We start from the raw sequence: 144,179 nt of genomic DNA on the forward strand, positions 1-144,179 counted from the left end.
GTTTTGTCCAATTTCCCAATCTTATTTTGTTCTACTTTTTATGACATATCACACATATATTACAATCATGTTTAATGGGTAGATTTTGAGATTTGAGTCAGTACTTTTAAAAATATCCCGGTGAACTTTACATTAAGGATACTGCCAATTCAAGAAGGACTGCTTCATACCATGATCACAAAAAAGGTGATTTCAACCTTCAATTGATCGATTTCTCATTTCACATCAGTAAAATACCCTTTGATCCATCATATAGTATTCACATATCTCAATGATACGTTACGCATGCATTCTCACACTATACGCACTTCGTATAAAGGTAGTATGCTCCTTACGACGAAACAGCACCAACAGAGGTATAAGGAGGACATATTAAAAATGACTCTCTGTAAATTTTATGAACACCGTCATGAATTAGCTGATCTAGACGACCTGTCTGTGTCTAGACTAACTTATGCGATTTTTCGCTGGTAGATAATCTAGATGCTTGATTTCTTGATTGACACCATATTTGTTAAGTTTATACGACTTATTTTTCAGGAATGTGACCTTCCGAATTATTCTAGAATTGTGAAAGTAATTGTTATTCTTTTATCCCGTTCTATTAAATTTTTTGAAATTTAAGATTATATATACGACACCAACATATAAGACGGAAGAAATCTTAAATCTTATATTTTAAACAACTACATGTAGCAATACAACGGAAGATATAAATGACTTACTTTATAAATATTTGCATTCTTGTCTTTCGTTTTTGCTTATGTTCTTTGTCTTTTTGACTTTTGTTTTTCTTAGCTGACATATTTGTTAGTTTTTCGTAGCTGACATATTTGTTTGTTTAACAGTGTTTAAGAATTTTAAACCTGATGCTTTTTGTTATCTATTAATCATGCTTTTCTTTGTCTAATATGTTCTCCTTTTTATTTGTATTGTAGTCCTGTATTATTTTGTTTTCATTTCAATGTTATATTTAGCTGTGCCATTAAAGTGCGAGGTTTGGCATGCCATAAAACCAGGTTCAACCCACCACTTTTATTCCCCTTTAAAAGTGTCCTGTACCAAGTCAGGAAGATGGCCATTGTTATAAGATTGTTCGTTTCTGTGTGTGTGTTGCATTTTAACGTTGAGTCGTTTGTGTTTTCTCTTATTTTTGAGATAAGACTTGGCACGGTACTTGTCTATCCCAAATTCATATATTTGGTTTTGATGTTATATTTGTTATTCTCGTGGTGTTTTGTCTGTTGCTTGGTCCGTTTCTGTGTGCTGTTGCGTTTCGGTGTTGCGTCGTTGTTCTCCTCTTATATTTAATGCGTTTCCCTCGGTTTTAGTTTGTTACCCCGATTTTGTTTTTTGTCCATGGATTTATGAGTTTTGAACAGCGGTATACTACTGTTGCCTTTATTTAAGATTACTGGTATAACATAATGTTGACTGATATATCCCTTTTTTGACATTTTTACCTATTATACCTGTTTGTTTTGTTTACATCTTATGGTCGATATAATGGAAATTTATGCGGCTGTCATACAAGTGATGGTTCAGTATGCTATAAAACCAGATTTAATACCATTGTCTACATAAGAAAATGTCTGTACCAAGCAGAGATATGACAAATTTTTAACAATACATTTGAAGTGTTTGAGCTTTTGATTTTGCATTTTTCTTATGGACATTTTGTCTAGAATTTTTCTCAGAGTTCTGTATTTTTGTTATTTCATTTTTTGACTATTAAAATATATCAAGTCTGTGTTTAATGGTGCCACTTTAAGTACGCTCCACTATTTTGAGGTGAAGGAAGTCAGGATACCCGGAGGGAACCACCAACATTCGGCTGTAGAAGTGTAATACTTACTTGTATTTTATAATAGGAATGTAATGTTCCTCCCATCAGCCGACCTTGAACTCCTTACCTCTGTGGTTAGTGATTGCTTCATATGAACTATGTAGATATGTTGTAGGCTGTGTGTACTTGACTCCAAGTTCTAAGCATAACAAATGTATTGTCAAATGTGTTTGTATTATCTTTCTTTTTAGCTGGTGTGTTTTGTACGTGTGACTTTTTTGTGTTTCTTTGGTACATAAGACGTGGCTCTGTTCTTTTAAAGATCCCGCCATTATGTTATTGTTAAAATGAAATGCAATGATGTAATTGTTCTGTTATAATTATGAAAATACTTTGAACGACAAAATTATTTTACTCGCGTTGTGGAATTCATCATATGTGGGTTCTTAAAAATGCTAAAGAACTTCTGGATAAATTTAGATTTCGGTCTTTTTCTGAAGTTAGTTCTATAAACGAAAACTTTGGATTTTTTTAACCCTGTTTACCACTTTTCCCCCTAAAAATATATAGTTTTGAAAAAACTTTGGTTGTTAAATTTGATAGATGGTTTGTGCTTGTTTGTTCGTTTGGTGTGTTTTGTCTTTTGATTTTGCCATTTGATTAGGGTCTTTCTGTTTTGAATTTTTCTCGGAGTTTAGTATTTTTGGGTTTTTTTCTTTTTTGGGGAACAAACTTATTTTATAGTATTCAAACCATTGCTCATGTTTTGTTTGTTAAATTCGAACAAGTTTGATCAGTTTAAATAGAGTATCAACAGACGGTAGTGTCATTTAATCAGATTCGTTTTACTTAACAAAGAATACAAAAGTGTTTACGATGGGTTAAACTGTAGATAATAGGAGGCAACTTTAAAACAATATAAGCAATTTTGTACATTTTGATCAGGAAAAAGTTCCAATACCTTCAATTTTTATCTAAGTTCTTTATTGTAAGTTTAATCGTGTATCCAGGGCTATACAAGGTTGTGAGGATAAATAAAGTATTCGAGTTGTTAAATATCAAATATACTTTTATTACACTATATTTTACAAATTTAATTACCAACATAAATTTTAGTTCTCAACGAGTTCTTAGCCTATCGTAAAGTTATAATCAGCTATAAGGGTATTTCTAAATCTCAATATTTACAATGTAATTGACATTGTTTGTTCGTGTGTGCTTGCGATACTGTATCGTTGCCATATAATGCAGACCTCATTAAACGAAACAATTAAAATCAAAAACCAATTCTTCAGAGAACAATTGAAGGTCTTTCCACCTCGATAATTAGAATGAAATTTAAAAACAAAGATGTTAGAAAGGGTCACTCCTTGTTGATGTAATTTGATACCTCAACTGATATAGAAAAATAAGATTAATAGGTATATGCAGAAGACTTAATTGTTTTATAATGAACAAAAACAAATTTTAAACAAAGGTCAAAATCTAGAACGTCAAGTTGACCTTTGACCTTGACCTCAATTTCAAGGTCATAGGTCAGTGATCTCAAATCAAAAGACTCCAGGTCAATCACTTGTATGATTGTAGAGAAATATCGATTTCAAATACAAAAGGGAAGAAAACTCCTAAAAGGGTTGACCAAAACACTTCGACTTAAATGAGTTGAAGTTGCCCCTTGTTGTAAACAGTAATTTGGCAAACACATCGTATCATTAACTGCTACAGTTTCTTTTGAATATAGATTACAAGCAAATTCTAAAATTTAGAATATGACCTTGACCTTCAACCATGACCTCAAATTCAAGGTCATAGGTCAGTGAACTCAAATAGGAAGGCTCAGGTCAATCACTTGTATGGTTGTGGAGATATAATGATTTCAAATACAAAAGGGGAAAAAAGGGTTATCCAAAACACTTTGACTTAAATAGGTTGAAGTTGCGCCTTATTGTAAAAGGTAATTTGGCAAACACATCATATCATTAACTGTAACAGTTTCTTTTGAATAGCAAAAACAAGCAAAATTCAAAATTTATAACATGACCTTGATCTCAATTTCAAGGTCATGGGTCAATGAACTCAAATTAGAAGGTCCGAGGTCAATCACTTGTATGGTTGTGGAGAAATAATGATTTCAAATACATAAGGGGAGAAAACTCCTATAAGGGTTAACAAAAACACTTCGACTGAATATGTTGAAGTTGCGCATTATTGTAAATAGTGATTTTGCAAACAAATCATATCATTAACTGTTACAGTTTCTTTTGAATAACGATAACGAGCAAAATTCAAAATTTATAACATGACCTTGACCTTTGACCTTGACCTCAATTTACTTTATATGGACCAAGGACTTCATATCAAAAGACTGCAGGCCTCTACAACTTATACCGTATGAATTAACCCAACATATCGTTCATTTTAAATAATCAAAGGGAAATAACTCCCATAAGATGTCTTCTGATCATCTTAGTCAAAATAAAACAAATCATTCCTAAGAGTAGACGAACAATTTGTAAAAATCTTTTACGGTTTTAGAGACATAGTGATAACAAGAAAAGGGGGACACGGAGAGAATAACTCCTATAAGAATTAAAAACCAATTGTTCAAAGAACAATTGAGGGTCTTTCCACCAATAAGTATCTATTTTGATATGAAAATATTAAAATTCAGTTGAAAATGTCAGTTCCTATGGCTTGATGATGTATAAATATGAATTTCAAGCAAAGGTCAAAATCTAGAACGTCCAATTAACCTATGACCTTGACCTCAATTTTAAGTTCATAAACCAAGGATTCCATATCAAAAGACCCTAGGTCTGTATTATGTATGGTTCATGAGTAATATCCCTTTACGCATAATTCTAAATATAATAGGGGCAAACACTCCCATTTATTGTCTACGCACCCTTCCAATCAAAATTTTAAGTTACGACATGTCGTAACTAACAATTTAATAAAAATAATTTGTCGAAATCTTATAAAGTTAATGAAAAAGAGTGAAAATAAGCCAAAATCTAAATTTAGAATTTGACCTTGACCTTTGACCTTGACCTAATTTTCATTTTTTTTTACCAAGGACCTCAAATCAAAAGTTCCTAGGTCTCTAGCACTTATGGTTTACAAGATAGAAATGCATATCACTTATAACAAATGCATAAGGGGAAATAACTCTCATATGGAGCTTTCATATCGCTTCGGTCAAAATAGGACAAATCATGCGAAGGATATAACGAGCAATTTTGTAAAATAAATTTGTCATAATATTTTACGGTTGCGAAGGAGTTGCGCTCACAAGGAAAACAGTGTTTGGGGAGATAACTCCTACAAAGAAAAGTATTCGTTTACGCAGGGTAAATTTCAAAAGCGCATAAACTGTTCGATATCATATACCAAATATCTAAGCGACATATTGCGAAACAAACGTTTATCGCAAGAACAAAATTAGGCGGAAGAAAAGAAAAAATAATCAGAAGAAAAGCAATAGGTCTTTCCACAGAAAAGTGGAAAGACCTAATAAGTGTTCGGTCACACAGGGTGAGTTTTGAAACCTCCATTACTGAACATCATCATTGGCGAAACATCCATTCGATAAGTTTTAAAACAAAAAAGCATCTCAGACGGCAGAAGAAAAAAATTTAAAAAAAAAAAAAATAATAATCAGAAGAAAAACAAAAAGTATTCCACGAAAAGTGGAAAGACCTAATGAGTGAAAATGTTCTGACTGACCAGGTCAACATGCAGTACAGGTGGACTTTTCTTTAGGTTCTGTAAACCAAATTATTTTGCGGATACTTAATTTCGCCTCTATCCCGTATCGCTGTGATTTGATCTCTCGATTTGCAAAATAACTTAAAGAAGTTGAATTAGTTTGTTTGCAGTATCTTGACTTCTTTTGTCTATAAGATTGACAATTCAAGATTAGGGGGATTCTTTTCTAATATTTTATTTGTATTTTTCACTGGTTACATATAGCCTCAACCTGCGTGTGGTGCATTAAATTAACTTATGTATACAGCTAAAGCTAGGCCTTGATTAAAGAAAATAAAACTGAGAGGAAGTACTCGAAATCATTATTTTACCTACACGAAATAAATATACATTTAAATTCAATTGTGATATTAGCAGAATGCAGATCCATAGGGACCTTTTGTTAAACAGTTTTGTATCTTTGAAGATGGAGTCTCATTTAATATCTTGTTCTATACCATGCACTATGCATTTAACATAACATATTTGCAACCGTGCTTGTGCTATGTGTTCAACCACTTTCTAAAGAATCCGAAATCAGGAAAATGGAGTCGAACAAATCAGAAAATCGCCAATGAGTTTGAACTCATTACTGTCGAGTTGCTGGCCAAGTATGAGGTAACTCTGTTTTGTAGCCTCTACGAAAAGAGTGAGGGAATTTTTTGTTGAACGAAGGGACAGAAAAAGTGAAAGCATTATAGCATCCACTCTACCTTATCCTAAAGTTGGGTCAAAAAGGTATTCAAATAACCGGATTTGGTCCATGTGATCCAGTCATGACGGGAGCAATGTCTTATTCGCCAACTACCAGTAGGTAATTTTATTTAAAATTAAATGCCGTTATTCATATAGTTAGTAGTATTATTACCATTTAAATCTTTTGATATCGATCACCTGCTGTTGTAATATATTTTTATTATTTCACAAACCGTAATATTTAAAAGAAAACATCGTCGACAAATCAACAATGTGTGTACTTTAAGTTGCAGGATTAATCAAAATGAACGAAGCCAATGATAACTCGAACAACAACTACAAGAAGAAACCTCTAACGACGAAGGAGGAAAACGCACTTCAACAGGTATGTCTTATGCAAGGACACAACATGATGTACTTTAACATTTCAGTCGTTCAACAGATATTAAATATACAAGGTTGACAGAATATCATGATATATCACACTTCGTACTAAAACAGATGCTGCCTGAACTAGAATTTAATTTTGCAAGTAAATATATTGTGTTTCAATCATTACCAACGAAAACACATTTTTGGCATTGCTGTGCAATGACATACTAATGTTGTATTAACTATTCCTTTGAAAGCCTTCCTGTATTATTAGTCGATGTGATCCAGGTTATTTAGTTTCTTATGTTAACTTTGAAAAGCCTCATTTTTAAACAGGACACAGTAATAACTGACTCTATATTAGACGAGTAAAACTTTGAGCAAACGTCAATGTTTTTTATTGTATATTACTTGTACTATAGTTCTATGTATATGCGTTTCGATAGACGTCTGACAGTTTTAATTTTGTTTTCTTAGTTCAAGGAGCTTACGAAAGACGTAGCAGATCAAATAAATTATGATTTGGAAAAGTTTCTTCGAGGTAAGACTCGCAGCTTTTAACATAATAGATGACTTGTGTGTATAGAGAGAATCATCTGTAGTGCAAAACTAAGACCCATTTTTGTTTCTTTTTAAAGAAAAGAATAGTTGCAAGTAGTAATTACAAATCTATTCTCCAATCTATCTGTATATATCTTGTGGGAGTTAAAATTCAATCCGTTAAAAACCTATCTATGTCTACATTTAAGTTGATTTTCATTTTTTGTGACAAATTACGTGTCTTTAATCAACTCAATTGCGGTCTACGACAATGAGCGAAACCCCTGATTTATAAGTAGCTTTAAATGGACTTAAACTTTCAAAAGTGAAACAATCAAGACGAGAAATCTGTGAAACAAAAAACAAATGGAAAATAGTATGAATGAAAGGAAAACTACAGACACTTGACTTTTGAGGGCAAATTACCATTATGCAATTAGCATGGCTTGGTGCTGCTAAATGGAAATGAAATGGAAAAACAAACAATCGAGCAATCAAACAGATACTTTATATTACAATAATCATCTTAACAAACAGATATGCAATATGGAATTGGTTGGGTTTTGTTTTTTTTATTTCTGCCGAAAATCAATAAAATCCGAATTTGTAAACTAAGTTTCTTAGTAATGGAATGCATTTGTTTTCAAATCGCAGAGCTTAAGAGCCAACGAACATCACTTTTTCATTGAGTAAAAAATGATTTCTAAATTGTGAAGATTATACATTGATATTGTATATGCATGCTATACATATATTTTTTCGTTGCGCTTTTTATGTGTTTTGTTTTTATAATTTACAGCTCGTTGTTTTGATGTTAAGAAGGCGGAGCAAATGTTACGAAATGTAAGTTTAACTCAATTCATTTCATTGATATTGTTCATTCTATTTTTTGTTTAATTTCAAGTTTAAATAAAGCATATATGTATTGTGGGGATCTTAGACATCTATAACGAATAGTTTTTTTACGAATGTTATATTTCCATTTTTTATTCGCTAAAACTCGACCGGTGATCTTGAAGATTTTTATTTTTTAACTTTGTTTAACATTCCAGAAAAGTGTTATACAGAAACCGGTCATATAACTCATGGCCATCAATTGCTCAATTCCATAAAACCGACAATGAATATGTTTTGTCATTCATTCTAGTGTTGAGGCAAGCTTAACAAAAACACGAAATAAAGGCAATGGTAGTATACCGCTGTTCTATAACCATACATCGATTTAACTGAAACAAATCTGGGTCACAAACTGAGAGAAACACAGGCTAATAAACGAAATTGAATAAAAGTGTTATTTTTAAAAATTCAAGATCATAATTTGGTATGTCAGACACGTTTTATAAATGTAAACATCTACTTCAGATGTTTAATTGATATACAAAACAAACTCTGTGCATATAACATATTTATAATAAAATAATTATTTATAGAAAATCCAAGTCATTTAATTTTGAGGTAAACAGATTTAATTCCGAAAAGGTCATATAATTATGTTATAAAGGTCATTTAAACCAATAAATTATTTATAAATTTAAATGAACTAAAATAAATGTATGTATATACCTATTCAGTATTTATTAATGTACATAAGTATATATTTAGTTCTCAACCACCATTAAAATAGTTCAAGGTTGAATACTATTTTTCTTCTACAGAGTGTTGAATTTAGAAAGACAATGAAAGTCAATACATTATTGAAAGAATACAAATCACCAGAGGTATTTTAATATAGTATAATCACATTATTATATACAATCTCAAGCAAACTGGTTACAATTTTAAATACAAAAATGCTTCCTATGCAATTAGTTCCTCACAACCAGAGCACAATGTAAAACTTACATAAAATTATGTAAAAACTTTTGACCTGACCAAATGTAAAGAGAAAATATACAAAAAATGATTAGAATAAAAAAAAAACATTTTGAATAATAAGCTTCGATGTAATTGCAAAATTTTGGTTGTCCAAGAAAGTTACAAAATCAACCGTAAGTTTAAATCAACCAACGGAAGGAATGAACTAAATAAAAACTGTCGCATTCTTGACCTAGTAAGGGCATTTCCTGGAGAACAATTTGGGTTAAACCATACATTTTGTATCTACGTAAACCTCCTACTTATGACAGTCACGAACATGAGAAGCTTGCAAATGCTAAAACAACAATCAGAATAATTGCATCAGGTACAGAGAAGACTGAACATTTTGGTTCTGATTTGGACTGAAACAAATATATCATACAATGCCAACAACAGCATAAAGACGTATATGGAATACATAAATAACAAAATGTACAAAAACAGCTGCACTGGCTATAATATACACTGTTGCTAAAAGAAACAATGTTTGTATCTACAACAAGGTGGAACCACAAGGTTATAATGGGGAAAAAAAGAAAGACGAAAGACGAAACATAAAAGACAAAACAAGAGCCGAACAAGAATAAGCACACCTCGTACCCAGTAAAACCAGACAAAAACGAATACATTTACCAAGATTTTTTAAAATATATTAATGAATTGCAGTTGATCGCATTTTAGCATAGAAATGAGAAAATATGATATTTTTGCTAATGAAGCAACTCTTCTCCAAAGACCAAATGACATAGAAATTCAAAACTATAAATCAGCGTACAGCCTTCAACAATTTGTTAAACTCATACCGCATATCAAGGGTGCAAAAGGGTCTGAAATAACAAATGTTAAACAATTCAACGAGAAAACTAACTGCCTGAGTTATTATGTACCAAACATTAAACTAATGAATAAATATAACATATACATGTAGCAACAAACGATAACCACTGTATTATTGCACCATACAGGATGTGGAGGTTTAGTTTGCTAATTGTTTTCAACTAGGGTTGGCATTTGTACTTATTGACTTTGAACTCTTGGCCTGACAATCTGTTAGAACTATAACATGTATAAATATGATCCTGTTTGGCTTGCTCCTATATATTGTTTGTAAATAATAAACATATTGTCAGGTATATATCGATGAGACTGTAACATACCCCATTCTAGTAAGAGCTCGTTAAGTCAACTTTGTATAAATGTAAACGACATAAACGAGACAGATACCAACGTCACAATAAACATTTTACTAAGAGGTCTTTGTATAAACAGTAACCCGGTTTTGTTGAAATACAAATCAATAGAAGATTTTGTTTCCTTAGTCTTTTACCATAAAAATTTGTTTAGTTGTAACTTAAATAAACTCCTCATAGATACCAGGAAAATAACATTATTTATAATTGCTTTATGATATTTGGCATTTTTACAAAACAAGGGTTTCCCTTATTGTCTTCTCATCTGTTCGTCATTTTATATTTTGTCTCATCTGTCTCATTGATGCAAAAATTACAATTTAATTTTTAAATAAGGTAATGAGAAAATATTTAACTGGGGGATTTTGTGGTCATGCTAAAGATGGTTCACCTATACGTGTAGAATTGTTTGGCAATCTTGATCTTAAAGGGCTGATGCGATCTACAAAGAAATCTGACTTTGTAAAGAATAAGCTACACGAATGTGAGTGGACTGTGAGTGACTGGGTAGAACAAAGCAAAAAGGTAAGTTAGTATATGATAATCAAAGGTACCAGGATTATAATTTAGTACGTCAGACGCGCGTTTCGTCTACATAAGACTCATCAGTGACGCTCATTTCAAAAATTTTATGTTTTCAAACAAGAACAAAGTTAGAGAGCAATGAGGACCCAAAATTCAAAAAAGTTGTGCCAAATACGGCTAAGGTAATTTATGCCTGGGATAAGAAAATCCTTAAAAGTTTTGTAAGCAGGAAATACATTTCTTTATATATAATGAGTGTCATATTATTAGAGTTGCCTATTTTATATCTTTTTTCATTTAGCCTTTTTTATAACATTTTTTTTTGTCTAGGTACAAACTTCAATTCTATATATTATCAATAGTTAAACTGGTCAAATGACAAAGCAGGATACCATGATGCCTTCCCTGTAAATGATGTTGCACATTAATATAAGAGAATTTCAAAATCTCAATTTCTGCGATGGCTTCAATATTGACCGTTTTCCCATGATAAATGCATTGTATTTATTATTATATAGAATTATTGTCATTATCTTACATAACACATAATTATCAACAATGATCAAGCATTCAAGTTAAAACACACATATTTCTATGTATAGTTGGGTAGACCAGTAGATGGGATGACAGTTATTTGTGATATGGCAGACATAGGAACATCAGCATTGTGGATTCCAGGTAAAATTAAAATGTCTTCCACTGGAAAATTTAATAGAAATTATCCTTACTTTAAAGACATTTAAAAGAAACTTTACTTAAGTCTTTTCGTCCTGTTCAGAAAATGGAGAAATGCTGATTCCTTAATACTTCCTGTAATAAAATTATTAGTGTTTTCGTGTTTGCGTTTGATTATTTTAACCTTTTCTTCAAAGGATATCGGTGATTTACTTATTTCGTCTTTGAAAAGCTAAAACATAAAATCTCTGACAGCAAAAAAATGACACCTGGTGCTAACTGAAGTAGCGGAAACAATACGCAGTTGTTTTAGTCCAGGGCTGTCGGTGGACTTAACATCTGGTATCAAACGTTATATTCCAGCCATATCGTGAAATAATAACACATTGCACATAAATTACATGTAACAGTGTCATTTGAACAATATAGAAGTATACAACATGACATCATGTAATATTTGAGTAATATCTTTCATACATTATATATTAAAGAATTTTAATACTACATGTTCACCATTTTATCATACCGACATTGATACAATACATACTTTGTTTCCAAAAAATGCCTATTGAATATACGTAAAATATTTAGTTTTGCAAATTTTCTTATTTGGTAGGGTTTGTGAATTGTACCACAATTACAGGAAAAATACACAATATTCTCTATGATTAACTTTTTTCCTTTTTGAAAAGGATCAAAACAGTTAAACTGTGCTCAGTCCGGTGGTTATCATTGTTTTATGTTTTTTGAAGAAAAAGAAATTGAAACGGTAATAAAATTAACGGTACCAATTTTCTTGCACCAGATGCGCATTTCGACAATACATGTCTCTTCAGTGATGCTCGTGGCCAAACTATTTGAAATCCAAAGCTTATATAAAAGATGAAGAGCTATAATCCAAAAGGTCCAAAAAGTATAGCCAAATCAGTGAAAGGAATCAGAGCTTTGCATGAGGGAGATACATTCCTTATTTTAAAATAATTTCTAATATTTTGTAACAGCAAATTTTAATAACACAAACAATCCGTATTTTCATGCTAGTACCGAAGTACTGATTACTGGGCTGGTGATACCCTCGGGGACTAATAGTCCACCAGCAGAGGCATCGACCCAGTGGTAGTAATAAAATTAACGGTACCAATTTTCTTGCACCAGATGCGCATTTCGACAAAACATGTCTCTTCAGGGATGCTCGTGGCCAATATATTTGAAATCCAAAGCTTGTATGTGTGTTTATGTAATAAATTTTATTTTGGGATATCTTTTTCTTAAGGAATATTCTCAAATCTAAAAACAAAGAATGAATATTATTTTTGAAAATGTCACCTCTTACCAGTTAAAGTGTTGATGACAAGAATTGTAACAATAATGAGAAGTTATTTTATCATTTTTTTATTTATTTTTTCATTGTTTAGGTATAAAGCTACACCTACATTTAGTAAAGGTGCTGGAAGACAATTATCCTGAAATGTTAAAGAGACTGTTGGTTATAAATGGTAGGTAAAGCAAGAGCAGTAAAATTTACAATTGGAAACAATTTTACTCGAAATCTTTGTGGTGAATTTACTTTAAACATATTTTATTTTTAAAAAATCATGTACATGACATACACATATAAATACAGTGATAAAATATTACATAGGGATTCGGAAAAAAGGTTTCCTTTATATAAATCCGTCTCTCTGTAGAAAAAAGATAAAGGGCAATAACTGCAAATAAAAAAAAATCATTTTGTGGAGAATTTGATGGTTTCCGTCCTAGCGTTCTGGGATAATTTGAGGTATTATATCGCGTTTGATATGACGTCATTTGAGTTTGAGTTATTTCCCTTTGTCGACATTTATAGAGAGGCAAATTAGTTTAAAACCGTATTTTTAAATGACAAATTACAATAGTACTGTATTACAATGTTAAATGAAATTCAAATATCAGATTTGGGAACAAGTGAAGAAAACTTTTAGAAATCCTTCACCCAACACGAAACATCTATTTGACAATCTAGATGACGTGCCAACAGTATATTGAGTTAAAGGTAACATACAATAAATTGAAATAAATACATTACACACATTATATCTTTTAAAAGCCAACACTTTAATATATGAAAGATAAAACAAAATGCCATTAGAAAATTCCTGACTGATATCATAAAAAGTAAATGTTGTTTGTCATGAATCTGAAACACACATTCAAGTAATTATGCAGGACTGATTATTAATTTCTAAACTAATGACTGATTCTTCTTGAAAAGACTCGCGAAGGTTTCATTGATCATTTACATTTCAGCTCCCTTAATATTTCCGTTACTACATAAAATTGCAAGGCCATTGCTTAGTGAAGATACTCGACAAAAATTATATGTTAAAGGAGGTATGTTGGCATGTAATACTGTTTCAGTTTGCATCATGTATAGGTTTCGATCTAATGAGTGTACTATAAAAAGGGAAGCAATTGAGTGATTGGAAAACAAGTACAACAATAATACCGAACACCGCGGTAAAGTCATTACAGTAAAGTCTGCAAAAACTGCCAATAAGTAAACATGTGGTGACATGTGTTTTACTTTCAGTAACAAGTAAACTTAACAGTGTACTATGTCCTCAAATTTTTTTCTGCATATGATTTCCTACGCAACTATATCATTTCCCTATAACTAGAACTTTCAATACAAATGATTCAAAACAAATTTCGTAATAGTTGTCCTTAGTACTATATGTACTTACTATGCCATTTGAAATAGTATATGTTTATTACGATGATCAAGATAATGGCAAAATACTTCAGTGAAAGATGGCGATTGATAAGAATTAATTACTAATCTGTTGCTGGATTTGTTTTGATGGGAAATGTTTTCCATTGACTATATTTTTGATTTACAAACAACATTAAGATTATTTGACTTTTCAATTGAGGAAACTATTTTCCCGAAATGTTAAATCAAAATATTTATTTACATACTCATAAAACACCTTGTCCCCTAGAAATTATGAATGGTCGGCCCCTTGTGACGCATCTGTAGAATATGAAACATTAAAAATATTATTTTTTTCTGCATTGTAGATAATTACAAAGATTTGCTGTTAAGTTTTATTGATGTCGAAAACTTACCAGCTTGTTATGGTGGTACTTTAACTGATCCGGATGGAAATCCTAATTGTACAACAATGGTGAGTAAAACATTAATTTGGTTTTTATCATGAAAGTGTTACACATATTCCAATTATTTTAAAGTGTTTTGGTTCAAACATACTGGTATATATTGGCGTTGACCAGTAAGCTTTAAAATTCTATATTGAATCTGTTGTTACGTAAAAGAAACAAAAAACATGTCGGAAGATTTTATTTTTGAATTTTGTATTATAAATGTGATTCATACACATATTTATTACTCGAAAAATATTCATTTAAATGGTAAAATGTTCCAAATAAATGTTTTCTTTTGTCTGTGTTTAAAGTAATATAATTCGATGGGAGACTTGACTATCTTTACTTTCGATTTTCGTGTATTGCATTCATTGTAATTTCCAGTGCTTTTTACTGGACATATATACATTTTAAAAGCACGAAACTTATCTACTCTAATGTGACCACACATGTTTCAGATTTGCCAAGGTGGACCAGTTCCAGAAGAGTATTACTTAGATAATACAGATTTAAAGGATCAGATGGAATCTGTTACAGTACCGAGAGCTGGGAAAATATACATAGGAGCTAAAGTAGATAGATCATTTAGTGTACTTAGGTAATATACAAGATAATAGAATCATATGCAAAACAGTGTGGCTGTGGCCATTGGTTGACGTCCTAATTATCCCATTGACTGAGACACATTATGTGAACATTTGTCTGTAACAACCACTGCTCACTGTGTACTTGTTAAAGAACTTGAACTGTGGGGTTACCAAAGGTTTACAATACCTAAATAAAGTAATTCGAAAAATTAATCTTGAATAACACGATGTTATGATTTATATCAATAATATAAATCAAAACATAAAGGTTATTCCTGATTAATTTTTCGGATCATTTCATTATTAAAGGCGTTAAGAACCTTTGGTGACCCTACAGTTTAAATTCTATAATAAGTGAGTAGTGGGCAGTGTCGTTACAGAAAAACGTTCACATAATCGGTCCCGGTCATTGGATGAATTAAGGACGTCAATCAATGGCCGCAGTCACACTGTTTTGAATATGATTCTATAACTTAATAAAGTTGGTAAATGTAAAGATATTTTCCTAGGTTAATCTACATCAGCATGATTAGGAACGCTCAAAACGAAAAGAATGTATAAATAATTTTACAAATAAATGTGTGGGTAATGGATAAACTGTTCATATGTTGCGTTCTACAATGTTCTTTGATATTCATGTATGTATACCTCTTTGTAGTCTATAAACGAAATAACTACTTTGCAAAGATGAAATCAGTCTCATGGAGCTGTTTTAGGGTTGTCAAATGATATGGTTTGTAATCGCTGAAACGGTTTAAATGTACATCTATCTTTACTTCGTGCGACCGTACGGTCGATGTCAATTATTTCGGAATTTCAGGCTTCTGTACGGAAATCAGTATCGTACGATTTTGAAAAGCTATATGTTGGTTTATTGCAGTTGGGAATTTCAAACTGAAAATCACGACATAGAATTCGGACTGTTTTATGAGGAAAATGAAAAGTACATTCCCATTATTCCTGTGGCAAGAGCTGATAGTCATATTGTAACTCATGATGGCACGTACACCTGTGAAAAAGTTGGAAAATGTGAGTAGTTTATATTGTTACTAAGTTTTGTTCAGCTTACAGATAGTTGAAATAGAGCTTGTTCTCATTTGCGGCTGTGCATCGTCTTCGATTTTCACATTTCATAACTAATTATTTTAACAATTCGTGAGAAGATTTATGAACCGTCCAAATTACCGGTGACAACTGACCGGAACAATGTAATAATATTTATAAAACAATTCCTTACTGATTCAGTAAGACAAAAACATGACTACATGACAACGTTTTTATAATCAAAATGTAATCATTACGGTGAACAGTCGGTTTATAAAAGTGATTTATTACTTTTCTCGGACGAAATGCATGACAGATATGTATGAAATATATGTACTCGTATTTTTTTCTTCATTTTAGATTTCTTGTGTTTCGATAATGAATATAGTTGGACTAGATCAAAGCAACTTCGATATACATGTGAAGTTTATGAGCCTGATCAGACTATGTTTTCAGAAGACGTCACCAAGCTGATGAAGGATGGTGACGTCAAAACATTAACAGAGAAATTCAAATCACTTAATTGAATATGTTTCTGATTGTACACTTATTTAATTTTTAGGGGCCAAGTGACGCTCGCTTACGGTAGCGGGATTTTACCTCTGTGTTGAAAACCCACTGGTAGATTTCAGCTGTTTTCGTCTTTTTAGTCGCGTTTCTGTCTCATGTTAAATATGTCTCAGATTTACTTCTGAACATGCAAATGTTCAATTTTTCATTTTCATCATGAATGATTTGAAAGGCATACAATATAAAAAAAAAAGAAGATGTAATATGATTGCCAATGAGACAACTATCCACAAACTCTAGATTTTAAAAAGGCATTGTTCCGGCTATATGTGTTATCCTATTGTTTGACCTTTGTCGTCCTTCTTACGTATCAGTTCAGCAGGAAACCAAAACAAAAGAAATAAAACTGTCATATCCATTTATGCTCGGACTTTACACACACTAACAACGTTAGAAACACACGAAATTACTGCCATTCTTATTATTTATGTTTTGTAAACCGTTGTTTGCTTCTTTGGTCGTTTTCATTTTCTGCCATAAGATTGTATCAAGCTTTTACTAATGAGCTTACTAATTCTTTGGTATCTTCATATCTTTTACCTAAAGTTGACAATTTTTACAGAAAGGTATTATTCAAGTCTCATAAGTTCGTTATATGAGACAACATAGTATAACCACTTTGGAAGCGTACACCACGTTGTTAGATAGACATGTGGCTATAATAATTTAGGTGGTGTGTCAATTGATCGATATCAAACTATGTCAAACCCATTTTTGTTTTCTTTTTCAAATCCTAACTTACTCCAGACATGTTTACTATTGTTTGAATGGATTGTAATATTACTATTTTATCTCAGGACATCCAGTCAGTAATCATCCTTCCCATACACCAAATCAAAGTACGTCACATTTGGTTGCATACAAAAAAGGGTAACCAAAACTATTCCCTTGAACTTTACAGTTGTAGGAAATTAATCCCGTTTTTCATTGCGATAGAACAATCGAAATAGTCAAAATTTATCTTTGGTATTCCAAAGCAACATTTTTTTAAATTGTTTTTTCTTTAGAATATTGTAGAAACTTTGGTTAACAAAAGCTTGTTCACATGGAAAAAAATTGAACATTCAATTTGTTTATTTCCATTGAGTTTTTGTTCTCATATGGAACGAAATGTTACGTGAAATTTGTTTATAGTACTAGATATAATAAAACTTTACTTATGTCAGTTAGTCCTTTATTTGAAACAAAGATAAATTCTGCTCAATATTTTAAAAGTGCATATTTCACAAAGACTTATATATTTGGTAATTTTAAGTAATTATTTCAAATCCATATGTATTTCAAGTCATGTAAAAAAAAGTATGTAAACGGCAGTGGGAATATCCACTTGAAACATGAATACATTCTAGATGTCATCAAGGTAACCGTTATACTATTATTTGTTTTTCATTTCCTTTATATTGCTCATATCCTCAGTTGCCTTTCACATTTATTTGAGGAAATATTTGTTCTATTTTTAAGATATGTTATGAAAATGAAGATGTGGTATGATTGCCAATGAGACAACTATCCACAAAAGACCAAAATCACAAAAACATTAACAACTATAGGTAACCGTACGGCCTTCAACAATGAGCAAAGCCCATACCGCATAGTCAACTATAAAAGGCCCCGATAAGACAATGTAAAACAATTCTAACTAACGGCCTCATTTATGTAAAAGAAAAATGAACGAAAAACAAATATGTAACACATAAACAAACGACAACCACTTAAATACAGGCTCCTGACTTGGGACAGGCACATACATAAATAATGTCGCGGGGTTAGTTTGTTTTACTCTAGATCATTACATGAATTTCTTGGTAATTGTTTATATCTAGTAATGATATTTTAGATATTTTTTTCTCTCCCCTATGTTGGAAATCAATAACATAGGGCATCGTCAATACTAAAGCCTGAATATTCTCTTGTTTTGGGGCTTTCTTATGTTTGATATTATAATTTCAAATATACTGCATGTACCATACAAAAATGGTCAAATTTGAGAAAATGATTAATTCAGTAGCATTTTCAAAACTAAACCGTACAAAAGTTATCTGCTTATCATTCAGTGTGAGATACCCCTGTTTTGTAAACATCCGTTTTCAATCGGTTTCAAGAAACAAAATTAATTATTACTTTGACAACATTGAATAGCTCAAATTCCAAAATATTGTATTAAATTTGTCTAATGTTTACATTAACACTTTATTTTTGCAAAATACTTTAATTAGAGAAATGTTTGGTATTACAAGAAAACGGTAACATATGTTTTTTATATGTGAGAATAGCATAATTTATGGGATAATATGTATATGCCCAGACACACTTTGGTGGTAAGAAAAAAAATTAGTTTCTGCTTATTAGCAATTGCATAACTGACAAATTTGTTTTATACTTATTTCAAAAGTTATTTAAAGATCACTGCATTTCATTTGGTAGATATATTTGCGTTTTCCACAAAAGTGTTCCTTATCATACTAATAATTTTAACTTACCAATAATGGTTGATAAATATCCAGAAAAGTGGTTTCGACACAACAAATTTATAGAGTTTTTATTTTTTATTTGATAACATTTTACAATAACATATAACAATCTACATGTCTTTACATGGCTTCGTTTCATAAATTTGTTCAAATCAACAAGGCCCTTCTTTCACTGTGATATTGTCAATTTCTGCTGAACTATAAACTGTTTCTCCAACGATGTATTCAAATACAATCTGGAAAAGAATAGTATGCAAATTACAAGAATGTCTTCCTCCTTTCTTTGCTAGTACGACTTATAGCTGTAATTCTATTTAAACTGATGAGCACGTAATATGCTTCTAGGGGAGCAGCTGTTTATCCTGCAGGAACACTTTAGTTCATCTATAATTTGGTTACATTTGGTTAGTTGTTACTTTTTGTTTAGTTTTCCGAGATGTATTTAGCGAACGATTTTTTTCAATCCATGTCAATACCAGTAAAAGTGTAATTTCAATTTCTAACTTTCATATTGGGTCAGATATTAGGTGCCTATGGTTGTTTATTTGATGATATCTTAGAGTTAACAAGACACATTTGTCAAACCGTTATTGCATGATGCCTTTTCTATGAAATATACTTTACAAGGTTGTCACTGCACTAGTGATGAAGTGTTGCATATCGTACTTATGGTATTGTTATTGCTTTATTCAATATAACTTTTATATTTGTATTTTTGATATTAGCACTATTATATAACAATCATGAATAAAGAGTCATATCAAACATGTTATTTATTTACCCTGGCAGATTATACCAACGCCAACAGAAAACAACGAAAAGTTTAAGTATTGAAGACATAATGACTAAAAAATATTTACTTTAAAACTCTTTTCATATCATCCAGAGGTTTGAGTTATTCCCTAATATCTTTTACTTTGTCTAATTTAATATAACAGCCGATTACAGTATGCGTGTAATCGGCTGTAAAGTAAGTGTATGTATACCTACCCTAAACTCGTTATTTATAAACACAAACGTTTTATGTTCTGTCCATAATTCATATTCATTTGCAGTTCCTGTCCAAAGCAATAACTGTTGCTCATTATGGATATCTTCTATATAAAGTTTGATGATAGTGTTATCATTGCCTAGTAATCTGTATGAAAAATGAACGCATGTTTCGCCTGAACTTTCATAAATTTTTGATCGAATTTTTCCTTTGTCTCCTGGCGCCTGTGTTTTAGCTGAGGTCGTCTTTAAGTAAAACTCTGAAATTATAAGCATAACAATTATATTCCTGAAAACGTATGCTAATTGTTGTATTATAAATTAGTGTTAATTATTAACCAAAACAATAAATTTGTTATTAAATGTAAAAGATGAGAAATTTTATAGCTAGCTGAATCTTTAGCCATACAAATTTGGTACTGTCTGGTGAAGATGTTTGTATGAAAAACATATGAGTATGTTAAAACCAAGCATTTCACGTTGGGTTGTGTTCATAACCAAGACAGTACGTTTGGAATGATATCTAATTTTTATGTGCAAACACCAATAAGGTGATTATAACCCAGTAACAATTAGTCCGTCAATTTAAGCAATAGAAAAAAGTTATTTTAAAATAGGTACAGCTCTTCTAATTTCTATGTCCTTTACAAATACATATAACAATCGTTTATTTCTTCTATTGGTTTAGCGTTGTTCAATCATTATTTTGCTACTTAATTTTGTATTTTGGCTGACGTTTGTCTTTTTTGTTGAGGTTTGTGTTTGTTCCCTTCGTATTCTTTCTCTGTCTTTTCTAAAAACAAAATACCTTGTTTATTTTCTAAGTTTAAAGTTCGTTCAACATCCCAATCCAAGTCATCATCTTCCCCATTCTGGAATCCACACAAGTTTCCCTCGAAGTTACAGTAGTCTATTACTGGCATAGCTGTAAACAAAATCTAATGCATTTGAAATATTTGAATTCATGAATATAAACACCAATTGTTAAAATAACATATATTATGCACTCTGAGGAAAACTGCTAATTGTTTTATAAATTTTTAACATATAAAGGAACGACCATTTAATTTCAAGAGAATGGAATATTTCTGAAATACAATAAAATATTATTAGACTATTTAACAACTGACGGTTTTATTCGGTAAAGCATCTGCTCAGTAGCGGTTACTGTTTTTCAATTTCACTGTTTGTGTTTATAGAAGTGTTAATCTTAAAATGTAGATACGCTTTGTATAGGGTTCAGTTTTAAAATGTTTCATATTATATCAACAAGTTCATAGTATTCTTAAACGCTTCCACTTACATGCGCTTCGTTTAAATCTTCTAATGCAAAACGGTGTTCTGTCAGACCACACCGCAAATCCTTTTTGGTCGACACATGTTAACGCTGATGTCCCGAGCATTCTATATCCGGGGTCACACACAAACACTACATTGTCACCAACAAAATTAGATGTTCCTATCGCAACAGAGTGTGCTGGCTGTTGTATCTGAGTACAGGCTTTTCCTAGACAAAATAAGAAAAGTATAAACCACAAATAAATGTCAAAGAAGGAAGTAAGAGTAGTCATATATATCAAAATTCGATTAACACTCTTATAAATAACCAATAATTTATGTACTAGTATATGCATACACGAAATTGTCATATCCTTGGGTAAGAGCAAAGCAACGTTAAATGCACTAAAAAAAATCATTGATGCGTTGAAATGTATTGAATGGAAATTTTCAATATGTTTCTAATTTAAATCATCCTACGAAGCTCATTAAAAAATTCAAAATATCTGCATGATGGTTATAACTAACTTTTTTTTTAGTTAAGTCTTTATAATTATAAACCTAATAATTCATCAAAACAGTAATGACAAATTCAAAACCACCATTTTACTCTTAAAATTGTTATTTTTTTATTTAAAAATCTATATTGGCGGATACGAATATAGTGTTCGTCCAACTTTAACTGTTTTATATCTTAAGTAGTAACTTTTATTAGTATCTAAACATATGTATACCACATTTACATGTAGTTTCGTCTTTAAAACTGTTGTTATCTTTTGGTCATGGATCAATTTATCCATTTATTTCCTGGCACCTTAAAACTTACTTGTTCGGCTGTTGATTGTGTACTCAATTGTATATCCGCCAGCTGTTCCAGTCGCATCAGATTGAAATAATAAATATAACGAGTTGGAGGATGATTCAAATGGAATGGGTCGATTGCTTCCACAAAATTCTCCTATTGGTGTTGACAACTGATCTGGTCCATCGTATATCTATAGAATATCAAGTTAGATAAATAAAGGCAACAGTAGTATACCGCTGTTCAAAACTCATAAATCCATGGACAAAAAACAAAATCGGGGCAACAAACCAAAACCGAGGGAAACGCATTACATATAAGAGGAGAACCACGACACAACACCGAAACGCAACAGCACACAGAAACGGACCAAGCAACAGACAATACACCACGAGAATAACAAATATAACATCAAAACCAAATACATGAATATGGGATAGACAAGTACGGTGCCACGTCTTATCTAAAAAATAAGAGAAAATAATAGATAACATTTACAAATACTTTCAAATTGACAACATTTATAAAAGTGTATGCTGTATATTTTATTTTATTTAAAATATCCTGTATTAAACAACAAATGTGTATGGATAAATATCCTTCGTTGGAAATAACACTGATTGGTTGTTATATTGATCTAACTATTTGCAGCTTTGTTATTCCCGAAATGTAACGTAGACATTGAAATAGTAATTAATGACAATGTATTCCATTTATTAAACAAATCCTTTAAAGAACTACCCGAGATGAGAAAAGACAGAATGAATATTATAGCATGGGCCGCTCCTAATCGCTATAGAATTCCTTTTAGAAGTTACCGTATGTTTTGGTTTGCAGTATGCATATATGCTTTGTCACATTGGGACGTCATTGTGCTTTTGATTTGATTTCTCGTTTACGGAAATAATCACGCTTTTAATTAATAGTAATATGTTATCTTACTAGATGTATGGCAATCTCAGATTTCAATACGTTTTGAGTGAGCATGTTTACATTATACAAACTTCATTTACAGCTATATGCTCTTTAAACAAACAAAACTATCTAGCAGGGTTATGAAGAGGAACACTAAACTAGGTGATGGTATGACTTGTCTGTATTTGACTCACGAAAGTCATGTTTTAGTATTTATTTGACTTATTTTGGATATTTATGGAATTTCTTTTATTTCCTGTCGTGCTCTTTTAACTAAATCAGAATTTGCATGATGTAAACATAGCTGAAGACGCTTACTTCTTTTGATTCTTACAAAAGGTATATTTTCAAAAGATCGTTAGAAACAGTTCACATAAGTCTACTGATCACGGTCGGTTTATTAATCTTCAATTTACTAGATCATGAATAAAAAGTAAAAATCCAAAAAGGAAAGTCCAAAATCAAAAGGCAAAATCAAAAGTCCAAACACACCAAACGAATGGATAACACCTGTCATATTCCTGACTTGGTACAGGCATTTTCTAATGTAGAAAATGGTGGATTGAACCTGGTTTTATAGCTAGCTAAACCTCTCACTTGTATGACCTCTGACAAATTATGACTTGAAAAAGAAGTAAAACATGATTAATTCATTTTATTCTCTACAGTCTGTATACTTACAGTCATTATATCATACAAGCATCCTCGACTATATTCAATATCAATTCTTGAAAAGGCCAATGAAATAGTGGTATTAGCATCAACTGTCTCTATTTTGTAATCACACGTCATGTAGTTATCATAATTTGATAGGTGGATTTTGCCGCTTGTTCCAGGCATGCCCATGTAATACTTAACACCGCATTTAGCATCAGCTGTGAATTAAAAACAAATGTAATGTATATTGTATCTAATCCGTCAATCGGATATTATATTGATGGTTAATGTTAGTCAAGCTAATATCATTTAACTCCCAATTGTAGTAGAGAGCAAAATCTTTCAAAGTTTTGTCATTAGAAATGATTATGCAATGCTATTATTCAACTTTTTCGAAAAATAGTTATTCCAACCATACAATATCTTTTTTTTTAAACAAAATAATATAATCATATATATTTTTCAGTTGCATTGGGTTTTTTTTCCAGGTTTTTGAAGCACCGTTGGTTCGTGTTAATTTCATTTCTATGCATGGGCTCATTCTCTAAAAACAATGCAGGAATCTTAGTGTGGAATAATAGAAAACTTTGTTCAAACATAAAAACAAATAAGAGAATAAAAACGTTAGGTCCAAAGATTTCTAAGATTACTTTTTGCTATTTTCGACCCAAAAGGTTTTCAGTGCGCATACTTAAGTTTGAGTGCGTGCACACCACACCACCAACAATTATGGACTATATTTAGTATATTTCGAAAGATCTTTATGCTTACTACTGCAAAGGTCGTTGTTGCAAGGTCGAAGTTGTTGGCCTGGTCCTTTACATGGTGCTCCTTCACCAATTGGAGGTGGATTATTACACTGTCTATAACGATATTGTTCACCACCACCACATGTCCTGGTGCATTGTCCCCAATCTGTCCACAGACCATACTGACCATCAATATCTGTAAAACATATTAATTGGTTTTTTTTCATTTGAATAAGACTTTCTGACGTATGGTTTTGAATGAAATGCATTACTATTCATGGAATAAACAGATGTAAATTGTAAATATGTGAATTCTTCTGGTGAATATTTTGTATGTGATAGTTACAAACTTTCTCGAGTTGATATGTTGGAATGTATAGTATGAAAAACTGGTGGAAGCATTTACAGAATGGATAGTTGTGTATCCTCAAGTACCCCATATTGACTTATCTTGAAAATGGATATGTTCGTATCAAGTCGTACAGTTATTCTTGGTCTCATTCCTTTGTGTAATGCTTAAGCATTTGAAAAATATGTGTAAGTGCTATCTACAATTTATACCCGAATTACCTTTTTGAAAAGAGTACACACTAATCCCAGTGGATCCACCTTTTCCTCTGTAGCCACAATCTGTAGAAGGACCATACTGACTAAATGCCTTAACTGCATTTGGTCCTGTCAAACACATTCCGAAGTCAAACAATGCAAATACGGTATATCCTTTAACAGATGCTACATCAGCACACTTCCGAACAGCTGCTGTCCGGGCTTGGTAGTTATCTGTAAGATCAGGGTATTTACCCTCGATGGACGGGATGGATAAATTACCCAAGTTAATTTGCCAGCATCCTAAGTATGATGCCGCTGTAAACAAATAAGATGAAACAAGATAAGCAAATTTTGATAACTCATTAGGAAATGAAGGTCATAGATTTTCTAACTAGACTTTAAAACATAATTTGCAATTAATGTCTTTTTATGTGTAAACAATGTGTTGATAGCTCGATGTGCGTATGTGTATGTGTTGTGGTTTTTATTCTCACATGTCTCAATTCATTCAAATGATGATCTTAAATTGAAGGCAAGTGAAATAAAGAAAATAACTTAGCTAATCGTTGAATTGTCTTTCGTTGACAACATAATTCAAACATCGGCAAACTGTTGATGATTTAAAACACTTCTAGGACGATTTTTTTTCAAATTTATGTCTGCCATTGTTAATACAATTGGTTTACAGAGTAAGTTGCCGATCTGTTGTGAATTTGATTGGCTGATATTGGTTTGAAAACATCAGAATGGTTGTTATAGGAAATAAAATGCAAGTAACTAAACTCATCATAGATACCAGGACTAAATTTGTATATACGCCAGCCGCGCGTTTCGTCTACAAAAAGACTCATCAGTGACGCTCGAATTAAGTAATGTTAAAAAGCCAAATAAAATACGAACTGAAGAGCATTGTGGACTAAAAATTCTTAAAAGTTTTGCAAAATACAGCTAAGGTAATCTATTCCTGAGTTGGAAATGCTTAGGTTACAGCATGACGACTGGTATGTTGCATAAAAACATACATGAGTCGAAAGACATGCACGTACACGTGTAACTCATGAGAAGGTGAATAAAGGGGTTTAGACTGTCAGATAAAGCCTTTGGATTTACCAATACTCGATCAAACCAACCAAGCAGATGATTGGATTGGCATTTACAGATTTTTTATATTACTTCTATACATAGTAAAATATGTAAATACTGTGGATTCATTTATTTTCGTGTGTATCAATTTTCGGGGATTGTTGAAAACTTGCATACTTGTAGATATTTGGTTTCGTGGTTTGGTCAATATCTGTATACAAAGCCTATTGAAAATACGTTGTTCGTTGAACATTTGAATTCGTGATTGATCCATACCAACGAAACCCACGAAAATTGGTATCCAACGAATAATAATGAATCCACAGTATAATCTATATAAAAGAGATATAAAACATACGTTTGCAAGGTTTTCCACATATATCAGTCTGAGAATTAGCTCCAGGACAGTATTTGCTGTTCAAATTGAAACAGAATCTATATCTTGTACGTTGACACTGCAGGTCACATGGTGTATAAAACGACCAAGAAGACCATCCTATCTGTCCTGGAGTCGGTCTCGGTGTTGGAGAAAGTGTTGGCTGTAGTGTAGGCACCAATGTTGTTTTCACAGTTGTTGGTGATGGAGGCTGTTGTGTTGGTTTCATCGTCGATTGAGGCGTTGGTGTTTTTTGTAATGTTGGTGGTGTTTTTGATTCAGTTGTTAGTTTGGTTTGTGTTGGTTGTGTTTGTTGTTGAGTAGTTGGCTTGGTTTGTGTTTGTTGTGTTGGTTGTTGAGTAGTTGGCTTGGTTGGTAATGTTGGTGTCGGCTGTTGTGTAGATGGTTTGGTTGGTAATGGCGGTGTCGGTTTTAGAGTGGTTGTCTTGGTTGGTAATGGCGGTGTCGGTTGTTTGGTGGTTGGCTGAGTTGCTAACGGTTGCGTCTGAGGTGGTAGTGTTGGTTTCGAGGTAGTTGGAAGAAATTGGTCAGGAATACTTATATCTGCCATAAAATAATTTATTTACATTAAGAAGAATATATCATTGATTTGGACAGAACGATATTTATTGGTTTTACCAAATACCTTATAGTATCAAAGGTATCAAGATTATAATTTAGTACGTCAGACGCACGTTTCGTCTACCTAAGACTCATCAGTGACGCTCAATTATAAAATATTTATAAAGCCAAAGAAGTAGAAAGTTGAAGAGCATTTAAAATCCTAAACTTAAATTTCCCAAATACATCGGACATTGATTTATAAGGTGAGGAAGATAAGATTGTTTTGCATACTTTAAGTAATGCCAGCGAAAAAAATGTAACATAGGGTTGCATACATCTTGGTGGTTGTTTTATATGACAATTACACCTCACTTAATAAATATAATGATCTCTTGAGAGAAAACGAGAGAGAAAGAGAGATATATAAAAAAGATGACGCTTACCGCATCGATAGAGTGTGTTGATCTTTTTTATATCTAGATCGCTAAGTCCATCTCGTTGTCCGATTTCAGCATTAGTATTTCTGATGGGCTGTATAGTTGGATTTCCATTTTTACTGAATGAGTATTTTGAGTAATGCATTATACTTCCATAGTCGTATTGCACACCAAGAGTATCAACTTCATCTACTGATAGTTTGTCAAAGTTAAATGATTTCCCTGAAACAAATTATGGTATTGTAAAGTTCACTTATAGTTAAATAAACATATCATAGATACCAACCTTAAATTTAAGCCAGACGCGCGTTTTGTCTACAAAAGACTCATAAGTGACGCTCGAATCTAAACAAGTTAAAAAGGCCAATTAAAGTACGAAGTTGAAGAGCATTAACCACCAATATTCCCAAAAGTATAAAGGCACCAGTAGAATTTATTTTTGGTTTTAACATTCTTTTTCGTATTGACCCTTTATTTTATGGTTGGCATTTTTTTTGTATATTTTATTTGAATATTTGAATCTGACAGTGTGTGTTTTATGTTTGTGTCTATGATTTGTTTAAATTACCTGCATGTACAGAGCCTTAGATTATTTTTTATTTTTTATATAAGGCGCTTAATAAATTATTATTATTATTATTATTATTATTATTATTATTATTATTATTATTATTAATATTATTTTTATTATTATTATTATTATTATTATTATTATTATTATTATTATTATTAATATTATTTTTATTATTATTATTATTATTATTATTATTATTATTATTATTATTATTATTATTATTATTATTATTATTATTACAGAACATGAACAAAATATGATCAGTGGGTTCTTTTAATACTTTATTATTTAGTTATTTATATCAGCCTTTTAAAAAAAGAACACTAAATGATTGTTTTGGTCACCGTGCTAGGTTGAAAGATATGTTTTTAACTTCTCCTATTCTGTAAGGTGTATACAAGGAAATATAGAAAATTACGAGACAAAACAATGAGACAAAAAATTATATATGTTTTTGATAAAACAAATCATATCAAAATGTAGTAAATTATTACAGAATGGTATAGAATAAGTTTCATAAAAATGTTAGTTGGTTGTTAAAAGTGTGAGACTTTTAATTTTTACATTATCAGGATAGTTTCTATTGCAGATGGTACACTGTTTATATATCTTGATATATCAAAAAAACATAATAATAGTTTTAATATAAAAGAGAAAATTACAAAGGATGACGTAATGTGTAAGTTAATTATTTTTATTTTGGTTTCATCTTTGTCCGATTTGTCAAATTATTCTATTGTATAGAAGATTTAACCAATGAAAGCTAGTTTTTCATAATGCAAAACCGAATGCAGAAAAAACAATTAAAGGAAAATATCTGTCCAACTAAAGATAACTGCATTTCAACTTATCATGATTTTATTTATATATAATTTCAAATGTCACTAAAGTTCTTTCTGTTTATTTTTATAATTATATAACAATCCAAAACAAATCATGATGACATGTAAAATGACTCCTGTATTTGCTTTCCTATCATCATGTATAAAATGTCAACAATTACTTGAGAATTTAAGTATGTGCTAAATATGGATGTTTGGATCATTCTTTACAGACGTAATCAGCTTATCATCCCTCGTTCATGTTTATTTATAGATTTCAACCACGTTATTGTCACATTTAACCTTTGTTTATATTTGTACATGGCGTATTCCGGAAAATCATGACCACTTTAATCCCCAATAAAGATAAGCACTATGTTTGTGTAAGAATTTGTAAATGAAAAAGATAATACAAAATAATTATCTCTGCAGCATGTATCTGCATGATATTGTCTTATTATTGAGTTAATCTTACCCATATAAGACAGTAGTAAAGCTAAATACTTAATATGAATAAATATCCTAGAAAATATGATTAAAGTCTAAAATAACCATTTTAAAGAAAACAGATTTGTTAAGACCCTTTTGTGAAAGGAATTCAAACAAAATAGCCACACCAATTTAAATGATAATAGCGCAATTCAAATTTCAATTTCCTTCTGAAAAAACTTTTCGAATCTTTGGATTTTTTCCTTTTTTAGTAGAACAAAAAAAACATTTTATTAAGTTATAGATATACCTTTTTCTATATTTGCAAAAATGATTTTCACCCAGGAGTCCCGGTCAGGTCTACTTTGTTCATGAAAGAATCCTAATGCATGCATCATTTCATGAATTGCCGTTCCCATCCTTAAACAAGGACTCATTAATGATATGTCTTGTGGTCCTCCCTGTCTTCCAATATTTGAATAACAACTGTAAAATAAATATATAAAGCATCTTTAACTTCCGTCCAACATCCGTACGAAAAAGAACAAAATATTAAAAATAAAGGCACTAAATGCAAATAATAAGAATAGATCAAATTGTGGATATATATAAGGTTGTCCCATCGATGTCAAAAGTATATCAAATGTTAGCAAATTTAGAATATACAAAACGAAAAAATATCACAACAGCAAGATATTGATCATGATTTGACTGCAAAAGTACTATTGAGCATAAGAGGTTGTTAGTCCAAAATAATTGAAAAAAAAAACCAACAACCTTTTATGATCAATTGGACTCCTATCTTTCATTTTGGTAAATATTGCAGAAATAAAGACCATGTTTCTTTCAATAGTACAAGGTACATTTAAGAAGTATACTGTAAACCAACTTATTTTCGCGGATACTTTATTTCGCGTTTCACCCTTTCTTGACCAATTCGCGGCTATTAAATTTCGCAATTTTCTGATTTACTTGATGAAGTTTAAAAAGGAAAGAACCAAGTTGTACATATTCGCGACGATTTATATTCGCGTTATTTTTCTACTCGCGAAAGTCGCGAAAATAAATCGCTCGCGAAAATAAGTTGGTTTACAGTATCTAAAACAAAGTCTGCTTTCCATCTTCAAATTTTGTTTTCTAAATAATATGCACAATCCTAACCAAATTTTATTAGAAAGTTATCACGGGAACAAAATGAAAGATAGGAGTCAACATGAATCATTTGACTATTTAAGACTAAGAATACTTTCACGTAATATGTACTTTTCTAATTCTTACCCAGATATATGTTTGAATACAATGTAATCATACTGATCTGTCCTTGGTATAAATCTGAGACAAGTTTTGTCATGATATTGTGATATTGCTTTGAGAACATCTTGTCTTGCATCAGGAGCTAAAACACACATAATATTTCTTGTCAGCGAAGAAAATACCATACAATGTTACTTATTATGTTTATTTGTTTTGATCACAATTGTTATGGAATTGTATTCAACTGTCATACAAGTGAGAGGTTGAATATTTATAAAACCAGATAAAAAACACCATTTTCTAAATTAATAAGGAAATGTATGGTCCAAGACATCAATATGATTTTTATTTTCAATTCGTTTGATTTGGTTTTGGTTTTGCAATTTAATATTGAGCTTTCCTTTTGGAATTTTCCTAGGAGTTCGGTATTTTTTTTTTTATTTTACCTCTTTTTCATCTTTGAATTTTGTTTTCAATTTTTAATGTCAGGTATCACGTACACAGACGATATGGGAATAAACTAAAGGTTATTTAAGAATTGAATGCTTCTTTTTGTAAATTTATTGGGTGGTAAAAGCGTTGACCGAAGTACATTTTGTAAGAAGCGCGGAAGCGCTTCATTCTAAAAATGTACGCACGGTCAACGCTTTTACAACCCTATAAAGTTTCAAAAAGAAGTATTCAATACTTATAATTACATTTTTTTAGCTAAAATCATGAAAACACGATTTTTATCCAGTTTGATTTAATTCACCTGTGCACTTTTTTGTGGGACCTCGTGTCATCATGCATGATAAATGTTATTGTCTGATGCAATTGTTTACGGAATAACATGTTAGCCAATCAGAATAACGTATTATAATGAAACTTACATCTAATGTAATTATATATATATATCAAATTTATGATTGAGCATTTTGGTCTTTAAATATTTATATGTGTGATAGAAGCATAAACTACTTTATAAAACTATAAAAAATGTGCAATGCACGAAAAGCCATATACTGAAATGATTATATACGGAAGAAAATCACGTTTTCACATCAAGTTTCCAAATCTTTCGATGTCATTATAGAAAGCATATTAAGGTCTCTTTTAACGATGAAAACTTAAAAAAGATATAGTTTCTTTAATTATTTGTGGAAGTCCAATATTTTGCTGAAAACGCATGAGACACTGAACGTATGTAATCAAAATGAGATGTTTAAACAAAGGTAAATGGTATTAAAAAGAATGCATCAATTTTTGTTTTCTTTCAGTCTTTGTGTCGGATGTTAGAAATAAAAATAACACTATTTCTAACATCAAACTTTATGAGTTTGAATGTCCCTCTAGTATATTTCGGTCCTGTTTTGTGTTACAGTTTAGACTGTATAGCAACATAATGGAACTTAACTGTGATCTCTGTTTGTTCATATGGTTTTGTTGGCCATGGACATCCATTTGCCAAAAATTTGACCCTTGAAACAATATGACTGCTTAATGACTGATGTATATACGAATATAGCAGTCTACATAGAATACGTAACATCATTTGCAAAACAATTCCAGTTCTAAATTGACAATTTCTATATAAATGGCTTAGAGTAATATCTGAGAATCATAAAATAGACTGTTATTAATAATCCGTATTAAAATGAAGAGATATAACAACAGCCTACTTATGTCACTGATAACACAACAAAATTGGATTTTAAAGTATTAAACACCAAAACTTACCAAAAGACGGATCGAAGGAGTACGGTATGACTCGAGTATTCCACAGATATGTTTGATCTCTTACAGCTGATCTGTGCTGTTTGATAAAAAAAATATAGGCAACATTTCCTAAAATTATGTTAAATACTAACGCATCAAATAGTTTTTTGAACATTTTTTTCAGATCTAAATATGGTTTCTAATTTCTGTGCATCATGTTGTAAACATGTATAAACAGCAGTTTCCCGCAATTTGTTAATCTATTATATATCATATATTTGTAATGATTTCTTTAATTTCTATATTGGTTTGGTCTGTTACTGTTTTCGGGCACCTCTGATTAGTCTACATGAGGCGACACTCGCCACTTGTTTGGGAAATTATTAGCCTGTTATCATTGACGAGTTTCTAGACAGTAAAAAAATAGATAGAAAGTAAAAACTCTACATAACGATATATAAAATGCTCTCTCAAAAGACCGTCAAAACATTACGTAAACAATGTGTATCATGTTGTATGTATAAACTGCATGTTAAACAAATATTTTAAAAATTATATTTTTTTTCCAATTATATATTTGTATAAATTCATCTGTGCTTGTACTCACTCGTGGATTATATCCTTTAATATCACCTTGATAAAGATTTAATCCCATTCCTAAAATTGAAAAAAAAAACAGTAAAAGTAAATTATTAAAATGTAGGGTTTTTTCTATTACTAAAACTTGTTCCAGTTCCTATTTACAAACACACATTAATCTCAAAATATAAGAACTATAAATCATTTATCGTACTCTAGCAAGTTCTAGACTTTATAAAGTCACGGCACCAAACAAAATCATTGTCGGTAATTGACGTTATACATGGTTTCTATCATGTTGTATGTTTTATCTCATGTTGAAAGTCTAGACAAGGCATGTCGATAAAATATTATGTCCAAATGCATTTAAACGAAATGACAAAAGAATATCTACATGACAAAAAAATAAACTAAATACTATGTTTCTTCTACCTTTCGAAACATCAATAATAAGACTTACCATAATTAACTTGATAAATATAATCGAATATAGTAGAATCTTTCCTACTATCAAGCCATCGTGTTATTGACTGTAGTTTATGTTGCAGGTAGTTATCTGAAAAGTATAATGAAAATATTATGGTAGGCCTAAATTTAAGTGGAGATACTGCCGAGTAGCTTGTGTTCTAGAGCTTTTTTATTTCTCCCCAAAGTTTTGGAAATGTAAACTAGCATTATTGTTTTCGGAAATCTAGAATTAATAATTTGATAGACATATGGAAATTGTATGAATCCAAGCAAATCATCGAAGGCAGAAAGATCTGTATATATATTTTTTATAAGCTATGTTCATCCATTTGATCTGTTGTTAATAGCGTGCCATAACTCATATTTTTTACTTTAGTAAATATAAACGTTAGACTGTCATGACACAAATTGTTTACCTGATGTTGAATTTCTCGTGAATCTGGAATCTGTGACCTGTAGAAAAATAATTATTTAAATAAAAATACAACTATTAAATAAATAATTATTATTAAAGTTAAGCATACACAATTTGATGTTCATGAATCTTGTCCTTTTTCCCTATCTTATCTTATTGGATTGTCTTTCAACATGAAATGCAATCGGTGATTAAATAAATATGCATGTACAATACACTATATATCAAACTTAATTAAACATCTCGTATTCGTGATTGTTATCATATTTAAATAGTTATCGAAAGTACCAGGATTATAATTTTATACGCCAGACGCGCGTTTCGTCTACATACGACTCATCAGTGACGCTCAGATCAAAATAGTTAAACAGCCAAATCAATACAAAGTTGAAGAGCATTGAGGACCCAAAATTCGAAAAAGTTGTGACGTTTAATTCTAACCGAAATTGTATGCAACAACAAAGCATTGTTTAATTTTGAAATACGTACTGGTTACCAGTACGTATTTCAAAATTAAACAATGCTTTGTGTTAACTTCATTTGTATGCAAATGCTCGATCATCCACAACAAACTAGTTCCCATTCTCTAATGGACAGAAAAGTGAAATTCATTGGAAATCATCATTTTACTTTTTCGAGTATTTTGTTAAACCAAATGGATTAATAAACTCATCTTTTTATAGATGCCAAGAATTTTTTACGCCAGAAGTGCGTTTTGTCTCCAAAAGACCTATTAATGAAGCTCGAATAAAACAAAATAAAGAACCTAATGTGAATTAAAACTATTCCAATAGAAAATTTATAAAATTTTATTTTTATGAAATAACTAAAATTAGATATTTCTGTATGGTCGGCAGTATAGCAAATAAACAAAGCTACAAATCATTTAATGCATTACAAAAAAAGCATATGTGTTACGATAATAATATTATTTGAAACAAATAATTAACAGCAATATAATTTCGACTTTATGAAACGTGACAAATTTAGGCAAATGAACTAAAATGGTAAATAATAGTATGCCTTGAATATTTATAAAAACAAACCTGCAATGATACTCCACAAATTATGCAGAATCCAGATATAAAATTTGCAAAGTTCATTTTGTTTGTCTATAAATTTAAAGTGACAGAAATAAGGAAAAGGTTTAATTTTATACCTGGATCCTGACGTAAACTTGTCAAATTATAATCTCATTTATAAGGGTTTAACTTGATTTCAGTTTCCACATATCAATAAGCATTACTTTCCTTCTATGACAAATTGTTTGTCAATTAACCGGGTGTTTATATCTCGTATCTTTGGCTTTCCATTGGTATCCACACATGCCGAATGATATCATTCACACCCTATATCGGAAATTAGCAAACACAACATTGCCGTCATACAACTTTCCCTTAAGATTATCTTGTTATGACATGGAAAGCTACAGAGGTATACTCTACATTTGCATATAAATGTGCACCATCACACTACTACGTGCATCAAGAAATTGTTCTTTTTTTTATTTTATTTTCTTAAAACTAAATTTTTTTTTTTTTTCATATTTGGTAGTATTTTTTGTAATATTATGAATGCATATATTAACACATTGAAGAATCGGTAAATTACTGTTCTATTGGCTACATTTTTAAGTTAAATTGATTTAGCAAGAATAAAAAATACCATTAGAAATTAATATGCTAATCATTTTACATTTCCCACTAGTACAGTGATCTTAATAATAATGTTAAACATAAATTACAGAAAAAGTACAGAATATTTTTTTCAGTCTATCAATTTTGCTCTTTTTTTTAAAAAAGTGTTTGAAATGTTGCTGATTAATCTAACACTTGTCATTTGTTACTTTTGCATCATAGTAATGAAAAGCTCATTTGATATGCTTCTATTTCAAATTATATTGTAAATGAAGGGTTGATTTGATATTAGATATAACATAAAAATACGAAGCTTGAAGACATCTCCTGGTTTCAACAAAAGTCAATATCAAAATTATACCGAGCTCTTTTAATAGGCCGTATCGTAACTCCATTCAAATATCTTTCGTCCGTGTACAGAAAAACATGGCAATGAGAATGACACGAACTTCAACAGAATTATGGCAAGGTGCGGCAACTCTTGAACATGCTCTACATAGAAATTATCATGCTCCTAATATATATTTTGAAACACCAGAAACAGTCACTACAGAGTGGTTAGGGCAGAGAAAGCGTGCTTTTTCGAAACCTTTTTATAACACCATACTTTCTACTCCCTATCCCTCACTCTTTAAATGATACATTTACAGTAATTCAACGAGAGACCGATACAACCACGAAAAAAGCCACGAACACAAAACCCACAGCCTACAAAACACTAAATAACAAAATAAGACTGAAAACACTAACCAAAAAAATGTGGTTATATCAGGTGCTTTGAAAGAACTATCATGTTTTGATCCACATTTTTGAGATTGTGACACAGTGATGACTGCTGTATCTATATTTTGATTATTTTACCTAGTGTGTCTGTTTTGTTCACGCATCGTTGTAAATGTCATGGCATTTGATGCGCCTGTCATACAAGTGAGAGGTTTAGCGCTATAAAACCAGGTTCAATACACCATTTTCTACATTTGATAATGCCTGTACCAAGTCAGGAATACGACAGTTGTTGTCCACTCGTTTGATGCGTTTTATCATTTGATTTTTACTTTTGATTAGGAACTTTCTTTTTTGAATTTTCCTCCGAGCTCATTACTTTTGTGATTTTATTTTTTACATGTTTCGATTTAACTTTTATTGTCTTAAAGATATGCCTAAAATATTCGTTTTGATTAGAGGGTACTAATGAACAAATTACAAAATAACATACTTGCTTTATTCAAAACCAAAAATTTTAATTAATTAACACTATTTTTTTCAAGGTGATATGGGGAAATACAAATTGCCGAAAGTGTAGAGTCATATCAGGATACAAGTAGACAATAACAAAAACAGGGGCAATATCAAAGTAAAAAACTGAACAAAATACTTGACTAAACAAAAGTGTAGCTTGACATACGCCTCACATAAATCAAATCGGACCTCCTCGTTTTAAAAATACGCTATATCATCACAGACGTGTATGAAGGCAAGAACGTAGATATGAACTTAAATGGATAGATTTTTCGGAAGTACGAATGAACAATAGACAGATGACGTTGTTGACGTGTTAAAGACGCATGCACCCTGTTCATATAAAAGTTGTCGACCGCAGACTTTTGAGTAAACAGATAAATCCGTCAAATATCTAATGCTATTTGCACTCAACCGGGTCTTTTTTGAAAACATTTTTTTACGATTTTCACTTGAAGCCATTGTCAGTAGAATTTAGAATGAGATATATGATATTGGAAATTTGTACTTTCTATGTGTTCACTTGTCACGTGTTTTTTTTTTTACTTTGAAGCAAAGGATAGCGAGTTCTTCAAGTTGCATAATAATAAGAGTATGCTTGAACATTTGGTTTAATACACATTACGGCATTTGTCTTAAAATGAAAGAATCATTTAACACTGTTTGCTAAAAAGTGGAATGAAACATTGTAAACGTAAATGGCATGATGAATCAGTCTACCAAAATGTTTTAAAAAATATACCAACGAAAGTGCAACTTTGAAATTCGGAGAAGTAAAAAAAAAAGCATTTGTCTTACGATTAAATTCCACCATTATAATATTTTATATTGAAAGTTGAGGGTCCCTTGGTCTATAAAATTGATATCAATTACACTATTACAAAGTTACACCCTGCATATACTCTTCGATAATTGTGCCAATTTATTAAGATTACAAATGACAATTGGATTCACTCTGATGTTAACCTGTCGGCTGTACTGCTCCTGTTATAATCTAACTCATATTTATGTTCCATAAACCGCAATGTAATGTAAAATACTATGCTTTTTTCTGTACATACCATTGTTCATCTTAGGTGATACCAGAAACTAATTATATATCAGTTACTATACATGGATCTGTAGGGATGTAATAAATGTATTATACTTTAGAAAAAAAATATGCATACTGTTTTATTTTTATTTTCATCAAAACCATCAATCAAAATGGGTTAATATTTATAGTTGATTTTGTTGTTGGACGTTTTGTCAATGATTTCGATGTAAAGTTGTGTGTATATGTTATGTACTTTTAAAGGCTGAGTAACTTGAGAATATTGAAAAAAAAAGCAGATTTGGTGATTTTTCAAACGCAAACGGATGTATTTCTTTTTTCTTTTTTTGTCTTTTGATACAACTTATATACTTTTATTCAATTTCAGTTTAATCTCAAAAGCGTCCTTCACATTCTAATACCGTTACCAGAAAAGTTAATGTATTCATAGAATATGTCGTGTCTGTTTATATCTTTTGATAGCGTCCAAAATGATTTGTATCATATACAGCATATAAGTATACGGATCTTAAGCTATTGAAGGAAACGTGTGGTATAATGGATTTTGAAGATTCAAAATCTTATAAGGATCGCGAAAATTCAATTATTATTTATCATTTAACTTACATTTCCTTGTGCCCGACGTTGCTTAACTAAATTCAACAAATCACGGATATGTTTTTTCGACTGTTACTTTGAAATTATAGCAGTTTATTATATTTTTGGCGATTAAAGGCCTTTTTGAAAGCTTTATATGTATATAGAGTTTTTCATATTAATGTGATCATTGGTCTCTTATATAGTGAATTTTATATATTAGTTTCACCAGGAAATATAAATATAAAGTACCTCTGTTATATATTTTCATATTTCTTTCCATTTAGGGGGCATTCGGTACAGTGATTTTTGATCCATTGAGTTATAGACAATTACAGTCCAACATCAATATTTTATAATTGGAGATGATCGTTGATACTTGCTTCTGTATTGTTGGGTTGTTGAACCTTTAATGTTAAACCTAAATCTGCTGCTTTCATGTTTGTCTATTGTTGTTTGTTATAGGACGAAGACATTTTTGCAAATATATAACTTCCCCTAAAATCTCTCTTCTTGTTATTCTTCTTTCTTAAAAGGTTTTCCTCTTAACTTAGATAGAAGGCCTATATTAAACAATAAGTAAATTCTAACATATTTTATTCAACATAATTTACATTAATGAAAACTAGTCCGCAATTCGAGAAATTCGACGCATGTCTTTTGATCTAGAAAGGAATTAACGATCGTTCTCAATTAGTAAGAATGTGTTACATGTTTGACTTTTAAATTTTATGAAATATAACATGTTTATCTCGACAGTTAAAGCAGTAAATTAACTAAGATTAGTCGGATATGGTAGATTGCATTGTTCTTATCTGGACCGTACATCCGTAACCTTTTCTCGTATGTCATTCGGAGCATCGGAATGTTAGATAAATAGGTAATACAGGTTCGGGTAATTGACGTGAAATACTTCGTAAACAGGTGGTAAATGTATGAATGTTTTGAAACCGGTCTTTTTTAAACTTGTGCTGAAATTTTCGTTTGTGGGGTCCGCTTGTAAATTCTTGAAATAAGTTAATGCAATTACAAAACATCTACAATTTGCTGTATTCATACAAGTGTCTTGCAATGTGAAGTACGGGTGTATCAAACCAACTATCATATTTGACCGAAGCTCAGTAACGTTTATTTCCGTTTATTATGTTTGTTCAGATTAAAAAAATCAGAGTTATCTTCCACTTGTTCCATTTCTGCTTGATCGTTTGCAAGTATTCTCCACTTCTTAAATACAATTAAGCAGACTAGTCTAGTTGCGTGAAAAGTAATGTTTGGATAAACGGTGGTTTATTAAAATGTATCCAAGATTTGATTCAATGTGTTGTCGGTGAATTATTGGTGTTAATTTATTCCAGGTCTCCAGTGATGCATATTACTTAAGTTATGATATTTTATACTACACGGCCACAGTGGCTTCGAGAATAAATGCTCCACCCAGAGAGTTTTCGTAAAACTAGATTGTTTAATTTGACTCTGTTCTCTTGTATTTTCTTCTTCTCTAAATTCGATTAGGAAGAGACAGGGTTATTAAATAACCTTTTAATCAATAGTTTTATCAGAGTTGTTTAGATTTTTGTTTTAAATTTAACAGTCATGTGCAGATAAACATTTACATAGTGTTGTAGTTTGTCCAAGTAATTTTGGGTGATATATACTCGCATACAGAACAGAAAGGCTCGGATCTTTTTACATCCCCAAAAACAATAAAAAAAAAAAAAAAAAAACACCAAAGGAACAGTATAGTCTGGCTGTTAGCAATAAAGTTATTATCCCTAAAAATGTCATTTTATATCAACCACCGTATACATTTTGAAATAATATTTTTTTTATTTGATATAAAAAAGAAGATGTGGTATGATTGCCAATGAGACATCTTTCCACAAGAGACCAAAGGACACAGAAATTAACAACTATAGATAACCGTATGGCCAAATCCCATACTGCATAGTCAGCTATTAAAGGCCCTGAAATTACAATGTAAAACTATTCAAACAAAAAATAACGACCTAAATTATGTACAAAAAATTAACGAAAAACAAATATGTAACACATTAACAATTTACGACAACCACTGAATTAATAAGGAAATTTAACAATGGGAATAGACTTTCCATATGCATGTGCCTGTCCCAAGTCAGTAACCTGTACTGATTTCTGTGGTTGTCGTTGGTTGATGTATTACATATTTGTTTTTCGTTATTTTTTTGTACATAAATTAAGCCACTAGTTTTCTCGTTTGAATTTATTAATATTTGTATTTTTTTGGGCCTTTTAAAGCGGACTATGCGGTATGGGCTTTTGTTCCTTGTTGAAGGCCGTACGGTGACCTATAGTTTTTAATTTCTGTGTCCTTTTGGTATATCTTGTCGCGTTGGCAATCATACCACATCTTATTTTTTTATATTTGGTATAAAATAACTATGTCCAGTGATCTGGAAGGTTTTTTTCACTATGGGCCCAGGGCCCCTCAATAATAAATTAAATGGGCCATTTTAAAAAATTATGGGCCATGTTGTCAAATGAGTGGGCCATTTGAATTGACTTCTGTAAAAAAATAAAAAATATCATTATTTTTTCATGTTTTGGAAAAGAGGTGTTGATACTTACCTTTATGATTTTAACTAATATCATGGATATCAGTTCCAGTGATTCTGTTATTTCAATGAATATACAATAACTTCTTCCAAAACGGACAATATTAAAGATAACCTTTAAACTGTTATTGTTGCCTTGGCTTGTTCATGTTCATGTTTTTTTTAAATTTTACATTAAATTTGGGTCTTCGTCGATACCATACTCATTCCAGACGTTCCGTATTAGAGGACATTTCAGGAAAGTCTCCTGCACTTCTTGTATTATTATTATTACTTCGTCATGATGACAAGAATAACAGTAGAGAGTAGTACCATTAATTGATAGAACAAAACAATAATACGCTGTAGTCATGTTTACAAAATGTTAAAACGAGCCAAAGACCAAAAAATGACAAGGACAATTAAGCGCCTTTTATGGAGACAAAAACTATATTCATAAAAAGGCTTCAGGGGTTTTCAATCGAAATAATAGCAAGCTAAACTAAATTAAATCTCGTCTGTAATAGCCAAATTTCACAAATGTAAAGTTGTTTATAAAAAATTATATCATGAATGATGGTTGATTACGTTTTTTGGGTTATCTGTTAAACCGCATGGTTCTATTATTACAATAGGAAAACACCCGAGACGTTAAACCGCATGGTTCTATTACCATAGGAAAACACCCGAGACGTCCTAAAAAAAATATAGGTGCTCCTATGATTGGAGGAACATTATGCAGTTGTGTACACACACATGGCGGCACATAACACGATCGGAAATCTATTTGACGATATCTGAACGTTTCAAAACAATGTGAAAAATATCGTGCGCCACGTGGGCGCTTACATTTGTCACTCTATGCGCCATTTCTGGTGAATTTGCGCTATAGGCGCAGGGCGCACGTCCTTCCCGATCACTGATGTCAAATTTTAAATTCTAGAATAAAAAAAAGTCAGTAAACAGCTTAGTGTATACTATGCTTTATGTAACTCAATATAGTAAAAAAAAAAAAAAAACATAACACATACGTTCTACTTGTCTATAGACATACAGAAGAAATACGTAAATAAATCAGGATAAAAAAATTCAAATCATCAATTTTTTATCAACAATATGTAATATTCATATTGGTTAAATGTGTTAAGTTGTTTAAAAGTTTTATTACCGGGTACCATGTCGTTGTTATATACCATACGTTGTTACCACATAAAACGTCTGTATATTGATTCGTTTTTTTCGCTTTACTAGCGCATGCATGAAAACAAAAAGCAGATTTTTGAAAATTTTCATTTTAAACAAATACGCCACTGACCGATATCAAGTGGACTGTTCTATGAGCTTTCTTTTCATAACGACTGTTTTTCCAATTTTAACATATATTTTCTTCATATTCAGTTTTGGTGTTAGTCGAACAGGAAATTTAAGTTTTAAGCCATATCCATGTTTGTCAATCCTATAATACCAGCTCTCACTTAATGGAAGTTTGGAGAAGTCATTTGCGCAATACAATATCACATCTTTGTCGGTTTGAAAGCAATATCTGAAAATGTTCAAGTCAAATTTTATTACAGTAGTATCCCTTCTGACGTTGGGTCTAACCCGATCTTGAACTGCATCCTCGAATGTATTAGCTCTTGAGAGTAAACGGTGATGGTCAATTCTCTTTGGAAAATACTCGGCGAGAGAATGTTGATCAATGTTGGACTTGGATTTCCAGGTTGTCTCAGTATTTGGACGATCATGCCATTTTACAAGATACAATACACCCTAAAAGACAAACACAGATGTCAGGTATTAATTTAGTTTATTATTTTGCACATTAATAATCAAACCATTTTTTTTTGGTTTGAACTGTTTTACAATTGTCATTTGGTGGCATTTTGTAGCTTACTATTGGGTATGATTTTTGCTCATTGTTGAAGGGTTTAGGTTGACCTGTACCTTATTTGTACTCTTGGCGAGAGTTTCCAATTGGCAATAATACATGTGTGCAACTCTTTTCAAACTACCTTGTATGTCCAATGATTTGCGCCTAATATTTTAAGTTAAAGCATACTAGTACACGATTGTACCAATTCCAAAATAACATTTTAGTTGATTAACATGATTAAAGGAACTACATGATCATGACTGTCGTTTCTTTTCAGTCTGTATCGTAATCCTGACAATGTTCACTAGGGATCACTAGGCGAAGTTATAATCCATATAAAGTAACAGCAATATAAGTAATTTTTCGTAAATGAGGCGTGTTTATTCGGTTGGTGTATTTGAAGTGATAGTACTAATATAATTTTTGTACAGCGTACTATTAAAATAAAAATACGTAAAACTATAAGAAATGACTGCAATGAGGAAATGATGAGCAAGCAGGCAATAAAAATCGACAAAATGTAAATTATTATTATTTTTTTCATTACTTACTTTTTTTGGTGTCGATTTCTTAACAATAATTCTTTCAATTTTCAACGTCTCCTGTAAACCAACTCTGAGTGGTGCTGATGCAAGGCTGGAAAACGTCGAGAACTCTTCAAAACTCACTTTTTGTTCCCCGCTCTTTTCGATATTTGACATTGTTGCAATCAGTTATAATTAAAAGTTCTAAGTGTAGTAATAGTCTCAGTATAGTATTTTTACTGATTGTTCAGACGATTACGTGCTAAAAAAATTATTTTGAATGCAGAAAGTAATTTTTATACTTTGAAATATCCCAGAAGAGGATATAACTCTATATTATGTAACAGGAAATGCTTATCTGATGCCAGTATTTGACCAAAGACGGCAACTCTTGTTTATTGTCACTGGTGTCAACCTTTCATAGTATCAAGCTGTATACAGCCACAGTAATGTCTACGTGTGACTTCCGGTAACTTACGAAATTAGTAGGAATACGGAGTTATAATTTCATTATGTATAGTTTTTTACATGTATTTTTTTGATAAAAATTACATTTATTTATCACAAAATTATCATGATCATGACCATGGATCGAAGTATTATATTCAATAGAATAATTCCATGATCACACTAAGAAGAACATTCTTACAATGATGCCAAGGTTATATAATTTGTCTCTATCTTTGTAAATTAGTACAGTTGCATATCCCAATGACAGTAAAATATTTTTAACCATACCTTCTGATTAAAAAAAGCTCTTACACTTATGCATGCACAGACTTTTTTTGAAGAGATATATCGGAATTCTAAACGTTAAAAAACCTAGCCAAATAGATAATATAAAAACCGCTATATCAAAAATTCAAAATCAGAACTATGACTCATCACTGTTATTTCAGTATTAATAGTTTTCCCTCCTCTTTTTTTAAATTTGTCTATTCCATAGAAAAACCAAAACATTTGACCTACCTTATAACACACTACTCAAGAGGTAAAATCGAACAACATGTACATATCCAAATATTTTCAAGTATTTGCATAGAAAAAAAAACTTACCCGTATAACGTTCTTGTGTATTCTTGTAGAATGTAGGACAGAAAGTCACAGGACAAAAAGTCACAATTCCTTTTTTCTGATTATTTTCTTTGAATAAAAAACGCTTATTTCTACAAAAATAGTTTTGTATTTTTCTTGAACTATTGTAGATCATTGTACATAAACCAATATCAAAGATACTTAGATAATTGTTAAAAAAAAAGTCAAAGTGACTTGGCACTTAAATGGCTTCATGGTGCCAAGAAATCTTTCTTTTGCACGATTAAAATTGAAAAAATCTTTACTTTTCAACATGTTTGAAGTATAATGACACATTTCCTATAATGTAAAATATGAATATATGTATTAAAAAGTAAATATTTCAAGATATTTCTATCACATGCTCAAAAAATTGTCAACCGTGAGATTATTTGTGTCTTTTTGTCCTGTGACATTTTGTACTAGAGACTTTATGTTTTGTGCCACTTTTTGTCCTGTGACTTTCTGTCCGTTTACCATTCTTCTATTCGCCGTATGATTGGGTGAAAAAAAATGGAGTTGAGTTCAATAAGGGTAGGGAAGGTTTGTAACGTAAATCAATAGGTTAAACTGTTTCAGAAGATCGTACGAAATTTTACAGGAGTGATATAACGTGGCGGACCCAGCAATTTTGAATAGGACTTCCCATCTCAGGACAAGAAGGGGGTATATTTTCCATTGATCGTCAAAAAATGGGGTTACAACTCCCGGACCCCCCCCCCCTTTACAGAATCTGCTACTGTATAGAAAAGCGGAATATAGAAACAGAGACGTATGAGACATATATTGTGTTGCATTTGTGTTATGTAAACAATGTTGAAAGGTGATGCGGATAAGAATATTCTAGATTTTCCATAGACTGTAATGCAAATTAATTTAATTGATATTTATCGTTACCAGTTGAATAAAGTAATTTTACTCTTTTAATCTGGTTAAAGACACTATAATATATATATATCCATTTTGATTTTTAACATACAATAACCACTGGTTAAAAAATAATCGGCAATATAAATAATCAGCTATCACCTTCAAATAGATGAAAAATCTAGAGGATTCCTGTTGGCATCACCCCTGAAAAATGTAAATACAAGGATGTCTGAGAATACATGTATATTAGTTATATGTCTCAGTCTGATGGAAGAATATTGAATAATTTAAAAGTATAATGTGTACAAATATATCTGAAATTAAAAATCATTGGTCCTATTCAAAAAATTTTAACAACTTCTTCCCTTTTTAACAAAATTACTCGTCTAGTTTATCAACATAAAAATCCAGTCTATTTTCTTAAAATAAAAGGGTGATAAAATCTTTCCTTTACTCGCAAATTTTACACTCTCCTGTAATGAAGGAAAATAAATTCAATTGAAAATGGCGGGGGAAACAAAAAAATGATTTTTCTGACAATTTTAACCCAATTTATCTGACTATGGCACTTTCAACGCAACAGCCTGAAAATGATGATAGATATGTACTTTTAGCTAAAATAGACAATGCGAGAAATGTATCGAACATTCTGAAAGCCATTCATTTTAAAGAGGTAAATAAGAGACCAAAGTTACATGTAGCTGTGAAACACAAACAACACATCACTATCTATAATAGTCCAACTAACCAATATCAGGTCTTTCTAGAGGATGAAGCCAGTCTAGAGAGAAACATGCATGTGCAACTCATTTTGATTTTAGTCTTTTGAAAAAAAAGTAGATTGTTTTGGTGGTGGGAAAATATTGTAAAGGACACATCTCCATTAATCTTTAGGGAGTGTACATGGATCAGCTGTACCCTTGCAGTCAATCAAGGGGTGCGTCTCAATTTGCAGAATCTCGAAGTACATATATATAAATACATGTAGATATGATTACACTCTTTTGAAAGAAGACTTTATTGTGTTTTGCCCTATATAAAGCTTAAGTCTGGCTTTCCCATGCTTCTTTTAAATTTATATAATGAGAATAATATTAGAACCTTCTATTTTATGTTTAAGTTCTATGATTGTATGCTTAAGAGTTTGAAAGTTGGAGAATAAGACATGTAAGAAAGAAAAGTGCATTGACACAACAACTAAACAATAATTGTAGTCAGTAAAGTTGCATTTTTAAAAATTTTTAATGATTAACTGGGATTATTTGAAGTTTTAATTTTTCATAACTAAGAAATCAAAAAGTAAGTCAAACATGTATTTGGTTTCTTTTCCAGTCAGCCACAGTGTTTGCTAGTTCTATGGGATTTAAGGTGACAGTTGAAGATTCTAAGTGTGTACAGGCCAATGCCTTTATTCAGGAAGCTCTGTTCCATGAATTTGTAATGAAAGAAGACCAGATCACCTTTAAAATCAATCTAACAGTGCTACTGGTTTGTGTTACATGTATTAGTCTGACGGTTACATCATACTGAAAGAGCTGAAAATATTCCTTAAATGTATATGTAGATATCACAAGGTGTGGTACATGTATGAGTGCCAATGAGACAACTCTTTCATCCAAGTCACAATTTGTAAGAGTAAATTAAACCACTATATGAAAAAGAACTGTCTTCATCACACAGCCTTGCATTTGCTCACACTGAACAGTCATGACAGTAGGTTATAAAAGGCCAAAAAAATTACTAGTGTAAAACCATTTATGATTCAAAACAGAAAAAAACAACAGTCATGACAGTCTAATTTACATGATCTACATTGTATATAACAAATGAGAAACACTTATCATTGCTTATGAACCATATGATCAACAAATGAAAACAACTAAACATCAGGTTCCTGACATAGGACAGATGCAAACAAATGCATGTTTATTTGATATTTACGTACTAAATAGTGTGTTAAAATTACATTGTTAACCACAATCTATATACATGTATTACATGAGGTTAAGAAGCTTTTTTTCTTATGGCATGTCAAAATAGACATCTAACATGTCTAACATAAATAATTAATTGTGTAAATTTTTTTATATAAAAGAAAGCATGGTTAAGAAATATGGTATACTGTGAAATTTTTTATACAATTTAAACTGAAATTTACTCAATATTGCAAAAATTAAAATTGCATTTTTAATAGTCAAAAATGACTAAATCACAATAAGAAATGCACGCTAGGAAATGTGGTATAATTGCCAATGAGACAACTACAAATGTATCCACTTAAGTTCAAATGACAAAGATAGAATGAATTATATATGTATAGGTCACCGCAATGTATATTTGTCAAAGTTTTTAGGTGGGAAAAATGCACTAACTTACTGTATGAATATGAATAACAGCAATAAAAGAATTTGATTTAACATGTTAAATGCATTTGTGAGTTTTAAAAACACCAAACCCTCCAAGAATCCTTATTTAATATCAGCAGGAATTCTTCTATAGTACACATAAAAAATTTGCTATTTCATTATTTGTTTTGAATTTTTATTTGATGCATAATTAATTGCAATAAACATACAGAAAGTATGGTATCAAATTTACCACCAGAAGATGCATGTAATGTATTAAATTATAGAACAAGTAATAAGTATGATATAATTTAACAGGAATGTCTAACAATATTTGGTGGGACACCAGGAGAAAGTACCAGTCTAAAGATGTGTTACGCTGGCTATGGATGTCCTCTTATTCTTGTGTAAGTGTATTACTTCAATTGTAAGTAAATATGTATGTCACAGATACTTTAAATACATACAATTTACATACACGAAATTGAAGAGAGATAGACGTACACTTGCCATGAGACAACTATCCAACAGAGACAAAAGAACAAATATGTTAATTATCATGATTAGATGTCAACTTATATCCTTCAATAATTAACAAAAAGATACCATTTAATGAGCTGTAAAAGACCCAATTATAAATAAGAACAAAATTTGAAACATGTGACAAAGGAAAAATCCAACGACCTGAATGTATCTCACCTATAATAATGACCATTCACATTCAAACTATTACATGACTAAAGTGAAACATTTCGTACAATGTATGTAATGTAACAGTTTGATTTCAAGTTTAGGCATTGATTCATTTATGTCTCTTATTTACATTCCAGTTTAGAAGAAGATGGTGTTCTGACAGACTGCAGTATTAAGACTTTGGAACCAGATGAGATCTTAGACTTCAACTTCTGTAGCACAAATGTTATCAATAAAATTATTATGAAGGTAGGCTCAATGTATAACTGCCAACATTTCAAAATGGTAGGATGGCTCTCATAGCCACACAAAATCTTGAAAGGATCCTTCAAATTTATTTTAAAGATATGTTTTGTTTTTTCATACTTTTGTTTTAAATTGTGGACAAAAATTGCTCCTTTAAATTTTCAAATTTGTTCAAATAGTGAAAGTTGGCAGGTATGTCGATGAATTTAAGTTACATTTTTTACTGTGTCTATTCATGTTTTTGTATCTAGAGCTATTTAGACTATATAATATATTAAATGTACAATTCACTAAAGCTTCAAAAAGTTAGGAAAAATATTTCCACAGTCTATTTGAGTAGGCATTACTAGAACATGCAACAAATTTACTACAAATAAAGACCAAATGATATAAGTTTGTACTGGCCATAGACACATAGATGTAACAGTATAATATATAGTTGATATGAGCAGTGAATATAAGTTTCTTTCAAAGAAAAATAAACTTTGGAACATGTCAAAAGTTTGCATTAGCCATATACCTGTCAATGTAGCTCCACAAAGTGGACTTAACTCCTGTCCCTGTTAAATTTAGCCTCTGAACAGCTTGCATCAAATGGACATTAAGAGATGTTGGACCTAGGGAATTCAACAAAAATTCCTAAAAGACATCATTCAGTCCACCAATAAACAGACAAAATTCATGTACTGTAAATTCAGAAATTATTGCGAGTTTTTTTTTATTGCGAATAATGCGACTGAGTTGTCAACGCAATAATTAAAACTCGCATTTTGTAATATTTTAACTGAAATAAGCATGACTTTTCTCAAAATCATAAAAATTAAAATCGCATTCAAGTGTAAAATGACAAATTCGCAATAATAAATGCACGCAATAATTTCTGAATTTACAGTATACACTTTGTCTAAAGATACAATTAGTTCATGTAATTTACTACATAACTATTGCCATGTTCAAATTTATTTTGCTATTCTGATACTATTCATTAGTTATAATGATTTTGTTGGTTCATATAGCATGTCTAAATAAAATGTTCCTTAGGAAGATATTACCATTTGTATACCTCAAATTTTCTGCTAATGAAAGTTTCAAATTATATTTTTAAACAATATATATACGATATATATTTAATGCCATTTGTTCTTTTTTAGTCAGAATGTTTAAAGGAAGCTTTCAGTGAGCTAGACATGAGCAGTGATATATTACAGTTCCTGATGTCACCTGACTCTCCACACTTCAGATTATCTACCTTTGGTAATGCAGGTAGCACACATGTAAGTCTAATACACAAGTTCTCTATGTCACATGACTCTCCACACTTCAGATTATCTACATTTGGTAATGCAGGTAGCACACATGTAAGTCTAATACACATGTTATCTATGTCACCTGACTCTCCACACTTCAGATTATCTACCTTTGGTAATGCAGGTAGCACACATGTAAGGCCCAAGACCACAATTAATGACCCCGCTTTTTGTTGTCCACGAATATAGTTCCTTTTAATTAGAGTGTATTTTTCCTTAATTTTTTTTCTTTCCTTTCCTCACTCATTTCTTAAATCTTTTTGGGTGGAAATGAAAGAAGAGAGGTCAAATAAATGTTTGGATGTTGTATTTTAACTGATTTTGATATGGAATGAGTGATTAGGCCAAGTGCAAAAAGGGGATATTTACAGTTTTCGGAACATCTCTTGACTTGTCAATAGGGGTATGGATGTGTATTGGGGAAATTTGTAAAAGTGATTGCTTCAATCTTTCTGAATTTTGGATATATATTTGGACTAGGACTATACATTACACACACAAAAAATTTGACAAAAGTGCATGGTGCAATTTTTTTAATGATGCAAAAGGTTATAAAGAACTGATAGAGGAATTAATTGTGGTCTGTGGCCTAAGAGGTGCATTTCAGCAAATTTTGAATTTTTACTTTGGCATCTTTTCTGAATGATTTATTGGTATTGATTTGTCAAACTATATGAGAAGAAATGATTTTCTCTTTCATTTGATAGAAATTTTGTGAAAAAGTCACTTTTCAGGTAAAATGCCTTAAATGTAGCTTTTTCACTTTTTTCACTATTTTTTCAAAAACAGCATGCTTAATTTCTCTCTGAGAGTCTTTTTCTGATATCTATATGTGTTTGTGGTATTTATTTCAGTTGTTTAACTTATTTGTGAACTCTGAACACAAAAAAAAGTAGATAAAAACATGAAAAGAGTGCAAAATGTGCTGTTTTAATAGTCTAAGTCTAACGGTCAGTATACGCAGCAGGTGAAATGTGAAGTTCTATGCACTTAAAAGTTGTATTCCAAAACAGATTGCACTGAACCTACATCAAAAACACTTATTACTGGTTGCTTAACCATTTCTGTTTCACAGACGACCTTTACTTTCTTCTGTTGGATAGCCAGTGGTTAAAATATTGGCCTTTTGAGGCTGAAATTTCATTCAGTTTTTAAACAGTAAAGTTAATAAACTTTGCATCAGACCATACTGTCTACATATATAGTTGAAAGTGACAGTCTTGTTACATCCAGGCTTCATGTTTTATCATATCTAAGTACAGATTTTAGCAAAAAGAAGTATATCTTCATCTCCCATATCATTTATATGCTTTTAAATATGCAAATGTAGGGAACGGCCAAAACTGGCAACCTGTTTTTTTAAGCATAACATTGCTAAAGACCATTTTATCCACATGTGTTATGCTATTTGAAACTTATATTTCAATTAAAAGTACATTTATAACCTGTTAAAGTTTTTTTAATAACTTAACAACTTCAGAAAATTGTGGTAAGTGAAAAATATTACATTTGATATAAGGCCTCACCCTAATTGAAAACCTCTATTTTTTGCCACAGGCTCATATAAAATTAACTTCTGGCCATTTTTCATAAGTCTGATACATGAAGTATGCTTTCTGTTGCTTTAAATAGAGTTTAACTTATACATAAAGACACTAAAAAGTGTTAGTTTTGGTATCTTTTGGATTTTAGAAGCTCAAATTTGATAGTTTTAATTGTTCTAATTCAACGCCACAATTCAGCACCCAAAGTTCAGATATAAAAAATGCCACATTTTTTTTATTTGGTATTATATGGCTTTGAAACTTTGTTGCCTGTTTTATAATATACTAAGCTTGAATCATGCCAAGTTTTATTAGAATTGGTCAAGTTTTAGGCCCCTAATAGGCCCAAGACCACAATTAATGACCCCGCTTTTCGTTGTCCACGAATATAGTTCCTTTTAATTAGAGTGTATTTTTCCTTAATTTTTTTTCTTTCCTTTCCTCACTCATTTCTTAAATCTTTTTGGGTGGAAATGAAAGAAGAGAGGTCAAATAAATGTTTGGATGTTGTATTTTAACTGATTTTGATATGGAATGAGTGATTAGGCCAAGTGCAAAAAGGGGATATTTACAGTTTTCGGAACATCTCTTGACTTGTCAATAGGGGTATGGATGTGTATTGGCGAAATTTGTAAAAGTGATTGCTTCAATCTTTCTGAATTTTGGATATATATTTGGACTAGGACTATACATTACACACACAAAAAATTTGACAAAAGTGCATGGTGCAATTTTTTTAATGATGCAAAAGGTTATAAAGAACTGATAGAGGAATTAATTGTGGTCTGTGGCCGTAAGTCTAATACACAAGTTAACTATGTCACATGACTCTCCACACTTCAGATTGTCTACCTTTGGTAATGCTGGTAGTACACATGTAAGTAAAGGGAGGCATCTAGTGATGTGAAAGTCTTGTCAGGTTGTCCAAGCCACTTATTTGCATCATTTTCAAAATGAATATTTCATGATCATTTATAAGTTTCTCAAACAAATTCACCTAATTTTATATTATATTAAAAAAAAAGTTGTGGTATGATTGCCAATGTTGCCTTATTTGGTTGACATATCTTGAAATAAATCATAAATACTTCAGTCTCGTCAAATTGAATTAAGGGAAACAACTCTTGATTAGCTATAAACTAAAAACACACAAGAATTTATATAAAGTGGTTTCATAATTATTTGTGGAATGCTAACTTTCATGGATTTCATTGGTATTCATGGTAAACCCAAAGTCTGAATGTTTAATGAAGAATAAGCTTTCAGATATGATTGTATCCAGACTTTTGTAGATTATCAAAATTGAAAATTCAAATAAAAAAACTTTTCCCTCAACCTTTCGGAAGTCAGTATCTACAAAATAGATGAATCCACAGTATAATAAACAGAACATTTTACAGAATACATAATTCAAGGAGATATAGTGTTTTGACTGATGAACAGTCTCATACCAACAAAAGTTAAATATTTTAGGCCTAGGGTATATAGTCATCTTCCAAGACAACTTACAATTTCTGTTAAAATCTCCAGCTTCAATTTGTAACTCAGCCAAGATCTTTTTCTTATAACATAAAAAGTTTTTAATTAACACTCAATGTATAGACGTATTACACATAGAATTATTTTTGTTGCATAAATCTTTGACATTACGAACAAAATTGTTAATTCAGGGTTGTGTACTAGACTAGTTGTTACATAGATATTGATAGCAGCTATGATATTGAACTCAACCCTGCTGAATTTGCTATATAAAAGAATGAAGAATTGTTCTGACATATCATACAGGTATTTGATGCACTGCAGAATTGATTTGTTTACCTTTTAATATATCTCAGTCTAGACAGGTTTTAAGTTTACAGAACCTTCTGCTTAAATAAAAAAGTTTTTTTTTGTATTATAAATATAATAATTACTGACCCTTTCTTGTTTACAATATTTTAGTTTGTAATGTTAACTTTATATTTCAGTCAGATTTTCCTAAGGAATCAGATATGATGGAATCATTCCAGTGTACACAGACACAAACTAACAGGTATTTGTGCTTTTTTTTAAACTTAATTAGAAATTAAATTGATAGACCTCAGATAAATTCAATTTCTCACTTATGATGTAAGTTATTGAAATGTTTTATGTAACTTCACTGTCTGAATTGTCATTTTGAAAATTTGACTAATTGCAAAGGACAGGAGAAAAAAAATGCATGTAAAGAAAGTCTAATGGCACTATTTCCCAAGAATAAAAGAATAGAGGTCCAATTTGTTGCAAATATTTCATCTGTGCAAGGGTGATATATTAATAAAAAAAAAAAGTTTTTTCTTTAAAAGTGTATAAATATCTTAGAGAAATGAAATTCTTAAGAGCAAATGCAATCCACTTTCGGATATTGATAATATTTCTAAGGGACATAACTCTTGTATTTGATTAAATTTGATAAAAGTTGGGCAAGAATTGTAAATTTGAAAGTTCATTTTGCCATATAATTAATTTTTCAAAGTGTCATAACTCTTTTCACAATTTTTTATTGGCACTTATTCCCAAACATGCATTAGATAATGATTAAAATGATTGATTTTTGGTTGCTTAACTTCCAGTGGCAAATATTGCATGCATGTTCAGTTTAACTATTTAATGCTCATAATAAGTTTTATAAAAATCTGTGTCAACATTTTATAATTTGATTACAGGTATAAGATATCTTTATTGAAGCCGTCAGTGAAAGCCCTAGCACTATCCACGAGAGTATCCATCAGAACAGATAATAGAGGATTTCTCTCATTACAGTTTATGATCAAGAATGAAGACGGACAAGTTTGCTTTGTAGAATTTTATGTATGTATTAATTGTCTAACTGCATGAATCTGACAAATCAGAACTTCTGTAAAATAGAAATTTGGTCATGATTAAATCTAAATACATGTTGTTTTTTTTTAACAATAATGATTTTGCAACTTTGTATTAAGGACATATTCTAGACTGTAAAACAGATTTAGTTTTAGATAAATGACTTAAAAATGAGATTCTTTTGAAGTTATATTATTGAATGGTTAAGACATTTATCTGTTTCAACAGTTTATTAATTATTTACATGTATATGATGTCTTTGTTGAAGCCAACAGTCAAGCCACCAGCACTATCTATTTGTCCTCATTTACAAAATTTTACAAAAGGATCAAAATGGCTATGCACTGTCATATTTTTATTTTGACTTTTTGACTTCCAAATGAAGATATGTTTGAAAACATCCACGAGACAGCAAACCAATAACACAAATATACAGAGCATTCGGTCATAAAACTTTATGTGGTATTTGAGTACAAATTTTGTTCTTAAAACACCAAATCCAATAATTTGATTGTTTAATTTCTTAGTTTGTGTACAATAATTGTGCTCTTAAGTTTATCAACCACAAAGCCTGGTCTTTTGATATAGTCCTCATGTTTAAAATTCTATATTTTGTAGTGTGCACCAGATGAAGATGTAGATGAAGGACCTGAGCCATAGAAGATAATGAACACTTCTTATTGAAATGTGCCAAGCATTGTTGTTCTGAAATGTCATGAATCATGACTTACTAAGACTTATTTGAAACTTTTAAGGGCAGTGATACCAACATACTTTTTATAAAGATTCAAACTAAACACTTGTAAAATCATGGATATGTCGACTCATTTGTGGAACTATATGAAATTCTGCAATGACTTCCTCAAGCCTTGTTATTTATTGAATTATTTGTTAAGAATATTAGTTTACACATGCTGTAAATAAAATATAATGTAACATTATATGTGAAAAGTTATTATTCTTGAAAGCTTTTGTGTCAGTTTGCTGTCCATTTCACAATTTTGCACCATTATCTTTCACAACTATGTGTTAAAACATGTATATCCCTTTGATCAATTTCAAGTTTAATACTTGGACTCGGAGAACCTGCAATATTTACCAAATTGAAAACAAATCAATTCTGGATTGTTGTGGTTAGTATTTTTGATGTGAATTTATCATTAAAACTTTAAATGTCATTTAGTTTTGACAGCACAAAATTTAACAAAAAGAATAACTATTTTAAATTTATTTTCCAACAATACATGTTACAATATCTTGTACTTGGTACAGATGTAAAAACTAATACAGAACTACATTATGTATGGTATTATCAATACAAAACAAATATATTATAATTTTAAACAAAGAAACAATAATTTATCTTAGTCCTAAATAAAATAGATTATAAAAATAACATGACATGATAATATTGAAATATGCAGAAAGAGAGATGATGAGAAATAATGAATTAAAATTTATTTTGTTAAAACATCTGATTACAGTTTTGATTACAAGAACAATTTAATTTAGCTCTTGCCAGAAATTAAATTGTGGTATGAAAGAAACAGCTTCCCAAATAACTCCTACACATCTTTGAAAAATTACTGAGCTGGATGGTAAATATATCATTTTATTTCACAACACACACTTCATACTAATAATCTTTAACTTGAGCAAATTGTTAAAATATTTTACCAGTTATTTAGTTTGTGGGAAAAATTCAAACTGCAATTAGGTAAAACTGTTTAGCCATTGCTATTGTTACTAGTTAAGCACAGTAAGACAAATAAAGTATAGACATCTATGTTGTGATGTTACACTATTGTTTCAGATAGGGTGAAGGTTGGTACCTATTAAAATGCTTAAACTCAAAACATTTGATTGCAACTGTCCGAAGTCGGGAATTTGATGTTCAGTTGTTGTTGTTTGTTGATGTGGTTCATAATTGTTTCTTGTTTCTCATATAGATTACTGGATATTAGACTGTTGTTTTTATGTTTGAATGGTTTTACACCAGTAATATTTTGGATCCAATATAGCTTGATGTCTTCAGTGTGAGCCAAGGTTCCATGTTGAAGACTGTACCTGGACCCATAATTGTTTACTTCTACAAATTATAACTTGGATAGAGAGTTTTCTCATTGTCACTCATACTTTAATCCAGATAATTAATATCTCTTAGTAAAAAAACATTAATATTTATAACATATTGATATATCTATTAATTCTAAAGATAAGCAGAGGCATATTCTATACGTCTTATATGTGGCCTCTAGGATTGGCATTTGAAATCACATTTATGAGTGGGTTGCTAAAAACAACTGATCAGAATCTGAATATATTTTTAAACATTACCACTGCTTCAAATATTCAAAGTACTTACTCCATGTATATGAAATATGATATTGAGTCCATGAACATCCACATCATCTGGACTGATAATAGTTGTCTCATTAATATTCATAACTTATCACCTTACTCTATACATTAATATTTATATACATAATAACAATATTAACAGTCCTTAATTATACATTGTATTCTATAAACATAACTAGATGAGCAAAAACAAATATTCTTTTACAAATACACCATCAATTGCCTCACCCTTTATATTTAGAAGATACTGCTTAAAGCATTCATAACTTGTATTTCAAAAATATACATCAGAAAGCAAAAATATACATCAGAAAGCATTCAACTTAACTAACATCTTGAATTTGAGAAAAAAAAAACATACATGCAGTTTCATAGTTGGCAATATTATACTGCGAAAAATGGCAGCTGAGAAATATAATTTCTAAAATACATTATTTTGTGTTCACATAGCACTGTTCATTTCTTCTTATCCTCCTTACACAGAATGACATATCTTTGAGCAACCATCAGTGGAGGGGAATACCCATCAGGGTAGGATGTATCTTCAAATAGTACAGAGTATTCATCTCCTTGCTGAAAATATAGATAACAAATCATTTACAAGTAAAACAAAGAAGTTGGTATGATAAGACCTATTATTTATCCTCTAAAATTGTAATCTATTAAATAAAATTATTCAAAACTTTCAAGTTATTTTAATTTCATTGATAAATAAATCAGTAAATATAATCATGACACTTTATGCAGTAGGGTCACTTGTGATGTCACAAAGCAAAACAAGTTGAAAATGAAATGTTTGACCGTTTTTACCAAAAATGGTAATTTTATAATTTTTGGACAAAAAAGGTCCCAGCAAAGCTTTACCAAAAAAGATATTTGACCCATGTTGACGTGTCCTTTGATCATATTCAGTGATCTCAAAATTATGCTTTTTGATTAGCTTTTACAATTTTGCATTAAATCAAAAAGTCAAACAGTTGAAGACCCATAAACTGGTGACCTTTGGTTGTTTTCTTCTCTTTATTCAGGTTGTTGTCTCTTTAGACACATTCCCAATTTCAATTCTCAATGCTTTTTTCAAGCATGAAGTTATTCTTTTTACATTTAATTTATACATTTCATTTTTGTTATCTTCTCCCAACAAACAGTCTTACCTTCTTTGGTGGTTCATGTATAAGTGCTCTGTAGAAACAGGTTGTCTGTGGATATAACGCCAGCACCAACTACAAATTAGAAAATAAATTATACAAACAACAAGAACTAGTGTTTATATACCTTGCCTGGCTCACTCTATTATAAGTTAATGAGTGATAAACCACAAAATTGTGATAAAAAGAATATTTAGGTATTTACTTAAAACGTATTCATGATATTACAAAAACAAGTTTAATTAGTTTCAAATTTGTGCAACCAACTTCATTGTAAACTATAACTAAACCTCCAACTTTTACCTGGGTCAGAATGGAGAGATGCACAGACAAGAAAACATAAAACAAAACAGTTCTCCAGGTAATAGTCACTAGGAAAACAAGTCATCCTACACAGATACATTTTTTCTGATTCCTAACAGCACAGTCTTTGCCTTTACTCGTAAATGCAAGGTGCTTAACAGAAAAGAGAAAAATACCAATTTTAAAAGTCTTGACCCCTACACCCAAAAAGATCATGTTACCACAAGACTGTAAAGGTAGTGTGCTGTTGATAAAGGATGAACATGAGATACACAAAGCTCTCTGTGTATCATGTGTTTTAAGGAGATTTGTACTTTTTATGTGCAGAAATTGTGTATGTTCAGTTTAAATTATTTCAATTATTACTTACAGATCCTTTACCAAACAAAGCAGCCGGATCTGTCTCAGGATTAGCTTTCCATATTGGTAGTGCTACAATCCTTCTTTTACTCAATGTATGTCTTCTGTAACATATATTAGTGTCAATTCATGTCAAAATTGTCCATTACCTTTGCTTTTAATCATGTAAATTACAACACATGCCTTCATTCAACATAAGAGATATGTTTTATGAAACTGGTTTATTGAGTTTAATATTTAACATTGAAAATTAAGGGTTATCTCCCATTGTCCAACATTTTTCCAAAACAAATTATATAAATCTGATTATGCCAAGTCTCAAGAGATTATTGAATTAGAGAAGATGAAAACCTTAAAAATCTAGTTGTCTTACTAAAATGCTTTACCAACTGTCATTGTCTTGTTTCTTTCTATATTAAAGTGTTGACCTTGGTTTTTTTTTTATCAAAAATGACTAAAAACATAATGTAATCAAATATTATGCTTTATTTTAAATTTTGTTTATATGCAAACACTACTATGTGTAGTGAAATAGTATTCTACAAATTGCTTGAAAATATCTGAAATGGTTAGACTCAGAAAACATTTCATTTCCTTTTCAATCAAGAATAGAAATGTTTTCTATCATTTTCCATATTATTCAGGTTGGTACAAATGTATGTTGATTATCTGGACACTACCACTTTATATGACTTAAAACTGGAAGCACTGTAAATATGGGTCAAACATTTTTATCCTAAGTTCTTCCTATTTGTACACATATATATTAAAATTCGTGTTTTGTCATGGAAAACTCAAACATTCATTTCGGTCAAAATATAAAACAGGAAGAACACATGTTTTAAGCTATAGTCTAGATTGATGATTTCTTGAAATGTTTTACTAAAATCCAGCAGTTATTTTTAAGAGACTTGTGGATAAAAAAAAGATGTCTTATCCTTTAGTTAAAATGGCATATATTCCATGTTTGCTTAAGAAATCTGGACTCTCTTTTCTTTTTTACTAAAATAATATAAGAAGTTACTGAAATTCAGTCTCATTTTTAAGATTAATTGAACATGGGAAGAAACAGATCACTATTTACCACACCCAATTCTATAAATAGAAATACAATGTTAACATGTATCTTACTCTTTTCCTTCATCAGCATCAATGTCATCCACATCATATTTATTTGCTGATGCAATAAAGGACACAACCTCTGCCAAGATCAAATTCTCCTCATCATCTGACCTCACTCTGGCAGCAACCTTATCTCCAGGCTTGGCTATGTAATTGTTGTCTGCAGGTACAGCACCACACAATGGAGGGGGCCTGAAAGTAAAATAAAAATATAAGTGCTGTTATTAGACTATCTGGGTAATTATTTTTTCCAATCCCCATCCTTAACTGAGATATGAACCTTTATACTCCTATTCCAATAATTTATTACATCTAGGAAGGGTATTTCAGTTTTTGCTTTGGATGTTTTTCTGAAAATCTAGAACAATCAAAATTGAAAAATATAAACAGGCTCAGACTTCATAATTATTTTGACCACCTTATCTCCATGCTAGCTATGTATATAGTGGTTATCCTGAAAATTACATTATAAATTAATTTTTCATATTATATTTCATTTTGATCATGTCAAAGGTATAGCTGTTAATTGCCTAAATCTATAGCAAAATCAAATGGACAGAATAAAAACAAGAATGTGTCCATAATACATGGATGTTCCACTCGCACTATCATTTTCTATGTTCAGTGGACCGTGCAATTAGGGTAAAAACTCTAATTTGGCACATAAATTAGAAAGATCATATCATAGGAAACATCTATACTAAGTTTCAAGTTTATTGGGCTTCAACTTCATCAAAAACTACCTTGACCAAAAACTTTAACCTGAAATTTGTTTTTGAGATATGGCGCGACATGTAAAAAAAACCTCCCCCTTTTTTACAAAATACTCAAAAATGAAATTTTGAATCATCACCAAAAAGTATACAGATAATAATATTAATATATCTAAGAAGTGTTTAAAGTTTTAAGCCATAATCAAGAATCCTTTTTGAGATACGGTGCGACATGTGAAAAAACACACCCTTGTTTTAGTTACAAAGTGCCATAACTCAAAAAGTTTAAATCTTGTTTTCACCAAAAAGTATACAAATCATTTGACCATCATAAGAAACAACTATATAAAGTTTCATGAAATTTGGATAAGTCGTTCTCAAGTTACAGTACGACATGTTTACGTCGGAAAAAAAGGCGGACAGACACCGGACAACAGTATACCATAATACGCCCAGTCAAAATTTCCACAGTATCATGACAAACTTGAGATATTATGAAATATCAAGCTATCCTATGTTTCATTACATTTTTATGTGACTGAATTTACAGACACATAGCTGTTCATTCATGTATTTCATTCATTTATATGAGTCTTTTTTTTTAGATAATATACCAAGTCATTTATTAAAAAAGGTTTTATTCATCATCAAGTAAAGGATCATGATCTCAGAACAAAAAAATGTCTATTGACTTATACATGTTATAACCAGCTTATATCTTTATTTCTTACAAGTATAAGCCTTGAGAGGCTATGTTTAACAAAATTTCCATAGGGACAGTGTGTATTGGAAATTTTGTTGCCTGTTGTAGATTGTAGATAGTTGGTTTTACATTGATTTCTTCTTTAAGTAGTTAAAATTTTTCTCCAATTTTTATTTTTCTGCCATAATTTTTAATATGAATGTATATTATTCATACTTTTGGGACGTTTAATGTATAATTTTCATGATTTTAGACAAGAACTACATGTAGTAGCCAGTTAACACTGATCAAGTACTGTAAATTCAAAAATTATTGCGTGCATTTATTATTGCAATTTTATCATTTAAGACTTAAATGCGATTTTAATATTTACGATTCTGAGAAAAATCCTGTTAAATTCATATAAATTATTTCAAAATGCGAGTTTAAATTATTGCGTTTACAACTCAGTCGCATTTTTCGCAATAATAAAAACCTGGCATTAATTTCTGAATTTACAGGTTGATACTACTGACAGATATTTGTTACCAAAAATATTCATTGGATCTGGAATTAATATTTTATAGTCATATATATTTTTATTTGTTTGTGATGTAAACTTTTTTACATTTGTTTTTTTTTATCTAGTTCTATTTGTTTATGATGTACACTTTTTTACATTTATTTTTTATCAGTATAAGGAATTGTATATATGATCCATTCAGACATTTTATAAGGGTTTGCTTGGCCATAAAAGTAGGCTGTTCAAATCATTTTTACAGAAATGTTCCATGTTCATTTTTTAATCCTAAAATTTATCTGAAACAACGACTTATAAAATATTTAAATTCCATCACCAAAACTTACTTTTCACCAGGCTTGCTGACCCACAATGGCAGTGTGCTGGCATTCTGCTGTAACATAGACATCAGTACACCCCTTCTCATTATAGGCTTAGGTCTGTCTGAATCAGCTGAAAAATAAAATAGCAACAACATTAGCTAAGAAAGATTATTTGTACTCTTATATATAACACTATTCATTTGTGCGTTTTAATTTGTAAATCTGTTTTACACAACTGAATAATTTAAAAAAATTATCCAAACTTCATAACCATATTTACCCCTTTTGGTATTTGGCTGTATCTTGCCTCTGACTGACCGTAGATCCACTCCGAATCCCCTTTTGACGTCAAGCAACAATCAATTTTAAATTGTGACGTCAAATATTTTAAATTATGATGTCAAAGTTTACAGGAACCTGTGTGATTTAACACAATGGCAGACAAATTTGCATACAAGACTGAAGTGTAAATACATCTACTGAATAAGTCAATTTCAACCATCAAATTTATTTCATTTACCAGAAGTCAATGTTAACAGTTTTGATTCTCAAGAAAACCTTTTGAATGTGTTAGTTAATAAGAGTAATGTAGATGCAGAACAGTTTTAATTTAGTGTGTTTATCATGTATATAAATTGTTTATAAATATATCTTCATTTTATGTCAAGTCTGTTTTTGTAAATAGTACCTAGTAAAAAAGCATATCACTTAGTTTTATAAAAAAAATATTTTTACAATGAGCCCTTTGATTTCACATCTTTTAAATATAAAGACCATTTTAACGATTTTTTCCCATACATGTAGTATTCGTGGGTATCAATTTTCATGGATTGAAGAAAACTTTTCCTGGATATTTTATTTTGTGGTTTTGCCAAAATTTGTAATTCATGTTTCACATGTCCCTTAAAAATTGGTATCCAACAAATAATAATGAATCCACAGTAACCTAAACTAGTGTAAAACTTCATTTATCAAAATTTAACCTGTTGTATTTTAGATTGATATCTGCTTGTGAATAAGGGAGTGTTTTATAGTTTACATTAGAATTTTGCTCAAATTTGTCAGTGAACAGTCAACTTTTTAAAATCTGTGTAGTTTTTAAATTGACCTGAATACCCTCTTGATTGGTGTGCATTTGTTACAAAGAATGACAGCCAATGATGCATAAAACATTTGTAATGCTTGCTTTTCTGCTTACTATATAGCTTTTTAAAAAATGCTGTAAATATATTTACTGTAAATTCAGAAATTATTCCAGGTTTTTATTATTACAAAAAATGCAACAGAGTTGTAAACACAATAATTTAAACTCTCATTTTGAAATATTTTATATGAATGAGCAAGGTTTTACTGAAAATCATAAAAATTAAAATTGCATTTAAGTTTAAAATGACAAAATCACAATAATAAATGCACACAATAATTTCTGAATTTACAGTATTAAATATAGATTTTTATTTTTTCTAAATAAAAGTTTTACTTGTTTTATGTTTTAATTATCTACAGTAATAAGCACTGTCTTTAATCAAAAAAAATTACCAATTGTCATTTAATAGTTCTGTGGTATAACTGTGTGTTTTACTCTGAGAGGTTATCCCAGCTTTACCTTTAATGGCATGGCATTGACATAAAACAATAATTTTGAGACAAAGAAAAACATATTTAAAGCAAGTTGGACTATAGACACAGTTTAATATTATCCTTTGTTTGTCAATGTCTGTGGGATGACCCTGAACAGGATTTGATTGGTTTGTTCCACAATTTCCAACCCTACTACAATTCCACATGTGCAGCAGTTCTATTTAATATCAGGTCAGAGGAGTTGTATTTAAAAAATGTCATAGTGGTACAAAAATAAAGACAGAGACCTATAGTTCCCATAAATATGGTCATATAAAAAGAACAGTATATGTATAGATATGAGAAGATGTGGTAGGAGTGCCAATGAGACAACTCTCCATCCAAGTCAGAATTTGTAAAAATAAATCATTATAGTAAACCAAAGTATGGTCTTCAACACAGATCCTTGGCTTTACATGATAGCAAACAACACTACTAAGTATGAGAGTTTTCTGTCAAAGGGCCTTAAGAGGAGTTGTGTTAACTAGGTGTAACATTCACTTAAGATAATGGTTAAACTTCAATAAACATTGGTGTTTCAAAATTGGTGGTACAATATTTGAGCTACACATGATGTCAAACAACCTTAATAATTACTAGAGCTTTTTGTCAAAGTGTCTCACAGGAGTTGCATATACAAGGTGTTTTCATGAGCAGTTGGGTTTACAAAAAGTTTCTGACAGACAGATATAGTCTGTTATCTTGAGAAAATATTATAGGCAATACAAACCAATTCTCCTTTGTTCTCTGATAGACTTTATCTCTGATATCTTATCTAAAGCTTTCCTTAAAAGTCTGAAAATAAAACAGAAAATATTTGTATTTGAAATCTTTATGATTGAAATCAAAAATCAGTATCAAAGTGCATTTGAATATTTGCAATTGCCACACTTCAGAATTCACAGATGCTAATGATGAGTTAAGGTGTAATACCACCATTGATTTTCCCCTATTAGTCTTTGTTAAATTTGCACTTTTCAAAATATTGTGCAGAATTTATCTTTGTTTCAAATAAAGAAATACTTGGCATGAGTAATCCTGTCCAGTTTTATAGAAAAAAATTCACATAACATTTCATTGCATATAAGAAAATAACCATCATTGGAAGTTAACAAATCAAATTTCTCCCCTTATTCTATCTGTGTACAAGGTTTAGTCACCATGTAACCTCAAGATTACAAAATTTTCTATAGAAATCACAAATAAAAAATAATGGTGTTTTGAAATACCCAAGACATATAGATTCTTACATTGATACCAGTGGATTATCGGATTTTTTCAATCGAGAAAGTTAAATTATCAATTTTAAAGTCCGAGCCGCCTCGGCGAGGGCTTTAAAATTTATAATTTAACTATCGAGATTGGATAAATCCGATAATCCACGAGTAACTATGTAAGAATCAGTTTCTCTAATGATAAAAAAGACATTTTCTTTTTTTGTTAACCAAAAAAACCCTTCGAGTGCCTTTCACATTGCACGAAGTTGTCAATTTCATTAACACCTGTTATCATATTTTGATTCATTCAATTGGCTAAAAAGGTCATGACCCTTAAAATCATCCAATGATCTTTTGAGATCACTAGCAACCACACGTTGATTAAATTTTTTTATACAATGGGTTCGGAAAGGGATAAATTTCCATAGAGTTAGAGAAATATGTTTATGACACAGAATTGTTTTACTGCAATAAAATGTAGGATTAATTACCTACAACGGTCAAATTCAAGGAAATATTTTTTTAGACCTACTTTCGTATGCAACCGGATGTGACGTACCATGATTTGGTGGTATTACACCTTAATTGAATCAACTTCGAACTTTACAACATGCATTCCAATTACAAAAATACATCTTTTTTACCCCCTAAATACAGGTAGTTAGATAGGATGCAATGATTAATAATACAGAGTTATCTCCAATGTATTATGTAATTTTTTCACTTCTCAATTCTGTGCTACTTCAAAGTTTCTATTGACTTCAGTTTTACCAAATTATTATAAGAGAAGAAGAAAAATCTGTGATGTGCTTGTTATTTAAAAATGCAAAGAAAATTATTACAACCCCAATCACCAACAGCTCTAGAGAATTTCAATAGGAAATACTTGTGATGTTTGTTCGTAAAATCAATTCTGACATTTGAACAAATGCAGGTCTGGATGAAATTAACAGAAAAATCTAGCCATTAAAAAAGGATAAAAGAGTGCTATAGAAGGCAGACTAGAAAATGGGCTAAAAAATGCCCCTGCCCCCTCCAATCCTGTCTACATGATATTTATTGTGATGACACTGCTTTACATCACTATGATATACAGAGAGAACCACTTACTCTGCTTCTACTTCAGCGTCCTGCATGGCTGTCTTGTACAGGCCTTTCAATTTAGTCTTGTAGTAGGGTGTCACTGAAAAAAATCATAAAACTAATTGATAAAGTGCTCACTCATTAAACCCTCAGTTAAAGTGACTGGTAAACTGACCTGGAATCCTTATGAAATATATTTAATTTTACAAGCTTCAATTCAAAGATATTTTCAAACTAGAATTGTGTCAGGATCCAAGACTAAATTGTGAACAGGATGTGAAAAAGCACCAGATGTGAATACAATTTACACTGTATAACACATGTACCATGCACACGTCAATGTTGATATCAAATAGTAGGGTATTCTGATTTGTAGATTGAAGAGTAAGGAACAGAAATAAAAGTGTATGTTAAGTTTCATTCTTTAGCTGTAATTCATAGTACATATTTGTATTACCAACATGAATACATTTAATTAAACGTTTACTTAGAGATTATTTATACAATGAACCAAACAACTTAGCTTGACGAAGAAATGAACAAAAAGTTAGGAATATGTAAGTCCTGATTAATCTCACTTTGCTGTGTGTAAGATATGGATGGGTGTTTATTAACCAACACAGAATTTATAACCAAAATTAGGACCATAAGGATGTATAATATGTTTATATGAAAAATATAACAAACCATTCCTTATATATACAATTATATACTATAGATGGATAATAAAAGACAGAAAGTTGCTATTAAAATTACATCACTACATGGTAAGAGTAAGCTAGAGAAAATGTTCATTCAATAACATATATTATTCTGCCTCTTTGTTGGACAGTATTTGATTGTTCTTGAAATTGTATGTGCACATTTGGTGGAGCCGAACCAAAAACCATTTTCATGTCTTTTATTTATCTAGTCAGGGCACATTACATTACCACAAGACAATAGTGGCAGTTTGTGAGAATATTTTATCATGCAAGCAACACTTCAGATATGTCACACACTCTGAAGGATATATTTAGGAAATAGACCTAGGTTAAGGGAAATAACTCTTAAAATCATTAGAACCTTTGGGAAAACCATTTTCATAAATATATTTTAAGCTTTTAGGTTACCGGTTACATAGATTATTTCTGATCTGTTTCTGGTAAACCCATAAAATACATTGATGAAACTTGACTTTTACAAACACAAAACTGATTAAAAAGAGTTATCTCCCCGATCTAAGGTGTACCCAGTCTGCCCAAAAAAACTTGTCATCTTCTAGTCCAGACACTAAATATCAAAACTTGTCCCTATATGACTTTATAAAATTTTAAAATTTTACTAGACCGAATCAAGGACTTATATAGAAGGATAAGAAACTCATAATTTTTGGAAAATATGTAGAGAATCGTTGGATTTGAACATATCTACTATACATTTTTAAATTGCTTATATTTAATCTTATACCTTATTGATAACCATGAAAATTCTTCTGTACATGTAAAAAACATTAAGACTTCAGACAAAATAAATTTCATCAAAATCAATCAAGAACTTTTTAAGTTTTTAGCTGAACAGTTGAACTATGTTTTATTGCTGTTTTCACACAAAATGTAGAATAATGCCCTAAAAATAATTACCCTTCTTTCTTAAATAATTCAAATTACATGAAGGACATGAACATTATTAACCAAATTAACTCTATCAATGTAGGAATCATTTAAGTTTAAGAAAATCTTTATTTCATTAAAATCTATCAACAACTTTTAAAGTTTTAAGGTGTACAGTGTGGTTTCTCCAATGATTCTCTACATATTTTTTTATCGCAACAAGGATTGTTAAGAAGTTACCTATCCCTCTATATACGTCCCTGACCGAATCAATGGGTATCAGACTAGTGGATAATGGTGCAAACTGTAGTCTACCCTCTTACATCTTTACTCAAATGAACGCTTATATACCTCTCTGTTCCTGTTGCATTCTTTCATGAGTCTTTGATATGTTTGTCAAGTTGTGTTCCCCACGAGCCCTTTCGTCCTAAAACATAAAAGATATCTGTTTTTTTACAAAATCATATAAAAAAACTGTTTGATTACAGCACAACCTTTGACATCCTCTTTATTATGTCCAACCTCTTGTATGGTCAACATCAAATGGTGAAAATTTATTGGGATATTCAATCTTGAGATGTTGGCCATTCATTGGAGTTATTAAACAAAGGTAGTTGTTTTATCTAATTATTTTACCTGTGTTGAAAACAATCAAGGTAAAAGTTTTCGGCTTGTATATTTTATTAAAATTTACCTGTACAAGTAACTAGAATTTCTTTTGAAATTGACATTTCACTTCTTAAAATGGAGAATAAATTTAGTCTTTGTTAAGAGACGACATCAAAAGTTCAATGAAGGATAAAAAACTTAATTCACATAGTTTTTTCACTGACCCCCCCCCCCCCCCCCCCCTCTTAACTTAATTTGGGGAAAATTGATTGACCAATAGGAATATCATGAATATAGGTAAAATCGATTTTAGATTAACAAAACTTGCAGCAATGTTGAACCCCACCCCCAAACTATTTGATTTAAGTTTTTTATCCTACATGTACATCTATCTTTTGATGTCGTCGCTACTGTATATCATTTGTTGATTCGTTTCTGCCTTTAAATTAATTTGTTTTTAATGTTTTTAATTGGATTATTTTTATTTGTTTTTACATTGTTTAATGTTTTTTTAATTATTTGTTTTATGTTTGTAATTTTCATTTGTACATCTCTTTCATGTCTTTATACCAGGATGAGAGGTCCTGTAGATAAGGTCACTGTATGTAGGAAATTATCAGTGAATCATAGTATGGAAGGACATTAACTCAACACCGGTATATTTCTAAAGATTTTTTGATAAGATAAATGGTTTTCTTTTATTGTAAGTCAGTCTGTGTATACTTGTTATAAGTAAAACTTAGCCATGAAAGTGCAATTGTAATTGTCGCCATTGCAGACATGTTCATTCAAAGAATTCCAGATTTTGAGAAAAAATAGTAATCAGCTGTCATGGTAGAAGATATTAAAATGAACCCAATTCATTTCAGAACAAAAACAATATACCTGAACATTATGTATTAAAGTATACAATTCCTTCAGTAAATCCTTTATTCTAGTTTCCGATTTTTGTGCTGTATTTGAAGCTGGATTGCTGTCTGATGACGATGGACTGTTCGTTCCACCTCGACCGCTGATAGTCTTAGTTCTACCCATTGATAATGTGTCGGTTTTTCTATCACTCTGCTACAATGCTATAATTTTCTTTCAGAAGTAAAATGGATGACTGTTTTCCAATATTATCTGCAGGTATAAAAATAAAAGGACTTAAAGTTAATCACATAAAGATATGATTTGTCATTTGACAAAAATACACAAATTCAGAGTTTTACCTTGTTTTTGTACCAATTGACCTATTGGAGCTTGCCAAAACAATGCCATCAAGTTACAAATTGAATAAACAGTTTTAAGGTTTCCACACAAATTAGTTGAAGTACATGTATAAGGATTTAACATTAACAATGGTTGATACTATAGACAATAGTTTACATGTACCAAACATGTACATTTGTACATCATTGTTCAAGATAAGGAATTTAAGCTAGCCTAGGCTTGCCATTTTAAAAAGGAGAATGTGAAACAGTACACAGTTTGAAAGAGAAAACTACATGTGTACAGGCCTTATAAGTTGAAGTTGATACGAGCAAATATAGTGTTTAGATCCATGATAACTGTAATCTCTTAATCATGTTTCTTTCAAAAGTGTTTTGAATCTCTAGTCTTTCATAAGTTGCTTTGTGTTTCTTTTTCATGTCTTTAATCAATGAAAAAAAAATGTGGTATGATTGCCAATGAGACAACTCTCCATATGAGACCCAAATGAATGACACAGAAATTATCAATCAAAACTGTCATCTGATATGATGTATCCATGGTATCATTAAAGAACCAGGAAGTAGATCAATAAGTTAAAAATAAGATTTATCACAATTTATCCTCACATATTAACACATCCATTGCATCAATTTACAAGTTAAAATTACAAAGTGTTTCATATAGAAATTCATGATATACTGTATGTTATATGAAACTTGGAAATCTGTCAGATGCAACGAATAACCTTACCAGAAGTTCAACCTTACATATCTGATAAGTCTATGAACTCTAACTTCACTAATTTGAGTCCCTGTGTCGAATCATAGCCCAAGTCGAAATCTATTGTTAATGGAATATATGGCAATTTGGGTCAGACTAATGACACAAAGGTTCCTGGTTCGATTCCTGGTCTGGGATGATAATTTCAGGGACTGAATTATTGGCTCTCCCTTGACACCATTGGCGAATAAGCTCTTGAGGATTGAAACAATGTTAGTCCGTTGGAGGAGGACAATAAATGGCTGACCCGTGTTAAGAGAAAGCCACATCTCTTGCATGTTAAAGACAACCTTGTAGATCACGAAAAAGCAGGCTGATGCCACTACAAGGCAGCACTCGCACCCGCAAAGTGGAAAGGGATTAATTTAAGTTGCAAAACTTGTTTTCCAATCCACTATAAATAAATATATTTAAACTAAACCAAACAGGGACTTACTATAGACTGTCCCTGGTCTAAAATAGACTAAATACTATAAATTGATGTCCGATTACACAGGGGTTTGTTACAAGTGTGATTTTTTCGGGGTTAGTATGGATAGTAGAGGGCAGGGTTTCCGCTGGCGGTCGCCATTTTCGCAATTTGCGAAAAAATAATAATTGTGGCGATTAAAATTCGTCATTGGCGACAGAATTTGGCGAAAGAAAAATATATTACGATTTATTTTCAGCCATCTTGTTTATTTACTTTTTTCGGGTTTCTCTGACTTTTCCGATCAGACAATACTCGGAATTCACCTTGAACTCGTTAAGATTTTGACAGAAAATCAATAATCAGCTGATTGCATTCATAGCTATCGACATCAAAGGACGAATTAATAAAGGTGTTGATTGTATGATGTGACAAAATGATATGATTAAATGGCTTCTTTCACATGTCACAAAAGGATTTATTGACCACTTTGCGACGCACATGTTTGAAGCAAAATTTTTACGCTTCCTCTCCTTCTTTTAATGATAGTGCAGAAAAGAAAATTGTTGTTATGACGAAAAATGTCCAAAAGCAAGAAAGGTCTCTGATTTAAAACTTTATCATTTAACTTTCATGTAGATCATTGATTTGAGTGGGTACTTCAAAGTTGTTTCAGTTCAAACGTGTTTCAAAGCATATAGTTTTACTTATGTACGATGGTCTAGAAAAGAAAACTGTCGTTATGAAAAAATCTATTCAAAAGGTTGGCATGAGAGTAACCCTTCAATGTAATGACTGCACCTTACTCAAGGGATCAAGTCCAAGTGATAAGATTCATCGTTTTGTTGTAAAAAACACTTCTTATTAAGGGGGGGGGGCTGGAAAAAAAGAAAATTTTAAATGAAAAATATATTTGTGTTACTTGGCGAAAAAAATAATAAAGTGGCGAAAAATATATTGTTTTGGCGAAAGAGGTGGCGAAAAAAATAATTGACCCAGGGGAAACCCTGGTAGAGGGGGATAGGACATTTACCAGAACTCTGGGCTAGGGTATTTTTAAGCTCGGGATTTTAGGATTGATCTTTTCGGGGCACAGGAATTCTTTTTTTTCGAATTTCAGGACCATGGTCTTTCCTGTTTTTAAGCCTGTGATTTCGGGATCTGGTGTTTTTAAGTCCGGGATTTCGGGATCAGGACCTCTCCTTTCCCCACCCCCTATAAGGGCAGATTGTAACAGACCTTTGTGGATCATACAGAAAAAAAAATATAGCCCTGGTCAAGGATTTGTATAGTAACTATACAAAATATCCTTGCCCTGTTATAAATTTTTTTCTTATGTTCATATTTTGTTTTTTAAATGGCCGAGTAGAATTTTCATACTTATTAGAGTGTATTAAATAACATGTAATTTCTGGTTTTGTGCTACATGATTGTAGACATGTGTTGTAAATGTTTGGTCTGTGAATTTGCTTTGTTTACGTTTGTCAGACCAAGGTAAATGATTATTTATTGGTTCGTTTTTTATTACTTCCGTCCATAATTGAAAGGACGTTGCTGATTGGTTAGATTTCTAAGTGTTTAAAGATGGAGGTCGCCGGCCTAACTCTGGCCGGGGGTGTAACATTTTCATGCACATATCTTTTAATAAGACGTATATTATTGTCAGGTTTCAGTCATAAAATTTCTACCGACATCCTGTGTGACTTGAGTTTAAAGTAAGAATCTTTGAAACAAGCTGTAGTATGAACAGGCATAGAAATACTGGGGTCGAAATCAAATCCGGATAAATCGGCATTTGTTCAAATCGGCACCTATTTTAATTAAAGTCTATTCGGCATCAACAAACATTTAATTAAGAGTACACATTATAGAAATATGAATAATTGTGTCATTTTTTTTTTATATGAGGCAGGCATTACCTGTAAATCGGGACGAAGTCTGTATGAATTATTTTTTAGTAACTTAAATATTTGTTTAAAAAAAGAAACGGAAATACCGTAACGTTTCCTATTTTTGTTCTGTTGTTAGGGATTTTAGTTGTGACCTTATTTAAGTTATGACGTCATATGCAATGTAAACAAAGAAACTCCATCATCAGGTAACGTTTTTTTTCATATCAAGGAATTATTAAAAATGAAATTGATATTGCGTTCCTTCCTAGTTGTACTAGACTGATAAATATATATTTTAATCAAAGATTCATACAAACGAGACCGGAAAAGGAAGTACAATGTTGATTTCTGTGCAGGTCCGGGATTTCAAAACATGACATAAATTTTCCCGTTTTTTTTTTATTATTGAATATTCTACTGTTATTGGGGACTTTGTCCCCATATAATATATATACCAATTTTGGGGTTTGATTTCTCCGTTCTTTAACTTTAGTTTGCCTCAACCAAAATGCTATGAAACTTATACACAATGCTTCTGACCATAAAATACAGATTAAATTTGACTTTTGGTGATGTCACTCTCACCATTCTAGAGTTGTGCTTTGAAATTTGCATTTCCGTTCTTTCACTTTAGTTTGTCTCTACCAAATGTTATGAAACTTAATAAACACAATGCCTATTTCCACAAAACACTTACTAAGGTTGAATTTTAGTGACATACTTCAACCATTCTAGAGTTATGCCCCTTTTCAAATGGAAAAATCACTGAAATAGTCGTTTCCATTCTCTAAATTTAGATTTCCCTTACTAAATGTTATGGAATGTACACACAATGCTTATCACAATATGCAGATCAAGTTTGAATTTGGGGTTGTCACTTTTATTGTTCTAAAGTTATGCCCTTTTTAAATGGAAAACTGAAGAATTTTTCATTTCTGTTCTTCAACTTTAGTTTGCCTCAATTATGAAATTCAGCACCATGCTTATTACCACAAAATACATATAAAATTTAAACTTGGTAATATGTCACTTTCACCATTCTTGAGTTATTCCCCTTTACAAATAGACAAAGTGCTGAATTTTTTCCTTCAGTTCACTAATTTTCAGAAATAATTGCGATGTTTTATTATTGCAAAATATGCAACAGGGTTATCATCGCAATAATTTGAAATTGCATTTTGTATTTTTGTATATGAATTAAACAGGAATTTTCTCAATATCGCAATATTAAAATTGCATAAAATTAGTCTAAAATGGCAATAACAAATTCATGCAATAATTTTTAAATTTACAGTAACTGATCATTTTTTCATTACAGAATTGTGTCCAGTCTGCAAGCCATTGCCTCATTCACAATTGGAAATATTATAGCCACAGCATGCCAAGGAAACATAATGACAGAAAGGTATTTATAACAAAATGATTTATTATACCCTACACCATTGATATACAATTTTTAATTTTTCGATGATGTGATGTTATGCTATTGTTTCAGAAAAAGGGAGATGGTTTGGATCCATTAAAACGTTTAATCCCGCTGCCAATGTTTGCACCTGTCCTAAATCAGGAATCTGATGTACAGTAGTTGTGGTTTGTTTATGTAATATATATATATATACTCGTTTCTCGTTTTGTTTATATAGATTAGACCGTTGGTTTTCCCGTTTGAATGGTTTTACACTAGTAATTTTGGGGCCCTTTATGGCTTGTTGATCGGTGTGAGCCAAGGCTCCGTGTTGAAGGCTGTACTTTAACCTATAATGGTTTACTTTTTAAATTGTTACTTAGATGGAGAGTTGTCTCATTGGCACTCACACCACATCTTCCTATATCTATAGGATGATGTGGTGTGAGTGCCAATAAGACAACTCTCTTATTCATTTGTTATTTGAGCCAAGTAACAATTTATAAAAGTAAACCATTATTATTATAGGTCAAAGTATGGCCTTTAACACAGAGCCCTGGCTCACACGGAACAGCAACCTATAATTTTATAAAGGGCCCCAAAAATTACTTTTTCTCTAGTGTAAAATCATTGACACAGGAAAACTAAAATCTAATGAACATGTATATAAAAACGAGAACATGTATGACGACAACTACTGTACATCAGATTCCTGACACAGGACAGGTACTAATATTTGCAGCGGGATTAACGGTTTTAAAGCTACCAAAACTTCTCCCTTTTCTGAAACAATAGTATAACACCACAACATAGAAACATACTTATGGTACTTCCCCTACAAAAAAAAAAAAAAAGCAGTATTATGATAAAATGATGTGATGAGAACTTTATCAGCCTAATGCTGGATGTTATGTATTTTGCCTGTACATATGAATTTGAGATAAACAGATGTGTGGGATATATATGCTAATAAGCCTGCCACCAGACAACATAAATAAACAAAAGATATCTTTAGGACATGTAGGATATGTGCTCAAAATCATCAAGAGTAAACAGGATCAAATCTATGTAGTAGGTTAGCTCTGTACCTTTTACAATTTCCAATAATTGTTGGTTGACAAGTGAATAGAAGGGGTACTGTGGATTCAATTATTTTTTAAGGTACCAATTTTCATGGATTAAGGAAAACTTTCATATTGATGGATATTTATTTTCGTAGTTTTGTCGAATTTAGCATTCAAGCCTATAGAAAATTTGTTATATATATGTTTAACACTTAATTTCATGGCTCACATGTATTTACGAAATCCACAAGAATTGTTATCCAACAAATGATAGTGACGGAATTCACATTTTACATGTTATATATATATGTAAACTAGATACCGGCAAAATGACACAAAGAAAGACCCACAGAAGACATACAGACAGGTCATCAGTTACAATGCTTTCAACTGAACATACTTTGAATCTGATGTTATTTCAGAAACTAATTAAATGATTCAAGTATTTTATGTTCAGATGTTCATCATTATTGGTACGGTGTATATAATTTGTTTGTTTTAGACACTGGTTGACCAACGGTTATGCTGTCTTTGCCCTGTCATACTTTGTATATAATTTGTTTGTTTTAGACACTGGTTGACCAACAGTTATGCTGTCTTTGCCCTGCCATACTTTGTATATGATGTTGGAGCCATGTACGAGGTTCATTACCACCAATATAAAGAAATTCAAAAGAAACCTTTGTTGTTTGGAATTCAGCATTTCTTAAGAAGAAACAAAGCCATGATGATACATCACATAGTCCTACCAATTATCTTTTATCCAGCTATAATTGTATGATTAATCGTAATTATTACTTTAGTATCTTATTCAATTCAATAATTTATTGGAAAGAGCACAATAGAGGCCTGATCCAAATACAGACAATAATAATATTAAAACAACATATAAATGAAATAAAGATGCATGTACAACAACAAGTCATAAGCCAATTCTATGTATAGCATTACATTATTAACTGATATTGATACCATAAACTTATAAATCAGTATTATTCATGCGTGTATTTCAGGATAATTTAAATACCTTTTATTGTGCCAACTGTTTTGCAATATACATGCATGTTTCAACAATTAATGACTTGAGGAAATACTTGAGGAAAATGAAAACGAAAATCTATACCTTATACAAATACTGAGGAGCTCGTAAAACCAATTATCGGTCGTCCCTCTGTCTATATCACTCTGTTCAGCTCTTAATATTATTCCGTATCATGTCTTTGTGACGTCAAATACGTTGACCCGGCCTTAATAACTTTGACCCGAACATATCAGCGACGTCATAATGTTTGAACCGACGTTAATAACTTTGACCCGAACTTATCAAGTCATCTTTTGTGTGCTGGCGAAACAAAGAAAACACTTTCGAAACACGCAAATATAGCCCGATAAATCGATTATCAGATTATCTGCATATTGATATTGTAAAATATCAACTGCTTGACATTATATGAAGGCTTTTTGATCTCGTTCGCTACGCTCACTCGGCAAAAAGCTTCATTTTATGTCTCGCAGCTGATATTTTATGATATCTACATGCAGATAACCTGATAATCGGTACATAGGACCTCTACTAGCGCAAATGTGGATAATTCTGGTTAAGGAATTAATATATTACAACTTCCATTTTGAATTACCTGTTTTATTTATAATTTACAATAATCATGACTGTTTAACATTGAAAATAAATATATGAAAATATTTGAAGTTGAAAAACATGAAATTCACCTTCTGCATTCTCTCTGATATGAACAATATATTTGGAACAAATCTTTGGACCTTAACCTAAATTCATTTGATGATTGTCATTATTGACTGTTGGTATTTTAAGTGCACACAGCAATTATCATTATTAAAACACATGACTTTAATAAAATTACTACATTTGTACATAAGAAACAAAATCAAGAAGGTCTTTGGTTTGGACATGAATTATTTTTGAATTTTTATACAATATCAGATAATAGTACACCTTAAATAACTTTATCAATTTCAGCTCTTGAGAAAAGGGTATGGAGATTTTTTCGTTGGTATATTTTATCAGATAGAGTTAGCCATTCCATTTATAGTATTCAGAGGAGCACTTGCAGAGGTAAAGTTTTCATTTTAGGGTAAAAATTGAAATGCAATCAAAACCCCTTTTGTCATGTTGGTACTAACTTGAGATCTATATTTTCCAAGGTTGATTTGTTATACTTTAAATAGATATTTAAGTTTCTATATGATATATATAAATTTGAATTTCTACATTGTCAAGAAAACAGTTTTACTTTATTATATAAAAACTACATAGTAATGCATGATGCAAAAAAAAGCATAAATGTGTTCAACTACAATTGTAGAATCATGAACAAAGGAAGATAACTAAGATTATTAACTTTCCTAGGATACTTTATTAAAAAATTTGTAAGGGTTCCGCGGAACCCAGTATCTCGCCTATTTTTGCTGTTAATCGCAGGCTCAACAACCACGAGGAAAAAAAGCAATAAAAATAATACTCTTGTTACTATTTTATGATTGTAAGAAAATCTAAGTCCATTTAAATGTAAATTACAGAAAAAACGGAGTAATCTTTTTACAAACTTTACTTCTGGATACAATCTTATGATCATAAATAAGCTTCTGTTCAAGTTTGGTACAAACCCAGGATAGTTTAAGAAAGTTATTAAAATTTTAAAAACTTTAACCACAGAGTGAATGTTATGGTTCCCTGCAGAAAAACTAAGTCCATTTAAAAGTAAATTACAGAAAAAACGGAGTAATCTTTTTAAAACTTTACTTCGGGATACAATCTTATGATCATAAATAAGCTTCTGTTCAAGTTTGGTACAAACCCAGGATAGTTTAAGAAAGTTATTAAAATTTTAAAAACTTTAACCACAGAGTGAATGTTATGGTTCCCCGCAGAAAAACTAAGTCCATTTAAAAGTAAAATATGGAAAAAATAGATTCATTTATTTACAAAATTTACTTCTGGATACTATCTTATGATCATAAACAAGCTTCTGTCCAAGTTTGGTACAAACCCAGGATAGTTTGAGAAAGTTATTAAAATTCTAAAAACTTTAACCACAGAGCGAATGTTTTGTTTCCCCGAAGAAAAACTAAGTCCATTTATAGTGAAATACGGAAAAAATGGAATTTTATTTTTACAAAATTTACTTCTGGATACTATCTTATGATCATAAACAAGCTTCTGCCAAAGTTTGGTAGAAATCCAGTATAGTTTAAGAAATTTATTAAAATTTAAAACTTTAACCACAGAGTGAATATTTGTTGACGCCGCGGATGACGGAATGTAGGATCGCTTAGTCTCACTTTTTCGACTAAAGTCAAAGGCTCAACAAAAATTAAAAAAATTGCAAATCGAAAGCAAGCTTAACCCTTCAGTCCTCATATGCACTTTGATTAGGCCATTTATAGTGAGTGGGTCCTGTATTACTATCATAAATTTATTTCAGGTTTAAATATGGCGATTTGTATTTATTAACCAAAAAATTTAGTCATCTTGCTATGTTTAGTACAACAGCAATTGAATTTGATACAATCTCATACAAAATTTTTAACCAGATTTTCAAACAGCGGGAGATTGCCAAACAGTGTCTGTTTTCGTTTACATGAAAATGATTTGATAATATTTTCAAATTTAGATATGTTGTTTCATGTGATTTAATGATTAATTAATCCATTTCAGTCAAAGGAAAATAACTATTTTTTTTCCTGTATTTTACTGATGAATGTTATTATTAAAATTGAGAAAGGAAATGTCCAATATGTCAAAGCGACAACCACCCGACCATAGAGCAGACAACAGCCGAAGGCAACCAATGGGTCTTCAATGTAGCAAGAATTCCCGCAACTGTAGGTGTCCTTCAGTTGGCCCCTTATTGTATTGATATTAACAATTACACACAAAACTTTTAATAATGTTCTTAAATTGTTTTTACAGCTGAAAATGAAGGATACAGCATTATATGTGATATCAGGATTATTAATGATAATTACATTTGCCGTTACCAGAGTAACAGTGTTTCCATATCTCTACTGGAGGTATAGTATACATGCCAATATATCCTTCTGGGATGTCCCATGGAACATACCGATAAAGTGTAATGTAGGCTGTCTTATAATTTTAGTATTACAAGTGTATTGGTTAGCTATTATGGTTAAAGGAGCTGTCAGAGTGTTTTACAAGATGTATATCACAAGAATATCAAAAAAGTCTTCAACAGAATAAATCTCAGGGATATTATTTTGTTATGAATTAGGTCAAAATAACAAATATGTTTGTTTCCCCTTCCCCCCAGTCAAAAAATTATTTTCCACAAAAAAAATAAAAATAATTTTATTCCAGAAAATAATTTGTCTCCATTTTTTAAAAGAGCTTGAGAGCAAAAGGATTAATGATCTAAATTAATACACTCAAATAGAGCACAAACAACTGCCTGGTCTGTTTACAAAGAGTCGACTCGGGGAGGGAAAACAGACATCCCTCTAAATGTGGCCGTGTTGTTAAACAATACACAAATATTATATCTATATAAAGGATAATTGAGAGAGATAAATAACATTGTTAAAACTGACAGAAATGTTTAGTATTATTCAATGATGATGCTACATTCCAATGTTGGATAATACATGATGCTCATCTGTGATTCAAAATTTACCTTATTACTTGTTCTTTATTGAGAATTTAATGTCCCACAATTACACAGTGTACTTACAATATTGCCAGTATTTTGAAATAATACTATGGGATTTGAAATAGCACAATTTTCTATATTTTTTTTTATCAAAATATCGATTAAAATCAATTGATTTGCTTCGACAAGTTTCCTTTTGTTTTCAAGTCTTTATGCTTAAAGTATTTGTTAGACTATGAAATATTTGTTGTGTTCATTTATTAATGTGTATATGTGTTGTTTTGGAGAAGACGTTTCTAAGTTACAAAACTTGTGTCTGATCCATTTGTCATATTGAACCATAAAACATGTACAAATTAAACCATATTTGTTAAACATTCTATTACAAAATCTACTCAGATGAATGTAAGTTTGGTTGGGGTGTCTCCTTTCATTCTGGATTTTGAAGAAGCAGGTAACAATTGTTTAAGATTTTTAAAAATGTGCAGAATGTAACCAATGTGTTAGACTATTCGTGTTAATATAGAAAATGATGTGTTTTATCATATTTACAACTGTATTTTTGTTTGATTATTTTTTTTCAACTTTTTCCACATAAGGGGAGATAACTCAGATAAAGTATTTATTATACATCTATAATACTAAAATTACGAGGTCCAATTTGTCAGCCGTCATCACGTAAAAACGATGAATCAAAAAATTCAACTTTATATTTAACTTATATAGTACAATAGTGTTGATTGAAAATTACACCACTCCAGGCCCATTTGTTTCCCACGTAATTAATTTTGCCAATAATTAAAAAGTTCCGATATCCGACACCGATACCAATAGTATATTCACCTGTTACCTATTACCTTATCTGTTCGTTCCGCATCTGACAGGCGCACCACCAAACGGTGTATTTAGAATTTTGCTGTATACTGTTGAGTAAATTATACTCCATTCCAGGCCCTTTTGTTTTCCAAATTATTAATATTTATACCAATAATTGATAGGTTCCAGGTCGACGGGTTCAAACAGAAAGATTTTGAAAGCAGATGACAATACAAATACTAAAATAAGGCATACGCATAGTTATGTACTTTAATTCAGTCACAGACCCGGGATATCACGGGTGTGTTCTAGTGTAATAGAAAGTTGTGAATTTATCCATTGTAATAAGTAACTAACAAGAAAACTTGTCCAGTGACCCCATTTTTTTCTTTTTCTTATCTGAAAGCATGTATTACAAGCTATCTTCTCGTATTTTATCTTAACATTTTATGGTGTAGTTTTCTTTTTATACCAGAATGATGTTTTTTCCATGAATAATCTTTACAATTCTGACAATTTTACACAACCTGTAGCATGAAAAAAAATCAAAATATTTAAAACTTTCACATCTGAATAGGTCCAATAAATAATTGGTCAAATGATCTGATACAGGCCTGTGATAGTGTTGTCTAGTCACAACTGGAGATGTGTCTAATGTTCAGCTGAAGTGATCTGAATTGGTATCCTCATAACGAGATTTTATTGACATTTTTATCTATTTTTATTTTTTTTTCATTCTTATAGTAATACTAAATAATTCCAATATTTGTAAGATAAAGAATTTCCATTTACATATTTGACTTTGCATTTTAAATGTAGAACTCTTGCATCTGTTATGGTAAAAATTACAATTATTTCATATCTTTGAACTCCTTTTGGACTTTCGAAAAATAAAAGCCTATTTTTTTTTCAAACACAATTTCATGAAAAATGCAAAATCAAACAAAATTAAGTGAACAATAAAATTCAGCTGTACTTTATAATGTCCACTACCTTATCATCAATTTAAAATTTGGTTTAGATTTTTCAGAGGAAAATTTTTAAAAATAGAATTAAAAGTTCAGCTTAACACAGCATATAAATGATTTATTTTTTTCCGAAAAAATGAAAATTATGATTCTTAAAATTTCTACACAAAGTCCACTTGCAAAAAATTTCAACAAAGTTTAATTGTTATTTGTAGACTTTAATGCTATGAATCCACCAATAATGTGATAGTGTTCATATATTTAGGTAATTGATAGTTATTGTTATTTTGATAAATTTTAATATATATTTATTGTATTTTGTTGCCGAAATCTCTAATTGTGCAATTGTTCATTTTTCTTGTTGTTTTGCATATTCAAATTTTATATTTTTTTATAACTATTTTAATAAAACTTCATTAATAAGTCTAGTTGCTTGTTTGTCAAGTAGAAAAAAAGAGGTTAAACATGTTTATGAGATCTCAACCCTCCCCCTATACCTCTAGCCAACGTAGAAAGTAAACGCATAACAATATGCACATTAAAATTTAGTTTGACAAAATATTGCATACATTTTGCTAAGAGGTATGGTGGAGTACAAAACAATTATAAAATTAAGGAAAGGAGATGATGATAGATATAAGAAGATTTGTCAATGAGACAACTCTCACTCCAAGACACAATTCATAAAAATATTACATTTTAGGTCAAACCAAAGCAAGCAGTATTTAAAAGAGTCACAAAAATGACTAGTGTAAAACCTTTCAAACAGGAAAACCTATGGGTCTAATCTAAATAAAAAATGAGAAACAAGAAACACTCCTTAACCACATCAACAAACGTTATCTACTAAACATAAGGTTCATGAAATGACATCTGAGGTATATATGTCAATAAGAGCAACTAAACAATAAAAAAAGGAAAAAATACAACTAAAAGGACACCATACAGTTTTCAGTAATAGACAGGTATCTAGACAGTGTGTCCAGCTTTTAATCTAACAGTCATGAATTTGTGATAAACAAGCATTCTGAGAGTTTTGCAGAGACCGTAACTATGCCAAAAATCATCAGACCAGAACAAAATTTGAACTTGATCTGTAACTAGTCATGATAAGAAAAAACACACCAAAAATAAAATAAATATCTTCAAGCACAAAGAAAAAAGTGTGGAAAACTGATTTGCCAACTTCATAAAAGCTTTATATTATGAGAAGGTGGTTCATGCTTTGTATATGGATGCCATGTGTAATGAAGTGTTTGTCGGTCACATGTTCATTGTCCTTGACAGCATTTGCCTGGTTCAGTGACTACTTGAAAAAAAAATGGGAGATATCTCATTATGAAAAATAAAAATAAGAGGACTATATTTGGTATGTGCTTACCTTACAAGGTTCTCATGTTTCACTTGAACTTAGCATCATTTCATAGAAACGTGAACAAGGTTGAAGTTTTGGGGGTCAAGTCCATATCTCATTTAGTATATTAGGCATATGGAAGGATTATAAGGTGTACATGTCCGACTGGCAGGTGTCATCTGACCGTTAGTTTTCTCATTTGAATTGTTTTACATTGTCTTATCAGGGCCTTTTATAGCTTACTATGCGGTATGGGCTTTGTTCATTGTTGAAGGCCGTATGGTGACCTATAGTTGTTAATCTTTGCGTCATTTTGGTCTTATGTGGATAGTTATCTCATAATTGGCAATCATACCACATCTTCATTTTTATATTGACCTAATTTTCATGGTTCAGTGGTTAATAGTTAAGTTTGTGTTTTGGTCTGATTTTCTTTTACTGTATGCAATAGGTCTACTTTAAATGGTGTATGGAATAATTTAAAGGTGTAAATGTCCAATTGGCAGGTATCATCTTACTTTGACCTCATTTTCAAGGATCAGTGGTCAAAATTAATTTTGTGAGTTTTGGTCTTTTTTTCTTATATGCAAAAGGCATGAAAGGTCAACTATATTAGGTGTATAGAAATATTTTATAATGCACATGTCAGTCGTGTAGGTTATATTCTATATTTCATTTTCACAATTAATTGCTCAGTGTCAAGTTTTTGTGTTTTGGTATGATTTTTCTTCAAATTTAAGAAACAGGTAAACTGTTTGTGTTGTATGGACAGATTGTAAGCTGTACCTATCTGTCTGGCATGGTTCATCTGACTCTGACCTTGTTTCATGGTTCATTAGTCAATGTTTAGTTTTCTTGGTAAAGTCTGTTTCTTAATGAAACTATAAACAATAGATATATTTAAACCTTTCAACTATTGGATAAGGAAACTTAATATAAGTCATTGTCAACTCAGAAATAATGCTAGCAACCTTAAATCTCATTTGTTTAATCAGTTCTTATCCGAGAACACTATTTGCACAAACTGTAACCATCCTGTTGAGGATAACCAACATTTCTTTTTTATTTGCCCTAAGTATAATGATGCAAGACAGATCCTTTTTGATTCCATTTACTCCATTGTTGATAATGTTGACATAAATATTGAATTACTACTTTTTGAAAACAGATTATTTTAATATGATATGAATATTGCTATTTTTAAATCTGTTCAGAAATATATCAGTGATACTCATTGATTTGTTTGAAACTTACTTAATTTTTGTTTCATCTAGTTTTTTTTTTGTTTTTTTTCTACACTCCAACATTTATTCATTTATTGCACTCTTTCAAGCCATATATATATATTTCTAATGACTTATAAAGGATATTTGAATGTTTCAAGGTACTTTAAATAACTGATGATTAATTGCCTATATATTTAAATATACTTTGCATTTATTAAGTAACACTGCTAATATATTTTGCTCGTGTGTGCTCACAAGTAGCATGCATGTTCCACCAAATTGCATTAATTTAAATACAGTTGTTGTAATTGAATTATACCTTGTACATGTTTTACAGAGAGAGCTTTTATAGGCTGTGCCTGTTGCTCAATCCTTTTCATATCTTAATGAATAAATATGTTTAAAATCAAAATCAAATAAGCAATAGGTCACTATATCTAGTGTATTGAATGATTGTAAGGTGTACATGTATTTCTCATTTGATTTATATGACATTGACCTAGTGTTCTTACTTTCTTGTTTGTTCTTTCCAATCAGGAACAAATTACACCAATGTCTAATAGACAGCTTAGACCTTAAACACATGTATTTCTAGTGGGCTGTATGGAAAACTCCTATTTATCTGTGTAGTTTTATCTTAAATTTAGAAAACTGCTGACATTCCAATGCCAAATCCTGGGGAAATGTATAGAAAAAGCCTTATTTTATGTTTCTATTTAAAAATAATGTCCTTGTGATATTATTTAACATAGCGGGGACTGGAGTGTTTTATTTTTATAAATCTTAGAAAAGAGGTTAATGTATAAGAAGTGTGCATGGGAATTTATTGATATGTATATAAAGCCATAAAATACATCCATAGGTACCCAAGGTTTAGAAATTTGTATTGCATTGATGACCATTCTTCATGTTCTTGGGGATTTATTTTGTTCCAAAACTTTGTTTCCTGCAGTAAGAAGTTCCTAATTTATTTCCAAATGACTCTATGTCAAACTTCCATTTATTTGTGTGACCATTATAATGTTTCTCATCTTACACATGTTCACCATAAAAAGAGCACAATGACAATGCATACATTTCAATGATTTATTCATCACTCCTAAATATATAAGGTTTTGTTTGGTCTCTTTCAATCTTTCGTAAGAAGTATCTCTCTCTAGCAGATTCAATCATGTCTTTCGTTGTTCTCCTAGCAAATCTAGCTTTTATTTCCTCTATAGTCAGTTCTTTATCAATTTTAGTTTCTTTCTTCACTTCTTTACTATCTTCATTCTTATCTTTCTTTGCTGCACTTGGACCATCATCATCACTTGAACTTGTCCCGGATGATGACCTTTTTCTTTGTTTTCTTTTATCTTTCTTATTTTGAGTAGTTTTTTCAGATCTATTTTTATCATTTTCTGATGAGTCTTTTTGTTTTTTAGAATTTGAATCCTTTCCTGAAGAATGGTCTTTCTCTTTTGAGCTAAGTTTTGTTTTCTTGTCATCTTCACTTTCATCTGAGGACTTCAAACTTTCTTTTTTCTGTTGTCTTGGTGATGACCTTTTTCTGTTTTCTGGTGACCTTGACCTTGACGAAGACCTTGATGATGATGAAGATGATGACTTTCTCTGTCTGTATTGCTTCCTGGAATCAAACATAAATAAATAAATATTAGAATTTTTTTATCAGTTTTTTTTACCATAAATAGCCTGACCTTAGTTGGCATGTCTATAAATTGATGAAGGGAAACCTAATAAAACAATGTCAGCAACCACTAGATATTATGTTTCATTGTAAAAGAGGGACGAAAGATACCAAAGGGACAGTCAACCTCATAAATCCAAAACAAAATGACAACGCCATGGCTAAAAATTAAAAAGACAAACAGATAAACAAAAGTACACATGACACAACATAGAAAACTTAATAATAAACAACATGAACCCCGCCAAAAACTAAGTCATTCAGTGGTTTATGAGATTGAGTTCCAGTAAGATGAACACATAAACAGATGGTCAAATTAAGAGATGAACAAATTGACTGATTATTTCCTACAAGTAGTGTATATCAGTTTTCTATTCTAATTTTTCAAATAATCAATTTTATCAATGCAAACAAATAGATTGTCAGTTATGCTTTTTTTATTCCCAACAATCTATAATATTGACATAAATGTTTTTTTGTGACATCTAAGTTAAACATAAAGCTACTGTATGCCAACTTATTGCCCTATTTTGTTCACTTCATGGCTATTTAATTGTGTGATTTTCTAATTTACTTGGTAAAGTTTAATAAGGAAATATCTGAGTTTTACATACGGTATTGGAGACAATTTCTTTTTGTATTATTTTTCTATTTGCAAAAATCGTGAAAATAGATTGCAATAAGTTGGTTTACAGTAATTCCTTCTATTCAGTTTTAATTCAAGAAAAAAAAACGAAATTGATTGAAATAGGGGCGGATCCAGCCCTTTTAAAAAGAGGGGGTTCCCAATCCAGAGTAAACGGGGGTTCCAATGGTCATATATGCCAGACATGACGAATTTGAAAAATCAAGTCTTAAATCATTTATTGGGATTTAGGTCAAATTTTATTTTTCAACAGAAACAATTTCGGTCATTTGGTTGAGATTGAGTATTAAAATTGCCATTTTGAACATATTTTTGTTTTGTTATCGATTTTATGTAATTAAAATGCCACTCAAGTAAAGTGTTATAATCCTGAGGGTAGACTTGCTACTATGTACAATTCCCTTTCTAATATTTCTCTTTTAGTAATTTATATGTTTACTGATAAGTGCCAGCCTACTGATTGCCCTTGCAGATGTCAGTATAATTGTAATCTCCTAGTTATAGCAGTAAAACTATTAAAGGGGCAAAATTGAAAAAATAATAATAATTAGGAAGGGACATGTAGCAAGTCTATCCTGAGGGCCATCCTAATATATTAATGTTTCAGATAACTATTGGCTAATGATTGCTAATCTCTTTCTTTACCTGTGTTTTTAATTCACACCTGGCTATTAATCACAAGCTCAGAACTAATATTATAAAGAAATTAAAATTCCATACCAACAGTCTTCATCATTTAATTACTTTTCAGCTTAGACAATTGTCACTTATGATTTGAAATTAAATTAATACTTGATTTAATTTACGTAGAATTTTTTTCACTATTAACACACATGCTTTGTTACTATGTAATATGCATGCCTAAAATTCTCTTCCGCAGACACTAAATCGTAAATTTAAATGATATTCATGCTAAATAAATTAAGTGTAACTATTTTTATTAATATTCTTACACTATTAAAGGTAAAATATTGAAAAGCCGATGTTTTCCTGTGACTTTGATAAACAAAACTAATCCCAGAAATGAGTCCTGAATTATTCAAATTAGTATCGTCACATTAGAACCGAAAGAAACATAAGAGATAAGCAATGGCTGAGAAAGTTACCATTTTGAGTAATTAAAATCATTTTATTTTTAAACTGTTGCCTTCCCTTCGGGCCAGGTGAGCTAAAAAAGGGGGGGGGTTCCAACCCCTGGAACCATCCCCCTGATTACAACCCAGACAAGATATTTAGATGTCAAATTAAGATATTTAACAAGGTATGACTTAAAGATGTGTGTGCAGTGTGCCAAGTACCTTTCTTTGTTTTCTCTCTGTGTTATCTGTTCTTTCTTTATTCTGAATTAAAAAGAAAATAATAAATAAGTTAACAAGTGAAAATTCCAAAACCAAGAGGCAGAAATTAGACTTTAACAAGTTTGAAATGTAAAAATGTCTTAACATTATCATGATTTAAAAATTGTCAGTGCTTCATATCTGCCAACTTCAACAAAATATTCATCTGTCCTTTTACATATTTAAGCACAAGATTACCTGAAGCATTTTATAAGTGTACTATATATTTAATAAAATATGACTCTCATTGAGTATATCAGTTTTCTCTGATGACCTAATAGCAAAAAAAATATCATGTTGTGAAATGAATTTTTGCCATATTGTTCATCAATTCATTATTTGACTACATTGTATTGCATTGAATGCTTTACCCCTATTGTTTACATTTTTACCTATTATATCTGTAAAGTTTTATTCACCTATCGTTGTCAATATAATGGAATTTTATGTGATTTTCATACAAGTTAGAGGTTTTGCTAGCTATAGAACCAAGTTTAATCCCATATTTTCTCAAAATAATATGCCTGTACCAAGTCAGGAATATGACCTATTTTATCCATCCCTTTGATGTATCATACCACATCTTCTTCTTATATTTGGATTTCATTTAATTGATATTTATGAAATAAATGTTAACAAATGTGTTTGAAACAGATTTTGCACAGCAAAGTTGCATAAAATATTGACAAAAACCCTAAGTTGGTAAATATTAACACATCATTGGTGGAGAGTTGTCTCATTGGCACTAATACCACAATGTTTTATGTTATATTATGATAAAATAGCCTACTAAGTTTTAAGATGATCTGTTTTCAACATCATGCTAAACTACCTTATACATTTTTTTTTTTAATATGGGACAGATGAACCAAATATTTCTACAATTTTTAACATACATTGGTAAACTATTAGCTGTATTTTCGCTGTCGTCAGGTTTTTCAGAAGTTTTTTCTTCATCTGTTTTGACTGATACCTCCGGCTTCTCATTTTCTGTTTTGACATTTTCCCCAGTTTTCTCATTCAGCAGGTATCTATAGAAACCAGTCATGTCGTTTTGCTTCTTGACATCTAACATGGCTACAATTACATAAAAATTTTATAAATTTAATGATATTTTACACAATATCTTATCACCTGATCAGAAACCCACATTTAATAATTAAACTTCCCTTCCTACCCTTCCACATACATTTTAATGGAATAGCTCTTATGTGAATGCTATATTTACCACCTATTTTCAATCTTAAAAGTTTTTCTAGTCAGTATTAAAAAAGAATTATGATAAAACTGTTCAATGTGATTTTAAAAGGATATTAGTATGTATGTATACAACTTTGTAATTCATTTTTACAGTGACTCATAAGGCATTTTTATTTTTAAATATTGTACATGTGTACAGTAAAACCTTGTATAAACCGGCCAGCTACAGGACAATGAAAAGGACTGGTTTGGACAGTGAGACTGTTTATTCAGGTTTCCGTTTTGACCGTAAGTAATGTTTTGTGACGTCCAATATTTTGCATTTAAAAGTTCTCTCTGATTGTAAATTATATCTGTCAGATGAATTAAAATACATTCACTTCGTTTTTCATTATTTGCATTTGCATCATAACACTCGCGATGTTTGATTGTTAGACAAGAATTTCAATTTACTTCTGAAACGTTGGAATGGCCGATTAAAAAGCCAGAATATTATCTTACTCCGCAATTTTAATTTGTTTATGCAAGTTTAATACAATGTAAGTTCAATCCGAGATATATTCAGTGTTTCTTTTCTTATAACTGACACGTTTATTATGATTTAATAAATAATACAGCTCACTACTGTAAGATTGTAATCTCACACCTGACTAATTGATTATGCTGGAAAGTAATGTTGTTTCAACCAATATTTTTTGATTGCATATCGATCATTAAAATTAATTAGGCAAACCAGTTTCGACAGGTAATAAATAATGTAATTAAGAGAATTGGGACTGCATCATACGACCGGGATTCGGAATACGCAGGGGCCGGTTTACCAAGGGTATTTTAAGAAAGAATTTGAAGGAAAAATAATTGGGACTTCAGCCGGAATGGACAGAAAACCGGTTTATTCAGGGTCCGGTATAATCAGGTTTGACTGTATATCTTTAATTGTATATTGTTCAATTGTTATTTAATACATGAAACTTTAATAAAATGATTTATTATTATAAAGTTTTATACCTTCAAGTTGAGCCTGCTGCCTTTCTTTTTCCTCAGCTTCCTGCATTTCTTGCATCTTTTGACGATATGCACCTGTCACAAACACTTCCTTTTCTGCAAATTCATCCCCTTCTGTCTCTCTTTCCTTCTGTACTTTTCTTTCCTGTTGTCTTTCTAATTCTCTTTTTCTTACTTCTGATGCTTTCAATAATCCACTAATGTATTTAGACTTTTAAAAAAGAAAATAACTGCTGTAAATTCAGAAATTATTGCGTGCATTTATTATTGCGATTTTGTCAATTTCAACTTAAATGCGATTTTAATTTTTATGATTTTGGGAAAAGTCATGCTTAATTCAGTTAAAATATTACAAAATGCAAGTTTTAATTATTGCGTTTATAACTCTGTCGCATTATTCGCAATAATAAAAACCTCGCAATAATTTCTGAATTTACAGTAAATGATTAGTTGAAAATTATCATTTTTCATGAAAAAAAAGATGCTAATTATATAAGTGGCAATACTGTTATTGAATGGATGTTTTAAGAATTATCAGATTGAGGATAGATCTATACATTGTGGAGTCCACTAATATATGATTGATAATATTCTTTCAGGTCTCATGGCTAACAAATAAAATCATTTCAGAGTTTTGAAACTAAACATTTATTACTGTTAATTCAGAAATTAATGCATGGTTTTTATTAATGTGAATAACTTGACTCCTTAAGTATAACAATAATAAGAACTGCATTCTGATAAATTATATATTATACACATGTATGAAGTTTCCCCTATAAATGAAATAGTTAAACTCACATTATTGTTAATTTGTCAACAATAGCAACAATAAATCATTGTGTAAACGCTTGTAACTTTGAATGCATGGTTTTACACTAGTCATTTTTGTGGACCTTTATAGTTTGCTGATCAGTGTGAGCCAAAGCTCCCAGTTGAAAACCATACTTTGACCTACAGTGGTTTTCTTTTACAGATTGTGACTTGGATGGAGAGTTGTCTTATTGGTTCTCATACCATATCTTCTTATATCTATGAAATAAGACCATCTATGTACTAATTTCTGAATTTCTAGTAGTCAATATGTAATTTTTAACACATATATATTTTAGAAGGTTGACGTTGAACAGTGTGTGCCATACCTTTTTCTCAACATTGGCTTTATCACTACTGACTGCTGCCACCTGCTGAGCCTTCTTTTCCTGCATAGAATCATATATACTATCATATTCATATACTGTTGGATCAGCTTCTAGAGCCCTGTCTATTTCTAGTTGAGTCTGAAAAATGACATGTATAAATATGAGTAAGCTCCCTTTGTAAAGAATAAATATCTTTTTAAAATGTTGATTCTTTAATGTTATCAATTATTTATCAAGTTATTTATACATTGAAACATTCTAAACACATGGAAATGAATTGAACATTTTATGAATCTATAAAGTTGTGTGTTGTTTCTGTTGGCAAAGGTTTTTTTATAAGACAATATGACAAAACTTTGTTAAAGCTTGGTTAGTTTAAACATATTTATTTATAGTGGATTGGGAAACAAGTTTTGCAACTTATATTAATCCCTTTCCACTTTGCGGGTGCGAGTGCTGCCTTGTAGCGGCATTAGCCTACTCTTTTTGCGAAATCTACAAGGGTGTCTTTAACGTGCAAGAGATATGGCTCTCTCTTAACACAGGTCAGCCATTTATCGTCCCCGTCCGACGGACTATCATCGTTTCCTCAAGACCATACTGGCAAATGGTGTCAAGGGAGAACCGAAAATTGAGTTCCTGAAATTTTCATCCCAAACGGGAATCAAACAAGGAACCTTTGTGTTAGCAGTCCGATGCACTAACCACTAAACCACGGCTTGGTCCTTTCTTATTTACAAACTGTAGCCAAAACTGGCTGATTTTGGCCAATAAAACCATGTAAAATACCATATTTTATTCAGATTTATAAGTTGTCATTTGTATGCATCAAATTAAGAAAGGAGATATAAGAAACAAAGTTTTTTTTCTAACTTCAAATTATCTCAGTAAAATTTTTATTTTCGTTAAAAAAAATTTCACTATGAGAGCCAGCTGAACAAACAGAAGGAAAGAACATACTTTATGAGATAAATACTTACCTGTCTTTTAATTTTAGATTTCTGTGCTGCATTTTTTATTGAAGTGTTAATAGCATCATGTGCACTCTCCTGAAAAAATAAAATTGGTATTGGTATTGCAATGTTTAAATTGTAAAACTTCATGTATTTTATTTCAAATATTGTTACACCTGGCAGTGCCATGACTGTCATCCATTTCTGATTGTTTTTTCACAACTGAACCAAACTAAATGACTTGGAAAATGGTATTAACTGTTTATATGCACTGCAATCATCACTTAGGAAATAGATTAATACAGATTGCTTGAAAGTAAGAATTAGGTGTTTGTAAGTTAAAATTTTCCTGCAGACAGTTGCATGTACCTTGTGAACAAGCACATTTTAATATGCCTAAAGCTTTTTAGTCCATTGCAAAATAGGGTTTATATTAATTCATATAATATCAATGTTCATGACCCCTGAAAATGCATCCGATGCTTTCCTGTCTAGAGCTTAAACAGCAATCTGTTCATCAACAGTTAATCATTCAAATTCTACCAAGATTACTCTAGCATGTCTCATGTGTCTAGATTCTGAAATTTAATAAATTAAAAAAAATCCCTCATTTAATTTGATTCCTGATAAATTACCTACTTCAGATAATCTTAAACTTTGAACCAACCATTTATGAACTATATATACATGTATTAAAAAATATTTACAACATTTCTCATAGATTATGTAGATATTGTTCGTAAAAATAAACATTTAGTATATTTTTTGTTCATGATTCTATCATGTGCATAACTTCATAATAAATGTACCCTGAAGTAAAGTTATAATGTATTATTATACTTCACGTTAAAATGCCATATTTTGATTGGCTAAGACGAGGGTGTCAATTTACTCTATCACATGGCTGAGCGGGTGACAATTTTTTTGAATGTTACCCTCTCGTCTAGACCAATCAGAAATCGATAATTCAAAGAACAATGAATTGAATTTACATCAAGGAATTAAATATTATACTATGCTTAAGTTCTACGTTTTGGCTCAGATTTTATTATCGACTGTTAAAATAAACAAAATAAATAAAAATGCTTGACTTTTGTCGTTTTTTTCTTATGCCCGTAACGTTGTTATGAACGTGACGTCATAGAAAATACTTTTAAAATAAAAATAATCTGTAAAAGCCATTACTGATAGGACATTCAGTATAATAAATTAAATAACACATAGCTGAGAGGGTGATATAGCAGATTGGAACCCCTCGAAAAGGCATGGTCAACCTTGGCTTCACCGCAGTTGACAATGTTTTCTCGGGGTACCAATCTGCTCTATCACCCTCTCAGCTATGTGTTATTTATATATTGTGGCATTATGTCCCACATGGGGAAGGAGAGGGTAGGAAAGCAAGTATAATGTGTTTACTTACATTGTACTCATGTTATTACATTCACTGTGAACTAATTATCCATGATTCACAAACTGCACTGCTTTTTTAACAACAAAAATAGAAAAGTTAAAATTTCATATAAAATTAGGCCAAGTTAGACTTTTATAGCAGCATGTCCTATTAAATAACACAAATATGCACTGATATCAAATAATTACTCACATCATCACTGTCATCGCCGAATACACTTTTAACCTTGACCTTGGTTTGTCCTTTCTTTGGCAACAATAGACCATACCTACAAAATAGCGAACAGTTCATAAAGATTATTCAACTAAACTGAGCATTGGACAAGGGTAGGTGAATACAATTACAGAACTGTTGAAAATGTACAAAATCTGTTATGTGGTGATAAAGTCAAATGTACTTTATAAATGTATAAAATCAAAGATATTATACATTGTATAACATGGTGCATGCTGTACGTTGGTGCAGGATAAAAACATTGCCTCATCTAAGCAACCAGTGTCTTGAAAGCTCATTTTCATTCAAGCCTCCTTGTAAGTTTTTATTATGCAACCTAACTTTATATAAAAATCTTTACTCTTTAGAATGTGGTTTTGACATTTTAATGTTGAATGTTAGGGCACCTGACAGAATATGTTGGAGGAAGCAGAACTTCGAATTTTGACCAAACAAGGCCCCCATATAGTACCCATTCTAGGATAAACTCCGGTCTAGGTACCAGAGATGTGTGGGCCAGGATAAAAATCACCCCTGTGATGTTCTAATATTTTTAGCAACCCGAGTGAGGAACGACCTCAGGACCTTCAGCACTGTGGTCATCGGTCTTAACCACGGGCTCACATCATTATCATAACTGTTGTAGACCTGGAGATATAAAGGTACACATGTAGTCTAACTAGTTGAGTAAGGGAAGATCTTCTTTGGCTCAATTGGTTAGAATGCTGCCTTTAGATCCTGAGATTGAGGGTTCGAATCCCGCTGGTACCATCAATGGATTTTAACATCATTGGCGCTGCGAGCATCTGCTACTTGTACAAACATTGTAAATATAATATTGCCTGGCAGTGAGATGTGAGAATTGGTCATGAGATTGACCAGCCGGTCAAAGGATACCATGACAGTTCTAGGTGACATCTAGGGAACTGGCCAGAAAGTTTCCGAGTAGAAGTCTCAGGTTGTACAGTAGTGCACCTGTGAGTTGCTCGGATGGATGGTACGCAGCCCGAAAAAAGAAAAGGGGGAAGAGTGTTGTAAACCTGGAGATATAAAGGTAGTCTAACTAGTTGAGTTAGGGAAGATCTTCTTTGGCTCAATTGGTTAGAGCGCTGCCTTTAGATCCTGAGATTGAGGGTTCGAATCCTGCTGGTACCATCCATGGATTTTTACATCATTGGCGCTGCGAGCATCTGCTACTTGTACAAAAATTGTAAATAGAATATTGCCTGGCAGTGGGATGTTAGAATTGGTCATGAGGATTGACTAGCTGGTCAAACGATACCACGACAATTCTAGGTGGCATCTAGGGAACTGACCAGAAGGTTTCCGAGTAGAAGTCTCGGGGTTGTACAGTAGTGGACCTGTGAGTTGCTCGGATGGATGGTACGCAGCCCGAAAAAAAGAAAAGGGGGAAGAGTGTTGTAGACCTATAAATGACTGTGGTCTAACTAGTTGAGTAAGGGAAGATCTTCTTTGGCTCAATTGGTTAGAGCGCTGCGTTTAGATCCAGAGATTGAGGGTTCGAAGCCCGCTGGTACCCGAACATGTAACTTGCAATGCAAGACTTTTTGCAGATGACTGTTTATTGTATAGAAATGTAAATAATAGTTCTGATGCACAATTACTTCAAAAAGATTTATCTAGTTTAGTAAAATGGGAAGAGGATTGGCAAATGAATTTTAATCCTGAGAAGTGTTATGTAATTCATATTTCTAAAAAAAAGTAAACCTTCCAATTTTGAATATATTTTGCACAATCATGTTTTAGAAGCAGTAAAAGACAGTAAATATTTAGGCGTAACTATAAGCCATGATCTTGATTGGGGAACACATATAAACAATATTACTTGTAAGGCAAATAAAACCTTAGGTTTTCTTCTTAGGAACTTGAAAAACTGCACACGTAAGGTTTTTACACGTAAGGTTAAAAACCATACGTACACATCACTTGTCCGTCCAGTCGTCCAGTACTCTTCCCCTGTCTGGGATCTGTACAAAAAACAACACATCACTCAGGTTGAGCAGGTACAGCGTAAGGCAGCCAGGTTTGTCTTCAATGATTATAAAGACAGATCACCAGGAGCAGTTTCAAATTTGATTAAAACATTGGAATGGGAAAATTTAGAAATAAGAAGGAAAAAAGCTAGATTAACTATGCTGTATAAAATAAATTGCGGGTTAGTTGAAGTTCATAAGGACAACTTAACAATATCTGAAAGACGCACTAGGGGGAAACATAAATTTAGGCAAATATCAACAAATAAAGATTTCTATAAATTTTCATTTTATCCACGCACTAATTCGGACTGGAACTCACTACCTGAAGCAATATGCATGTCTGACACCCTGGAATCCTTTAAAAGTGGCATATCCACTCTAACATTTGAAGGATCCACAGCAACTTATTAAACTATAAAGCCACTGTACATAATGTATATATATCTATGTTATTGTCTTTGTCATATTATTTTTAAATTAAGTCCATATGTACATAGCACACAAGTTCCGGGAAGTTTTACACTCCTACCTAGGAGTCTACTTCCGTATTCGGAAGAATAAAGAAGAAGAAGTACCATCCATGGATTTTCACATCATAAAAAAGGAAAAGGGGGACATTTGCATCTATAACCTTTGCTGAATTATTACCTATTTCATATCATAACATTGTTTTGCTTTAATCAGAGGGAGGTGTATGTAAATTGTTATATTATATAATAAACATTGCCGATAATTGTGACATGAAGCTCAGACTAACGTTTTTCCTTTCTTTCCGATTTCTTGCTCTGCCATTCTCACGATTTGTTTACGTTTTCTTCGGATAAAAGCATCTATTGATAAAGTCAGATATGTTCCGAAGAAAGGGGCGTATCCCGACTAAAAGAGAGATTATACAATGTCTGAATTAGGAAATCAAATTAGTGTTTTAAAGAATCAACAACTTGGTGAGTTTTATCCCCTAGGGATACACTAATTAGTCAGTATTTTTGAACCATGACTTATTGGATATTTGTAATTGGCTTTTACTTTCTCATGATTAGCAATAACTGCGAATACTCAGTCTAGCTTAGATCGATATTTTGTGTTTTTTTCGCATGTTTCGGCCGGTGAGCTTGCTTTTTTAGTGAGTGCTTTGTGTCGATCTGCTGGATCAATTCCTTTTATAAATGATTTTTACAGTTTGCTCTTATGTTGTGTTGGTTTAACTGTTATTCGGGTTGCTATGTTCTATCATATGTAGTCGTTTATTACCATTACTTGTCTAATGAACTGGCTGCTGATTTATTTTTTGCAAATTTGAATGTTTATATGTGATCATATTTTGCCATTTCGTGTAGTTGTACAGTTTTCTATCAAAACTTATTTAAGCCAACAAAGTCCACAATAGTTTAACTCAATTCATTCACTGAAATACCATCATTGTAAATGTACCAGACTCAAGCTAGCGGAACCATAATGCAAGCCGGAACATCTTATTACTATAATTATGGTTTTACTTATTTGATGATATTATATTAATTATTTGTTTACATTTTTTATCATGTTGATGTCGTAAGACAAAAAGAAGAATTTTTTTTAATTATCCAATCGGCTTGAAAATAATTTTGTGTTATGGTTTTCAGGTCTTTCGATCGGAGTACTCGTGTCTTTACTTGCCTTGTACATAGCTCTTGCAGTGATAGTGTACAAACCAAGACGACAACCAACTCAAATAGTACCACATACAACGCTCAATATTCAAGAAGATCGATAGAGAAACTAGCACCACATATACGACGCCAAATATTCAAAGACATCGATAGACAAAAAAGTACAACAGACAACGCTCAATATTTAGGAAGGTCGATAGAGAAACTAGCACCACATACGACGCTCAATATTCAGAGAGATCGATAGAGAAACTAGCACCACATACGACGCTCAATATTCAGAGAGATCGATAGACAAAAGAGTACATCAGACAAGTTCAACACTCAATATTCAGGAAAATCGATTGAGAAACTTGCACTGCACACATCAATCAATGAATATGTATATGTCTATGCTTATTAAATCCCGTATTTTACTATCAATGCGTATTAATCTTGAAAACAACATTAGCGGCATGATTAAATGCTCAAAAATATGTTCAATTAACCCCGACACATTTGTATGAGCCTGTTACAAGCCATAAAACTATAATAACGTGGTTGCCGTTGGATGTTGTCTGCTTATAATTTGATACCATACAAAACTATCAGTGACGCTCAGATGTAAAAAGAAAAGAAGTAACAAAGCCAAGCAAGTATAAAGTTGAAGAGCATTGAGGACCCACATTCCAAAAGTTGTGACAAATGCGAATAAGGCTATCTAGTTTCAGAAGACAGTTATTCCGTAGTGCATTTCTTTAAGACAATAAATGAGAATTTAAAAAAATCCCACCTTTTTACTTATTTGGCTTAATAAATATTTTGATATGAGCGTCACTGATGTAGACGAAACGCGCATCTGGCGTACTAAATTATAATCCTGGTACCTTCGATAACTATTAAAACAATGTAAGAGAATGACACTTGAAATAAGATAAAGCGTTGACTAGAGGGAAAACGTATGTCGTACTAAAATAAAGTTGAACCGTTTCCTTATCTAAAAGAGAAAAGTATATATTTCACAAGTAAAAAAGTCGTTTTGTGTTTTCATCAGAAAATAATTCTATCAATTTAAAAGTTGATGACCTAGAACAGTAATTTATTTTTTATATATATTTGTTTTTATTATCTGCTTCATAGTAGGATGAAATGAAACTCTTTTTAAGCTTGATCAAACAAACATTGTCTAACAAAAGGTAAATATGAGAAGTATACATTCAAACACCACTGATTATCTCACAAATTATTCATACCAAGACCAGATAATAATTTATTTTTTTTTACACAAAAAAAGTATTTTTTTTATGAAATAAGAAACCCAGGTGTGTCACAGTAGATACACTTTTTTGTTGAATAACAATGAAAACTATACCAGGAAATTCATATACTATTATATATTTAGTAAAGAAAGTCCCTGACTAAACAAACAGGTTTGTAACTCATTTTAATTATGATTATCATATGCTTTTAATATTATATAGTATTAAAAATTTAATATCGAACAGATTATAAGCAGGCAGTTGAATACTGAATATCGAATTACGATAACGAAGCGGCCGCTAACTTCTCATACATGAGGTGAGATATAGTTTATCGCCCAATTTGATATATTTACCTGTATTTGTACATGTATACTAAAATGGTCGCTTGCAGAAAAAAATATATAACCCTTGAACAAAAGGTATAAAATCGTACTGGCTAATCAATATCCTTTTGAGAGTATTTTTTAAACTGATAAAACACATCTTTTAATATTTAAGTGATGCTATTTGACAAGTTTAAAAGTTGAAAACGGAAAGTGTCTATTGAAATTGCAAAATCAAAAGCACAAACACAGCAAACGAATGGATAACAACTGTCATTTTCCTGACTTGGTACAGAAATTTGTTGCCATTATGTTGAAAATGGTGGATTAAACCTGGTTTTATAGCTAGCCAAACCACTCAACTGTATGACAGTTGCATGAAAGTCCTCTTTTTTACAACGATGTGTGAACAAAACAAACAGACATCGAGGTTAATATATCAAAATAGGGGTACCAAAAGTCACATTGAGTTAAAATCTTAATCACTATAAAACCAAAAATATATGTAACAAAATAACACAAAAAGGCATGAAAACATAGCACATAAGCAAAACTAAAAGACAAGAATACAAACATTTACCATTGTACAATAACACAATGACGGGATGCACAAGTACCGAGCAACGTCAACATAGACTAACCAGTAAAACTAATATTAAAAAGGACAAATTAAAGAATACTATAACACGTAATTAAGATATATTATTAACAACGTCAGTACTCATAATCTATTCTTCAAGACCATTGTATAAAAACCACTAATTCATAGCTCAATTGCCTTCTTAGTTAAAATCCGCAGTTTCACACATTAATGATTACTTTGTCTTCATCAAATAAAGTGGTAGTTTTGGTCATTTGGTCTCTTGTGAAGAGTTGTCTCATTGGCAATCATACCATATTCCTTGTTTTTGAAATTAAAATATTTCTTCCTTCGCCCTTCCCTATATGCACCAGTTTTACTCTTGACTTAATAAAGTGTAAAGTAAGTAGGAAAATAACTGTATATCAGATCTTCTTATATAGCTAACTCGGTCAAATTTTAAATTCATAGGCTAATAAACACATACATAACCATTCTGACATCTTTAAAATTACAAGTATGGCTATCATATTTACCTACAATAATTTTCAAAATATGTGGTGTTGTAGGTTCTTTTTTAATAACTGAATGACCTATTTGCTATGAGCCCCTTCTAGAACAGAAGCAATTGATTTGCTGACTTACCTTACAAAAGTAAATCAGAGTGATATTTTCTAAAAACAAAGTTCGAATGGTTTATATCCTTAAACGGGATTATTCCACCCGATTCTACTTTCAATTTCCATGTAACAGAACTTTGACACAATTCTAGCACATTTCTGATTACGGGAGTCATAGATTTAATTCTGATTTTGCTGAAATATATATAAATAAAAAATAGCCAAAAGTGACATTTATTGCGGTATGAGTTTAAATTAAGAATGTAGTTTTATGTAATGCCAACACACAGGCCTTTTCCCAATTGATTTGTGATAGTGAATATTTGTAAATTTTCAGTAGTCCAAAGAGAACCTTCTTATATTATATATAATAATATAAAACCTGTGTTAATGCATCTGCCTTTGTTATAAAATCTTTCAAAAGCTAACATTGAAGAAAGATTAAAATAACCACTACAAGACCTTATTTACTAACTAACAAACATATAGTCAAAATCCCAAACAAATATACTTATAACAATTGGTTGATCTCTTATTTAATTTTCATTTTATTTTTTCCCATAAATCAAGTCGGTGACTTTCTCGTTACGGTATTTCACATTTTTTCATGTCACCAAGGAACTTTTAGTAGCTGTCTACACGGTATGTATTTTCTTAATTGTTGAAACCCCTAAGTTAACATAGATTTGATCACACCCACGTTATTGGAACACCAGTTGATAGATGATAAAAAAATAAGGAGGAACTCATACTAAGTCTTGTTCTTTTTCTATTGCTCACCTTGTCAAAAGGGCTGAATAACAGTAGTATACCACTGACTGAGCTTAAATCCTCATCTGGCGTTCATCGTCCGCCGTCTCAGATAACTTTCAAAAATATCTTCTCCTCGGAAATTTCTTGATAAAATTTAACCAGACATGGACGTAGCCACACGCTTATTGGGGTAGCGAATTCTTAACTGTGTCTGACGATCCCACTGGAAAACCAGCATTGCCAACATGGTTACAAATAAAACAATTGAGGTTAAATTAGATTTTTGACTATGATCTTGAAAACCTCTAACCTGACAGTGCAAGAAAGGTTTAGAATATATACAATTTGTTGATTTAAATATCAAAACTGTCAGATGACATTTTACAGGAGTTACTGCCGAAATGACAAATGTCACAAACAGTCCGTCTTTTTTTTTGTCTAAAAAAACTATTTTGTCTCCTATCTCATCAAAAAATAGATAACATAAATACCGAACTCCAAAGAAAATTCAAAAGGGAATGACAAAGTAAAAAGGTCAAACATATCAAACAAATGGTAAATAACTGTCATATAACCGATTTGGTACATGCATTTTTCTTCTTTGGAAAATGGCAGAATAAACCTAATTTTATAACTAGCTTAGCATTTCATTCGTATGACAGTTGCATATATTCCCTTTCATCGACATCACTGTGTAACAAAATAAATAACATAGATGAAATAGAACAAAGTAGAATAACCAAAATACTAAACTTCAAGAAAAATCAAAACGGAAAGTCAATATTATTATCAAGTGGCAAAAACCAAAAGCTCAAACAGATCAAGCGAATGGAAAACTGCTGTTATATTTGCTGATTTTATAAATGCATTTCCTTATGTAGTAAAGGGTGGAGTAAATGTTGTTTTAATAGCTAGCTAAATCTCCCACTTGCATGACAGTTGCAGGTAACATTGTGTTGTAATCTTGATCACTTTAACACAAACAACAATGACAACAAACAAAACAATGCATGGAGATACTCTAAAGACAAAGGACATTAGAAAATAAAGAGTACAAACTATCGCCATAGCACAACACATTGACAGGATTTTAAAAAATCTGAATAAACGTAAACACTTAAAATAAAGCAAATAAAAACATCACTATAACACGTAGGTAAGATGATTAAAAACATTAAAACCTATAATCTATACTTCAAGGCATCAATTTTATTAATTTTGAAGTTGATACTGAATAATTCACAACAAGGTTTTGATATATGCCGAAGAACTTTTTTAAAGACTGCACTTTGGTTCATCAACTTTTTCTAACGTCTGATTTGTAGCTGCAAGCTCTTGAATACCCGATGAATCAGAAAAGATATATCCTATATAGTTGGTATACTGACAGGATTTATAAGTTCATCATCGAAACGTCTCGATTCGCAGGGTTTGGTTCTGAGAATACCACCTATGTCGAATTCGAGGTGTATTTTTTTCAACTGAAACAAATTCGGCAAAAAATTGGAATGAATTTCCATTTTAGTATCTTACAATTTATTTTCAAAGTAAGTAAAAAAATATTACAATCATGGAAAAAAACTTAAATTTCGTTTCTTTTTAATTTGCCCTTCTGTAATTGTTATTGTCTTTTCATAGGAATTTTGACTACCTTTTAATTTCCTTTGTCTTTTATCTCGAACACGATATGAGACAGGTACTTCAAAACTCTACCAAAAACATTATCAACAATCTAAGATTAACAAGAATGCTGAAATGACCGAGAGGATTGGTTGACTTTTCTTTTTAAGTATTTGTCATGAAAATGTTGTAAACAAAACGCAATTATAATCCTGGTATATATGATAAGTTTATATACAACCACTGGATCAATGCTACTGCTGACGGATGTCTCACAGTTAGTAGTAACATCCCAGTAGCTAGAACGAAAGATACCATCAGCTTTGAGTATCACTGATGAGTTTTTTGTAGACACAATACGCGTTTGGCGTAGAAAAAAGTCAATTTCCATAGTACTCTATTCACACGGTCAATATAATCTACATAGGCCTAACTATAACGTATTTATCTTGTCAGAAGTCGTGATAAATCAATATTTGGTTTCTTTTGTAGGTGAAGTAGTTAAAAACAAAGAGAAGAGGCACAAGATAGTAATGATTTCTATATCATACAGAAACAAACTTAAGAAGAGCAAAAGAACGATAACCCAAGTTGTTTTCATCATTACATTTGTACTGATTTGTTTACATACGAACCAGCAACCAGCTGAACAGCAGCGTTGTTATGACTTCCATTATAATTATCCTCTAAACAATGTGAAAGATATTTTAAATGAGCTAAAGAATAACGGTACGACCACTAGCCAACCAATAAATCATATTTACAATCAATATAACACACTATACAATGTGAAATGTGCATCTTATACCGAATTGATAATATTGGTTAAATCATACATTGGACATTTTGATCAAAGACAAGCGATTCGCTCCACATGGGGAAAATGTCATGAGGAAAATGTAAGAGTCGTCTTCCTTCTTGGATATTCTGCCGAGTTAACTAAGCATGCTAGGAACGAATATGCTGACCACAAAGATATAGTCCAAGGTTCATTTACTGACGTATACAGGAATAATATATATAAAACATTGATGGCATATGACTGGCTTGTATCGAATTGTTCAAATAGTCAGTTTGTCTTTTTTGTTGACGACGATTATTTTGTAACCATACCAAACCTGTTGCAATTCGCGCGTGAAAACAAATTGGACGGCAAAAATGTAATGTTTGGACATAAGCAGTGTAATCCAATAAATCCGGTTAGATCAAATTCATCAAGGTATAGAAAATGGTACATATCAGAGGAAGAATATCAGCCACCTATTTTACCGCCGTTTCTTTCAGGTGGATCTGTTCTTACGCACATAAATGTAGTACGAAAATTGAGAATTGCATTTCCTTATATGAAACCGATATTTCTTGACGATGTGTATGTGTCATTAGTTGCACAGAAATTAGGTATAAAGATATTACACGATGAAAGATTTGTCAACTCTAATATAAGGAGAATGGACTTTAACTTTATAATATCATGTCATAGTTATAATAGTACAGAATATTTATACGAAGCATGGTTGCAATTCAAAACAGTCAACAATTTGTCTTGTAACCAGTAAGCCACACGTTGTGTGGAGGTCAACGTTGTATAGAGGTTAAACTTGGCTTGTTATTTTTCAGTAGGAAATGAACTTGCAGATGTCTCTTAAAAAGAGTCACCCGTTTGCATGTGAAATTATATGCTCTAAAGAGTCTACATCTCTGTTAATCTTGAACGATACTAGTAGCCACTCTTTTTTGTTGTAGACTTAACATGTTTCGTGACAATAATTTCTTTTTTGAATGATCGTGTTTGATTGTCATTTATATTGCTTATTATGGTTGTGTTCAATATCTTAGCAGCTACGAAGCGGCTACGTAACTGCTACATAGCTGCTATCAATATCTATGTAGAAAATATAGACTAGATTCACGTTCAATAGTCATAAATTTACGTAGCCCTGTACTTCTCTCGGAAGCAATTAAACCAAGAGTTCTAAATGGGGAAGTTTAAATCATTCCTAAATAATTTCTACCTTTTGACTGTAAAACACTGATTTTATATCTAAATTGTACAGAACATATTATAAAATATTTTATTGCCACCCTTTGATTAGAAAACATATCATGTTTTAGCATAAAATCTTTCAAATAGTGTTAAGTCTTGCTACACTCGGTGATATATTTTTCGAATTTTATGGAATGCGTTTTTCTCAGTCTTTAGTTTTATATGTTGTTTCTTGTGTACTTTTATTTGTCTGTTTGTTCTTTTCAGTTTTAGCCATGTTATAACAAGATTCATGCACAACTGTAATAAAACATTAAAACAAAATGATAAAAAAAATCAATTGTTTACATGTAAACTATTTCTTTTCTTGAACATTTCCCTCGGTAAATAAAGGACATGGACATTTTAACCACCAATTCCAAAATCCAGATTCAACCTCTAACATGTCTAACGCTAATAGTACTGTTGAACTGTACAGTATATCTGAGGTTGTAATTGTACATATTTGCTGTAAATTATCCAGATTATAATGTAGTAAGAACAAAGAGATTTAACCCATGTTATGTGTTGAATAACGTTATGGTTACATAATTTACTGGTGTATTTAGTCCGATGTCAGTAATTTATGTGCCCAGACTAATTTTCATAAGAAAGTATGCACATGTCATGAAAAGACGGACGAAAGATACCAGAGGAACAGTTAAACTCATAAATCGAAAATAAACTGACAGTGCCATGGCTAAAACTGAAAAGAACAAACAGTTGCTAGTGCCTGTGCTCTAAAATAAGACTAGTTGGAACAATGTATTGTTCATTGTTGTTTGTTTTTGTAAGTTGATTTAATTTGGAGTTGATCTTGTGATTCTTTGAATTATTTTTGATTATTCGTGATATTGCTTTGGGGTTTCGAGAATAATTAACATACAATGCCGAACGAAGGAGAAAATTGAGAATAAAGAAAAAATGAATGAATAAATAAATAAAAATTATGCAAAAAATGTAAAGAAAAAAGAATATTTGGGAAAAGAAATATTAAGAATATAAAATAATAGGATATTGCAATAAAACAATAGAGACGGTTCAGAAATAGAAGGAATAGCGAATAATGGTCAAAATAAATAAAGTATAGAATAATGTTATAAAAAGGACAAAGAAATAAAGGACCTTCTGTTTCCTCTATATAAACATTGTATATATATCCCTTATGAATGGTTTTGCCTATTTTGTTTTTCTTTTTAACCTCTAAAACAAGTCATATGGCTATATACAATAGTCAGAGAAAATGTTACCCTTATTTTGAAATCGACATAGTGCATGAATTATATCCATAACTCTACTTGTCAAAGTTATCATGGACATGGTCCAAGAGAAAGGTTTATCAGAGACGTTTTAATACGATATTTCAAACTTGATAACATTCTACTTCATACTATGATCGATATGAATTATGGAACATGTTTAAAAGTTTCTTGCCAATTTCAATAAAGGTTAGTTAGATTAAAAGTACTTTTAAATACAGAATTAATAAGACATAATTATTTTATATTTTATTGATGATCTTACTCAAATTCATTTAAAAGAATACATTAGTTTTTTACATTATTTAAATTATTTTGTAGAAACAGTCAGGATACATCATTATCGCACGACCGTAGAATTCGTAAAAAACAACTCACTTTTAGATGGTGGCGGTTTTGCTAGAATTAACCCTAAGTGGCATTTTTATTCTTCGAAATCCCTGTCTTAAATCACCCCTAGTTTTTGGTGGGGTTCGAGTTGTTCTTTAGTTTTCTATGTTGTGTCATGTGTACTATTGTTTTTCTGTTTGTCTTTTTCATTTTTAGCCATGGCGTTGTCAGTTTGTTTTAGATTTAAGAGTTTGACTGTCCCTTTGGTATCTTTCGTCCCTCTTTTCTTAAATATATTGAACAGTTTTGATGGATAATGATTTCACAGATAACCATTCTCCATGACTACAAATTTAAATGCATGTTTAGTAAACCGAATTGTGAAACATCTGTTCTAAATGGTCTGCTCAGATGTTCCAAAATTATCCTGAAGCAATCTTAAAAAAGTATAGAATAAACGAATAAATAAATATATGAATTTAAGGAAAAACGATAAATTGAAAGCAACAATACGAGCAAACCAGGTTAATTTGTAGAAAGAGTGGACATACTGTTTCAATCGTTCTTAATCAATGGCATCAGCCACCAGTATTAAGCCGGCACAACAACTAAATATGAAGATATTTCTTTATTTTTGTCAGTCTGTATTTCTTTTCTAAAGTAAAATTTCTGATACAATATCATTTGGATTGACAAATGCCATTTCTAACAGAAAAAAAAGCGACAAGATTGTGTGTAAATGCCACCCTCTCGAAAGTCATTTTTGATTCAATAAGCATTACTTAGAGATGACGATTTTGAAGTAACAAATGCATCAATACAATCATATACATGTAGGTTCAGTTAGGGAGAAACATGTCTCGGTTTCACTATATTTCTCTTCTTTTAAGACTTTAAAGAACTTTAATAAACTATAAACATTTTTGATTCACATATACCATTATGATTTTAAAGTAACAATATTGTAATGCGACCCACTGACATTGATTGTATACACAGATGATCTGAAGAAAATACAACTTTATGGAATAGTACTAATATTATATATTTTTATTCCACACCAAACGTCAATTGCAGATTGAAATTATAAAAGCATTCTTCCAATATTTTGATCACTTTGATAAATGTATAGGGGTATATTGGGGATCTATATTGATAATTTAGGCTAGGTTTATTTATTCTATACTTTTCCCGTTATCCAGGATTCATATTTTCAACAACTAATTGTTATTTTTTTTTATTTGTTGACCCTATTTTTATATTCATATTGTTTGTCTATTTTTTCTTTAATATGTTACCCTCTCAAGCCCCCTTGTTTGGACATATATTCTAATCGTTTGATATTTGCTTTAAGATAAACATTTAGGTCTCGACCTAAACAACCGTCCTCGATATTAAAAATGTAATCTTGATAGATTTATGTCATCATCACAGTAGGACAACTTTTAAATATAACATGTACAGATAACTCTTCTAGCTAAAAACTAACAGTTTATGGTTTATTTACATCTTAAAACATACAAAATAAAAGTTTATTTTCAAATTCAACCCATACAAACTTAAACTATAATACATGTAAACATGGTAAATGAGAAAAAAAATGTGTCATCACTAAAAGTTAAAATATTGTTTTAATCCTTTTCCCAATTTTATAATCCTGGTACCTTTGATAACTATTATTTAACCCAAGTCTTTATTTTGAATGTTTGGACTGTGTCCTGTGATATGCTTCGGTTTTATAGAGGTGATTTTTTCGGACAAGCAATGACCATACCTTTCTTTCAGGCTTACCAGTTATTTATTTAACTCATTTTTCCATTACGACTTTCAGGAATATCGACACTGATTCACACCTTCAAAACCACAATGACAAAACATATAGTGGTAAAACGACGACTGCCGAATGTAGGGTTGCCTACTCTTCCGGAGCACATGAGATCAATGCCAGATTTTGATAGGTTCGTGTTGCTCATCGTTGTTTTCCATGACATTGTTGGTTTGTTGTCGATCGACTTAAGATATCCCTTTGGTGTCTTTTGAATTTCATTGACATATTATATCAACACATGTTTATTAATGTAGACTTATTTATGTATTCATATGTCTCATTCGTATTATGTATTTCATTAGTCTCTTATATTACTTTCTAAAGAACCTCTTGTTTGGACATGATGAATGTAAATTGTTTTTTTGGCACAACTCAAAAGAGCTTATTACTAAGACAATGGAATGCAATTGTTATCAAACTTCTATCCGTCATGCAGGTGTTTTCATTTTTCTTTATTAGGTGTGTCTGTTTTCGGTTCATTATTGAAGACCTGTCAAGAAAATAAATGAGAGCGCTCTACCTATGATATATAGTTAATTTGGAATTTTTTCCTATGCAACAGTCACACCATACCGACATCTCACCCTAATTGGTTGCATAATAGCTAATATCTGTAAATTTCTAGTTGTCGTAGAGTGCTCCATCTATAACATATAGTTACTTCATAATGTTGTCTCATGCAACAGCCACAACATACCTACCCTATTTTTTAATTGATTGTACGATATCTTATATCTGTAAATGTTTAGTCGTCTGAGAAACATGGACTACTTGAAATGAAATCAATGTAAAAGGTTATATTAAATCTGTAATAATCTGGTTTATTAATATGACAATATTTTGTCGTCAAATAGCTTTAAATAATCATACAAGACATAACGTTTCAAGTATTTGTTAAGTCAACACACATAAGGTCAACACAACTGATAAATTAACTTGTATCAATGAAAGTTGTATGCTATATCATTTGTTTTTCATCTCTTGTTCTCTCATAAATCAAGTCGTAAGTTTTCTCGTTGAGTTCTTTTTTTAAATTGTTCATGTCGGGACTTTTTTAAATAGTTGACCATATGATGTGAATTTGGCTTATTTATGAAGGTAGCCCCGGTTACTTCCACCACGTCATTTGTGGTCTAGCGTATAGGGATTTCATTACCACACCTACTTATTGTATATTTTAATGATGGGAAAATTCTGGAACATTGATTATTTTCAGGAAACACACATCTTTAAAACTTAAATTGTTTCCTTATTAAATCTTGTCAATATGCACCTGAAAAATAAACTGGTAATTACTTAGTGTTTATCTTGTACTAAGTGGAATATTCAAGTGAATACTGAAAACATTAAAAATAATGTAAAGTTCTTTTATACGTTGAAATGTGTGTCTCATCACGAGCTTAATCCAGTTTCAATCCAACATTTTCTACATTTGAAAATGCATGTACCAAGTCAGGAATATGACAGTTCTTGTCAAATCGTTTATGACGTGTTTTGTCATTTGATTTTTGCCATGTGATTATGGACTTTCCGATTTGATTTTCCTCTGAGTTCATTATTTTATGACTTTACTTTTTATTGTCATGGTTACAATCGGGTGTAGATTTGTTGTTGTCAAATTAGAAGCAAAAAGAAATATCTAATATTATGGTAGCATTTGTTTTATTCGAGGTAATGAAGTTGAGATAATTTATTACATTTGTTTTAACACTACATTTGAAAGGATGGTAAATATATGCGTACTGTTTTCTGTATAATGAAGTGGACAATTTTCCATTGACCGCTTAAGAACTATCCATTTCTAAGTAGCAACATTCCAGCAGCACCTGCATACGGGGTATATATGTCTCAATTGATACGATATTCCCGTGGTTGCATTTCCTATCATGATTTTCTTGATAGAGGGTTACTGCTCACAAGGAAGCTATTAAATCAAGAGTTCCAAATGGTGAAGTTGCAATCATCCCTTCGTAAATTTTTCGGACGCCATCACGAGTTGGTTGACCGTTATGGAATAACCATTTCTCAAATGATATCGGATATGTTCCTTACGTCGTAACTACAATCCCCTTCCGTTTCATGAATTTGACCTACCGAATTAGACTATTTACCCGATTTATAATCACATAAGCAACACGACGGGTGCCGCATGTGGAGCAGGATCTGCTTACCCTTCCGGAGCACCTGAGATCGACCCTAGTTTTTGGTGGGTTTCGTGTTGTTTATTCTTTAGTTTTCTATGTTGTGTCATGTGTACTATTGTTTTTCTGTTTGTCTTTTTCATTTTTAGCCATGGCGTTGTCAGTTTGTTTTAGATTTATGAGTTTGACTGTCCCTTTGGTATCTTTCGTCCCTCTTTTAAATCCGGGTTGAAAATTCTAACTAAAAGAAAAACCCACATATTATATATGACGTGAATAAATTGTTACATGTAGTTATCTATAATGACCAAATAAACTTGATATCTAATGTACGAGATTTGATATTTGACATTGGTCAATGATGATATATTGATGACTGTCAGAAATGAAAATTAATATTTCGATTGATGTTGATTAGTAAGTATACGAAAGAGTTTATTTATATAAAAGTGTCATAATTCTCATATTACACAATGAACTCTCACGTACCAGATTAAAAGATTTAAAAGTATATTAGATTTTCCACAACAAAAGTTTGATAAATTCTAATGTAGTCTTTAATCTTTACGGATCTCGCATCCTTGTTTGGTTTCAGATAGTTTTTTTATAACTTATAAACGTTCTCAGTTTATTTACATGATCATAGTATCTATCGTTACATAACATGCATAACTCAAGTGGTAAATATAAAAAGAAGATATAGTATGATTGTCAATAAGACAGCTCTCCACTCCACAATAGACCAAATGACACAGACATTCACAACTATAATAGGTCATCGTTCTGCCATGAAATACACAACGAACAAAGCTCATACCGCATAGTCAGCATTAATTCAAAAATGCATCCATAAAAAAATTAGTAAAATCACAAAAATACTGAACTCCAAGGAAAATTAAAAAAGGAAAGTCCCCAATCAAATGGCAAAATAAAAAGACTTCGACATTTTGTTAGGTCTGTATTGTAGTTCGAACATCCAAAATCTCCATGTTATTCAAGCAAACATTTAAGAGTTCTTTAACGCTTATAGGCATTTACTACCGTTGCATCATTGATGAAGAGTATGTATTGTTTTTGCTTCCCATCACGGTGCGGAGCTATTAGTTTCGCCATTTTGGAATAAATAACTTTGCACGTAACGAATCTGAGATATAGCCACCGCTATTGGCTTAAGTAAGATAAAAAATTACAGACTTTTCTCGTTCTGGATAAGACATCAAATGCCGGTTTTAAAATTATGTTTTCTTCAGTTGCGATCAACTGTCATTAATTCATGTTCATTCTATTGTGCATTCATTTCACAGATAAATTCACTATTGAAATATCAAATATCAATACGTAAAATTGAGAATAGAAATTGGGAATGTGTCAAAGAGACAACAATGGCCGAAAGCCAACAATGGTTTTCAATGCAGCGAGAAACTTCCGCATCCGGAGGTGTTCTTCAGCTGCCCCCTAAACAAATAGGTATACTAGTTCAGTAATAATGGACGTCATACTTAACTCCGAATTATACACAAGAAACTAAATCTAAAAATCATACAAGACTAACAAAATCCAGAGGCTCCTGACTTGGGACAGGCGCAAAATTGCAACTGGGTTTAACATGTTTTTGATATCTCAACCATCCCTCTATACATCTAGCCGATGTAAAAAACAAAAACACACACACAACAATACACGTAAAACTCAGAAGTCTGAGTCCGATGTCAGAATATGAAACAAAAGAAAATAAATAAAATAACCTAACAATCATGCATAAATAACAACAGACCACTGGCATAAACGGACATGTCAGCTCCAGACCTAAATTAAACTGATTGAAAACTTATGTCTTTGTCACGTAATTACCTGGCACAGCCTCTTCTGTAAGGGGTTTGGTATTAAATCCTCATAAAATATATGAGAAGAACATAAGCCGTGTCATGTCAACAACTGGTTTTAGAATAAATGTGTTTAATGCCGATGCAAAGACACTATATACTAGTAAGTGAATCAATATGTAAGCCTAAATAATATGCAATCTTTAATGACCTGACAACAGTATCGTAACTACATCTATTCTTAATAAGTCTCTTTGAAGTTTTTGTTTGATTTTGAAGTGAATGATGATATTTTTGTGCTTTGTAAAGAATACTAGCATAAAAGATTGGATGTGAAATACGTGAACGTATAAGATGTCTGCATATTGAGTTATATTTACGAATGATTTCCTTATAACGATGATAAAATTTCGTAAATATTTTGATTAAATGTAGTAAATGTGTTTATTTGCCATGTTACTCTCAATTTTCACGATTTGCTTTCCTAAAACAATGTTCCTATACAATGTTATTTGTATTTTATAACTTCTAACAATCTGGGTACACCTCGGGTAAGTCACACCTTAGGAGTCGTGGCTATTTGTAATTGTTTTAATTTTCAACGAGAAATTTAATTTAATTAAAAGTATTGGTGTTTAACGCACACTATTGAAGTACATCCATTTCATATCAAAAATATCTAAAGATACTTCCTTTCTTATACTTATTCAACAACCATATATATGCACACATCTTACCTTAAAATTAGTGTCCAGCGAAACAGTCCATATATTTTCAGAGGGGTCAAACTTGTGTTTGTTTTGTCTTCACTATTTTAATTAATAATGTATATAATTCGCCAAAAAATATGCTAGTAAAATCTAAATATAAAACAAATAGTTGAATTTATGTTCTTATACATTACATGTTTGTCTCATTAGAGAAGGACTATGAGAAATCCTTGGGGTGTGGCAATGTAGAGAAGAACTGTCGGGTGCAGCAATTTGTAGAAAAAAAACCATAAGAGACCCTTAGGGTGTGGCTATTTAGAAAGAGACCATGAGCAATCCTTTATAGTGTAGTAATGTAGAGATGAACATGAGCAATATTTTGGCTGTAGCAGCTTACAGAAAGACCATGAGAAATACTTGGGGTGTTGCAATTTAGAGAAAGATTATGAAAAATCATTTGGGTGTAGCAATTTAGAGATGACCATGATTAATACTTTGGGGTGTAGAAATTTTGAGAAAGATCATGAGAAAGCCTTGGGTGTAGCAGTTAAGAGATATACCATGATCAATACTTGGGGTGAAGCAATTGAGAGAACGACCATGAGAAAGCCTTTGTGTGTAGCTATTTAGAGATAGACCATGAGAAATCCTTTGGGGTGTAGTAATCTCGAGAAAGATCATGAGAAACCTTTTCGGGTGTAGCAATTAAGAGAAGACCATGAATAATACTTGTGGTGTAGCAGTTTAGAGATAAAGAGTTGCTTTGTGGAATTGTGATGACGAATACTTAATCTAAATTCGTTTAAAGAAGGACATACATTGCCCGCAAGCACCTAAATAAATCTCTTAAAGTTATATTTATATTCAAATTCCATTTCCCATTTTATACACAGAACCGAATCATTTAAGATAGGAATTTTCCAATTTAGATATTCATTAACCATATATATGAGGGTATATATAGAGTGGCGGCGTTATTCGTATTTGTATTCTTTGATTTTATTATGTATTTTTTCTGTATTCTTTAAATCTGTTGCACAATATTCACGATACTTAATTTTTTTACCTTTATTCTGCACGCTTTCCTAATTATTCTCCATGAGGTAAAATCCATTTAAACCCTTATGTATGTGCAGCACATGTATACGTTCATTATTTTTTATTAATGAAGCTCTGACAGAGAAAGTAAGGAAAATATTAATTGATAGCATAGAAAAACATTTTAAATTGAGTCCTTTCAAAACGCTTATTTAAACGATCCCTATTCTAATATAATTGCTCACATACATATAATCATATATATGAACAAATCTATGTATGTTTTCGAAGCCTCCCTTTTAGCACAGTAACCAACGCATAAATCACATGGGGAATCGAATAAAACAAACAAAATATTAACAAAAATACATTGTTCTCCATGACACTATCTTCGTGTTCCGTACATATACCTTAATTACCTTGTGTATCATCCCTTTTGTATATCTAAGTAAATAATGTATGTATAAACAATTAAGGTAAGGTAATATGATTTGTTTGTCATCAAGACATACCCATCCACCGACTATGTTAATTACTGTTAGGATGATCGTATGACCTTCGACAATGTGAGAAACAAATAAAGTCTAGTAAGTAGTAAAAGGCCGCCGGTGTTCAAAAGCGAAACAGGTAAAAGCAAATCAAAATGTCCTGCTAGAAGAAAATTATATAACATTATAACCAGTTATGTCCTACGACTAAAAGGGGAATCATCGACTTCCCGACAAACACACATTCACGGATAAAGAATGTTGTATGATTGAACACTTTTGGTAGCCCCTAACATTTGACAGTTGTGTTACACTAAATCAGTCGAAAGAAACATGATACATATTTGTAAGTACTACCGAATTATTTCCGGCATATGTTTTGTTTGTATTACAAGTATGTTTAATATTAATTTCAAAACTTAAAAGGCTTGAAAGTTAAGTGCAATGCTAATATATATATTTTTTATATCAAGAGGATAGAATCGTTTATTTCCGGCTTTTGCATTGTGTGTATTATACAAATGTTCTCATTAAATATAGAGTTAATTGTGAAAATAAGGCAGCTTAGATTTCAAATGCAATACTATTATATTTTTTTTAAATTCGGAGTTTTTTTTATAGGTAATATAGCCTGGATTAACAGTGAAAAGAACGACGAATCCACCAGGATAGTAATGTTTTCTATAATACTACACAGAAACGAATTTATCATTATAGTTCTAGCTGTTCTGGTCATTATGACCTTTATGGTTTGTTTCTATATGGATGCTTTAAAGAAACAGAAACGTTGTTATGAATTTCATTATAATTATCCTCTAAACGATGTGAAATATATTGTGAATCAGATAATACAAGACAAAGGTATGACGTCTAGCAGACCTATCAATAATATGTACAACCAGTATACCACAATAGTCAGTGTGACATGTCCAGATGATATCGAACTTGTAATACTAGTTAAGTCTTTTACTGGACATTTTGATCAAAGACAAGCGATTCGCTCCACATGGGGAAAATGTCATGAGGGAAATGTAAGAGTTGTCTTTCTTCTTGGATATTCCGCCGAGTTAACTGAACATACAAGGAACGAATATGCTGAACACAAGGATATAGTCCAAGGTTCGTTTACTGATGAATACAGGAATAATATATATAAAACATTGATGGCATATGACTGGGTTGTATCGAATTGTTCAAATAGTCAGTTTGTCTTTTTTGTTGACGACGATTATTTTGTAACCATACCAAACTTGATAAAATTTTCTCGACAAAATATTCAATCCAGAAGAGATGTAATGTTTGGTCATAAGCAATGTAATAGGGATCCAGTGAGATCAAAAGCATCGAAATATAGAAAATGGTACATATCAGAGGACGAATACCAGCCACTTACTCTACCGCCGTTTCTTTCCGGGGGATCTGTTCTTACTCACTTTAATGTGGTACAAAAATTGAGAATAGCGTTTCCTTATATGAAACCGATATTTCTAGACGATGTGTATGTGTCATTAGTTGCACAGAAATTAGGTATACATATATTACACGATGAAAGATTCGTCAACTCTGATTTAAGGAGCATGAACTTCAACTTTATAATATCATGTCACAATTATAATAGCACAGAGTATTTATACGAAGCGTGGTTAACATTCAAAACACCAAAGCTGTTTGAACGCTTATTTAACAGTGTTATTGGCAAGCCTCGACGTGACTTATGTAGTACACGTTAATGTTGCACTCACGAACGGTTGAAGTTAAAAGCAACCGATTTCGTCCAGTATGAAATGGATTTATATACTGGAATTCGCTTGTGTGTGCCGTAAACTCGTAACAAGGAGTACAAGTCAGCCGAGAACAAGGTTAATAAATTGATGAACTGGAATTTGCATGTATTTGCGATGGGCTCTGAACAAAGAGTAGTAGTCAGCCGGGATAATGGATTTCTAAACTGGAATTCGCTTGTATTTGCGATGTGCTCTGAACCAAGTGAAGAAGCCAGCCGGGATAATGGATTTATAAATGTTACTTCCAATGATAAATCCCTGTGCGCATGTGATAACATGATATCAAAAGAAGTAACAATAGCCATGACGTATCGACCGTACTGTCAGTTAACGGTATATAAGATTTGTCCGAATGCTGTACTTTAGGCAGCTATTTCGTTCTAGACGTAAACTGATTAACGATTATTAAACTTCTTAAGTAGTTACGAAGATGCAAACATAAACTCTATATACACTGTCACTGATATGTAGGAACGGAAAAATCACGAAAGAGACTTCCAACACTTGACAATATGACTTCAATATTTATATTACATTTAACATTGGTTAACTAGGGTTGTTTTAAAGTTGGTTACTTATTCCGTATTCCTTATTTGTTACGTATTCCTTATTCCTTATTCATTACGTATTCATCATTCCTTATTTATTACGTATTCCTTATTCCTTATTCATTACATATTCGTTACTTATTCGATATTCGTTACATACTCGTTACTTATTCCGTATTCTTTACATACTCGTTACTTATTCCTTATTCGTTACATACTCGTTACTTATTCCTTATTCGTTACTTATTCAATTTTTGATATCTTTCCCCTTTTTATTTCTTATCTCTGGTAAAAGTTCTTAATTTGTAAAAGTACAATTATCCTTTAAACGCATATGTTCCTGTCTTTATGCTCTACCGGTCCTGTTACTTTATATTCAATACTAGTTTGTTCCTTATTAAATTTTGATACGTTCTACCATTTAACTGCTCTATATTCGTATGTGTGGAGTTGGTTCTTTGTTCGAAGAGGTGTAATAACACAATGAGCGCGTGTACAACGTTTCGGAACTAGATTGATGTCTTGTTTTTTTTTTAAATTCGTTCCGAATTCGCTTATACTACGTGTGTTATACGTTGAAACTTAAAAAAAGTATTTTCATTTTCTTTTCTTGCATGTCGTTGGTTGTAACTACGGGTTCTTTTAGGTGAAACAATAAATTTGAGAAAGGAAATGGGGAATATGTCACATCGACAACAACCCGACCATAAAGCAGACATCAGAAATAAATAAGTAAAAATAAATATTTGTATTGATATAAAGTCAATAAAAAATAGATTAAATACAAATAAAGAAAAGATATGGGCCATACCATATGTTACAAGGAAAAATGAAATGTCATTTGTTTGGTTTATAAAAAGAAAAACACTTGACAGACATGAAAAAAGGAAAATGTTGCCATTTTAATATCGAATTTCTTGCGTCGAACTGCCGATTTCTACCCAAAATCTTTAAATGAATTGAGAATATACAAGCGACCATACAATCATTTATAATACGTGTATTAAACGGTACTTCTTTAAACAAAACACAAAGAGATTTTCACACGTATTATAAACGAATAAGGAATACATTAGAAACACGGTATTGCTTTAGCTCTGAAGTTAGCCCTTATAGTTTAATTTCACCTCTTTTAACCACGAACCAACTCCAAACATACGAGTACAAAGCAGTTAAAAGGCAGAACGTATTAAAATTGAATCAGGAACAATTCTTTTTGAATGATCTACCATATAAAAACGTTCTTTCTAATTGTTATACAAAAATGTGTAATCTGCTTGGAAAGTTATCAAAGATACAAGGATTATAATTTAGTACGCCAGACGCGCGTTTTGTCTACATAAGACTCATCAGTGACGCTCAAATCAAAATATTTATAAAGCCAAACAAGTAAAAAGTGGAAAGAGCATTGAGGATCCAAAATGTAAAGACGTATGCAACCTGCTGGTAGCCTGTTTTGGTATATGAACTCCCTACATGAAATCTATCTTAATACACAAAGGCAATAATAGTATACTGCTGTTCAAAAATAATAAAAACTAAATCAAATTCGGGTCACAAACCAAAACCGCGGGAAATGCATCAATTATATATGAAAAACATGAAACAACAGAAACACTAAACTGCTACACATACAAACTGCAACAAACATAGAAACGGACTACTTGACAATATCTACCATATAACAGACTTGGGTATCATATTATCAAATTTGGGTGTACAACGTCTTCTCTTGTAAGTTTGGTGGAACTTGTATTCTAGGATTTGCCGATAGGCAAACAGATTTAAGCAGAAATGGCAAATAATATCAATGTTTTCGTCGTAAAAAAAACAATACATCTAAGTTACTTAAGGATGTACATAGTTCATGTGTAGGAATTTGTGTCAAAATTCTCTACGATACAGGATAAAATATATAGAGAATAATACATGGCAAAATCCATATCATATGTCGTATCATCCCGAGACATCAATATCAGCCCGAGGGCCTTTAGGCCCGAGGGGTGATATTGGTCGAGGGTGATACGGCATGTGATACGGATTGTGTCATGTATTATACGCTTTATCATATATTTCAACAGAAGAGTTTTATATTATATGAACTGTTTTCTGATCCATACCACTGGGTTACCTTCAGTTCTGCATTTGTCTTGTTTCAAAGCTTTAAAATAACTGCTCAATTATTTATACGAAGCACCTAGGTTACCTTACAATCTGTTGTAACAGTTTTGAAAATATTTTGTTTATTATTGTATATATTTGAGTGTTTTGTATTTTTTATAGTTGCATTTAGTGTGCCAAAAAATTTGTTGTAAAAACGTGATGTTCGTGACGTCACATACAATATGAAAACTTGATGTTCGTGACGTTACATACAAACAATAACGTCATTAAAAAAAATGACATATTTTTAGAAAAAAAAATCTTAAGCAAAAAAACCCAGAAAAAACTGACTTTAGTTTAAAAAAAAAAAAAAAAAAAAAAAAGGTATGCGATACGGGTTTTATCATGCGATACGGGGTATGCGATACGGGTTTAGCCATGCGATACGGGGTTGGCAATACAGGGTAGGTGATACGGACTTGAAAAAAAGAACCTTTATTAGATATACAAAATAGCTGTATTTTGTACTAAATATATGATAAATTGTCATATAACACCCATTTTTCTTTTCTTCTAAGGTTAAGGCTTCAATAGCTCAAAGAAGGTCATTGGCCAAAACTCAGCAGATTCTATATTTCTTTTCTTTCGATATAAGACTCAAATAATACCAATGAAAATATAAGGTAAAAGTCAACCTTTTCCCGCTATGAACAAAATGTAAATGATTCGAAAAGGTGCTCCGTCTTTATCCAGGACGTATTATTATCATAACGGCAACTTTATTATATTGTGTCGTCTTAAAGGGACACTAGCTGCCAAATTCATGGTCATCGATTTGACTTATTGCGCACCCTATTGAACCTTTCCATAGATTCACCTGATAGTTACCTGTCCATTTAAACTTTTGGCAGTTCTATTGTCCCATCTATCAAATACAACAGGTAATGTTCACTGTGTAGTTTATTCACTGGGACCTTTAAATTTCTTGTAAGAGAAATCTATCACTCATTGATTAATCTACCAGAGTAAAAAGTTTATCTGCTAAACTGATAGAAATTACATGTTTCAAATTAAAAAAAATTGCCTGTGTTTTCGTGTTTATTAAATATTTATAATATTTTTTTTCAATCTGTTCAAAAAAGGTAATAATTTAATCATAAAAAGATTGTTTTAAAAAAAAAGTATTGTTCGTTTGAAAATTTGCATCTTTTAGTTTTTGTTTAGTTATAGAATACTTTTAATATATAAAAATCACCATTTTTAGTTTTTTTTTTAGGAAATAGGAATCATGTTGATTTTTTTTCAGAAATCAACTTTTATTAATGTTTGAATCAGTGTTTACATTCAACAGATTGAAAATATAATACATTCAAACTCATATACAGTTTTAATATTAAAAGTCAACATATTATTTCCATCAATTAAGCAGACCATTTTTTTGCTCAGGTAGATTAATCAATGAGTGATAGATTTCTCTTACAAGAAATTTAAAGGTCTGAGCGAATAAACTATACAGAAAACAATACCTGTTGTATTTGTTAGATGGGACAATAGAACTGCCAATAGTTTAAATGGACAGGTAACTATCAGGTGAATCTATGGAAAGGTTCAATAGGGTGCGCAATAAATTCTCATATTTTATCCAATCAAAATAAAACATTTTCCAAAACTATCAAAAGTTTACAGGACATGGTCTCAATAAGACGTAGCTTCGTTTCGTGTGAATTTTAGCCACAACGCCATCTATTTAACTATTGCGTTGACCTTATATGACAATATAAGCGATGTAAACATAAACATAGATAGATATAAATAGATTAAGCAACTCGTGCAATTGAATTTTCATAGGTCTGTTAAATTTTATATTATAAATTAAAAATTTATGTTTATCGTCGTTTTTACCTTCATGAAAATGATTTTGAGTGTAACGAATCAGTTACTAAAATTATTTACGTTTATTTTACTTTCAATGTTACATTCTTTTCCTTGTCCTTAATGTACATACACATTCTGATCAACGTCATCATATTATACGTACACATTCTGATCACGTCACTGCATACATTTGTTAATCCCTCATAACCAAACGTATGTCTTATTTCAGCAAGACTGTTGCTGCCGAAGGAAATTAGTCCGAAGTATAATCTACTGAGTGCCAATGAAAACGCAACACTTGGTTTTTCAAAAATAAAATTTATATTAGAAATGATAATCTTTCAAAATAAGTTGTTCTTGAAAATTACCAATTCTAACAATAGATCGATATCAAACAAAAATGTTTCATTGTCATCTTTCAGACGCTATAGGTAAACGAAACATCCAATGTCGAATCATCAACTCACAGTCCTAACAAAACATGTTACAACCCCGTTGTGCAGCGCAATCTCGACAGCGCCGTGGAATTAATCATCCCGGACGTTTAATGTGATCTGGAAGAGTTTTGTTCCACTTGTCCCGCATATCAAACTCAAGCTGACTGTATGATATTGGTGGTGGTTTTCATCGTCTAAACCATGTCCAATCTGATGCAAAATTTGCTCGATCGGACCAAAAACGGGCGAAACATTTGACTTTGGCCCAAGATGAGTGCCAAATGTCTATGTTACCACCACTGACGTTTTTGGTACACAATGAATGATTTTTGGTCTACATAATTCGATTTTTACGGCTTACGGCCGTTTAGATCTCACTAAGGAAAGACTTTGGTGCTCTTTAACAATTTCTGGGCAAATGTTGCTTTACTTAAATTGCTCCAAAGGATCTACCGTGACCGCCATTGACCTTTCTTGACCTTTGTACGCACATCAGGTCAATATCGAATATGTTTAAGACCAAATGTATCGGTCTGGCTGAGCGTTTCTTGCTTTTTGTACCCCGGGATGTCGGTTATCATTATATGATCCATTTTGGTTGAATTTGTGGATGATTTGGGTTATTGTAGAGGCTACAACTTCAGTCTTCTCGTAATTGTATGCAATGAAACGGTTTATTGGATCATGCCCAAAACTGCATGTCGGTGGTTGTCAGAAAGTCCTGGCATTTACTCAGATGTTTATTGCCGTTTCCTTACAATAACGGCGGAAAAATTCATAGCATTAGCCAAGCTTTAAATGACAAAATCGTGAAAATGGTGCGTTTGTTGAAAAGCGGTGAACTTGGTTTATGTCCGTTCAAAATAACCCTTACTTCGCATTTGTTCCAAAAAATCATTTAACCGTAAAGTTGTCGTCAATTGTCCTAAAAGTCATTTTAAACCTACTATACCAAGTTCTAATATTAATAAAAAAAAATATAAGATTTTTTGGAAAAACAAAAGTGTTGCGTTTTCATTGGCACTCAGTATATTATACCAAGGTTCATACACAACTTAATTAATGTGTTACGATTGAAGTTGGTACAAATATGTACTGGTTTCATTTCAAGCTTTATCAATAGATGTGTAAACCATAGGACAAAAATGACAAGTGATTTATAATAATTAAAATGTTGCATTCATTTGATATTGCTTTTGGTTTACAAAATAGATGATATGCATGTACAATAAATCAATATGCGCCTTAAGTATATACTATAGTAGCTTAAGTTCTAATGAAATCGACAGAAGTTTTTTTTTATTCTTCAGAATATCGCATTAGAACACCTGGTGCATGAGGCACTAAAAGATTAGATGCTTTTTTCAAAGTGTTAACTGCCATCTTATTTCTTATATGATACGGCGCAGTACCTTGCTCATCTAAGTTACATTAGTACACTAATGCATGAAACGGGAAATACTTTATTTTAATTTATGCATTTCGTTGCACTTTTTAAAGATAAATGTTATATGACAAAAAATTACGTTTGATTCAATAAAAACATACCGACCTGAACGTTTGATTCAATAAAAACGTACCGACTTCAATAGATAGAAAGGACGAATACACGTACGTTAGTATCAAACATTTTGACAGTTTCGTCATTTGTATACTACGCTCCTCCTTCTGTTTCTTTTTAAGTACGATTTAAACTGCATTTACTGAAGAACGTACATGTATTGTGAATGAAAAATACGCTTTTGAGAAATATTATCAAATGTTTGGTGTTTGATAGCAGGAGAAAAAACTTATAATTTATAACAGTTATAACAAATATAAAGTTCAATTAACTCAGTATACTTAATTCATCGACACACGTTTACTGTATGTATGTGTGATTTAGTATACCTTGTATATCCGCTCTCAAACATTGACTGTTTCGTATCTATAGAATTGAAGAAGTTTTATTATATACTATATCAACCAAATGTGTCTTCCTTTTTATCTGAATCATTTACTTCAGACTTCTCTTCTAAACAATATATAAGCCTGTAGTTCAAACGTTTTTGTGATAATTTTTAACATTAGGTTAAGGCCTGTTGTTGTTTCCATTACAATGTATCCATGGTACACACAGGTATGTGAAATATACAGGTTTTTGAATGAACTACTCAATTTGTAGCTTTTTGTCTATCTAATCATCGAATGAAAAGTCAGAATTTTATTTGTATCTGATTGTCAATGGTAAATCTTTGTTTTAGACCAAATGCGCGTTTTGCGTGTACATAATTATAAATGATAAAGACAACAGTAGTATACTGCTGTTCGAAATTCATAAATCAATCGGAAAAAGTAAATCCGGTTACAAACCGAAACTGAGGAAAACTACGACACAACAGAACCACAACATTGAAATGTAACACACACAGAAACGAACTATAGTATAACAATAGCCATTTTCCTGACTTGGTACATGACATTTTAAGAACAAAAGAGTTTAATTGAACCTAGTTTTGTTGCATGCCAAACCTCCCTCTTTAATGACATTTAAATTGTCCTGGTATTAATGATGATTTTTCTGGTATAATTCTATGAGGTCATAATTTAATTAGTATTTGATCGATTTTTTTTTAATGCAATGCCTGGTTTTAAAAGTTTTATTTTGAATTGGATTAAAAACACGTATAATCAGTTGAGGTATTTTTTCTTTAAGCAATGACATAAAAAATATGTCATTTGTAAATAAAACCAGAACAGAATCTTTTCAAGAGGATATTTCTGTCTATCGCATAGTATAGGGAGCATAAGTAAAAAATATCAGTTAACAAAAATCAGACTAAGTAATTATAATTATGAAATAGAGATAGGTAAATATGGAGGACTTTATTCAGTAGATAACCAACTCCACGTTGTACTTAAATGTTCAACTTTAGAAATTGAGAGAGTTTCCATTGTAAAGGATATCAACAACAAAATATTTACAATTCAAATTTCAATGATGTATTGTATATATACACATTTTTATATTTACACATTTCATGTATCGTTTTTTCCCGAGGTTTGATTAAGAAGTGTTGTCTGGTATAAAACAAGTGGCAAATATTTCATAGATATAGAAATATATGGTGTGAGTGTATGCATCATCACGACCGAGAACACAATTTGTTAAACAGAAAAATGCAGTAGGGAGGTGTTGTTATAATTGTCGAACGGGATAAAAGGCGGGAAATTTCAACTGACACTACAGTTTATTGAATACAATTTTATTCAAGCCTTGCGATAGTCCAATTGTAGATTAGCGTTGTATATTAATTGACTGCATTTAGTATACATTTGGAAGCAAAAATTGAACTCCAGGAGGGGGTTATGTTTTATTTGAGTCAAAAGGATTGGAGAAAATCTGGATTGAAAATAATTTGTTTTTGTCATCTGCTTGACCATAAAAGTTTTTCCACATCAAATTGGGGATTAGATTTTTAGGATTTAAAAATGTTAATTTTATGTTTTAGAAACTAAGTAAATTCTTAGTGTCAGTTGTTACAAGAAATGTTTGTCATGAATAAAATTCTTAACATGGATTTGGTTTGTCACAAACAAATTTGTAGCATAAATGTGATTTACCATTTACTGTTTAAAATAATGATAATATAGCTATGCTAGCCTCTGACAAAACATGTTAATATTAATAATGGTTCAGTTTTATATTCTAGAATCACTTTAGTTTGATAGGTTTGAGCTGTTGATTTTGATTTTGTCAATGATGAAGAAAACTTCCCTACTTGAATTTTTCTTGGAGCCCTCATTGTTGATGAATTTTCGACACTGTCTAAAAATAATGTTGTTAGTTGGATTAAAGCATTATAACCGTGTGCATTCTCATTTTTATTATTGTGATCAAATTATTGTATTTAATAAACACCAAATTCAACTTTCTTTTTCTGCCTGTAATGGGGGAAGGGGGGGGGGGGGGTCAATTAGCATAATATTAAATTTGAACATGTGCCTTATTCTAGTATTTTAAGCCATCAATCCTTCCCATGTTCAGGAACGAATCACGTACATCGAGAAGGGAGGAGCGTAAATGACTATAATGGTTGAATACTCACGAGGTATGGTTTAAAGCAAACATTTTTTTCCCCTCCATAACTGCCGCTGAATTTCACATTTTGATAAAAACAAAATAACAAAGGATCATACCTCCACCTTTATGCAGCAACATTATATATATTTTGAGCATGAAAGTCATGATAGTACAATGCATATACAATCAAAATGTTTCTATAACGTCAAATCAATTATTTGATATATTTGATTTCCTAATCATAATTACTAATATAAACGTACAAATGTAATATAAAACTGGCTTCATTAATTTGACTTTACGTCGACATGCGCAGCTTGATTCAGTACCGGTCGTCAGTTTAATTAATAAAACAACCTTTCATATAATTTGAAAAAAATCAGTAAAAAAATAGCTATGCAATTTGAAATGTTTTTTTTTCACTTAACAAAAGGACAACCCGAAAGTTTTCCTTTGTCATTTATAAACCCATTAAGCACGACTGACAAGAAGGCGAAATGTTTTCGACATCCCTCCCCAATCGTCTGACTTTAATAGATGAAGAACGAATACCAGGGTCTATTTTATACTTGGTCTTTGTTCAGATAACGGGATTTTCCGGCAACTTCAATCAGTATTTAATTTAACAATGAGAGTAAGAAGAAGTAATAGTGAAACTGCAACAATGGATACAGTCAAAATGGAAGGAAAGAAGAAACAACACATTGCCGATATCATTGTACAAGGTATAGATTGTTATCGTGTTGTCATGGGTAAAAAGTGGGTCGATAACTAAATTGAGAAATAATTTTAAATCAAACCATTATTTATGTTTTTAGACATTTTGATACTCTAGACAAGGATTTGAATTTCATAAGCATACATTAAAATCCAACTTTAAAATAAAAGAACTTGTTATTCCAATTTAAAAAAAAACCAATGCATGTCATGGTAAAATTACCTTTTTGGTGTTCAATCTGTTAATTTGAAAAACAGTCGCATGAAAATTTAATTTTCAAAGAACACTAGTCTTCTTCTTGTTACCTAATGACTTTTTTGCTATATTTGTTCTCTGTCAAATGAGTTTGCGACAAAGCAAAGTATTTTGTTCGCAGAAATAAGAAGACCGTTTTCTAATGCTGAAATCAATCCAAATCTTATGTTTTAAAACGGCATGCAGCATGCAGCATGTTTTAACTTGTATATCTCATTTAGGCCAATCAATTATCAGTCACATTATACGGCAGGTAATAAGAACTGATAGTTGTTAAGAATTATTTCAAGATGGCGTGAATATCAAACCAAACTAAAAGCTCCGTAAAGTGGGGTGAGGCAGTAAAGAGCTATATTATACAACCGAATTGATACAATAAATATTTGTCCGCTTGGAGATTGAAATACAACCAATCTTACTTCATTGGAAAAAGAATAAGAAAATAGTAAAAATAGAAAATATGAAAGATATATAAGAAGACAATGATGTTTGATCATTTTCTGTTCAATTTGTTTCCAAACGGGTATGTGTGTCGTTGAGTTGCTGTTTCATAGATGGGAACACTCCACATATCCTTTATTCGGAAGATAAGAGCATCTAAAAACTATCAAACCTCAAGGTATATTCTACAACACTGTCAACTTAAAAACACACCTGTCTTTCTGTCGAAAAATTACATCAACTTAACCCGACAGGACAACCTGTTGCTTGGTACGGATGCATTTCAACATTGCAACATGTATAAATTCTGGTTTTCTAAGCAACAGAATTGCTGTTATAGTTTTGTTTGTTTTTTCTCTTTGGTATGGAATAGAATGTCTTAAGGATTTTCAAGTCTTACTAGTATCTAATTGATCAGCAATTCTTGTCTCTATACTATTATATGAATGAACTAAATGTGCTGTTCGAAACGGGCTTGTACCCAATTGTACATAAAACAATAAGGCAATTTAGTATGACAATTATATTTAAAGATAGCTAACTGTGATATTATACATCGGTAATAATTATTTTGATTTTGTAAAAAGTAAAATCACAAAAATACTGAACTCCGAGGAAAACTCAAATCGGAAAACTCTAATCGGAAAATGCTGAGGTAAATAAAAGAAAGGGTTGATAGAAATCGTTTTTTTCATGTTCCTATCACAAAATTTTAATGTAAGCTTTAAGTGATTTTATAGGGTTTTAAAAGTTTTAACGTGAACAAGTTTTAAGAATGAAACGCTTGCGCTAATATTGAACAGTGATAGGGATGTATAGAAAATAATATGCGTCAACTGTAAAAATCAGTTAAAAAAGCTCTGGCTGACTCATCAAATTGGCACGAAACACAAAAAAAAATCAAAAATACAAAAAGATATACGTATATGAACGTGCTCTCAGACAGTATCGTTTATATATTATATACCTCACTGCTGAGGCAATGTGTTTTCTTCTTAATATCAAATCATCGTGAAATAACCGTGTATTTTCAAACAAGTTTTCAATGAATCAACAATTAAGTATTGTTTAATTATGTGATACAAAATACATCGAATGTAATATTTTCGTTATCTCTAATTTTGCACAATATAAGTTTTAAAACATGAAAAAGGAGGTATTTAATTACATTCTTCAAACAAAAAAACATGTTTATGTTAAGTGAGTTTTATAAGGACATTGCAATACATTATGTATGTAACTTAGCGAGTGAACTCTATGTATTACTGAAAAATTATTACACCAGACTTTTCGATATCACAAACTGGTAAAAAAAATTACTAAATTTCATCATCGGTATATGGAAATAATTCGTAAATATAAATCAACACGCAGACATCTTATACGTTCAGGTATTTCACATCCAATCATTTTTTATCGAACCACAAATGAATTATCACGTTGTGATTTGTTAAACGCCGTCACGTGGTGACCCCTATAAAACCGTATGGGGTTAGTTAGTTTCAAAGAAGGTTCATGACTCATTTATTGTGACGTCATCAAATAATTTTGTTGTGTTTCATTGTTTATTTTTTTAAAGAACGCAACAGAAAAAGTCCGGCGCTCAATAAATTCGTTATACGGTTAACTACTGACCCCCTACGGATCCACAGAGGGTGAATAAAATTCATAAAGGATTCGGCCTCCGGCATCACCCCTATGGATTTTGTTAACCCTCTATATATCCGTAGTGGGTCAGTAGCGAACCATATAACTTATAATTGTAATTTTCTTTACATAGCACAAAAATGTCAGTATTCACTTCAATGATTACAAAACCTTTAAACAGACTTATTAAGAAGGGATATAGTTACGATACTGTTCTCAGGTAATTAAAGATTGCATATTTTGGCTTTATTTTATTAACTTATAGGGTCTTTGCATCGGCACAAAACACATTAAAAAACAGTTGTTGGCATGACACGGGTTATGTTCTCATTTATTTTATGAACGTATGATAACTACACCCTTAAAGGGAAGGATTGTACCTGATATTCATATGATGAAGACATAATCTTTCAATCAGTCTAATTGAGGCCTTGAGCTGACATGTCAGTTAACGGCTAGTAGTCTATTGTTATTCATGTATTATTGTCATTTAGTTTTTTTTCGTTTGTTGCATCTTTTGTCATCAGACTCGCACTTCTCTAGAACTGATTTTTAATGTGCGTATTATTTTGCGTTGAATTTTTTACATTGGCTAGAGGTATAGGGGGAGGGTTGAGAACTCATAAGCATGTTTAACACCGCCGCAATTTTGCGCCTGTCCCAAGTAAGGAGCCTCTGCATGGCCTTTGCTAGTCTTGTATGATTTTTAATTTTAGTTTCTTGTGTATAATTCGGAGTTAAGTTTGACGTCCATAATCACCATACTAGTATACTTATTTTTTAGGGGCCAGCTGCGGGAATTCTCGCTACATTGAAGACCCATTGGTGGCTTTCGGCTGGTGTCTGCTCTATGGTCGAGTCGTTGTCGCTTTGACACATTCCCCATTTCCTTTCTCAATTTTATTAGTACGTTTAGTATACTTCAAATTGCTTTGTCCTGAATTTTGAAATTCATCATGACTTTAATGTCGCTGGTGAGAGGTAGTTTATCAACTTTGTTATTGCAGACAGTGTTTTCACCATGTTCTATCTTTTGCCGCCGATGTATTGAATTGTGCGATAATTCATATCAAACATCTTATTCTGTGAAAAAGCATTTACAAGTTCCGTTCAGTCTGAAGTGTTGTATCAAAAATATCGTTGATATCATTTAATAAATGTATTTGAAAAGTATTCACGAAAAAACATCACAACATGACCCTTGTCATGTGTTTTGTTTCTTTATTTTGTTATCTGACAAGTCAACTTTCTTTCAAATAATAATTTAAAATAGTTGACTCATAGGTTCTGTAAGCGGAGGATTGAATGAAAATGTTTACCCTGTAATAATCTTTATGTGTCAGTCCAAAGGCAAAAGGTACAAAATGTGTAATTGTGCGTTGCTGTCTGACATCTGATTTCGTTTTTTTAACCTTTTACTTTGCCGTTGGTTTTTCTTGTGTAAATTGTTTAACATTTTGTGATTCTGTGGCCTTTCATAGCTTCACTGCGGTATTGATTTTGTTTACTAGTCAACTAATTGGTGTTGACATCAACGTCATTTGGTCTCATAAGGGGAGTTATTAAATTCAATGCAACCAAACTTGGCTAAAGATTTTCTAAGTCAGCAAACTTGATGTCATGGAATCAAAGATACGATTCGTCTTTTGATAGTGTATAACATATTTCAAAAAAAGTTGACTTGGGTCAAAAATAAATTACCTGAACTTCCTGACTCCCTCATCCAGCAGTATAACATATTCTACGAAAAATTGTCCGTTTGCATTTTCTTACCAAATATATAAAGTAAATTTGTCAAGATAAAAGGATCGTTAACAATATGCATATGATCGAAGCAACATATCCTTACAACATTCTAAGAGTTATAATAAGTCGATTATCTGTTCATAATATTTAGCTAGCAGAAACATACTTTCCATGTTTCCCATGCCCAAATAAGGTTAAAATAAAGAATATATCTAAAGATTTCTCTAAATTCTCATTATTATTTGGGTTTTATATCACAACACATTTTAAAAGAAAGTGTCCACAAAATTTACGGAACCCCACTCTGGACATGCATAGAATAATATAAAAATGACTGAATAAATAGTCAACGATCAATCTTACAGGGCGATGGATCATGTAATATGATTCTGTACACTACAAAATATAATATATAACAAGTCAAAAAGGGTACAACATCACCATAAAATAACCATAAAATATACAAATAGTAGATATTTCGGATAACAGATATCCTTCTTCAATAATAGCACGATGTCAAATGAATCGTGTCAATTCAAATTGAGACTCTATCAAAATCTTGATTTATACAATTTAAGCGAACGCTGGAACAATTTTAAAATTTCCAAACACACCGCAAAGACTACAGAAATATGCCAAAAATAAAAATAGTTATTTACGATGTGAAATGGCACATTTTTAGATTTCCAAAGGATGTGACAGTTGAGATGTAATAACTGCATTGAGGGCAGTCCTCAAACAAAAAAATCAAAATAATCAAAAATGTCCTTACCGATCCAGGATGGTATAAATTAGACAACGGTATGGCAATTACAAAGGAAACTACATATTAAAGCCTTCCAAACGAATAGCAGTCTAATAGTGATTGAAAAAATAAGTTTTGTATATCGAGCTTAAATAATTGAACGTGGCAACGTACTTATACATCATCCCGAATCAATGAAAACCTGTAATTTAAACGGTAATTTTAAAAATAATTTCGAACTGTAAAGCCAGTACTAAATCCGGCGTTGTTTGAAACAGGTGGTCACAAGAAAATGAGGGACTCGTTCTATGTTTTTTCATTTATGCCCTCTGGGGAGACTGTCCGTAACTTTCTTATCCAAAATCTTTCCCGAGCGACTCTGTCGACCTTCGACCAACACTCGTTGTGGTCTATGATCGTGATGGTAAGGTTTTTGAGATCAGCTTGTGTGTGTCCAGGTGATCTCAAATGACGACTTACGGGTAGGTCGGGCTTGCAAGTGTAGTCACTTCGATGACCATTCATGCGTTTGTTAAATGGCTGCTCTGTCTCGCCAACATACTGCATGCCACATCGACACTGAAGGAGGTATACAACATTCTGGGTTTTGCAAGTTACATTGCAATATATAGTGTACACAGACCCAGTTGAGTAGCAAGTGAATGTTTGAGTATTCAGTATTTGTTGACAAGTCAGGCAACATCTGTAACCACATGACTTGCACCATCCTGCAGTTGAACAGCTATATATATAAGTGCCTATAAATAGCAGCACATGACATACAAATCTATGGGAGTGTGGATTAATCAGTATAGAGATTAATTCAATTACACAAATAAAATTATAGATTGCCTAACAATGTAATTTTAACACACGGACAAACATCAATTCCTTCCTCCAAAAAGTTGCAATCCTAAACACTGCTCCCGTGGTATCCCATTCAGCCAGGCATTACGAATCAAGAGAATATGCTCTAATGAAAATACGAAAGATGCAAGACTTGGACAACTTCGTAAACATCTAGTTGTTCGAGGATACAATAACAACATCATTGATAGCGCATTCGAAAGAGCAAACAAAACTAGTCGCCAAGAACTTCAAAAGAGTACAAAGATAAGAATAAAGCAGCTAACAGAACACCCCTTGTACTCACTTACCATCCTGATTTTAAAAATGTGTCATCCATTGTTCATAAGCATTGGAAAATTATAGAAAATGCTTTAAATCTAAAAAAAGTATTTTCATCACCACCAGTCATGGCCTTCAGAAGACCTAAAAACATCCGTGACAAATTAGTGACTTGTGTATTAGCAAAGCAGCCTACTCCATCACCCGGTTGCTACAAACAATGTGGTCGAAGGAATTGTTTGTGTTGTAAAGCTGCCAATACAAGCAGTTCTTTCATCAGCTCCGTTACTAAACAAAATTATACCATCTACTCAAATTCCAACTGCAAAACGGAGAACTCAATTTATATATTAACATGTGACACTTGTGGCATTCAGTATGTGGGAGAAACAATGGACAAATTTAATATTCGGCTTAATAACCATCGTTCATCGTACAAAACCAACAAAAACTGTCCTCTCACAAGACATCTTCGTTCTACGAAACATCCTTTCGAAAATGTCACTTTCCAAATTATAGAAGTCAACACCGAGTGGGACACCACGGCGAGAAGGAGAAGAGAAAACTTTTGGATCCACCAACTCCACACTTTAGAACCTGATGGTCTTAACGAAAAAGACGAGAAAAGATACAGGAAAGATAAAGAATAATTTAAAAACAAAGCATCGTCCTTTTTATCCCGTAATATCGGCTAATGGACGTTGCTAATTTCAACTTCCAATTATGTATTTTTAAGGCAGCTAAATCCAAGAGCAACATATACATGGAGCTGCACTATTTTTTTTTTAAGGCAGCTCAATCCAAATTCAACATAGACATTGAGCTGCAAAATTTTCTTATTTTCAAGGCAGCTAAGTTCAACATATACATTGAGCTGCAAAAGTTTCTTATCATCTACATCTGATTTCACCTGGATAGATGCACGCTCGATAAAGCTAGTTAGTCTAGCGAAATATTGCGTTTATTTTCATCATTTTGTAAATATTTTAAACATTCTTATATTTGCATATTAAATAGTGTGTTAAAATTACATTGTTAGGCAATCTATATATATATATATATATACAACTCGTCTAAACATCAACCCAACAATGTTAGATCTGTAAATTTGCTTTCGCAAATTTTTGGTTCTTCCCTCGCCGGGATTCAAACCCATGCTACTGTGATATCGTGACACCAAATCGCCTGCACTGCAGCCGTCCCGCTAGACCACACGACCACCTGGGCTCGCAAAAAAAGAGCTTTCGGTGGGCATGTGTTACCTTTCCACGTCAGTTTTAATCTAGCGGCGTACTACAGTACATGATATATAAGGCATGAAGATGTTATTGTTACAGATCAGCTAAATTATCTATAGTAAAGGATCCTACAAATTAATGTAAGATACAGTCACAGAAAATAATTATATTCATAAGTATATATATATATATATATATAGTCACAGAGCCCAGGTGGTCGTGTGGTCTAGCGGGACGGCTGCAGTGCAGGCGATTTGGTGTCACGATATCACAGTAGCATGGGTTCGAATCCCGGCGAGGGAAGATCCAAAAATTTGCGAAAGCAAATTTACAGATCTAACATTGTTGGGTTGATGTTTAGACGAGTTGTATATATCGTCAACACAGGAATATATTATTCTATTTCCTCTCAGTGCCATGCCATGAATATACGAATTGACTGAAATTGTTTTCGTGATTTGTTTCCTTTCCACGTTTATAATGACAATAAACTGCTCAATTGTACCACCAGATAATACGGCTAAATTATTTTCCTTACTTACATACAGTATATCTCGTCCGTAACACGGCATCTTCACCTCAAATTGTTTTAATCCTGTATCACTGAATATTCTAACTGCCCTATAAAAGTAATAAGTAAAAGCCATTCTACCATCTTGTATCAGGCAGCATCCAAAGATGCGCATACCTTGAGTTTCTACTGTCTTGTTCATCTTCAGTTTAATACTCTCAATGGATGTCGATTGAAAGTTTGGTACCATTATCTGTGCTTGTGTGGTCTTCTTCCTGCTAAGAACTATGCTGCATGGTTTAGTTTGAATCTGTACTTCTCCAAAACTTTTGATATTGGACATGATATTCTGAATATCAATGTTAGTTCTATATTCTAGATGACATTGCTGCAATTCATCACCTTCCACTGCGGATTGCAGGAATTTATCATTCATATTAATGTCTTCTTCGATTTGCTTAAGTGAAAGAAAAATCTGAAGGTCCGATGCGTGTTGTTTAATGCTTGCAATGTTCTGCTGGTATTCGGTAATTTCTTTTTCTCTCTGTTCAAGTGATGACAACAACTGACACACTTTCGAGTTCTCTGTTTCTTCAACAGATTTTAGTTGTTTTATCAAATCTTCTTGTATTTTGTCCAGATGGTTGTTGATTGTTGAACGGGTCTTTTGAATTTCTTTTTGAATTTGTTTTCTTTTTTCTTTCAAACTCAACAGATTCTTTTGCTGATGTTGACTGATTTTCTTTAAATTTTCTGCTACTTCAACCAATGTTTCTTCAATATCGTGGAAGGCATTTGAGGTTTTTACATTGTGAATGACGTCTTCTAAATTATCGATATCCAGGCATTCTTTATGAGTTTCAACTATACATTTTCTGCAGCAGGGACGTTCGTGTTTCCGGCAATACATTATAAATTTGTCATTGTGTGTCCTACAGTATTGAGTGATTTTTAGAATTTCATTTGGTAATGTTCTATATTCCTTTATTTTTATGGTGTTATGGTTTCTGGTCCCTTTGGACAAACTATGGTGTTCCTGACAATCTTTACAAAGCCCTTCATCACATTCCATACACCAGATTATGGATGGTTTGTTGATATGTCGGAGGTCACACACACCACAACTTTGGGAAGATGAGGCCATATCACAAAACTGCAAGATAATATCAAATCAAATATAATTAAGGCTATTGTTCAGGAGGCCTTTCCTGGACCACAAAATAACTTTTTTTTAAAGTTATACAAGTTCCCAAATTATTTCGTTTTGTTGAAAATATTTGTAAATATGTAGATAAAGGAAACGGTTACACTTTTTGCCCTGGGATTCGAAAATTAAAAAAAAAAAATCTTGTTTGTAATGATAGTTTTGTTTTCCCTATTTGCATTGTTATCAGGCTGTTAACTCCTTTGTTAAAAACAATCTTTAGAAAATTCCTGAAATAGTCATTATCTGTATAGATCTTTTCCAAAGTATTTAGAGTTGAGCTGGGACATTTACTGAATCATTTTTGTAACAAATTTTATTAAACAAAATGTTAATTTGTGTAAAACATATTTTTGTATGAATTCTTTGTTCAAATATATTTTGAACCATATTTTTCGTACTTGTTAATGTACCTTTAAATTTGCACTTACTAGCTATTAGCGTTTCTGGTGAATATATCTTTCTTACGACAAATAAAAATAAATATTGTCACTTAAATAAGACACAAACAAAGAAATTGTCAATGTAAAAATAAAAACAAAAATTTGAAGTTATTAATAATTCACAAGATATGAAATGACATATGCGTCATCGTATGATATGCAACAATGCCCAAATTCATATCATACAGTTATCTTCAAAAGAACCAAATGTAAAACAACATAAACGAAGACTATATTATGTCCTTTTTAAATGGTATACCAAATACGAAAGTACAAACAAGATAATGATAACACACCACACCTAGCTGACATTACAAAAACGAAAGTAGATTCTTTCAAAGGTAAAAACGTACATGTAGATCGGTCAATATTTACAAATAAATAATTTTAAATGTCTACTTGCTTTTGTTTGCATACTCATTCTTTTAAACATTAGACAAATATGTTTTTTACCTTGTTAGTATTTCATCTAGGATGGTAATTGGTCATGTGATCGTTACAGAAACTTATATCTGGCGGGAATATTTAAATTTGCATTTAATGTTTCAATGTGATTATTACAGTTATCATATCTCCCTTCTGTCTTTTTATACAAACCAAAATTTAGGATATAAGATCACATATAGCAATTATATTTTACAAACGGATTGTGTAAGTGATCTAATACTATAAAGTTTTAAATGATGTGTTGAAATAATTAGTAAATTTTATTTTTGATAGCCCGTTTTTTTCGTTTATCTGCGCTGTATGATAACATAAAAGGTATTTCCCTTTTTCGAAAGTCTAATATTTGTTTCCTTTCTGTTAAATTCAATTACATGCGTGTTTCTGGCCTACGACCATAATTATTCTTATGCTTTGCTACAATGCTTCTTTTGGTAATTTTAGTCAAATTAAATTAAAAATTTGCACAGTTCTAAACATGAAATAAATGTAACTGCTTATATATAGACCATTATTAGTCTAAAAAATATGCTTCTATGACAATCCATTACTGCTTTTTTAGAGCCTTATTAATATGCTTATGGTAGGAATTGAATCATGTATAAATGATTAATACCGACTAAGGCTAATTTGAGGGGTTGTCGATCGGAGGGGTCCTGATCCCGAAATCTCGGGCTTAAACCCATGAAATCCCGAGATTCAGAATTTAAAGAAATTCATATATCCTGAAATCGAAAAAATATATTCCCGGATCACGTGAGGATCAATCTCCAAATCCCGGGCTTAAAAACACCCGATCCCGACGCCCCGAAAAAAGGTCCTGCCTCCCTCTACTCTCTCCCTTTATACTTTCATTTTTGCCAAATCACTACTTTCCCTTTTAACAATAAATTATATATAGAAATTCCCTGACAGAATACAGAGAGTCTCGCTATATTAAAATAGTATAATCGTAGTTTACATGAAGATAAACGCGAAAAATATTTGTCCTCTTTAAGGGATATAATAGTTGTGATTTTTGCGATCTAAACACCATGATGGAGAACGCTCTACAATTGGTTGTACTTGTGTCACATGTTTCCTTGTTCTAATATAAATGCAACTGGTATGAGTGACCCCTTGAATAGTAAACATTTAGAAAAAAAAACAGTACACAGAATGCAGAGATTCTCTATATATTGGAGAAGTATAATCGTAGTTTACATGTAGATAAACGCGAAAACTAATTGTCCTCTCTAAGGAGGAATAATAGTTGTGGTTCTTGCAATCTAACCATCATGATATGGAGAACGCTCTGATATGCTTATCTATTTTTCTTTTTTGTTATCTATCATACGATTGGTTGTATTTGTGTATGTTTCAAACAGGAAGTCTTTTCTATGACTAAAAGTCAGTCTGCTTACATAATCATTTCCGGACTCCTTTTTTTGTCGTTTTTCTCCCAAAATAACTCAATCTGAATATTCATAAGAATGAATGACAAATGCGACTATGCATGTTACCTATAGGACACAGAGGCATGATGATTGATTTATTGTGGAAGGAAGAGAAGCGACACCCAAAATGAGGTCTTTTCGTTTAATACTATAGGTGACTTGGGGAAAAACAATGTGTATCGTAATATTTGATAATTCTAATACATGTAATATGTTTTTATCAAACAACAAAAGTGGACATTCATCAGTCTTGATCTTGTTTCAGTAAGTTTGTGTCATGCTAGTTTGTGAATATGGCATGATATGAAAGATAAAACTATAGAAGTATGATTCGTATGAGCTGAGGTATCAGGCATTGTTTTGTAGATGTTATTGTTTGCTCAACAGCAAAACATATTCAGTATGGTTATAAATTATATATATTGTATTGGAAAGGTTAAAACAAAACATAGTAAGAACTTTGTGTTTTCTTGGTGTTGTTTTTGCCATTGCATTTTTATCTAATGAATCTACCCTCTTTAAAATTGCGTTGCACGAGCTGTTCCACCGCTGTCAGGGAACGGTTGAACGCTAACAATAATATAACCCTGTCACATTTTGTATTTATTTGTGGTTGTCTTTGGTTGCTGTCTAATATATTTATTGTTTTACCTTTCAGAATGCCGTTGGTTTTCACGATTAAAATTTTGTCATTTCCCTTCCTACATAGCTGGTCTCTGGAGTACAATTGTTTCATTGGTAATAATACTTCAATTTATTATATTATGATTATATATAAACGTTATAAATACAAAATAAGTAGATAAGAGGTTTGATGCCAATGACATTACATTCTATCAGAGACAAAATAAACAGTTATATCACCAACTATGTTAACCTGAGTTCTTCACAAATGAGTTCATCATTCACCGTATATTAAGCTGAACGAAGTTTATATAAATAAAGCTCAAACTAATGATTTTGAATGTGAAACCTCATGAACTAACAACTGATACTGTCGAGATTTAAAAAAAAGGAAACCGGCCAACAATACAAATTCCACAATATTTTTACCCAATGTATTCACTGAAATACCATGACTATTTATATAGGTATTTGTATGTATTAAAGATAGAAAAAAAAGAATATCGATGTTGTAAAATAAAAACCAGAAGAGATTTTTTTTATTTAACAAATTGGCTTGAAAATTATTTTATTTGTTTCTGGTTTTCAGGTCTTTCGATCGGAGTACTTATTTCTAAACTTGCCTTGTACATAGCACTGGCAGTGATAGTGTACACACCAAGATGACAACCAACTCAATGACTACCACATACAACGTGCAATATTCAAGAAGATCGATATAGAAACTAGCACCAAATACAAAGCTCAATATTCATAAAGATCGATAGACAAAAGAGTACAACAGACAACGCTCAGTATTTAGGAAGATCGATAGAGAAACTAGCACCACATACAACGCTCAATATTCACAAAGATCGATAGCCAAACATGGCAAACGAGTATAACAAACGAGGCTCAATATTCAGGAATATCGTTAGATAAAAGAGTATCAAAGTCGACGTTCAATTATTATATTGAGGAAGATCGATAGAGTAAAGAGTACAACAAACAACGCTCAATGTTCAGGAAGATCGTTAGAGAAAATAGTACCATAGTCGACGCTCAATATTCAGGAAGATCGATACAGGAAAGAGTCTCACAGACGACGCTCAATATCCAGGAAGATCTCTAGCTAGAGAAAAGCATCGACCAACGATTTTATTGCAAAATGACCAACGTATCAAATTCTTTATACTTTGTCCCTCGAGTACAATATGTAGTGTTGAAAGTTACAGAAACTAGAGTTTAAGTTTACTTTTTTCCTTCATTTGAGAAAGCAATGGGGACAAAAGTATGAATCAAAGAAACTTATCAAATATGAAGTGTAAAGAACAGACTCATCGTAGAGGAAACAGGGAAAGCCAAACATTTTAACGGTATTTTCGTACGCTTCGATCTATAAAAATACTGTATTTGTACTATTAGAATCGAAATAATTCCCTTGTGTCAACTAACGGTCAGTGAAAAATGTCGACAGTATAATGCCTACCAATGTTTAAATGAGCATAGAGCATGACATGAAGAAATAATTTTTTGAATTAAATTTGGAAAGGGTGTAAACAAAATTGGCAAGTATAAAGTCATCATATATACCAGGACTAAATTTTGCATATACGCCAGACGCACGTTTTGTCTACAAAAGACTCATCAGTGACGCTCGAATCCAAAAAAACTAAAAAGGTCAAATAAAGTACGAAGTTAAAAAGCATTGAGAACCAAAATTCCTAAAAGTTTTGCAAAATACAGCTACGGTAATATATGCCTGACATAGAAAAGCCTTAGTATTTAAAAAAACAAATGTTTTTTTAAACAGTTTATTTATAAATATAATCATATCAATGATAATTCATGTCAGTACAAAAAGTACTGACTACTGGACTTGTGACACTCTCGGGGAAATAAATCTCCACCAGCATTGACCAATTGGTTGTAAATAAACACATCATGATTACCAAAACTAAATTGTGTATATACGCCAGACGCACGTTTCGTCTACAAACAGTGACGCTCGCATCTAAAAAGTTATAAAGGCCAATTAAAGTACGAAGTTGCATCATATACCGAATTGATGATATTGGTTTAAGTCTTACATTTGACATTCTGACCAAAGACAAGCGATTCGCTCCACATGGGGAAAATGTCATGGTAAAAATGTAAGGATTGTCTTCCTTCTTGGATATTCTGCCGAGTTAACTGAACACATAAAAAACGAATATGCTGAACACAAGGATTTAGTCCAAGGTTCATTTATTGACGAATACAGGAATAATGTCTATAAAACATTGATGGCATATAATTGGGTTGTATCGAATTGTTCAAATAGTCAGTTTGTCTGTTTGTTGATGACGATTATTTTGTTATCATACCAATCTGTTACAATTCGCCCGTGAAAAAAAAATTAACGGCAAAAACGTAATGTTTGGACATTGTTATCCTCAAAATCCGGTGAGATCAAAATCATCAAGGTATAGAAATTGGTACATATCAGAGGAAGAATACCAGTCACCTATTTTACCCCCTTTTCTTTCAGGTGGATTTGTTCTTACGCAGATAAATGAAGTGCGAAAATTGATAATGGCTTTTCCTTATATGAAAATAATATTTTTCGACGATGTTTATGTATCATTAGTTTCACAGAAAATAGGTACAACGATATTACACGATGAAAAATTCGTCAACTCTAATTTAAGGAGAATGGACTTCAACTTTATAATATCATGTGATAGTTATAATGGTACAGAATATTTATATGAAGCGTGGTTGCAATTCAAAACAGTAAACAATTTGTATTGTAACAAGTAAGCCACACGTTGTGTGGAAGTTATAGTTGTAATGAGGTTAAACTTGACTTGTTATTTTTCAGTCGGAAATGAACTGGCAGATGTCTCTTAAAAAGAGTCACCGGTGTACATGTGAAAAAAGATGCTCAAACGAGTCTACATCTCTGTTGATCTTGAAAGATACTAGTATCCACTCTCTGTAATTGCAGACTTAACATATTTCGTGACCACAATTTCTTTTTTGAATGATCGTGGTTGGATTGTCATTCATACTGCTAATCATGGTCGTGTTCAATATCGTAGCAGCTACATAGCGGCTACGTAACTGCTACGTAGCTGCTATAAATATATATGTAGAAACTATAGGCTAGTTAGACCCTCAATAGTCATAAATTTAAGTAGCCCTGTTTAACCGCTACGATATTGAACGCAACCCTTGTCTATGTTTTTTTGATTTTTGCCTAAATTGACTCGGTATTGTCACAAATACGATGTATACTATATTAACAATAATATTTGATATGCGTGTCAATGGGACAACCCCCGTCCATGTCCCAGTGTATGAAAAGTTAACAAATATTGGGCAAAGTATAATAACCTTTAACGCTGAGGTTTGATATAATCGAACCGCAAGCTATAAGAAACACAACATGTCTAGTGTAAAACAATTCAAACAGTAAAAAACAAATGGTCTAATATATATAAAAACGTGTTACTAGAAAAAACTATAAACCACGCCAACAATTAAACGACAGCGACTGAACAACAGGCTCCTGACATACAAATGCACAGGGTTTAAACGTTTTAATATGCGCGATCCATCCCTCTAACCTGTAACAGTAGTAAAACATTACAACATAAAAAGACAACTGTAAAATATCAATTTATAAATAAGATACTTTACACAACAAAATGACAATTACAAGAACTATTATCGTTGAATCCGTCCTCCTCGGAATGCATTCAATGAAGTACAATATTTCGTGTTCACATCGCGATGTTGACGATATGAACGATGTAGACACAAAGGTATTGTATACAGTTTAAACGATGTTTACGCTTAATTGTAAGCATCTGAATTATACAATGAAAACAATATGAAACACAAATATATTGTCTTGGTATACAATATAAACACAATGCCTATTATGTGACCTATATAAACACAAATATTTAGCCTTGGTATACAATATGAACAAGATATTGTCTTGCTATTGTCAACATCAAAATGTCTACTATGTAAAACAATTGAAAAACAAGGTATAAATACGATACAATGTAAACACAATAACGAAACGATACCGTAAACGATATTGACAATTATCTGTAAAATCTTGTGCACTCAACATACCGTATAGCGTTTTACTTTTGTGGTTGTAAAACTTCGTGATTTATCTTGAACAAGGTATACGAAATATTTTGGAGGTTACTAGTATTATTTTGGCCAATTCAAAACTATCATCAATACATCTGCATGTACACTTTTTAATTGGCGGAATTTATTTTGGTGATTTTGCTTATCCGCGAAAATAAGCGAAAATGTACACCCCTCTAAAATAACCCGTTATACGTTACGAGAACTATTGCATTCTTTCGGACAGGTCCTGACAACTGATAAAATGGATAAAATTTGGTAGGCATTCAAAAATGTAAATGTGTGAAATGAATTTGAAGTGTCACCAATACCATCGGTTAAAGAGTACTTATATTAAAAACGAGTTAGCTAAGTGTTACAAAGCGAACTAGAGATACAGGATACAACAGATACAGTTAAGTCTGTCTCATATCTTACTTTTATTTAGAAAATGACAATGAGACTCGATTGAAAACAACATTTTACGACAAAAGAAATGATTTCAGGTTCCTAATTCTTTCCATTTCTACAAGCAACATTCTAGAAGCTCCTGCATTCGGTGTATGTATTTGGCAATTGATACAAAATTCCCGGACTTGTATTTCTTATCATGATTTCTTTTATAGAGAATGCTCTCTTGGAAGCAATTGAACTAAGAGTTCTAAACGGTGAAGTTGAACTCACCCCTTAGTAAACTTCTACCGTTTAAATGTAAAACACGTATTTGAGATTTTAATTGTACACAAAATGTAAATGATATTTTATGTCCATCCTTTGATTAGAAAACATATCATGTTTTAGCATAAAATCGTCAAAATTGTGTTTAGTCTTAGACTTGCTAAACACAGTGATATAATATTTTTTTTAATTTTATGGGCTAAAAGAACTTTCAAAATTCAGAACCAGCCTCTAAAAACAAGAGTACTGATGAACTGTGCAGTGTATCTGAGGTAGTAATTACACACATTTGCTGTGCATTATCCAGATTATAACACAGTAATAACAAAGAGATTTTACCCATGTCATGTGTTAAATAACGTTATGGTTACTCTCTTCCTATATATATTATGGTTACATAATTTTCTGGTGTATTAAGTCCGATGTCATTAATTTATGTCCTGACTAATTTTCCTATGAATTTATGTCCATTTCAACAAAAGAAGGGCGAAAGATACCAGAGGAACAGTCAAGTCCGTGGCTAAAAATGAAGAGGACAAACAAGCAAATAATAGTGCACAAGAAACAACATAGAAAACTAAAGTCTGAGCAACATAAATCCCAACAAAAAATGGAGGTTATCCATTTGCTACGGAAGGGTAAGCAGACCCTGCTCCACATATGGCACCAGTCGTATTACTCATGTTATTACAAATCCTGAAAATAGTCTAAAGAAGGGATTGTAGTTACGACGTAAGACAAATACCCGGTATCCTCCGTGAAACGGTTATTCCATAACAGTCAACCAACTCGTGATAGCGTGTATGATATACCTAGGTTAAAAAGTACATGTCCTTTATTCACCTAGGAATTTGTTCAACAAAAGGAATAATTTAAGATAATTTAAACATTTTGTTTTAATGTTGTATTACAGTTGTGCAAGGATCTTAGCTTATTTTAAACAAAATTGAACCGTATTGACTGCTAAAAGCGTATTATTATTTCACTATTCAAACAAATTATTTCTGAACAAAACAAATAATATTTTATGATCTCTGATATATCTTATATCTGGTCCCCTTTCAGGTTAAAAACGCAAATGTCCATTGTGTTTAAAAAAAATTGGAGCGCAAATGTTCTTAAATGTATTTTGGAGCAAACATTTAACTTCAAGGGTCGATTATGTTTTTTATTCAATTTATCTATATTTTCATTCAAGTATATAAGGAGAATATATCAGATTATACGTCCTCCTCCAGTTGATATTTGGGGTTGTCAATATATTCCAAAGATGTATTAGACCATTGTTGGAGTCTTCTTACTTTCACTTTCAAGAGAAAGAGTTGCAGTAAAACACTAATCACTATGTGCCAAGTTATTTCAAAACATCTTTATTCGTATTGGTCACTCAATTTTTGGGGTTCTATTTGTGCATAAACTTTGGGAAAATATAAAGATCCGCGAAAATAGTGATTAACGGTAAAATGGTTGAAAAAAGTGACTGTGATCTAAAGTAAGACTATTTGGAACTGTGTTTTTCATTGTTTGTATTTGTAGGTTGATTTTACTCGGAGTTGATCTTGTGATTCTTTCAAATAATTTTGATTATTCATTATTTCGATTTGGGGTTTCGACAATAATCAACATGCAATGCCGAACGAAGGGGAAAATAGAAAATAAAGAAAAAAAAAAAAGATTGAATAAAGAAAAATTATGCCAAAAATTCAAGAAAAAAGAATATTTTGGAAAAGAAATATTTAGAATATAAAATAATAGGATACTTCAATAAAACAATAGAGACGGTACTGAAATATAAAGATTAGCGAATAATGGTCAAAATATATGAAGTATAGAATAATGTTTTAAAAAGTTTAACGATAAAGAAATGAAGTACCCTCTGTTTTCTCTATATAAACGTACATTGTATATCTATCCCTTATGAGTTGTTTTGCTTGTTTTGTTTTTTCTATTTAACTTCTAAAACAAGTCATAGGGCTATATACAATAGTCAGAGAAAATGTTACCCTTATTTCAAAATCGCCATAGTGCATGAACTATATCCATAACTCTACTTGTCAAAGTTATCATGGACATGGGCCAAGAGAAAGTTTTTATCAGAGACGTTTTAATACGATATCTCAAACTTGATAACATTCTACTTCATGCTATGAGTGATATGAATAATGGAACATGTTTAAAAGTTTCTTGCCAATTTCAATAAAGGTTAGTTAGATTAAAAGTACTTTTATATATAGAATTTATAAAGACATAATTATTTCATATTCTGTTGATGATTTTACTCAAATTCATTTACAAAAATACATTAGTTTTTACATTATTTAAATTATTTTGTAGAAACA

General features: G+C 31.4%; 9 protein-coding genes across 12 annotated transcripts; 5 read left to right on the plus strand and 4 right to left on the minus strand.

Annotated features, from left to right (window-relative positions):
- Positions 1-6,426: 6,426 nt before the first annotated feature.
- On the plus strand, positions 6,427-17,444 carry LOC134728205 (retinal-binding protein-like). 2 transcript variants are annotated; one of them, XM_063592717.1, is made up of 12 exons: positions 6,427-6,614; positions 7,079-7,142; positions 7,941-7,984; positions 8,797-8,859; positions 10,525-10,713; positions 11,316-11,391; positions 12,804-12,884; positions 13,675-13,758; positions 14,449-14,555; positions 14,991-15,130; positions 16,000-16,148; positions 16,524-17,444. In XM_063592717.1, exons 1-12 carry the CDS (start codon positions 6,534-6,536, stop codon positions 16,688-16,690), a joined length of 1,245 nt encoding a protein of 414 aa, XP_063448787.1. In that variant the 5' UTR covers positions 6,427-6,533; the 3' UTR covers positions 16,691-17,444. The 2 variants fall into 2 exon arrangements, with proteins under 2 accessions (XP_063448787.1, XP_063448788.1); XM_063592718.1 differs by lacking the exon at positions 13,675-13,758.
- A 1,853-nt stretch (positions 17,445-19,297) lies between these two features.
- Positions 19,298-34,990, minus strand: LOC134728204 (uncharacterized). Its single transcript, XM_063592716.1, has 17 exons — positions 34,889-34,990; positions 33,844-33,880; positions 33,420-33,515; positions 32,988-33,037; positions 32,402-32,477; positions 30,707-30,824; positions 29,739-29,914; positions 27,611-27,826; positions 26,586-27,167; positions 25,166-25,459; positions 24,618-24,791; positions 23,871-24,064; positions 22,299-22,467; positions 21,498-21,701; positions 21,003-21,119; positions 20,195-20,454; positions 19,298-19,440 (listed from the first exon to the last, which is right to left on the minus strand). The coding sequence occupies exons 1-17, from the start codon at positions 34,943-34,945 to the stop codon at positions 19,357-19,359; spliced, it is 2,904 nt and encodes a 967-aa protein (XP_063448786.1). The 5' UTR covers positions 34,946-34,990; the 3' UTR covers positions 19,298-19,356.
- A 10,743-nt stretch (positions 34,991-45,733) lies between these two features.
- On the plus strand, positions 45,734-55,177 carry LOC134728207 (cell cycle checkpoint protein RAD1-like). The gene is made up of 8 exons (XM_063592722.1): positions 45,734-45,935; positions 46,595-46,750; positions 47,926-48,014; positions 48,438-48,549; positions 49,698-49,820; positions 53,365-53,429; positions 54,082-54,226; positions 54,857-55,177. The coding sequence occupies exons 1-8, from the start codon at positions 45,825-45,827 to the stop codon at positions 54,896-54,898; spliced, it is 843 nt and encodes a 280-aa protein (XP_063448792.1). The 5' UTR covers positions 45,734-45,824; the 3' UTR covers positions 54,899-55,177.
- A 274-nt stretch (positions 55,178-55,451) lies between these two features.
- LOC134728206 (SAGA-associated factor 29-like) lies at positions 55,452-71,773 on the minus strand. 2 transcript variants are annotated; one of them, XM_063592721.1, is made up of 10 exons: positions 71,655-71,773; positions 68,777-69,013; positions 67,634-67,709; positions 65,718-65,790; positions 64,121-64,185; positions 61,795-61,900; positions 59,542-59,724; positions 58,421-58,511; positions 57,754-57,822; positions 55,452-57,172 (listed from the first exon to the last, which is right to left on the minus strand). In XM_063592721.1, the coding sequence occupies exons 2-10, from the start codon at positions 68,924-68,926 to the stop codon at positions 57,056-57,058; spliced, it is 930 nt and encodes a 309-aa protein (XP_063448791.1). In that variant the 5' UTR covers positions 68,927-69,013; positions 71,655-71,773; the 3' UTR covers positions 55,452-57,055. The 2 variants fall into 2 exon arrangements, with proteins under 2 accessions (XP_063448791.1, XP_063448790.1); XM_063592720.1 differs by having other exon boundaries at positions 58,421-58,514.
- Positions 71,774-71,846: 73 nt separating this feature from the next.
- Positions 71,847-79,144, plus strand: LOC134728208 (ceramide synthase-like). Its single transcript, XM_063592723.1, has 5 exons — positions 71,847-71,989; positions 73,485-73,571; positions 75,206-75,410; positions 76,632-76,727; positions 78,585-79,144. Exons 1-5 carry the CDS (start codon positions 71,859-71,861, stop codon positions 78,870-78,872), a joined length of 807 nt encoding a protein of 268 aa, XP_063448793.1. The 5' UTR covers positions 71,847-71,858; the 3' UTR covers positions 78,873-79,144.
- Positions 79,145-84,714: 5,570 nt separating this feature from the next.
- Positions 84,715-96,094, minus strand: LOC134728209 (nuclear speckle splicing regulatory protein 1-like). Its single transcript, XM_063592724.1, has 8 exons — positions 95,991-96,094; positions 93,216-93,291; positions 91,640-91,708; positions 90,660-90,797; positions 89,521-89,728; positions 88,209-88,389; positions 87,274-87,315; positions 84,715-85,269 (listed from the first exon to the last, which is right to left on the minus strand). Exons 1-8 carry the CDS (start codon positions 96,023-96,025, stop codon positions 84,729-84,731), a joined length of 1,290 nt encoding a protein of 429 aa, XP_063448794.1. The 5' UTR covers positions 96,026-96,094; the 3' UTR covers positions 84,715-84,728.
- Positions 96,095-102,515: 6,421 nt separating this feature from the next.
- On the plus strand, positions 102,516-103,575 carry LOC134681550 (beta-1,3-galactosyltransferase brn-like). Its single transcript, XM_063541195.1, has one exon. It carries the CDS (start codon positions 102,553-102,555, stop codon positions 103,573-103,575), a length of 1,023 nt encoding a protein of 340 aa, XP_063397265.1. The 5' UTR covers positions 102,516-102,552.
- A 1,865-nt stretch (positions 103,576-105,440) lies between these two features.
- On the plus strand, positions 105,441-115,960 carry LOC134681617 (beta-1,3-galactosyltransferase brn-like). Of its 2 annotated transcripts, none has more exons than XM_063541269.1 (2): positions 105,441-105,490; positions 114,281-115,960. In XM_063541269.1, the coding sequence occupies exon 2, from the start codon at positions 114,334-114,336 to the stop codon at positions 115,387-115,389; it is 1,056 nt and encodes a 351-aa protein (XP_063397339.1). In that variant the 5' UTR covers positions 105,441-105,490; positions 114,281-114,333; the 3' UTR covers positions 115,390-115,960. The 2 variants fall into 2 exon arrangements, with proteins under 2 accessions (XP_063397339.1, XP_063397338.1); XM_063541268.1 differs by lacking the exon at positions 105,441-105,490 and adding an exon at positions 113,923-114,005.
- A 6,407-nt stretch (positions 115,961-122,367) lies between these two features.
- On the minus strand, positions 122,368-135,033 carry LOC134681551 (E3 ubiquitin-protein ligase TRIM45-like). Its single transcript, XM_063541196.1, has 3 exons — positions 134,999-135,033; positions 132,751-134,051; positions 122,368-122,437 (listed from the first exon to the last, which is right to left on the minus strand). Exons 2-3 carry the CDS (start codon positions 134,040-134,042, stop codon positions 122,368-122,370), a joined length of 1,362 nt encoding a protein of 453 aa, XP_063397266.1. The 5' UTR covers positions 134,043-134,051; positions 134,999-135,033.
- Positions 135,034-144,179: the final 9,146 nt, after the last annotated feature.

The sequence above is a fragment of the Mytilus trossulus genome, chromosome 8 (genome assembly GCF_036588685.1).
Source record: "Mytilus trossulus isolate FHL-02 chromosome 8, PNRI_Mtr1.1.1.hap1, whole genome shotgun sequence".
Taxonomy (NCBI): domain Eukaryota; kingdom Metazoa; phylum Mollusca; class Bivalvia; order Mytilida; family Mytilidae; genus Mytilus; species Mytilus trossulus.

What these genes read in the sequence shown, in the direction of transcription:
- LOC134728206 (XM_063592720.1), bottom strand. Translation starts at nt 68,926, where the DNA reads ATGGGTAGAACTAAGACTATCAGCGGTCGAGGTGGAACGAACAGTCCA. An exon ending in AATGCAACAGGAACAGAGAG is followed by an intron (nt 65,791 to 67,633) that starts GTATATAAGCGT and finishes GATTTTTTTCAG; the next exon opens with TGACACCCTACTACAAGACT. An exon ending in CTTTGTTTGGTAAAGGATCT is followed by an intron (nt 57,823 to 58,420) that starts GTAAGTAATAAT and finishes TCTAATTTGTAG; the next exon opens with TTGGTGCTGGCGTTATATCC.
- LOC134728204 (XM_063592716.1), bottom strand. Translation starts at nt 34,945, where the DNA reads ATGAACTTTGCAAATTTTATATCTGGATTCTGCATAATTTGTGGAGTA. An exon ending in TATTTATCAAGTTAATTATG is followed by an intron (nt 33,038 to 33,419) that starts GTAAGTCTTATT and finishes TTTCAATTTTAG; the next exon opens with GAATGGGATTAAATCTTTAT. An exon ending in TGTGTACTCTTTTCAAAAAG is followed by an intron (nt 24,792 to 25,165) that starts GTAATTCGGGTA and finishes TATGTTTTACAG; the next exon opens with ATATTGATGGTCAGTATGGT.
- LOC134728207 (XM_063592722.1), top strand. Translation starts at nt 45,825, where the DNA reads ATGGCACTTTCAACGCAACAGCCTGAAAATGATGATAGATATGTACTT. An exon ending in GTAATGCAGGTAGCACACAT is followed by an intron (nt 49,821 to 53,364) that starts GTAAGTCTAATA and finishes TTTATATTTCAG; the next exon opens with TCAGATTTTCCTAAGGAATC. An exon ending in ACACAGACACAAACTAACAG is followed by an intron (nt 53,430 to 54,081) that starts GTATTTGTGCTT and finishes ATTTGATTACAG; the next exon opens with GTATAAGATATCTTTATTGA.
- LOC134728205 (XM_063592717.1), top strand. Translation starts at nt 6,534, where the DNA reads ATGAACGAAGCCAATGATAACTCGAACAACAACTACAAGAAGAAACCT. An exon ending in AAGAATACAAATCACCAGAG is followed by an intron (nt 8,860 to 10,524) that starts GTATTTTAATAT and finishes TTTTTAAATAAG; the next exon opens with GTAATGAGAAAATATTTAAC. An exon ending in AGATCATTTAGTGTACTTAG is followed by an intron (nt 15,131 to 15,999) that starts GTAATATACAAG and finishes GGTTTATTGCAG; the next exon opens with TTGGGAATTTCAAACTGAAA.
- LOC134681550 (XM_063541195.1), top strand. Translation starts at nt 102,553, where the DNA reads ATGATTTCTATATCATACAGAAACAAACTTAAGAAGAGCAAAAGAACG.
- LOC134728208 (XM_063592723.1), top strand. Translation starts at nt 71,859, where the DNA reads ATGGAGGTCGCCGGCCTAACTCTGGCCGGGGGTGTAACATTTTCATGC. An exon ending in CTGTGTGACTTGAGTTTAAA is followed by an intron (nt 71,990 to 73,484) that starts GTAAGAATCTTT and finishes TTTTCATTACAG; the next exon opens with AATTGTGTCCAGTCTGCAAG. An exon ending in TCTTTTATCCAGCTATAATT is followed by an intron (nt 75,411 to 76,631) that starts GTATGATTAATC and finishes TATCAATTTCAG; the next exon opens with CTCTTGAGAAAAGGGTATGG.
- LOC134681551 (XM_063541196.1), bottom strand. Translation starts at nt 134,042, where the DNA reads ATGGCCTCATCTTCCCAAAGTTGTGGTGTGTGTGACCTCCGACATATC. An exon ending in GTTGACGATATATACAACTC is followed by an intron (nt 122,438 to 132,750) that starts GTCTAAACATCA and finishes TTTGAACTACAG; the next exon opens with GCTTATATATTGTTTAGAAG.
- LOC134728209 (XM_063592724.1), bottom strand. Translation starts at nt 96,025, where the DNA reads ATGGCAGAGCAAGAAATCGGAAAGAAAGGAAAAAC. An exon ending in AATCTAAAATTAAAAGACAG is followed by an intron (nt 90,798 to 91,639) that starts GTAAGTATTTAT and finishes GTCATTTTTCAG; the next exon opens with ACTCAACTAGAAATAGACAG. An exon ending in AAGCCAATGTTGAGAAAAAG is followed by an intron (nt 89,729 to 90,659) that starts GTATGGCACACA and finishes CTTTTTTAAAAG; the next exon opens with TCTAAATACATTAGTGGATT.